The 128,386-nt window shown below is 38.3% G+C and overlaps 2 protein-coding genes and 1 non-coding gene across 5 annotated transcripts; 2 read left to right on the forward strand and 1 right to left on the reverse strand.

The window, feature by feature from the left end:
• Window positions 1-323: 323 nt before the first annotated feature.
• LOC134215546 (pro-resilin-like) lies at window positions 324-1,072 on the forward strand. The gene is made up of 2 exons (XM_062694708.1): window positions 324-619; window positions 690-1,072. The coding sequence occupies exons 1-2, from the start codon at window positions 346-348 to the stop codon at window positions 884-886; spliced, it is 471 nt and encodes a 156-aa protein (XP_062550692.1). The 5' UTR covers window positions 324-345; the 3' UTR covers window positions 887-1,072.
• Window positions 1,073-8,771: 7,699 nt separating this feature from the next.
• Window positions 8,772-62,200, forward strand: LOC134215547 (cuticle protein 8). 3 transcript variants are annotated; one of them, XM_062694709.1, is made up of 5 exons: window positions 8,772-8,904; window positions 9,000-9,524; window positions 54,023-54,124; window positions 61,423-61,615; window positions 61,675-62,200. In XM_062694709.1, exons 3-5 carry the CDS (start codon window positions 54,023-54,025, stop codon window positions 61,773-61,775), a joined length of 396 nt encoding a protein of 131 aa, XP_062550693.1. In that variant the 5' UTR covers window positions 8,772-8,904; window positions 9,000-9,524; the 3' UTR covers window positions 61,776-62,200. The 3 variants fall into 3 exon arrangements, 2 of the variants coding, with proteins under 2 accessions (XP_062550693.1, XP_062550694.1); XM_062694710.1 differs by having other exon boundaries at window positions 8,872-8,930; XR_009980217.1 differs by lacking the exon at window positions 8,772-8,904 and having other exon boundaries at window positions 8,937-9,524; window positions 61,675-61,956; window positions 62,015-62,200.
• Window positions 30,633-30,707, reverse strand: Trnaa-agc (transfer RNA alanine (anticodon AGC)). Its single transcript has one exon. It is a non-coding gene; the product is annotated as a tRNA-Ala (tRNA).
• Window positions 62,201-128,386: the final 66,186 nt, after the last annotated feature.

Raw genomic sequence — 128,386 nt, forward strand, 5'->3', positions numbered from 1 at the left:
AAGTTATTAATAGGAAAACCAGCTAATGGAAAAATAATCAGACAGTTCAACACCTAGCTCAGCATTGACTGGGTCAAGTTCAATACGTTTAACATACGCATATGTTCGATACCACCCAGTCCTAGTTCACTCACCCAGTTTTCTACGCAAGCAAAGCAACAGTTGAGCTGTACAAGTGCAGTAGAGCATGACATGAGTAAATCTTATCGATAAATCAACGATCTAACCTGAATTGGTTACTCCTACAATTGTACAGAGCCGTTACTTATAAAGCTTACTGTTATCATCCGATGGACTGCCAGTTACTGTTACGAAGTCGGACTTATACTTCCCATAGTTCCTAAAATGTTCAAAATAATTTTACTTCTCGGAGCAGTTCTGTTCATTGTTGTCGAGTCATATCCAGCTAAACCAAAAACCCTCTATAAAACCGAAGTGAGGCATTCCAAATCTGCACAATCGAAGCTTTATCATTTGGGAGAGGTGGAGAGTGATCTGGGCTCGGACTACATAGATTACTATTCCTATCCTATGTACAAGTTCGAATATGGTGTTAAAGATATGAAAACAGGTGACCACAAAAGTCAGTGGGAGATGCGAGATGGTGATGTCGTAAAAGGTTCGTTTATTTTTTCCGATGCAAATTGATAACGTTAATCATACTAATGCATACGATTCTACCCAAACAGGAGCATACACACTGGATGAGCCGGATGGTAGCCAACGCATTGTGGAATATCGAGCCGACGATAAACACGGATTCGAAGCCATTGTCAAGACGATTGCGCGGCCTCATCAACGGGGCGCCGGCCCGGAAGGCTTGGAAGGACAAGGCCGTCAGCACCACGTGGGCCAAAGCTATAGCAAATTGAAGAAGCTAAGCTGAACAGCATCGTCATCACCGACCGCACCGGCCCCATTGAGTGAGTGATCAGCAAGGTGTTGCGAATAAATTGCGACTCGATCGTGCCCAAGTGGCAATTTATTTACCCTCCACCGGAATCGTCGCCGTCGGTGGTGTCTATTGCATTCAATCGTAGTGATGACGCTCATGGGTTGTATGGTTGCTTCTATTGGGAATAATTTAATTATGAAGTGTCAGTATAAAGGAGTAGAACTATTTGCATATAGCAGCCATCGGTTTTGGTACCTCCTGTAGAACCAAGTGCATTTTGTGTTTAGAAGCCTCTAGCTGAAATGTTGTTTTCCAAAATGTGTTTCTTTGGATATAAGTCGGTGACGGAAACGAGATCTCAGCTCCAATATAAACTACCCCTTATGAATTTACTATATGGTGAATTTTGGTAGATTAATGAAGTTTAATCAAGTTAATCATTTTAACCAAAACATTTCGAGCATAACTATGCCACTGAAGAAACTGGTCGTATGAGCATCATAAGACATTCTTTTTACAATTTTGACATATGAAAACGTGTTGATATCATATTTTTTTATTCTCATGGTATGCATTTATAAGCCTTATGCTATACTTTGGGTAGGTATATTTAAACAAAAATTTAACTTGGATTTGGAATCATGGAATTCTTATGGAATGTTCTCTTAAAGATGATCTTGACGTGAAAATCGTACGAGTCATTTTTCTCAGTGTAGTAAGTGACGATGATTTCTTTTCTTCTATTATAAAACCAACTAACATTTCCAAAATTAATTTTATAACCTTCAGGTTGAGGCAGATCTGGCATAAGAATAAAAGAGCCATATAAGAAGAAAACGAAACGTTCCAAATGCACCATTGGTTAATGCTCAATGAGCCAATTGTTTTGATGTTAACGATAACTAATTAGTTCCATGAATTCGAGACTATCTTCTAATTTACTTTGATGTGATATCAATTTCAACATTTATTTAAAAATAGTAAACCACATGGGGAGTTCGTTTTGTCTTACTAAAACTATTTCTGGCCGCACTTAGAAGCATATAAAACGAATTAATTGGTTCTGGAGCTGAAACATGTGCGAAATTCTCGAAGGAGTTCCTGCCGGAATTGCCCATGAGTTCCATGCGAAAGTAGGGAGCTTCCAGGAATACTTGTGCATAATTTTGCGAAGAACTTGAATACATATTTCCAGAGAAATTATTAACAGAATTTAAAATTATTTTTCACAGCTTTTCACATATCCAGAGGAAGTCGAATTTCTGCAAAAAATCCAAAGGTGCCAATCAATAAGGTGTCAGGCCATTTGGCCGAAGGTCATTAGGCCGAATGGACATTAGGCCGATCGGTCATTAGGCCGAATGGCCATTAGGCCGAATTAGCAAAAAAGGAATAAGTGAAAAATGAGAAGTTCTTTCTTCACCTCACCCATTCCTTCTCCCTTCTTAAATCTTCCTTCTTCTTTCTTCCTTCTTCTTCCTTCCTTCTTCCTTTTTCTTTCTTCCTCATTTCTTCTTCCTTCTTCGTTTTTCCTTCTTCCTTTTTCCTTCTTCCTTCTTCCTTTTTCCTTCTTCCTTTTTCCTTCTTCCTTCTTCTTTTTTCCTTCTTCCTTCTTCCTTCTTCCTTTCTTCCTTCCGTTTTCTTCCTTCTTCTTTCTTCTTTCTTCCTTCTTCCTTCTTTCTTCTTCCCCCTTCCTTCATCCTTCTTCTTTCTTCTTTCTTCCCTCTTTCTTCTTTCTTCTTTCTTCCTTCTTCCTTCTTCCTTCTTTCTTCTTCCTTTTTCCTCCTTCCTTCTTCCTTCTTCCTTCTTCCTTCTTCCTTCTACCTTCTTCCTTCTTCCTTCTTCCTTCTTCCTTCTTCCGTATTCCTTCTTCTTTCTTCATTCTTCCCTCTACTTCTTCCTGCTTCTTACTTCTTCCTCCTTTTTCTACTACTCACTCACTTTCTACTACGCACTACTCACTTCTCACTCCCCTGTTCTCATTCGGCCTAATGGCCATTCGGCCTAATGACCATTCGGCCTAATGGCCTTCGGCCTAATGACCCAGCATCAATCAATAACCACTACGGGTTTTATGGGGTAGAAGGGGTCTGTCATTTTATATGATGAGAGGGGGTTTCTGCATGAACTCCCAGAAGACTTTTCGCAAGAGTACCAAGAGAAGTTTCTTCATAAACCCCCGGAAGAATTTATTTCAGGAATTTCAGGAAGCAAATAATTCCACTCTATTGTCATACACAGTTTGCAATGGGTAAGCATTTTCCTGGGTTATTCGACACCCCTTCCCCTATTTAAGTTTTGTTCCACACAAAATATTTTTTGTTCATGTGGAACGAAAGAAAATGACATAAGTGCTTACGTAATAAGTGTATGACCCCCTAGCAGCAAATGATTCGCCTGGTAGATTCTTTCTTCCTCAATTATGAGATCAGTGGCGTTTCCATAACCTCAACCTGTGCAATGAGTTGGATTTTAAGGATTTGAGGTCGTATGAACTTCCACAGCATTTCACAGGGTATATTGATATATGTATGCCCAAGGAGCCGAACATGTTTCCCATCCGAAAAAATCCTAGGCCAGAGAGAGAATCGAGCTCGGATTGGCAGTCCTACGCTTTTGCTTGCAAGTCTAACTAGAGAACCCTTGAATACTCATAAATTATTTGTTTCTTAATTCCATGATACGAATATGTTTAGGGGCAGCAGGGACTTTTTTCAAGGGCTTGACGATCCCTCCCCAGGCTATCTGCGAGTTGTGGCGCCTGTCTAGGATGTGGTGGGGTTTGACAGTGAGCCCTGTTATACCTCTATAAAAAGCTGCATGTATTCGCAAGTAGACTCCACCAAAGCGACCGTGTGCCGCTCAAAGCGCACAAGCCCAAGTCCTGGTGTTAGGTGGGACGCTAAACAGCCCTGACACGACGGTCCTCCGACGAGACAGGAGGTTTGTGCAGGCCCAATAAGCCGCCTTTAAAAACAACCATTACGAACGACATAGAAGATAATACGACTCGATACAATCGGCAACGATCTTGGCGACGAATAAAGGATCACGATTGGAAGCTTGGAATATGGAACTGCAAGTCGCTAGGTTTCGCAGGTTGCGACAGGATAATCTACGATGAATTACATCCCCGCAACTTCGACGTCGTAGCGCTGAAGGAAATCTGCTGGACAGGACAGAAAGTGTGGAAAAGCGGGCATCGAGCGGCTACATTCTACCAAAGCTGTGGCTGTGCTGGGAAAGATGCGCCAACGCGTAATTAGGTGGCAGCCAATCAACGCAAGGATGTGCAAGCTGAGAATAAAGGCAGTTTCTTCAACTATAGCATCATCAACGTGCACTGCCCACACGAAGGAAGATCCGACGACGAGAAAGAAGCATTCTATGCATAGCTGGAGCAGACATACGATGGATGCTCACTGCGGGACGTCAAAAACGTCATCGGCGACATGAACGCACAGGTAGGAAGAGAGGAAATGTATAGACCGGTCATCGGACCGGATAGTCTGCACACCGTATCTGATGACAACGACCAACGATGCATAAACATCACAGCCTCCCACGGAATGGTAGTCCGAAGCACCTTCTTTCCCGCAAAAATATCCACAAGGCCACATGGAGATCACCTAACCAAGAAACAGAAAACCAAATCTACCACGTTCTAATCGACGGTAAATTCTTCTCCGACATCACGAACGTCCGCACTTACCGTAGTGTGAATATTGAATCCGACCACTACCTCGTTGCAGTATGCCTGCGCTCAAAACTCTCGACGGTCTACAACACGCGTCGAAGTCGGACGCCGCGGCTTAACATTGGGCGGGTAAGGTAGACTAGCCCATGGATACGCGCAGCTGCTGGAAGTAGCAGTCCCAACGGAAGAGCAGCTAGGCGCAGCGGCTTTTGAAGATGGCTGGAGAGATATTCGATCCGCCATTGGTAGCACCGAAACCGCTGCATATGGCACGGTGTCCCAGGATCAGAGAAACGACTGGTATGACGGCGAATGTGAGCAGCTAGTGGAAGAGAAGAATGCAGCATGGGCAAGATTGCTGCATCACATCTTCTTACGAACGAGCGTGAGGTGATCCAAAGGTGGCGGCAGCACAACGAAGAACACCTGAATGGCGATATGGCAGACGAAGATGGTGGTATGGTGATGTACCTGGGAGAACGCGCGCAGGACATAATTTTACCGGATCTCCAAGAAATCCAGGAAGAGATCGGCCGGCTGAAGAACAACAAAGTCCCTGGGGTAGACCAACTACCAGGAGAGCTATTTAAACACGGTGGTGAGGCACTGGCTAGAGCGCTGCACTGGGTCATTACCAAGATATGGGAGGAGGAAGTTTTGCCGCAGGAGTGGATGGAAGGTGTCGTGTGTCCCATCTACAAAAAGGGCGATAAGCTGGATTGTAGCAACTACTGCGCAATCACATTGCTGAATGCTGCCTACAAGGTACTCTCCCAAATTTTATGCCGTCGACCACCAACTGCAAGGGAGTTCGTGGGGCAGTACCAGGCGGGTTTTATAGGCGAACGCTCTACCACGGACCAGGTGTTCGCCATTCACCAAGTACTGCAGAAATTCCGCGAATACAACATGCCTACATCATCTATTCATCGACTTCAAAGCCGCATATGATACAATCGATCGAGACCAGCTATGGCAGCTAACGGTCAACTGACACGGTTGATCAAAGCGACGATGGATCGGGTGATATGCGTAGTTCGAGTTTTCAACAGCGCTTTGGAAGGGGTAATACGAAGAGCAGGTATTAACACGAGGGGTACAGTCCCGAGCAGCACACATGTTGCACAAAAGTTACTGTAACCCATATACAACCGAATTTAGTTACATTTGAGTTGCTGCAACTAAATTGGTCTGGATTGTGCTGCTAGGGGTTTTCAATAAGTCCGTCCAGCTATTTGGCTTCGCCGACGACATAGATATTATGGCACGTAACTTTGAGAAGATGGAGGAAACCCTGATGTAGGCGGGAAGAGGGAAGCCAAGCGGATCGGACTAGTCATTAACACGTCGAAGACAATGTACATAATAGGAAGAGGTTCAAGAGAAAACAATGTGAGCCACCCACCGCGAGTTGGCATCGGTGGTGACGAAATCGAGGTGGTAGAAGAATTCGTGTACTTGGGCTCACTGGTGACTGCCGAAAATGACACCAGCAGAGAAATTCGGAGACGCATAGTGGCTGGAAATCCTACGTTCTTTGGACTTCGCAAGACGCTCCGATCGAATAGAATTCGCCGCCGTACCAAACTGACAATCTACAAAACGCTCATTAGACCGGTAGTCCTCTACGGACACGAGACCTGGACGATGCTCGCGGAGGACCAACGCGCACTGGGAGTTTTCGAAAGGAAAGTGCTGCGTACCATCTATGGTGGGGTGCAGATGGCGGACGGTACGTGGAGGAGGCGAATGAACCACGAGTTGCATCAGCTGTTGGGAGAACCATCCATCGTTCACACCGCGAAAATCGGACGACTGCGGTGGGCCGGGCACGTAGCCAGAATGTCGGACAGTAACCCGGTGAAAATGGTTCTCGACAACGATCCGACGGGCACGAGAAGGCGAGGTGCGCAGCGGGCAAGGTGGATCGATCAGGTGGAAGATGACTTGCGGACCCTCCGTAGACTGCGTGGTTGGTAACGTGTAGCCATGGACGGAGCCGAATGGAGAAGACTCTTATATACCGCACAGGCCACTTCGGCCTTAGTCTGAATAATTAATAATAATTATCATTTTTGACAAGAGCTAAGATGTGCTGAAAGCAGCACATAAAGCGAAGGGAATTAGCTGCCATGTAAATGGATCGTCTCAGTGGTCTGCATGATTTTTTAGAAATCGCATTGGAAGATAGGTGTCTGAAATTTAACGTGGACAGGCTTTATGTTATATGAGTATTCTTTAGCGTATTTTGTACATGAGAAATATTAGTTATATTATATTTCGAGCCTACAGTTCGGTCCAACCAATTTTCAATAGAAAACAATGGAACAGGATTTCGCGTAGAATGGAATTTTTTGCGAGTAATTCGGACAATACTAAGTTCCAAAAGGTATGTCTACAAAATTGTGTACACATATACACAAAAATTTAAATTGTAATTTATATTTGCCGGACATCTGATAATTGTCCTTTGTGCAGTCGTTAAACGCGAGGTGAGGGCCAGGATGGCTAATGTGGCAGCCATTTTTGGATTTATTCGTGATTGTCCTTAAAGATGCAATCTAACTGTTCAGCACAGACCAAAAGACTTAACACTTGTGAAATTATCATCGTTCACTGATTTACTGGACAATCGAGTATGACGTTTGCACTCTAACGCAATCTGGTTTGTGATTTTCTCAACTTCGTAAAAACAACAGATGTCGTTAGTGTGTGTACGAAGATGAATTTTATATGCGAATGTTCAGTGTGTTATGTATGTTTGTCTGTGGATTCAGCTTAGGCACCAAGGCCTTAATTCGGTGATAATGGAGTTTTAAGACCGAAAGAATTACTACGTTAAACTCTGAACATGCTCAAAACCCCTTTTACGGACTAAAACCATATGCAGGTGTTCTATGATAGTCATGGAACAAAATTACCTACTAGCGAGTGAACGTTGTCCATCGTTTAGTGATGGTGATGGCGTTGCTACAATTTCGGTGAGGGGTACGGTTTCGTACTTGCGCTATCCCACTCGAACGCGCTTTCAACACGTTCGCATTTTAGTTAGTATGACCAGTGCGTCGTCAAACAGAAGATGGCAAAAATCCATACGGTTTGCTCGTGGTCGACCTTCAAGAACCTCGAAACATACTTCGATACGTTCTCCCATTAGGAAAGAAGATTCGAACGATTTTTCTCCTTCGTTACGCTGAATTCTTGGCATGGTAGTGCTTTGCGCCGATCAGACCCATTAACTAACTACGTAAGACATTTTTCTGTTTTTTTTATTCTTGTATGTTTGTATGTCTGAATTCCATCCCTGTGTCATTGCATTCTCGATTTCACCACAACTCGTTGGGGGGTTACGTAGCGTAGTTGGCAACACTTTCGCCTTATAAGCGGACGGTCATGGATTCGATTCCCAGCCCCTCCATCAAGTCCTTGTCAGTCGCCCGATGCACAACCGAAACGGTGGTGGTTGGGGGAACGCGTTTTACCGACACGGCTGCCCGATGACGACTGACAAATTGTACTTCTCGGAGGCATTCCTCCAACGTTCCCGGATAAATGGCAACCGAACAACACAACGAGCAATTTGATTACCGATATGTACAAAGGGACACGACGGATTGACGATCAGATGGACCCGGCAATGATAACAATAATGAATGTCTAAAATTCTGTAGCGGTTAAGAAGCACAGAGTGCTTATCAAATTAAGAAAGGAATAGAAAAAAACACAACTCGTTTTCGAAATAAGTATATCACTAAAATGACACAACTGCAATCGAATAACAAGTAAGATTGAACTTAATCAATTCATCTGTACGGAGATGAACCAGTCTCCGACGGAAAATCTCCCAAATAAAGATAATAATAATAATAATAATTCATCTGTTCTAAAAATATTTCACCCTTCAAAAGGGCTTTTTCTACATTTTCACATAGCTACATCAAGTAGCAGCGGCTCACGACACTAGCAACCCTGCTGCTTGCAGCCAGCATTGACTGGTGAATGTGACCTTCGGCCTGCAAGTAGAAACCGCATTGCTCATCTCCTAGTTCGTGCTGAAGAATCTATAAGCGCCCGATTGGCATCTCATATTTTAACTACGCGTTCAGTGGCAGCGGCAAAAGGGAATGTGCGCAATCATCACGAGGACACCCCACCCTAAGAACGCTGGTGGTTAGTGGCAAGCAGCGTACCTCCATCATCACCGTCGGGGAAATAGCGCGATATTTCGTCCCGCGCCCAGAACCCGTTACAGCATCATTGCCTTCGATCATCGTGAATCCTCTCGGAGTGCTCCGATCGGCACTCGACGGAGGTAAATACTCTTCGATCCGATGCGGTGTTAGTTGTCTGGCAAAGGCGGTCTGACTGCACCCTAATCCTAATTTCTGTGTTTCGATCATCTCTCAGGTAAACATGTTTCAACATCTATCGCGTTAAAGTCGCGCGAGGCATCTACATCGAATGCCACCGTTGATCATTAGTCCGTTGGAGTGAATTTTGTGGCGTCCTGTTCTAGAAGAGAAGACATCCAACAGTGGTCCATGCCGGTCAAAGTAAGAACAATTGCTATCTAGAGCATTTGACCCCCGGGCCCAGAACCGAGTGACGATAAATCACGCTCATCAAGTGGCCACTGCAAAGTTACGATTTCGTAAAAGTGCTTTGTCTCCAGGAGTGCAGCAATTGTTCCATCTTGTGCACAGTGTTTCGTGGTTGGTGTGTCAACACGAGGATTGCAGACTTCCAGGCAGCTCCTCCCAGCCAGCCGTTGGCAAAAAGTATCGTTCGGATTAAACAAACTGCTGGCAGCAGCCGTAAGACACGATCTCGACCTCTTCAGAATTCTACACCCAGTGTTTCGAGCTGGAAGTGCGCTCCGGAGTAATTCAGTGAAGTTGTCGTCTCCTTTGCAGTTGCTGAACAGCGTTCAAGGTAAGTTCTGTTAAACCCACTGAAGAAAGGCCTCCCCGAGCGTTGCAGTTGGCCCCCGATAATTTATCACTCTATTTGTGTTAACAACCGAGCGGCAGATTTTTCAAACTTCATCCGCTGTCTGGTCTAAGCGCGCTGCTCCCGTCGATGGCCATGAGTTGGAAATAATGGTGCGATTTATGAGCTGTTACAAAGCCACCAATTTAAGACGATGATCGATCAACTTCAGGCGTTCGCCAGCTTTAACTCTATCAGCAAAACAGCTGCAATTGGCTAAAAGTGCACCCATCAGGAAAAACTAAATCACCATGATTATGACCGAAAACCGTTTGCCAATCTCATGGGCCGAAGGATGAGTTTAGTGCGGGAAAACTGAAAGTGTGAATAAATAGCCGACCCATCTCCGCAGTTGACCAAAAAGTTGCTGGCATGCATCGCCAATTGATGAGACCATTTTTTGTGGGATTTACAACCGTTCAGCCATAATTAAAAAAATCCAATTTAGCTTGGATCATTAACTAAAGTGATGGATACATGAATGCTTATAAGACAGACAGCTGTATCTCCGGGTCATTAAAATTAAAATTGATGAAATGAAGCATGCGAAAATTGAAAATGGAAATTTGGTCAACAATTATCTTTGAATAAATGGGCAAAGTAAAACTGCTATTTTAGTATCACAATTTTTACTGTTTTTTATTGAATTTAAATAGCATTGGAGAACTGCAATTGTGAAATGGATTAACACGATCAATTAGTTAAAAGCAGATATCAAAATGGCTTTCTGAACTTTCGGTTACTAACACCAGATAGGTTTGGGGCCGGTCTCTGATGGATCGTTTTATTTAGCGTTCATCAATTTGAGGCTTCCAGCTAGAAGTATGATAAATCTTGCTCTCACAAAAAACAATCAATTTCTATAGATGATTACATACAAGCGACTTGTTGTTTGTGCTTTCCAGCGGGTAGGTTTTTGTAACTTTTCTCGGAAAGCTATGGAAGCGGATGCTAAATTTTATTACAGTTCTGTATAAGAAACCTGCTAAATCGTTTAGGAATTTTAGTTATTTCGTTATTTTCTGAGTGAATCAGAAAGCAATTCATTTTTTTTCGAATACTTATGTAAATGGTACGATAAGCGATAGTAATTTGCTTAACAGAACTGGTTCATCGATGATAGGTCTATTGTTCCAGGATTCAGATGGAATTCAGCGACATAAGCGCTGTTGAGGAGTGGGGAGGGTGGAGGTGTTCCACGTTATCCACAAGCATTTCGAACCGGCGCACATTTGTGATTATTCCTGTACTCCTCAACGCTGTAGTCCAGCGGTTCTCAACTTTTTCTTGAGAGGTACCCCTTCGAACTTTTGTATTTATTGAGGTACCCCCTATTTTTTTTTCGTTGTAGATGAAAATAAGCGTAATCCTCAAGATAAATGAAAAACGCAAGTAAAAATTAACGGGATTTATGGCTCTCCAAAAAGTTGAATGGAATGCTCTTTATTTCGTGAAACTTTCCAATTAAAATTAAATTTATATATCAAGCTTCCTACAAGATTTTAAGAACTTTTGAAGACTTCTGATCCTCTTGAAAGAAGGCTTCCGAGGTTCTTAAAAGGAGGCTTCTGAGCATCTTGAAAGGAAGCTTCTTAGTCTTCCGATAGGAAGCTTCTCAGTCTTTTGAAAGGAGGCTTCCAAACCTCTTGAAAAAATAATTCCGAGACTCTTGAAAGTAGGGGTAGCGGGGGTAAAGTGAACAGGCGGGGTAAAGTGGGTAGGGGAACTGGGGGTAGGACGCCCACGTTAAGGAAAATGCCATTTTTATCAATGAAAACCACCATTTCAGCCAGTTTTCATCAGCGCATACTGAAGAACAGCATATCTGCGACTGACTACCGATAACAGATATCTAATTGTCCATTTTATTGCACAGAAATTTGATTTTTAAAAAGCACCCGAAAAAAAATGATTTTGAAACCATGCGGGGTGAGATGCGCCAGTGGATGGGTTAAAACGCGCATGTGCTTATCGTACTGATTTTCATTTTAATTGCCTACATTAAGGCAATTAACCGAATGTTTCAGCTGTTTCGGTCATACGAAATGAGCATGGGCGTAATGCCCCACACCGACCTCAGAAGTTTGAAGGCCCATAAAATCGTTTTAAAACCATTTTTGACGACGATTTCGTGTGGAACATAAAGAACACGAGTAAGCAGCATGGCTCATGGCTCAATTATTAATTTATCAATGTATAACAGCGACAGAAAGACTAAATTCCACCGAGCTAGAATTGCATCAAAACACGCAAAAATCGTTTTTCGAGTTTTTCATGTATAACTAGAGAAAAATCATGAAATATATGTATCCAATGGCAATATTTTTCATTGCTTTATCGTATAGACTATTGAAAATAATCAAAATGGGGATATTTAACCTTATTCAGGGGTGGCGCGTTTTAACCCCTATGGGCGTGCTACCCCCACTTCCCCTAACGGCTTGTTTATCCCCTGTTTATGAATTTATCGTATTATTTTCCATGCTACACCATAAATTAAACATTTCATGCTCTCCGAGCTATTTCAAACCATGAAATATCTATTTAGCAGCTAGATTTTAGCAAAATTCTGCGCGCTTTCGCAAAATGCTAGTTTGATGTAATTTCGGAACTGTTGCATTTAAGCCCTGAAAACTCTGAGTTAGTAGTTTTAAACCAAAATATCGTTCACATCGTTCGTTTTGCTTGTTATGAAGCGGAACTGGTTGATGGAAGTTAGTTTTTTAATTGTTTTTCTTAGTTTAGGTGTTATTTGAAAAACATGTAGCAATGGGGTAAATTGGTCATGTCGCCTGGGGGTAAAGTGAGCAATGTTCTGACAGAGAAATGGAGACAAACTAGCTCAATTTTCAACCTTAATCGGTTCGGTTGACAGTGGGATCATCAATCAGGGGGTGAAGAAAAGGGGGATCTGGTCATTTACGCTACACATACACATTGTCGTACAACTTCTACACTCCTGAGCGAATATTTCCATACAACGCACCTCGTTCATGGAAACATCCATATCTCAGATGTATGTCATCCGATCTGTGATATCCATATATCAATCAACTCAGTAAAAGCTCTTGTTTATGTAAAAGAGTATAACAAGGGCCAACATTCTATCCATTTGAATAATATAGGCGCACAAAATCTAGTATTTTTGAGTTGCCCTAAAATAATCCAGAATTTCTCCTGCGGCCAAAACAAGATTTTTCACCCGTTTTTTTCAAAACTAGATGAATTTCCTGCCGAACCATGCCAAAACCAAAGGAACCTGGTAATATTTCACTGAGCAATGGTCAATGGAATATTTAAAAAAAATCCCGCCCTATAATTTTGATCAAGCCCGGTACGTCTGTTTGTCTGTGATAAAACGAAGGGTTTATACTTTTCAGGGAACATTTAGACTATTATTAAGAATATGTATTTAGTTTAAAATATTTTGATCGACTTATTTGCTTTATTTACAATATTGTTCACTTTACCCCACCGCCTGACCATTTTACCCCGCCCAAAATAAAATTGAAATTTTTTGGACTAATTTTAAATGATCAAAATAACATATTCAAATATTTTTCCAATTTTTTTTAACAACAGGCTTTGTTAGCCAATAAGATAAGCTTCGACACACCTGCATTGAACAATACAAATTCTTGATAGCCACTTGATAATCAGCAGCAGTTCTTAGGGTGTCCAATTTACCCCCACCACCCCTAGGCTTCCAAGCCTATTGACAGGAAGCTTCGCAGTCTTTCAAAACGAGGCTTACGAGCAGCTTAGATTATATTGAAGATTTTTAAACCTTGATGAATAGACAGTTTTTAACCTTTAATCCCTTTTTAATCTTTTTAATTTTTTATCCCACAGCCCTTCATACACTGTGCTGATTGGGGAGGGCAGGATTTAAATGTCTTCGATTTACTGATGCATATTATGTACAATACCAGTTTTGGAATAAAAAAAATCATTTTTTTAAACAAGTTTTTATTGAAATCGTTTTACATCCACCATTGCGCTTTTTTGTGGGAGGTACCTTCTGGGGCCAGCGAAAGTATCCCCAGTGATACATGTACACCCAACCAGAGATTGCAATCTCGCATTAGTTTCACGTACAGCTTGCCATAATTTGAGACATATGCACATATTGCATTGTAAACGGCAGGCCCTTGCATTAGGTCCCCGGTCACGAAAAAATGAAAACTGGTTATGTGTTTGTGTCTACATTGAATCTAATTTTAAGTAATCGAGGAATGAAATTCTGAATACTTCGACAACCTCAGCAACCTAACAAAACCAAAGGATCAAAGACGGGTGTTTAACCTGGACCCTCCACACTTAGCGCATCTTGACTGGCGCGCTAACCATCTGGACTATATACCAGATGAGGAAAGACGCGACCAAAGGCTATCATAAACCACGTTTCTATGTGGGTGTCAGTGTTGGTAAAAACTCAAAATCTCAAAACTCATGGACAGGGAATCAATTTTTCTGGAATACGTATACGAAACAAGCAACAAAAGAGAACCAACGGCAAAACTTTGTCGGAGAAAATAATGACAAAGATCCGAAACATTTTGTCAGCAACAAAAAAGAAGACAATCTTGATGCTAACTTTTCATCCCGTTATTTTGCATTATTTCTAGAGCAAATTTCGGTTTTATGCTATCATAGTTTCTGCTTTTATGGAAATATTCGAGAATCGAACAATGATTACAAAATTAGCATTCGCATTCTCGGAAATATCAGAGCATGCAAGGCAAATGATTCTTGTCATATTGTGTTCGGGTTCTGATAAAGGTTTGTCGCTAGGTGCGTTTGTCAGTAACAAACTCTGTTGATGACAAAGAGTATATTGTTAGGCGTTGCTCGAATATTGATTACCTGCTCATGGATGATTCAAATCAAGCGTGAGTTGAAACGCACCCAACTCAGCACCTAAAAACTCATGGATAAGCTGAATCATCCATTTGAATCATCGTAGGTTTTCTTTTGTTCTCCTTCGTTAAAAACAGTGAATTGACGTTTGTCGCATACAATATTAGACACCACTTAAAGTATAAGCAATAAATTGCTTCCAAAGTGATTTCAAATGCGTTTTTAAACCAAAATAATGTTTTTTAGCATGAAAAATTCAAGCGTGATGCATTCCTTTAAAATCGCAGACGATTTCGTTCGCACGGGAGCGCTCGAGTTCAGGCGCACTCCTTAGCCGTGCGGTAAGACGCGCGGCTACAAAGCAAAACCATGCTGAGGGTGGCTGGGTTCGATTCCCGGTTTCGGTCTGGTAACCTGGCTTAGAAATCTCGCAGTTAATAACTGTGGAAGTGCTTAATGAACACTAAGATGCGAGGCGGCTCTGTCCCAGTGCACTATGGTCAAGGATACAGATTTTCGCGGAAAGATGCAAAACTGTTGTTCTACAAAATTGTTCGAAATAGTAAGGCCATCATTATGGTGCAAACCAAAAAATAGGGTGGCCCATCCTATAGAAAAAAAATAGAAAATATTTTTTATTTTTCGGAATATTGACATGTTATGTTCTACAAAGTTGTAGCGCAGCTTATTCCAATCAATTTTGCTAAACAAAAATTTTTCTGTAGCTCTTAAGTTGGCTGATTTAGAGCAATTTTACCTGATTGAATTAGGGTGCACCTCAAAAAAACAGTATTTTTAATCTACTTTTTTTGTTTTGGATTTCTCGAAAAATTCGTCTTCAGGTGACTTTTAGTGCTCAAAAAAATGCAACTTTTGATGGGTAAATATGCTCAAAATATTTTTTCGATCAAAAGTCATAATCGTTTTTCTGTCAAAATTACATTTTTTTCATAAGTTGATATCTCCGGTTAGGGCAGACCAAAAAAATATGTTCACACGGCATTTGAAAGAGAAATTTATATTCTTTATTATGTCAAAAAATTGGAGATATTTTATTTTTTTATCCCAAGTTTTACTAATTTTACTAAAATCATGTTTTTTTCAAATAAATTGATATAACTCGACAACGGAAGAAGATACAGACGATATTCTTATAGCAAAACACGCGTTTTGAAAAGCCCCAAAACTTTTTAGAAGGTGACATCCGTGAAAAATACATGTTAGTAGAGTATATTTGATACTCCAACTCAATTTCTTACATCTCACTCAAAATATGCTCTATTTTCAATGGCATCTTCAATTTTTGCTTCTGCTTATATTTCTCGGGTACTTATTCAAAAGGACGTATGTGATTTTGTAAACAAAGATTCAAACGTCGAGATTCAAACCTGAAACAGCTAGTCGAAGGCATCACCTACCTGTCGGTGGTGATGGTTTGCGTGAGAGTGCTATAAGATTGGACAAATCGACGTTTGAATCTTGTTTACAAAATCACATACGTCCTTTTGAATAAGTACCCGAGATTTCTGTGATGCCTCATTAAGGAAAAAAACAATGGAATTGAAGTATTGTTTAACAAAACAGGTGCACAGATTATCAATTTGATCACATGAAAATACTCAGTGTCCGAACCCGGGGGACAACTACCTGATACAGAAATTGATTTGCAGAATACATACCGTCGTGCGGGGCTTTTTTGAGCAATCGGTTGCTTCTAAAATAGTGCGAAACATGAAAATTTTTGACATTTTTGTTCAGTTTCATATTTTGTACAAAGTTTGCAACATTAGGATCTGATATTCTATGCAGGGTGAGGACTTTCCAATTGCTTTCTTTTGCACTACTTAAGACGATCAGAGGGATCTCAGCAAGTGTTGTTTTTAGAAGTGTCTGGCGCTGGGGTATCGTCCCCTACGTTTTCTTCACTACACTGTTGAATTTTCTCCTACTATGAGGTTCGGCCAACTCAAATTTTTGTTATTTTCACTCATTCGAGACTACGGTGGAAACAACTCAACTTTGACTTCTTCCACGGAACAGTACACGACGTTGGGTCCAAGGCCCTTTCGTATGTATGCATCCTGGTTGGCTCGAAGCAGCTCTTTCTTTTAATAATATTTTTTATTTAGTTAACATCTAAACAGATAACACTGAATCAACAATTTGACGCCACAATGCACGGTTCGAGGCCGCATCTCTCCATCCTCGGATACGCCCCACGCTCGCCAAGTTTTAATAATATTATTCATGAGAAAGAGTGTGAGAAAACTGGTTGTAGGATAAAAGGTCGAAGGTCTGAAGGTCGAAGGTCAAAAGGCCGAAAGGACAAAAGGTTGAAGGGTCAAAAGGTCGAAGGGGCAAAATGTCGAAATAAAAAACTGCGTCAAAAGGTCGAACGGAAGAAAGTTCTTTCTTTTTCCTTCCTTCTTTCTTATTTTTTCTTCCTTTTACTTTCTATTTTCTTTCCTCTTTCTTTTTTTTCTTCCTTCTTCCTCTTTTCTTCAAATGTTTGCTTCCTTCCATTCATCTTTCTTCTTTTTACTGTTTTACATCTTGCTTCCGTCTTCCTTCCATATTTCATCTACCTTATTCCAGACTTCTTTCTTCTTTTATCCTTTTTCTTCCTTTCTCCTTCTTTTTCTTTTCTTCCACCTTCTTCATACCTTATTTCTTTCTTCTTAATCCCGTCTTTCTTTATTCTTTCTTCTTTCTTTTTTTTCTACTTTCTTACTTCAATCTTTATACTTCTTTTTTCTTTCTTGTTTCCTCTTTCTTCCTTCTTTCTTCTCTATTTATTCCTTCTGATTTTCTGTTCCTTCTTTCTTTCTACTTTTTTCCTTCTTGTTAACTGTTTTTCTTCATTCGTTCTGTTTTATTTCTTCCGTCTTTTTTCCTTCTTTCTTATCTTTTTCTTATTTCTTTCTTTCTTCCTTTTAGTCTTGTTTCCTGTTTTCTCTCCTTCTTTTTTCTGATGTTTTCTTCCTTATGTTTCCTCTCCTTCTTTCTTCCTTCTTCTATTTTCCTTCTAACTTATTTATTCCTTCTTTTTTCTCTTCCTTCCTTCCGACTTTCTTTCTTCTTTCTTCCTTCTTTCCATTTTCTTTCTTCTTTCTTTTTTCCCTTCTTTCTTTCTTCCTACTTCTTTCTTGCTTCCTGTTTTTCTTCCTTCGTTCTTCTTTCTTTTTCCTTCTTTATTTATTCTCTATTGCTCCTCACTTCCGTTTTTCTTCTTTTTTCCTTCATTCTTCTTTCTTTTCTTCTTCTTTCTTCTTTTTTTCTTCCTTCCTCCTTCCTTCTTTTTTTTCTTTCTTCTTTCTTTCTTACTTATTTCTTCCTTCTTTTTGCCTTTCTCGTATACAAAGTATACGTAAAGGCTATATGTTCGCTTCAAAAACGAACTTTTTATAGGAGTCCCGGAGACCCATAGTGTTATATACCGATCGACTCAGCTCGACGAATTGAAGTGATGTCTGTGTGTATGTGTGTGTATGTGTGTGTGTATGTGTGTGTATGTGTGTGCGCAAAATAATCTCACTCATTTTTCAGGCACTTATCATTAACCGATTTGCTCGCAACAAGTTGCATTCGACGCGAAATCTTGTCCCATTGTCTCGTATTGAAAATTGGCGGAATCGGACTATGGGATTCAGAGTTATGGCCAAAATATTTTTTTTTACAACAAAAATTCTCACTCACTTTTTAGACACTTACTCTTAGCTGATTTACTCGCAACAAGTTTCATTCAACGCAAAATCATGTCCCATTGTTTCCTATTTGAAATTGGCCAGATCGGACTATGGGTTTTGAAGTTATGGCCAAAATCCACTTTTTCACATGATGAACACGTACAAAATTCTCACTCATTTTTCAGGCACTTATCCTTAACCGATTTGCTTGCAACAAGTTTCGTTCGACGCGAAATGCTGTCCCATTGTTTCGTATTGAAAATTGGTCTAATCGAACTATGGGATTCGAAGTAATGGCCAAAATACATTTGTTGACAAGAAAAATTCTCACTCATTTTTTAGGCACTTACTTTTAGCCGATTTGCCTGCAACAAGTTGCATTCGACGCAGAATCTTGTTCCATTGTTTCGTATTGAAAATTGGTCGATTCGAACTATGGGATTTGAAGTAATGGCCAAAATAATTTTTTTTTTCGTTTTTTAGGCACTTACTCTTAGCCGATTTGCCCGATGCAGAATCTTGTCTCATTGTTTCTTATCGAATATTGGTTTAATCAGACTATGGGCTTCAGAGTTATGGCCAAAACATATTTTTTACTTACTCTTAACCGATTTGCTTGCAACAAGTTTCATTCGACGCGGAATCCTGTTCCATTGTTTCCTTCTCGGTTTCTATTTGAGTGTCTCGAGAAAATATCAAGACAAAATTTTCAAAACGACTTATCTGCTTTTGTAAACAAAGATTCAAACGACGATTTAACGAATCTGATAGTTCTCCCACGCAAACTAACACCATCAACAGGTATCGGAAACCTTCACCTTCCTATTGGTGGTGTTGGTTTGCGGGAGAGCTATCAGAGTTGTCAATTCGTCGTTTGAATCTTTGTTTACAAAAGCAGATAAGTCGTTTTGAAAATTTTGTCTTGATACAGAATATTGCGGTTTCCTGCTGGCCCCTCCGGTAATCGCATCAATCACTAATCAAAACAGAGTCAATGAAAATCTGACCCACCGTATCCACTTGCCATGAGAAATACTCTCGATGTACTCAGTGACACCGGCTGCCATTTACCGAAAAGCCCACCCCTCGTAATGTGTTTTGTATGGAAGGGTTCTAAAATTTGTATGGGCCGTAACGCTCGCAGAATCATCAAAGACCAGTTATTTATTCCAGTTATTTAGACCCGACGAACTTCGTTTCATCTAAAATTGATTTATTCTCTGATTAGTTCTCGAGTTATGCAGAAATTTATGTTTCATTTGTATGGAAGCCCCCTTTCTTAAGGGGGATGGGTCTCGAACCATCTTAAGAATCTTCCCGTCCCAAAAACCTCTGCATATAAATTTTCACGCTGATCGGCTTAGTAGTTTCGGAGTCTATAATGGTCAGACAGACAGAAATTCATTTTTATGTATAGACCTGTACAGCTGTTTTCGAATTCACTCACCCGATGGATTTTTACCGAGCCTGTAACAAGCGCGGTTTCATCATCATCAATAGACATAGACCGCTGTCATCATTGAAAAGTAGTATGAAAAAAATTATAGCCCGGGACATCCTGGCTACGATTTGGCGATAGGCTAAACAATAGCATGACAGTAGCCTGATTTTTACATTTGAGCGGCTCGTCTTCTCGAACAAAAGTTCATTATGCGACCCGCTCAAACGTCATACACGGTAAAAATGAACTACTCAAAATTGAGTCGAATCCGACTCATTTTCATTAAAAACAGGACAACTCAAAATTTGAGTAAAGATACTACTTCAATAAAATGATGATTTCGCGAAAGTTAAGCTTGGCCTTCCATCAATTTTAATACGACAGATGCGAATCAAGTTTATCTATCTATCTAAGTGCGTTTTACGACAAACAGACTCTAGTTTAAGTGCAATCATCATTTTATTGAAGTAGTATCTTTTACTCAAATTTTGAGTTGTCCCGTTTTTAATGAAAATGAGTCGGATTCGACTCAATTTTGAGTAGTTCATTTTTAGCGTGTAATTTCTTGGGGGAGTTCATTTTGCGTTAGTCTATATAGAAGATTATCAACGTTTACGAGGCGAACCGGTCCAGGGCCGAAAACCTCATTAATAAAGATATTAATAATAATAATTATCAACGTAGCCAGAGGCGGCTATGTCCCAGAGTGGGGATGTAATGCCAATCAGAAGAAGAAGAATCTAGCCAGAAGTACAATAATGCAACAAAGTTACTCCATTGTACCTTTACTGACCCATCACTCCAAGCTTCCGAAACAGACTAATAACATGTTGATATCGTTTCAATTTAAGGACAACTATGCGTCCATCGTCAGTATTACCGAGTCAATAAATCCATTCAAGTACCCCCAAATTCCCAGTCCTTTTCTGCAGAGTAATCACTCTTTGTAAGCGCTGTCGCTCGTAGAAATGGCACAACGTCAAACCAGGCAATCCGAGATCTCTCGCTGCTTCAAATGGCCGATGGTCATGGTTCGGTGAAACACCTTTTTGATGAATTTGCGATACTTAGTCCGTAAAAGCCCTCCTTAGCCGTGCGGTAAGATGCGCTGCTACAAAGCCAGACCATGCTGAGGGTGGCTGGGTTCGATTTCCGGTGCCGATCTAGGCAATTTTCGGATTGAATATTGTCTCGACTTCCCCTGGACATAAAAGTATCATGGTGCTAGCCTCATGATATACGAATGCAAAAATGGTAACCTGGCTTGGAAACCTCGCAGTTAATAACTGTGGAAGTGCTTAATGAACACTAAGCCGCGAGGCGGCTCTGTCCTAGTGTGGGGATGTAATGCCAATAAGATAGAGAGAGTCCGTAAAAGCAAACGGAAATAAACAATAACTTTTCAATGGCGCTTGGTGCGATTTAGCATAACCCAGACCATATATAGCTATCTCATACACTGGGCTGGAGTAACCTGTAGCCGAGAATAGAACCGTGCTGTCAATACAGTGGCCAAGTCCTTACCCGCTAGTGTAACCATGAGGTATAGTTGATTGGTCACGCTACCCGTTCATAGCGCACATACGTACTAAGTTTCATAAAGAGGTCCTATAGTATCCGCGGTAATATCATGGGGGTTCCCCGAGAAAATGGTAACTGGATGTAGATGCGAAAAATGTAGAAGACATTTGGATATTTGTAGGATTGATTGATATGGCTACGCTCATAAGTTTTTTTTGCCTTTCTCGTATACAAAGTATACGTAAAGGCTATATGTTCGCTCCAAAAACGAACTTTTGATAGGAGTTCCGGAGACCCATAGGCTCAGAAGTTAGGGACGTTCCGATACTTCCGATATATCGGAATATCGATATTTTGGTTTCGATATTCGATATATTTTTTTCGATATTTAGCTTTCAATATATCGGTCATATCGATATTTTTGCTTTCGATATCGATATATTGTATCAGAACATAGTAACACAAAAATAACAATTGTATTGTATTTTGTGAAGAAAAAATGCCTCTTTCAAAATGGATCCAGAATTCGGTTTTTTTACTGATTTAGAGGATTTTTCTCGGTAGAGCGGATGGAGTAAGGTGTGCGCTGTCATCACAAATAGTTTTGACAACTCGACACTTTGCATTGATGCACCATTGTGCAACAACTGTCAGGCCGCTGGTCCTTAAATCCTTTTGCGAATGCAATTATCTATTTGGCGTTTTTGGTTTTTCCATGATAAATTAGATAAATCAACTTAGAAATTAGGAAGAGATTTGTGGAAATAGGAGTTAAAAGTATTGGAAAACATATGAAAATTTTCTTCAAAATAATGCCCTGAAGGAATTAAACAGAATTTCCTGAAAACATTTCTAGGGTTTCCTGATGATAATTTTTATTTTTTTTTGTGATGGAACTTTTTGCGATAATTTTGAAGAATGCCTGTGAAAATCAAGGAGAATTTCCTGAAGAAATCCAAGAGAATTCCATGTTAACAAAGAGGATAATTTCTCGTGAAGTTTAAGAAAAGTTCCTTTTTAGTTAAGAATATTTTAATGGATTTTCTTGTAAAAATTCTGAATTTTATTTAAGAATTAAATTCAAACTTCAAAAACTTCCTTGGAAATTCTGAAGAGAGAATTTAATATTGTCAAAAAACAGAATAATCCGAGGAAAATACAGAAAAAAAATCAGCAAATTTCTCGAAACTTCAGTTGATTTTTTCTAACGAACGGAAAATAGTGAGGTCAGTGAGGTGCTGTAAACGCTGTCTCTACCGGGTAAAACTACGACGTACGGCGCCGCCGATGATTGTTGGACTGGCACACTCTAGAAGCGGATTGGAATAAAAATAGTCATTTCTAATAATTATTGTAAATTGGTAATACGGTAATACGATAGTAAATGAATAAATACATAAAATATATTTTAAATATTTTCATTTTTAAAATATCATTTGATTTTCCGATATATCGATATTTTCATTCCAATGTATCGGTGATATCGATACTTTGATTCGATTATCGTATCGAATCAAATATCGATATTTTGAAGTATCGGAAAGTCCATATCAGAAGTTATGGTCAAAATACTTTTTTTTTCACCAAAAGTGCGTAGAAATTACTCACTCGAAAGAAACGAGAAAGGCACTATCACCGCTAGGTGGATTAATCTGGGTTTTTCCTTATTTCTTCCATCTTTTTCCTACCTCTTTTTCCTTCTGTCTTTTTACTTTTCAGCACATTTCTCACTTGTCACTTTTTAATTCTCTATTTTTCCTTTCTTTTATTCTTTTGTCCTTCGACCTTTTGACCTTCGACGTTATGACACATATTCGACCGTTTGACCCTTCGACTTTTTGTCCATTCGACCTTTTGTCCTTTCGACCTTTTATCCTTTCGACCTTTTGTCCTTCGACCTTTTGACCTTCGACCTTTTGACACAGATCTGACACCTACTATTGAGATAAAATTTTGAACTTCGTACTCAAGATTGAGTTCTTTCAACTTTTTTTAGGTTCTTTATTTTTTCTGTGTGGCTACCGTGAGAGACTTTTTTCGGAATATGCCTTAGCTAAGCAAAAACTGCTTCAATGTCGCAGCTGTAATGATTTTCATATAACTTTTTAGGACCTCTTCCCCTATTAAGCGATTTCTACAAACTTTAACCAAAATAGCGGCAAAATGGAATACCCGAGGAAATGTCCGCCTGGCTCATCTCCCTGAATACCAATGATCAACTTGTGTACACTACCCCACGCCTAACAACGTTTTCAACATTCAATTACATCCTTAACACCAACTAATGAGGCATGATTACCATCGTTAAGATCCAAACTTTCGAAACGTTATGTGACACACAAGTAAAAATATATTCAATTGAAAGAAAAATCTCCTAAAATTAAATGTGAATGTCGTCACAAACAGTGAATAAGAAAAGTTTCATGAACGATGGACTTAATTATTTTATAATTGTGGAAAAATATTGTCTTGATCACAATTATGGAAGCAATGAAAATGGGTCTCCAGCTATCCATGCGAGCAAACGCGTGGGATTGCCAATTCGAATAAGCCATATTCTATTCTGGATTAGATCTAGGATTTTTCGGGTGGAAAACATTATCGGCACATTGAGAATAGTGTTTTCATTATAATTGCTAAACAGGATATAGTTACTGCTCTTGGACTTCCTCTGATAGCTCCTATGTCCATTCCATGAAAAACGAAGCATTGAAAAGGAATTCGGTTTGTGTCTTATTTTTGGGATTTTTGACGTAGGACTACGTCGATATAGGGCTATACTTTGCAATTGTGAAAATCAGAGACCGTCACGAAAATATAATAGACCTTGAACGTTAATATCTCACCAATTCCTCGACCGATTTTAATTTTTTTTACCCTTCGTCTACGCTTTTTTGTATTGTTCTGATGATACTGATTTTTAACTATTTGTTATCGATATTTGGGAAAAGTTTAGAAATAGGTAAACCAACCAATCCCGTACATGCATAGCAAGCACATACATCGAAATCAAGCAATTTGCGGTTTTGGATACAACCTTCAGTTCGAGCATGATTTCACGCAAAGCGCAAATAACAGTACGAAGGCGCTGATAGCCGTCTCAACCAGGGTTGCCAAAAATACAAAATAATCTGTATTACTCAGTATAACTTCTTCTTCTTCTTTTACTTATTTTTCTTCTATGGATCTACATTCCAACTGGAACTTGGCCTGCTTTTCAACTTGAAAGCTTTTCTATGTCCGCCATTGCATGAGTATACAAGGGATACATTATGCCCAGGGAATCCAGAATGTTTTCCACCCGAAAACATCCTAGACCGGGACCGATAATCGAACGCGCCATCTCCGGATGCGCAATCATTTCCCTTGGCACGCAAGGCTACTGGAGACCTCATCAGTTGTTTGAAGGCGCTACATCATGTGTTCTGTAACAGGGCTACTATTGTTGGCATTGGCGAAGGCATACAAAACGAGCGAATCCACTTTTAGTGGTACTAGAAGTGAGTGCAAAGTGATAATCCTTCAAACGACCGTTTTTCTTACCCCCGAATCGATTTCTCGGTGTAAATCTGCGTGAGTGAGCGTCGAAGGAGATTTTTGAACGCTGTTTTCAGCATCTGAATGATCAATAATTGGGATGTATTTGGTCTAAAGTCTTTGAACATAGAGCAAAAAAAAATATCACATCTTATCCATAGAATTTGGCAAAAATGTCACCTTAATAATGTGTATTGCTTCATTAAAAATAAAAACATGTGCATTTCAAAATTGTTCCATGAAATTTAAAGCACGACGATGCACATTTGGAAGACCCTTCGAAAGACATTTTCGAAAACTCATCAAATAAACCATAAAAAATGATCTATAAAACAATAAATCTGATCCACAATATAATAAAAAGGGTTCATAAAACAATAAAAATGGTGCATAAACACAATAGTATCGGTGACAAATGACTATATTGTTCTATGATTGTAAAAAAATGTAAACCTCAACGAAAGCATGATCTGTAACCACAGCAAATTTATTAGCTATTGCAAAATTTCCACATCTTGAATTGATTTAATAAATCATTCACATAATTTAAAACTGGATCCATTTTTAGTACCATAAAACCAAGAACTACATTGGCCATCGGTCGGTAAACTGCTTCCATAGTAAGCACCGGAGAACGATGCAACATAATTTGCATCAAACTCACAAATAAATTATTTTAACATCCAATTAGAAAATAGTTTATGATATGATCCGAGCCGTTTACAAGCTACTGCCGGCTGTCGAGAGAATACCTGATTTACCGATCGTCTGATATAAATCGGCAGCCGAGTCCGCGATCATCAACACCATAAATTGAATCTAGCGATCTTGCGGATCACCAATAGCATATATGTTCTTCGGTTTTCGAGATACAATCGCCACACGTGCTACCTTTGCAAATCGTGCCAACAGTGTATATTGATCCGAGAGGGTGAAAATATAATCATTTTCTAAACGTTTCATCATACTTTCAAAACACATTTTTTACATTCTACAATGAATCCTTTCATTCTTCGTTTTATCATTCGTTTTCTTGGCTGTACTGAAGCATTTATTAATAGTAAGTTCTTAGTATTGGTAAATGCTTATATATTATTTTCATCAGTTGTAACTATTTTGAAAAATCCCTTCTGTATGTATGTGCAACAAAACATTGAGCCACACGATATTTTTGCTCTCTTCGAGAAAGTAATCCATTAGTGGTATTAATAAAGTACATCTTGATGTCATTTATTGAAGATTTATTTAAAAAAAAAACCAATCGTACTCCTCTTGGATCACTGTGTGGTCAATCTGCATACGTGCTGCAAGTTACAGCCGGTAACCAAACGAGAGCGAGAGCGTCAATGCAACAGTCCTACCTACATATATGATTTGTGGATCCCTAGTCGAGCCTTCAAGGTGCAGTCGCGTTTGATGGAAAGATTGCTGCTCCTCCGTCAACGCAGGTGAGCATACGCAGTTTGCAGATTTGCGCTTCCAGATAGCTGTCGACTCGGTGACGGGGGAGAATGTACATTTTGACACAATTTACGAACATCGCGATCGAGCGGTTCCGACGTTTGGCGGCAGGCACGGCGGTGGTATTGTAAGGTTGTTATTTATGAAGTTTTTGAAGCTACTTTACGAGGGCAAGATTTGGAGCATCGATAGGGCGTTTATGTGGTGCTCTATTAGCCATTATATGTACTTTGGTGTGCTTAGCCTAAGGGAGCAGCCACATGATTGGATCGTAGTAAAGATAGGTGTCGCGTTGAGATATGATACGTTGAGAAAGGCAATGGCTCTTGGCCTTGTGATCGTGCTGATGGAAAAGTAAGTGTTATGATTTATTACTATACATACTATAATGATAGGTCTTTATGAAGAACTGCTACCACGAACCTTTAAATTTTGAATAAAAACTGCGCGAAACGAGAACTCTTTTGACGACCTGATACCAACAATGTATGAGTATTTCGGAAATTCACTTGTTCACGGTTCTTCCTTTTTTGTGAAGTTTTGGCAAAAATGCCATTTTGATAAACGTACTTACATATGCATGCATGCATATTTACCATACTGATTTTTAAATATAGGATCGCATTGGCTTGAACATCATTACTAGTCTACCCGATTGCGGCTAATAGAACTGATCCAACGAACAGTTTTATATTGGTATAATCCTTCCACGCCATGAACGAATTTTCCTCACATATCGTGTTGAAAACCAACCAGTTATATTGGATTCACATATAACAGATTTAACGACGATCTGGGGTGGCCAAGAGATGGACTACAATTTCTCTGCAGCAGCTGCAATAAAGTCCGACACGATCCGAGCTGTGGGAGCCATCTAGAATATTATGTAAGATATTAAAGGCATTTCAAATTTGCCGGCAGTAATCAGTGTAAATTAGTCTACTAGCAGTGGGCAGCTTGATGGCTGCTGAGAACCAAACTGCCATTGCAGCGCGAGATTTGATTTCAGTGGAACTATTACGGCGTAAAATTATTGTCATCAAATGCGGCTGCCTGTTGGAAGTCATGATGTTTGATATTTAGTGTACATTTGTTGTGAGAACTTGAACTGTTAGTTTCATAATAAGTTTATTCAAACGATCATCTGATGCTGTTTTGCTTGTTCATTTTCGTTTTACCTTTCTCGTGCAACACAATTGTACCAAAATATTATCATTTCTCTTCAAAAACTGCCTTTTTACCTTTCTTTCTGACGCATGTTTTGAGATTGATTGAGATTGAGCATTTTTCACGCTGATTTCGGGATCTATGAGATTTTTTGACGAAGGACTGCTGAAGAGCGCTATGATAGTCCTTGAATATTAATTTCCCAGCTGTTTCTCGTTTTGATTGGATCATTCGATCAAGGAACAGTCATCGCTTCCATATAGTGATAAAAAAAACTTATTTTCCACATAGTCACGGGTTTGGCGGCCACCACCGATTCTGAAGCTGGGAGAGGATGTTATCGATCATTTAATAATCTGCGTTTGATCATTTAGTAGTTTATCAATAACTCATTCCAGAAGCTGAATTTCAAAATGTGTTATATGGTGGACTTGTAGTGCGAAGGTTTTTCCAGACCTCTGCATAACAGTTCGTTGGTAGAAATTCACTAGAGTTATAGCTATAGTTTTAGTAACTTGATAATGATAACAAAATTCCAATCATTTAGTTTAAGTTTCTGCCACTAGCGCTATAACCCCGTTACTAGTGGATTTCTAACAATGAATCATTAAGCAGAGTTCTAGAAAAACCTTCGCAGTAGAAGTCCACCATTTAACACATTTAGAAATTCAGCTTCTGGAATGAGTTATTGATAAAGTATCAAATGATCGAACGCAAATTACTAAACAATTGATAACATCCTTGGGTGGGACCGCTGTTTGCCGCTTTTTGTATCCCTGAGCAACACACTTGTCATAGATGAGTTTCTGCAACTTAGGTAGGTTAATATGCCACCCCCTGGCCAAAACGCCCCTGTGAGATTTCTAGCTAACTATAACTAACTACCCTAGTAACACAGTTCAGATCGATTTGGTTGCAGCAACTCCAATGTGACTGGATTTGGTCGCATATCAGTCACAGTGACTGATATGTGACAAGTGTGCTACTAGGGTAAGGTTAAACATCAGATGGTACCATTAACATTTTATCTGTGCTCTGGGATCAATATGACCACAGGTCACTTTGGAAGGCTGCCACGAGGGATCTCAAGTTTACTAGTGCCGCCTATTTGTAAATTTCCCAATTATTTTTTCCGTTACAAAACAGTCCATTCCCACAAGACGACCTTTGCTTAAGACATAATTTTAACAAATTTCAAATTTGTTCGATAAAAACATTTACAATGTGGAAAATTCCATATTGTAATCGACTGATTTGTGTTCAACGGAATGGGTTTTTTCGGCATGCAGTCTTTGGAGGGAAGCTAAATGATTTATATTTAATCATCGCCGACATTTCAGTGTTGGATTTACACCTTCTTCAGAGCCTATTTATTGCAAAAGACGTGTGGATGGGTAGTTTTAAACATGGACAGAAATAAACATCAACGAAATATTACGGGACTGTCTATGGCTGAAATATGCACTACAATGACACGTACTATAGAATAAATGGTAAAAGATTAGCAACAACAAATTTTGTAATCAAGTGAGTCCTGTAGTATTTAGTTGATGTTTATTTCTGTCCATGTATAAAACTACCCACACGTCTTTTGCAATAAATAGGCACTGAAGAAAGTGTAAATCCAACACCGAAATGTCGGCGATGATTAAACAGACATAATTCAGCTTCCCTCCAAAAACTGCATTTCGAAAATTCTATATATTGGAATATTTTGAGTAGTCTGCAATAATGAATTCAAATAAACCACAAAGGGACCGTACACTAAATACGTAAGCAAGCACTTATGGGAGGAGGGGGACCTGCCATTTTCTTACTTATTTGATACTTGATGGGCTACAGCTCTTCGATGAACCTACGCCGAATGGAGTATCCTTCTCCACTGGACTCGATCCTGGGCCAATCGCTTCCAGTTGCCCTGAACATTGAGCGCCCTCAGGTCCTCTTCAACTGCAAAAAGCCATCGTGTACGCGGTCTTCCACGAAGCTTGTGGCCTCTTCCGGGTTTTCTTCTAAACATTATCTTCACGTTCTTCCGGCATACGAACAACGTGACCAGCCTACCGTAGTCTGCCGTGTTGTATAAGCTTAATAATATCCAGCCCTCAAACACTCCGAAAGCTCTCCGATCAGCCTCCTTTAACGTTCCTGTCTCATGGCCGTATAAAGCCACTGAAAGAATCAGAGTAGTATACAGCGCGAGTTTTGTTTTCGTTTGCAGACTACGGGACTTAAGCTGGTTACGAGGTCCGTAATAAGCCCTATTTGCAGCTGCAATACGCCTTTTTACCTCGCGGGTAATATCATTATCGCACGTCACTAATGTTTCAAGATACACAAATTCTTTTACCACTTCAAATTTTTCACAATCCAGCACTATTTCGCTACCACCACCACTAATGAACCCACGTTGATTGCCAGCGATCATGTACTTCGTTTTGCTAGTATTGATCGTGAGTCCAATCCTCGCTGTCTCCCTCTTAAAATGCACAAAAGCCTCTTCCATGGCACGGTGATCAATTCCGATAATATTGATATCGTCCGCAAATCCCAGGAGCATATGTGATTTTGTGATAATGGTACCGCTTCTTTGCACACCAGCTCTCCTAATCGCTCCCTCGAGCGCTATATTGAACAGTAGATTCGAGAGTGCATCACCCTGCTTTAATCCATCTAAGGTAACGAATGACGTCGATATTTCATCCGCAACCCTTACACTTAATTTCGATCCGTCCAACGTTATACGAATCAGCCGTATCAGTTTCGCCGGAAAACCATGTTCAAGCATAATTTGCCATAATTCATTCCGTTTCACTGAATCGTACGCCGCCTTGAAATCAATAAACAGATGATGTGTCTGCAAGTTGTACTCCCGGAATTTATCAAGGATTTGTCTCAGAGTAAACATTTGATCCGTCGTTGATCGGCCCTCACGAAAACCTGCTTGGTATTCGCCGAAGAAGGACCCTTCAAGCGGTCTCAATCTGTTGAACAGAATACGGGACATAATTTTGTACGCCGAATTAAGGAGACTCCAGTCTGTGCCCTTTCTTAAAGAGAGGGCAAATAAGGCCGTCCAACCAGCTAGCAGGCATTTCCTCGTCTTCCCATATTTTCGACATAATATGGTGCAGAACTTCATAAAGCTGCTCACTGCCATGTTTGAGAAGTTCAGCCGGGAGCTGATCCTTCCCCGCAGCCTTATTGTTTTTCAGCTCTTTAACAGCTTTTTTAAGTTCAATCAAAGGTAATTGCCTATTTCCGGGCATTAAACCACCCGACTTGGACGATAATTTACAATGTTATGAAAATTCATATGTGAATATGTACGTTATGTGGAAGATATTGATTTGGAAAATGTATTGGAGATAACCACTTTTCCTTCGATGGGACTCGAACCCATGACCCTACAGTACGCTAGACTGGTGCTTTAACCAACTAAGCTACGAAGGACCTCTGTCGGCCTTCGCAACCTAGCGGCTACTGAACGAGCTCGAGATTCCCAAAATTGGACGCATAGTCAAACCACTCGCAATCCATTTCTCAAGCCAATACTTCCACATGTGTAAGGTACACGTCCACAGTAGAGGAGCGTGAGTATTTAGAATGTCTGGCGGCTATACACATTCTTCATCAGCAACTGTACTGATCAAGTGAGGTTGTGTAAGCTATTTGCCAGTCGGTCGTCAAGCTCAGACCCGACCGCATTGCGTAGGCAAGAGCACGCAACTCAAGTTCAGTTCAATCAAAGGTAATTGCCTATTTCCGGGGATTAAACCACCCGACTTGGACGTTAATTTTTGGTTCGAGTCCAATCGAAGGGAAAGTGGTTACCTCCAATACATTTTCCAAATCAATATCTTCCACATAACGTACATATTCACATATGAGCTTTTTTAATCTCATCTAGTGTAGGTGACTCCACAGCTTGTCCATCGTCGCTAATATTTATTCTGTTCACCGATGCACCGTCACTTCCTCCATTCAACAAGGTCTCGAAGTGTTGCTTCCACATAACAGCCACTTCAGTTTTATCTGTCAGCAAATTCCCTTGTTGGTCGTTGCACATGACGGGAGATGGCGCTGTCTTTCTCCGCACGCCATTGACAGACTCATAAAACCTCCGCATATCGTTCTGCTCCATTTTTTTCCTGCGCCTCACTAATAACTTGTTCTTCGTTCTTACGTTCCATATAAATAAAAAATTGTTTGTATGGGAAAAATCTTACATGAAGGGGAGAGGGGGTCTAAAAACCCAGAAAAAATGCTTACGTCATTAGTATACGGATCCACACTAGCGGCTAAGTTCTAAACTAATCAAATCTTCATGTCAAAGCACACGCCTTCCTGCATAACCTTTTTAAAAAGGTGCAGTTTAAAATGGGTAGGATTTTCAGATATATATATAAAATAAGCATAAAAAATCACTGTTTTGTACCCTTTTTCACGAAAACGGCTTTTCGAACTACTAAATAACACAAAGTTTGCATGAATTGAGTTAGAAAGTGATAAGTTATTTCAGCTTTGGGGGCATATTATACCGCCTTTCCCTAAAACCAAATTCAGGCGTTTTTGGGTTGCGACTGAATTGTGCTGCTCGAGTATAATAAAGTATACCAATGAGCCCCACCCCTTTGTAGTAGTACACCCTTCCAGCGGATGGCAGATTTTAATACAGTTCTGCAAAAGAACCTTTCAGAAACTGTATTAAGTTTTAGCATATACATTTTCGCAAGGTTTTAATACAACCATTGTATTAAAATCTAACAATTTTTATTGTTTTATTTAGACTTATGCGCCGATTGAAATGTTACAGACGGCGGCGTGATAGATCATTTTTAACTAGCGGCGGTGGCGTGACAGCGTCACGCCGTTGATGATCAGCGGCGTAGATCAGCGTGAATTAATTTAAATGTCAAGAATTCTCCGCAAATTCTTTAGAAGTACCTCAACGAGTTCTTCAGAAAAAAATTTTCCCACAAGTTCGATGAGAAGTCATCAATAAATTCCTTTGGACATTCCTCCAGATATTTCTTTGGAATTATTTCCAGGATTTCAACAGGGAGTTCCTCCAGGATGTCGTCCGGAAGTTCCTCCAGGATTTCGTCCGTAAGTTCCTTCAGGATTTCATCCGAAAGTTCCTGCAGAAGTTCCTCCTGGATGTTGTCCTTAAGTTCCTTCAAGATGTTGGCCAGAAGTTCCTCCAGGATGTTCCAACATTTCATTCGGAAGTTCCACCAGGATGTTGTCCAGGATTTCATCCAAAAGTCCCGTCGAAAGTTCATCCTGGAATTCCTTCGGAAGCCCCTCCAGGATTTGGTCTGGAAGTTCCTTCAGGATATCGTCCGTATGTTCCTTAAGGATTTCAACCAGAAATTCTTCCAGGATTTCGTCCGGAAGTTCTTTCAGGGTATCGTCTGAAAGTTCCTCCGGAATATCATCCAGAAGTTCCTCCACGATGTCGTCCAGAATTCCCTCCAGGCTTCCGTCTGAAAGTTTCTCCGGAAGTTCATCCAGGAATTCCTCCGAAAGTTCCTCCAGTATTTCGTCCGGAAGTTCCTCCAGAATTTCATCCGAAAGTTCCTCCACGATTTCGTCTTGAAGTTTCTCCAGGTTTTCGTTCGAAGCTCCTCCAGCATTTCGTGCGGAATTTCCTTCAGGATTTCGTCCGAAAGTTCCTCAGAATCTCGTATGGATGTTCATCTAGGAATTTCTCAGGAATTTACAGGATTTCGTCCGAAGGTTCCTAAGGATTTCATATGGACGTTTCTGCAGGATTTCGTCCGGAAGATCCTCTAGGAGATTACTTGAAGTTCCTCCAGGGTTTCGTTCGGAAGTTTCTCCAGCATTTTGTCCGGATATTCCTCCGGAAGTTCTTCTAAAAATTCTACGGAATTTCTACAAAATTTCCATCAAAATTTCTCCACTAAGCTGCGTTACGAATTTTCTCGGAAGTTTCTCCAGGAATTTTTTCTTAAGTTCTGCAGAAAGTTTGTCTCGAAGCCCCTCAGATAATTTCTCCGTAGGTTCCTGTAGGAATTCTATCGGATGTTCCCGAAGTAATTTCTCTAAAATACCTTTTAAAATTTCTCTGAAGTGGAAACTTACCAGTGGATTATTTAAATTTTTAACGGATATCCTTCTAAAATGTCCTCCAGTTTCTCCCTGGAGGTCTTCCAGAAATTCCTCCGAGAACTCTTCATAAATAACTTCAAGATCTTTTCAGAAATTTCCACTGAACTCCTTCCGAATCTCACAGAGAATTTCTAACGCAACTTCCACTTTCTTTATTTAAAAAATCCGCAAATCAAGTAAGTTCTGAAGTCTTGAAGAAGTTTCGGAAGAATTTCTGGTTCAAATCCCAATAAATTAGTTAAACTTTATGATTATCAATTAAATTTCTTTAGGATTTTCGTTTCAGGTGGTTCGAAACAAAATTCCGCGGAATTTCGCGGGATTTGAGCATGGCGATATCTGATTTTTTGATTTCGTTTCGTTTCGTAAAATTACAAAAATTTCGCTAGAAGAAATAGCTTTTAACGAAATTTTACGGAATTCCGCGGAATTTTGAGGCAAATTTCAAGTTAAACCTTTTAGTACAACTTTTTGTATGAGAAAAGAAATAATATCTCTTCATACCTGGCAAACTGCTGCCGTACATTTTAAAAAGGTGCAGAGGATTATTCTATTGAGAAACTGTATGCTATTAACAATTCTCTGTTTGCGTATACGGCTGGCAGATGTGTATATATAAATGAGTATCCCACTATAAAAAAAATAAAATCTTTGCATCAGGGTACATAATGTAAAACCAATTCAATAAAAATTTTACGAAAAAAAATTCATTTCGTTTCGTAAAATTTTGAATTATGCTCGAAAATGCTCCTCATTGGAGTTAACCGCAAAAAAATTTATAAAGTTGAAGAAAATCCTGGAGAAATTTGAAAAGAAAACCCTGGTTGAATTACTTTAGCCATTTTTTGGATGAATTTTTAAAGACTGGAGGAATTTTTAAAGGAATTACTAAAAAATTTAAAGAACGTCATGGTGAAATTCAAGAAGTTGAAATATTTTCAAAGGAAGATTATAAGAAACTAGTTTAGCCAGCAGACGTCGTCCTACATAGTAGGCGAAAACGTGCGTAGTGAACTGCCCATGCAAAATTTCCATACGAATCCTAATTCTAGTTTTTCACGATTTTCTCAACTTGACTCGTGATTTACGCATGAGCAAAGATCATATAACCACGTCCGAACCAATAATGAACATATCTGCTGAAGGAATGGCAAAAAAAATCTATCCAGCCGTTTTCGAGTTATGCGGATACGAACACAGAACATATCAGTTTTATATATACCTGCTGAAAAATTATTTTGTTTAGTTTTACAAATTAAATTAATTGAGGTTTCAAATGAAATTCTGAAATAATTTCAGATCAAAACACCAAATAAATCTACGAGCAATTCCTTGAATTCCCAAAAAAAACAATGAGCCTCTTAGGCTGCAGCTCATTTCCTGATTTGAAATCAATTTGAACTGAAAAGTGACAGTTTGAAAAACAACAATCAATTTCCAGCAAGACCGATAAGTCATCTGTCAAGACAATTCGATATATCGATATCAAAAGTAATCTTGTAGTGTGAGTAGCGTTATTAGAAATTTATACAACTGTCACTGTCAGTTGAATTCGGGAAATGAAATGCAGCATCAGAAAAAAACATATTTTTCTGTTTGCCCGAGCATACTTGAGCAAAATCAACTTAATTACAATTGTGGGTAGCTCGCCGTCCAATAATTACTGCATACTTGGAAGAAGATAAATGCAATATGAACTTAACTGAAAATATGTCCGATAGCATGAACTTACCAGTAAAAATGCAATTTTTACAAAATGTACGAAACTTCTAAACCTACTGGTTTAATAATCCTTCAATAGCCATCGCATCGCTGCGGTAAAAAATATTCGGTGGCGTGGACAATTTACATGTGGTGGCGTGCCGATTCATTTTTGACGGCGGCGGCGGCGCTAGTGTGTATTTTTATTTAATAACCTAACTACTTATTTACTCTAGTACATATTTAAATTTCTAAAATTTAACTAACCAATTAGGGTGCAAATGCCTGTTCGGAGTGTAAGCAACGAACCCTGAACTATTCCTCTCAACCAAAGCGTTCATGTAATGTTTTCATTGCGGTCAGACGATGAACCTCAAATATTCTTGTCCAGAGTGAGGTATTCATTTTGAACTCGTTGAAGTTTCAGATGATGAGTTATTGCGCAGCTCTCTCATACCGTCATGTCCCCCTGTAACGCTGGGTAGACACCACCATTGTCAGCTACAGGCAAATCATCCTGACCCAACGAATACATTCCCCAATATCCGTTTTGAGGGTGTCGCTGAGTCGGGGGCCTCTCGTTAAGTAAGTACTACACCAAAACTTCCTTCCCCTCCCAAGTTACAGTGAAGATGGGCGTGGCCAGGAGTAGTAATCCTCATGCTTTTGTGATTTTTATCCTAGATTGAAATCAAGGACCACACCCACCTTGATTTCTGATAGCAATCTGAATAAGGATTTCAATAGAAAAACATGAGTATCACTAGTGTCCAATCTACGAAGTACACCGTAACTATGCTATGCTATGCTATGCTAGCTCTTTCATACCGTCATGTCATATTCGACCTCAGGGAGGATGATTTGCTTGTAGACAGCAAGTCTATTTTTCAGGGACAATGGCGCTAACGCGTTGATCAAAGGTTACAGTAGTTTAAAAAAACGTTACACTTTGTCACCGTGTTGTAAGCCTGTTAATAATCAATTCAACTGTCGTGCCATTGAGGGTGATTTTACAATCCTCAGCTAGAACACATTTGAGGGATTTTGAGTGGCAAAAGAGGATGACCTGGATCTTTGTCGCGTTGATCTTCCAGCCGATAATCAAGGCCTCGTCGGAATTTTGCCACTAGAGCTCGAATCACTCTAGCTTTGTATAAGTGAAAAGTGTCATTTTCAAACAGAGACAAAATGCCATTTTCTTGAGATTCAGGCAAATCGGTGGTAAACATGTTAAACAGAAAGGGTCTGATTATACTGGCCTGGGGAACGCCTGCTATGATGTCGTGAGCATTGGAACTCGCTCCGCATGGTTGAGACCCGGAATATGCTCGCCGATAGTTGATAGTTGCTGATTTGTTTTCACCTAGTCGCTGGGAAGATTGTAACGTTGTAGTTTCTCGACATTGAGTAAGGCCATAGCAGAGGTGTTTGAGACAAACTTATTCCGTCTAAACACGGTAACTCGGGTCAATGATTGACAGCGTCGGAAAGCAAACTGTTCATCGAGCAAGAGGATGCGATGTTCGGCAGACTAAAGTAACTGGCGGTGAATCCCTTTCTCAAACAGCTTGGATAACCCTGGGAGAAGGCTGATGAGACGATAACTTTTGAGAGAGGCAGGATTCTTCCCAGGCTTCCGTATGGGGATGACTTTTGCTGACTCAGTTCAAAGGAAATAGTCTACTTTCCGCTTATTGACCAGTGGGATACTTTCTAAAGAAAGTTGTTATCCTGCAATGGGGCCGTCGGCAACTGAGATCTCCAATTCCTTCGAGAAGTCGCTGGATGGATGTTGTTAGCATGTTCGTTTTGTTGGCGGCTGACTCGTGTGGACTGACGATTTTCTGTCCAAGATTGCTTGAGCTGACAAATTGACGACCTGTTCAGGCGACCTTCTCTGCAGGAGTTATCGAGCGATTTTGCTTTCGAATGGAATGAAAGGTCCAGTAAAGCCTGAGAGAGAGCGGATCTTATTGGAGAAATCACTATTTCTGGAGTCGTCGCGTCAGTCTCGTATATAATAAATCAAACCCATGGATCCCGTCCTTTGTTAATCGCAACGGGGGAGAGTTTTATGTGCCCAATTTGTTGTATACAAGAAAGCTGCTCTCGAAGGAGGTCCATACACGCTCTGGCATGTTGTACAACTTTGATTCCGCATCCAGGAAATTTAGTAAGGTCGAAGTAAAGCCAGACCGTCTTTGGGCAAGTTGTACGACTGTTGGACTGTAAAATTTGACCACTCCGACTTTACTCCGACAGAACCAAATTTCCTGTAGGCGGAGTCAACGTTGTACATGTCAGAGCGTGTGGGGCCCCTAACGCGCACGAGATATTATGTTCAAGATTCCGCGGTCCTAGACTCGGCATCGATGGTGGTCGTCAGCGTGGTTGCTGCAGAACATATAATCCCACCGATTATGGCGGGTTGGTGGGCAATTATCTAGCGGGATGATTGCTGCAACAGAATTCAACTTCAACGTGGGCGCCTGCAAATCATTGTGTGGCCGTCATCAGCATCAGAAGCACTCAAGTGAAAATTTCTGAAAATTCTGCTAAATCATCTTGTGGCCATTGTCCGCAGCAATCGTTTGGTCGCTGTTTGTTGCTGTAAAGCCGCATCAAGAATAAATCGTTTCTTTTTAGACCACCATTTTGAACGGAAGAAAGTTGTTTAGAGACCGAAGTATTTCAGAGTGATAGAAAATTCATCGACAGTTATGGTGTCGACTGCGATCTCAGTGACATCAGTCATGGCCGTTGGCGGTAGTTTTTGCAGTTTTAGCAATGTTTCCGCGAGCGGTAATGGCCGCCAGCTTGTCTGTGTCTTGTCAGCTGGGCTAGTCTCTGATTAAACGTTTGTGGAGGTCTACTGCACCCACCGTTCCCAACATTTTGATCAATGTGGTTAATGTTTGGCCATTTCTCATGTGCACAGACACACATACACACACGGACGGATAGACATGTGCTTAGCTCGTCGAGCGGAGTCGATTGATATATATATCACTACGGGTCTCCGGACTTCCTATAAAATGTTTGTTCTTGGAATTAAATGATAGCCTTTCGGTACAACTTTGTTGTACGAGAAAGGCAAAACCTGGCAATTCATTTGAATTTTTTGTAAAAATCTGATTAGCCATGAAAATCTGTCATCCGCGAGAAATTCATCCTATTTCTCGAAGAAATTGTTACTAATTTCTCGTGAAAATTAGCATGAATTAGCCATAGGAATTGTTAGTGTAGGATTTTTTTTTCGAATTTTCGCCTAAATTTTTACTTTTCATGTCAATTTGTCGTGTTTTTTCAAATATTATGTTTATTATTGATTTGTCACTATCCAACAATTCTTTTACCAGAATAATGTTTTCTTCATAAATCTCTTTTAGTAGGAGTAGTAGCGTTTTTTGCAACTAAGTGTTTATCGATTTACACGCAACAAGTTGCATTCGACGGGGAATTCAGTCTTATTGGTTGCCATTTAAAATTGGACTTTTTAGACATTTACTTCCGAAGTTGTTGACAAATTAGCATTTATTTTCATAGGGACCCCTCATTGAGAAAAAAACCCAAAATTTAAAAAAATATTTTTTTTTGCCTGCGGTGTATATAAACGAATTCAATATATGTAAATTGATGGAAAAAGTTAAATCCAACTTCCTAAAGTGCTATTCTTGACCTTTCTTAAGTGATTGTTTTCGTTACCCTCTTCAATGCATGAGAAAGGCATCATCACTGCTAGGTGGATTAATCTAGGTTTTTTATTGTTTCATGACAATTTAAACTAATAAAATACTCTTTTTCTTTTAAACTGGGTGAATTTCATTTGTTATTCTTCATTATTAGCCGAATTTTCAAGGGTGCCCACAACCGAACCACAAAACTTAAATGTCCAAAAATTCCCAATTTGCGAAATTGACAACAAAATGTTTCAAATCGATAAAATCAAACCAATTTCTTCTCTAGCAGTAAGGTTGTATGTCTCGCTTTCCATTGGTATAAAAATATAGACATAATACCAACTAGAACCAAAGTTATGGACAAAATTCAAAAGGGTGCACACAACCGAACTTCCACCCCTACTCTACAACTCGTTATATGATAGATTTCTCTTGTCATAATTTTCAAGTGGAAAATAGTCGACGACCAGTAAGTAATCAGTTATTTGGTGTGGAGTCCATCTGTACGGTTGCCCTAATTTGAATTCGAGACATTTGTATACCGAAAATGTAAATCGAAACCTCATGTTATTCGTATTTCGGCTGTTCAAATGTTAATTCTTTACTCTTGAAATTCTACATTAAATACATTATTGATTATATCAAAAACATAATCTGCCATCATTTTTATAACATTTTAATAGCGGATATGAATAGCGTACATAATCGAAACATTGACGGAAATATTAAATCCCAAAGATCGAACAATCTGATCCAGAATAATTATACTTCACCAGCTGCATATCAGATCAATGGTTAAACCATATAACCAATTCTACATCGCCAAAAGTATCGCTGCACCGAAACGATTTCAATGCTTTTAAAACCTGCTTCCTGCTTGCAAATGATCCTCCAGAAAAGATTGCCTCTTCCATCAGCCATGAACTGCACCTTCAACTCACATTTAGAATGTTCTTGTTGAGCTACTCCTCCGTTGGTTGTTTTGTTTACATTGTGCAGAAGCGAGCCAAACCGGTTCCGAGTAGATACACAAGTAAACCAGAATCAGTTACAAACCCCCCCGTCTGGGTTAATCGTAATGAAAAGTGGCCCATCATTCAGCGCCGGTAATCCTTGAGGATGAAACTTGCGGTGAGTCCATTCAAAGAACAGTGCCTGGGATTATGGTGGGGAGCTATTACTATAATGAGACCAGGTAGCCGCAGTCGATGTGGGCATGGAATTTACAAAACGAAGGTGCCGGGTTCGATTCCCGGTTTGATAATGTGAGTTTTTCAGAAAGCAAATTTTGTGAATGAGCGTAACGTATTATTGTGCCTAGCAGATGCGTCAGCGCTGAAACTGAAAGCAATCAATAATAGCTGTGGCAGTGTAACCCAAACATTATGCTTAAAATTGATTATAATCTGATGGCTATAACCAAAAGCTTGCAAAGACCAATGAGAACAGAAAAGTTGCAGCCGATGCTACTTGTTACGTGTAATACTTTTGTTTTGATCACAATCATCAACCATGCTGCTTGCTGTGAATATCAAGCAAGACTCGGTACTTATCACCTTCTCTTTAACCTTAATCTGCTCTTAATAGGCTTGTTGTTCAAGAAATATGCTCAACCAGTGACTAATGGAATGTTATTGTATTCAGCTAGCTATCCAAATTTGATCATTCGGTCTGCTGTCTTGTCAATACTGCCCGAGTGATTACAAAACGACTTTACTCCGCAATGTTCATCCGTTTTTGACGTTATTGACCTACGATCTAAACGAAGACCACTTTATCAAGAAGACTGCCAGCTCTGGCATTTTTCCATACAAGCGGCCAACTTCATTGCTGGCAGAGCCTCTTCTGAGTTGAAGTGGTAGCTTGTTATCTGTGTAGTAGTGATCTTAGCTAGCTGAAGTAAATGAGTTCTAATAAAGGCGCGGGGGAAGTCGATGTCTGCTAGTGTTAGTTAACTGTCAACAAATAACTTTTAGGGTGAATTTTTTCCACAGTAGGGACGAGTAGAGTTCTACTCTAAATCGCTTCGACATTGACAGATACAATACTTGCGATCTCTCTCGCAATATGTCAAAAATTTTGTCATGAAGCGTGTATACAAACTATTTTCGCAAATAGCCAGTACCAATCAATTTACATTGGCCATCCACGATTATGCCCTTCAGATAATTGCCTAGCTTCTGGCTATTAGTCAACAAGCACCACGAACCCTCGCCGCTTGGTTCAGCGGGTTACAAAATTTCTCTTTAATGTTTATTTTGCTGATGGTCTACCAACACAAGCAAACGTCGATAAACCCCGCACCCAGAGTGTATGTAATTAAGAGTGGCGACACTGTCAGAATTGGAACAAAATTCATCTCCTGTCATAAGACGAGTTTAAACAATCCCATTGAATTCCACCACTTAATTGTATCCTGACAGATACGTATTTCGACCTCAACAGTAAGGCCGTCTTCAGTGTCTCGTACTTGACTCGACTTGAGTCGAGTCAAGTACGAGACACTGAAGACGGCCTTACTGTTGAGGTCGAAATACGTATCTGTCAGGATACAATTAAGTGGTGGAATTCAATGGGATTGTTTAAACTCGTCTTATGACAGGTGAAAACATTCCACTAAAAAGCTCAAAATAATTTTCTTATCAAAATTCATCTGTCATTCCCATACAATATCGTGTTTCAAATGAGCACGAGACCTGTCAAATGCGGCACATGTCGCCACTCTTAATTATATACACTCTGCCCGCACCTTTATTTTTTGCAATGGAATATAGCTGTCAACCCACAAAACAAACCACACGGAATCACAAATCAGCTCAGTTTTGTACAGGCAGAAAAATTTCTCGTAAAACTGAGTTTAAAACAAAAACAGTTTTTCGTGGCAATTCAGAAAAACACAAGGAAGAAATTCGGAATTATTATTTGTATGAACTTGTATGTCTTGCATGGGCAGTTCCTTAGTACTTAACACCAATCAAGAGAGAAAGAGAGTCAGAAAACTATCTGGATGTAAGTTAAAAATTGAGGTTGTTTACTTAGTTTTATATGTTTTAAACATATTTGCGTTCTTATCTGTTTGTCTACAAAATAAAGTGTTGTGATTAAAAAACGAATTTGAATCTATTGGTACCTTTGAAACATCAGAAACTGAAAAGCGATAAAAAGATTTTTTTGCCTAAATTATTAATCTGTCTAAATTCTGGCTTGCTCTGAGGTAACATAATCACGGCTAGTGAACCAACATTCTGAATATTTTCCGTTCTTTCTATATATTAACATCTATTTTTGTTATCTATTATCTGAATTTTCTCAATAAATTATTGGTTGGTTGGTAATGGCTGGTTTCCTACTCGCCGCTGCCAGCATCCAGGCGCTAACGTATATGTGCAAACAGCCAGCATGAGTTAACCTCCGGATATTTGTATGGGGAAAACATCTAACGCGGGTTATCTCAAAGTTAGGAACTTTTCAAGTAAAACTATTTGGTACTAGTTATGTACACGCCCGTTTCAAATCACTCAGAGACAGAGTGAAATTGTATCTCATTGACATCTCTCTTTTTTTGACGGAAATCTTACTAATTTTTCGTAAAAAAAAGTTCCACTTGTCAAATTTTAACTAAAAGTTAAACGAATCGGTAGAATGGTTCACAGCCTATACCTACCACATATTTTTTTGTTGAAGGTGCTTTATTTTGACCCTTAGTTAACTCCTAGTGTGCCGCTGGAAGCACGCACAAGATAGGTGATTCATTTTCTACTATGTCTAGGATAGCATAACCTTTTCGAACTTTTGGCTTTTTAGGCAAGGTAATAATAAAAATAAGAAAAATCTAGATAGTAAATTGATTCAAATCATATCATGAACACAGTCTGCAGTCGAGATGTGAAGGAAATCAACAGGTCCGTACAGAAATTAACATAGAGTGTGGCACTTTCATCAATTCAAGACAAAATTCCAAATATTATTCGGCTTAAAATTATGCTGATTTCATAAAATTGAAATACGTTTAATCTCAGTGTACTTCTCGATAGTTTTTTCGAAGCATAATTTAAATGTGGTTTTCATATATTTTGATTGAACGTGTAACTGACTATACAGTGTCAACTCACTCACACAAACAAACATAGTACCACCTCGGCTCACCGACAGCGCTGCTAACAGTGTCGCCTGATTTCAGACTGTGTTGCCAGTCTTCTTGATAATGTGGTCTTCGATCTAAATGTCATCAGAAAACTGATGCTGATGTGGAAAATAATATACAACGCGTCATTTTTCATGGAAAACAAATTCATACCGTAATTTCGTAATCCAGAACTAATAAATATACAAACATTTGGACATGTTTACTACAGATTATATAAATTATGAAGATTTATGAATAAGCCAACATCTTCTTCTTCTTTTCTTATTGGCATTACATCCCCACACTGGGACAGAGCCGCCTCAAAGCTTAGTGTTAATTAAGCACTTCCACGGTTATTAACTGCGAGGTTTCTAAGCCAGGTTACCATTTTTGCATTCGTATATCATGAGGCATACGTATATCACGATGATACTTTTATGCTTATACTTATATTTCCAATCCGAAAATTGCCTAGACCGGCACCGACAATCGAACCCAGCCACCCTCAGCATGATCTTGCTTTGTTTGCCAAAACCTTAAAACGCCCTGAAAATAGTTTTTAAGCTTGTATTGTGTAAACGATCTAATTTCTTGCTAAATTTCCTTTTTTTCCAACGTGATTGAATATTAAAGTTGATGGTCGGTGCTGTGAATCGTTTTATTGACAGAAGTTACTATTGTCGTAGTAATTTAAATGCAAACTTCAAACGACGTGTTTGAATAACAAACGAGTAACTTTTTGTGTCCATGGTAGTCTTGGCAAAAGAATGCTTTATCTTTCTACTCATTTATTGAAATCTGTTTTTTCTATAACTATGATCAGAATAATGATATCCACAAAAATGAGACAGTTAAATTTTTCCAGTTCAAATCTCAATGTCAATATTCTCTATTGCTGCCCAAAATAGTATGTAAGTGTTTAGCACAATCAAATAAATTAGAATTTTAATCTTAATTACTCTTTACATAGCATAGCATAGCATAGCATAGCATATGTGATTGTATAAATCTTGGGTGGCTATCAGTGGTGCGAATTCTCAATCTCAGTGACTGAAATTTGTTGAAATTGATACCATTGCCTCTTCACACTCACTTCCTAACAGTGAAAACTGAAAATTATTAGCAGCAACAATCAAAAATAGAGTAAACAAAAGACCTCTCTTCTCATTGCACACGCAGCCCGCAGTGACAGTCCATTCAGTTCACTCGCTGCTGCGTGAATGCGACGGCCCTATATAAATGCATGGGTGAATACTATCACTTGAAAGACATTAGGTTCTGCAGCGTCTGTATCTAACCTCAAACTGATGACTGATTAGTAGTACTTCGCGTTGGACTCGGGAGCGGCCAACCAATCACGAACTCGATCCTTGTCGGAGTCAGTAGAAAGTACTACTGAACTGTCAAAAAAGTTCATTCGACGAGGACCGAATTCATTCGTGACGTCATGCTGCAGAACCTAATTGACAGGAAATTTGTGCCGAATGATCATCAGCTTCAGCCCGCTGTTGGCAAACCGAGTAAGCTAATCTACTCCTGCTTTGTCGTACTGACTGAGAGACACCGTCATAGGCGAAGAGAAGCAGAGAAAAATACAAAACAAAAGAATCACACTCAGCAGGCATTAGGTTCTGTAGCATGACGTCACGAATGAATTCGGTCCTCGTCGAATGAACTTTTTTGACAGTTCAGTAGTACTTTCCACTGACTCCGACAAGGGTCGAGTTCGTGATTGGTTGGCTGGCCCTGACTCCAACAAGAAGTACTACTAATCTGTCACCAGATTGAGGTTACGTACAGACGCTGCAGAACCTAATTGTTGATGAATTGCACCACTGGTGGCTATACAATGCTCAATTGAGCAATCTACTGTATATTGTCGCAAATTGGTACTTGGGATTAGTACCTTTTCCTATACAGTAGCAGTTGTATACCTGGCCACGTCCTTACAATCACGGAAGGAAGGAAAGGAATGTTAGTTCAACATCTACTAGTGAAGGTGCAGGGAACCCATACTACCTTCATAGATGTCTCAGGAAGGAAAAATTTGTGTTAGGGGGTAAGGTGAATAATAGGGAGCTCTATTCGACAATATAGAGCGTTTGTCAATAACAGTATATGTCAGAACCAAAAACTCGGATTTTACGAATGCTCTAAATCCTACCTGACACACGTCCGATCACGCACCAATTGTTTACTCACTCGGCCGCGCGAACTATCTGCTTACTGAGCAGAAACACGACAAACAAGCACTGACGGCCGCGCAATGCAAAACACAAAATTTCGGCAAATCGCGCGATTTTTCTGCCGTCCGAAACAAGAGCCAACACGCACTGAACTAATTAACTTTATTATCGGCCGCGCAATGCAAAACACAAAATTTCGGCAAATCGCGCGATCGTTCGGCCGTCCGAAACAAGAGCCAACACGCACTCTTAATCTTAATTACTCTTTACATGTGCAGAAATTTTGATAACAAAGTATTCAATAACGCCATTTTCATCAAAGTTTAATGATCTTTTGAAATGATTTCAGTGTGATTACGCGTTTCTGATTTATTTATATATTTTTAGACGATTTTTTCTATATACACTTCATGCCCACTCTTAATTGACGGATTTGGCTGAATTTTTTACAGTAGAAGTTAATAACTTGCATGTTTCAGCAGATCATAAATATAGATCAATAACGGCGCCGGCCAAGTCCTCACAGTCAGTTGGAAAAGGAAGAGGTAATTATTTATTTTTTTTATTTATTTATTTATTTTATTTATTTATTTATTTAATTTATTTATTTATTTCGTCAACCGACGTAGAGTATTATTTATTTATTTATTCAGACTAAGGCCGAAGTGGCCTGTGCGGTATATAAGAGTCTTCTCCATTCGGATCGGTCCATGGCTACACGTCGCCAACCACGCAGTCTACGGAGGGTCCGTAAGTCATCTTCCACCTGATCGATCCACCTTGCCCGCTGCGCACCTCGCCTTCTTGTACCCGTCGGATCGTTGTCGAGAACCATTTTCACCGGATTATTGTCCGACATTCTGGCTACATGCCCGGCCCACCGCAGTCGTCCGATTTTCGCAGTGTGAACGATGGATGGTTCTCCCAACAGCTGATGCAACTCGTTGTTCATTCGCCTCCTCCACGTACCGCCCGCCATCTGCACCCCACCATAGATGGTACGCAGCACTTTCCTTTCGAAAGCTCCGAGTGCGCGTTGGTCCTCCACGAGCATCGTCCAGGTCTCGTGTCCGTAGAGGACTACCGGTCTAATGAGCGTTTTGTAGATTGTCAGTTTGGTACGACGGCGAACTCTATTCGATCGGAGCGTCTTGCGGAGTCCAAAGTATGTACGATTTACAGCCACTATACGTCTCCGAATTTCTCTGCTGGTATCATTTGCGGCAGTCATCAGTGAGCCCAAGTACACAAATTCTTCTACCACCTCGATTTCGTCACCACCGATGCCAACTCGCGGTGGGTGGCTCACATTGTCTTCTCTTGAACCTCTTCGTATTACCCCTTCCAAAGCGATGTTGAATAGCAGACACGAAAGACCATCACCTTGCCGTAACCCTCTGCGGGTTTCGAAGGGACTCGAGAATGCCCCTGAAACTCGAACTACGCACATCACCCGATCCATCGTCGCTTTGATTAACCGTGTCAGTTTATCCGGAAATCCGTTTTCGTGCATTAGCTGCCATAGCTGGTCCCGATCGATTGTATCATATGCGGCTTTGAAGTCGATGAATAGATGATGTGTGGGCACGTTGTATTCGCGACACTTCTGCAGTACTTGGCGAATGGCGAACACCTGGTCCGTGGTGGAGCGTTCGCACATAAAACCCGCCTGGTACTGCCCCTCGAACTCCCTTACAATTGGTGCTAGTCGACGGCATAAAATTTGGGAGTGTACCTTGTAGGTGGCGTTCAGCAATGTGATTGCGCGGTAGTTGCTACAATCCAGCTTATCGCCCTTTTTGTAGATGGGACACACGACACATTCCATCCACTCCTGCGGCAAAACTTCCTCCTCCCAAATCTTGGTAATGACCCAGTGCAGCGCTCTAGCCAGTGCCTCACCACCGTGTTTAAATAGCTCTCCTGGTAGTTGGTCAACCCCAGGGGCTTTGTTGTTCTTCTGCCGGCCAATCTCCTCCTGGATTTCTTGGAGATCCGGAGCCGGTAGAATTATGTCCTGCACGCGTCCCCCCAGGTCCATCACCATACCGCCATCTTCGTCTGCCACATCGCCATTCAGGTGCTCTTCGTAGTGCTGCCGCCACCTTTGGATCACCTCACGCTCGTTCGTAAGAAGGTTCCCGTTTATGTCCTTACGCATATCAGGCTGTGGCACGTGGCCCTTACGTGAACGGTTCAACTTCTCATAGAACTTTCGTGTGTTATTAGCGCGGTACAGTTGCTCCGTCTCTTCACGGTCTCGATCTTCCTGCTGACGCTTTTTCCTCCGGAAAATAGAGTTTTGTCTGTTCCGCGCCTGTTTATATCGTGCCTCGTTCGCCCTCGTGCGGTGTTGCAGCAATCTCGCCCATGCTGCATTCTTCTCTTCTACTAACTGCTCACATTCGCCGTCATACCAGTCGTTTCTCTGATCCGGGGGCACCGTGCTAAGTGCAGCGGTTGCGGTGCTACCAATGGCGGATCGAATATCTCTCCAGCCATCTTCAAGAGACGCTGCGCCTAGCTGCGATAATATAATGAATAAAAATAAAAATAGATTGGTGAAGTAGTATGTAATTTCGTAATGGAATGTAATTTTTAGATTTCTAGGTTTTTGATTGTTAATTTTTTTTTAGATGTGACTTAGATATTGAGAAGTTAATAGCTTCGCAGTGTTGATTAAAGATGGTCATCATCTGATTAAGAGGTCCAAACTTGGCATAATGTGTGGAATAGTTATTGATTAAAAATATATGTCGATGACACAGTTGTCGAGATGATATGTAGGAATTAAATTTCGATAAAATGCTTGTGGAATCAATACGCGCGAAACTATGTAGTTAATAAACGAAACCAGTGCTATTTCTCGACGCTCTTTCAAAGTTTGAATGTTTCTGAGCTTGCAGCGTGCTTCATATGATGGAAGTGGGAATGTTGTCCAACCTAATTTACGGCCGAATGGCACTAGGGCGAACAAACGGTTTGGCCGAAAAGGACATTTGGCCATATAAGATATTTGGCCGAAAGGGACATTTGCCGAACGGGTCATTTGGCCAAAAGCGCCATTAGGCCGAAAGGGTCATTTGGCCGAAAAGGTCATTTGGACGAAAGGGTCATTTGGCCGAATAGGTCATTTGAAAAGCGAGAAATTAGGAGTGAAAAGAAAGACGTCTCAATTCTCATTTTTTATTTATCACTTGTCGCTGTAAAAATTGCGAAGCGCAAAGTGAGTAATAAGACACCTCGAACTAATCACTTTTTACAATAAGTAATTTGTTTCACTTCTCACTCCTCATTTCTCACTTTTCACTGTAAAAATGAGAAGCGCGAAGAAGGTGGTGACTTACTTCGTGCTTCTCACTTGTTACAGTAAGCAGTGAGAAATGGGAAGTGAGTAGGGAGTCGTCTTACTTCTCACTCTTCATTTTTCTCTGCTCACTGTTGAAAATGAGAAGCGCGAATGGAGTAGAGAGACGTCTCATCACTCACTGAGAAGTGAGTAGTGAGACGTCTCACTTCTCATTGTAAAAAGTGAGAAGCGCGAAGTGAGAAGTGAAACGTCTCACTACTCCATTCGCGCTTCTCACTTTCTACAGTGAGAAGAGAAAAATGAAGAGTGAGAAGTAAGACGACTCCCTACTCACTTCTCATTTCTCACTTTTCAACTGACCTATTCGGCCAAATGTTCTATTCGGCCAAATGACCCTTTCGGCCAAACAATCCTTTGGGCCAAATAACCCTTCCAGCCAAATGTATTATTCGGCCAAATGACCTTTTCGGCCAAACGACCCATTCGGTCAAATGACCTTTTCGGCCAAATGACCATTTCGGCCAAACGACCCTTTCGGGCAAAGGATCCATTCTGCCAAATGGCCCTTTTGGCGCAATGACCCTTTTGGCCAAATGACCCTTTCGGCCAAATGACTTTCGGCCAAATGGTCTGTTCGGCCAAACAACTTTCGGCCTAGTGGCATTCGGCCAAATGGCATTCGGCCGAACGATATTCGGCCAAACGGTCCTTCCCCGTTTGATTTCTGGTCTTCGAATAATTCCCTGGCTTCAATTTATTCAAAGGACTGTTATTTATTATCAAACATGGTCCATGCATCAGTAGAACCAAATTAGTTATTCAATAAATGTTCCTTTCCAGGTCATCGAAGAATTCCCTGGAGCACATGGCTTGATGTTTACACAAGTAAACAATGGTCTAGAATGGTCTAGATAAGCGTTCAACAATTGTTTCTATGCAGTTTATCCAAGAAGCAAAGCAAAAAAAAAGTGTCAAAGATAGGAAGGTTGGGATAACCGAAATTTTCGACATTTTGTTGAAACATCTAACATTTCGGCGAGGTAAAACCCCCTAGGAGGACTAACCTACAATGTACTACGCGTCTCCACGCACTGTCCATACCAGAATGCTGATTCGCCGACGCGTGGTGCTTTGTTCTCAAAGAGCTTTTAGCTAGAAGGCGTTTTGTCTCATGAGTTTTCCGGCAACGAAATATCACCACTTTTTTTGAAATGTGAATATTATCAATAAGATTGAGATTGTCTACAAATTTTTAAATGGCATTAGCTAGCTATATTGTTTGACTGTTGTACAAGGTAAAAATACCCATAAAAATCGTTACAGCTAAGACATTAAAGCAGTCTTTGCTTAGGTAGGGCATATTGGCCATCCTTCCCCTATATGACAAAAAAAGCACATTGTTGATGAAGAATCAACGTACCCGAATAAAATGTATTGAGATTATATTCATAATGAGCCAATTTTTCGCTTTCTTAGCGACAGTTAAGAATTGAATGATCATTTTGGCGCAAAATGACTTTTGTGAGAATCTTCGACCCAAACAGCTGAGCATTATAACCCAAGTAATATTTTAGGTTTTATAACGGCCAAATTACAATAAAAAGTTTTACCAATATACAAAATAAACAATAAACACATTCAACAAATTAAAATGATCGACGATCTCTCTGTGCCCCGAGAGAAACGTCCAATTTGTTACCCATTGCGAGATATGACGAGGTTTCGTTACAAGATTTTGGTCCATCAGTCAAATCCCGCAAATGTGTTTTCATTGCGTTTTGCATTTTGTCTACAACAGCCCGTTGTATACATAGCTTCCCCTTTCAAGCTGAACATTGAAACATTCGAACGCATTCTTCGACCCAAAATGTCCTGCGTCAAATTAGGCTCGCAATGCATCGTGATGTTCCTAATTAAAATTATCAGACGAATAGACAAGGCAGTGTTTAGAATTATCAAAAAAAATTAAGAAAAGCAGTATGTATTAATTTTTTACTTAAAATATTTGTCAACATTGGATTATTCCATTAAGTGCCCAGCCCACAGTAGTATGCTTTACGCTACTGTCTTTGATTTTAATGCGTTTTTTTCACGCGATTCTTAAACGGGATTTAGTAATTATGCTGTTTTTTCTATGCTGGGTTTGAGATTATTGCGTGAATAATATTATGTAGTAAATTAGTATTATATCATTAAATTTACTTTCATTGTACGAAATTAAAAAAAAAATGCCTGGCTTCCTTAAATAAGCTTCAGTTCGTGTTAATAGTTTTCTTAGCTTAGCTTAGCTTTAACTTATACCACACATATCTATGGTTGCTACTCCGTGATTGACCAGAATCAGTGAAATTGCACAAAGAATCAACTGAATGATTGACTGATTTCAGATCACAGACATGCAGACATCTGCCATATTACTCTGACAAACGCTGGATCAGTGAACGTATCATAAATTACTACATCGCTCTCAGATTGGAAAAGCACTCCAAACAACGACTAAAGCATAAGTTGATCTGTGATTATCCTTGAGACCCATGTCTCAACCACAAACAACATCTTTACCGGCAGTGTCAAGTTCAAGGCACCTAGGAAACAAACTTTACGACTCATCACGTCCATGGAAGTTGCGAACATGACTTCCAGTGCACATAAAAACAAGCTATTGCTCAAATCAATCTCGTCGGTCACAAGTTGCTGCTACAGCATGATCATCGTTTCAAGTGAGCTAATTGAAATCCTATAAGGGCTCTACCAGGATATATTCATCTTCTATTTTGAACTGAGAAAGGAAAAACATGACCGTAGAATGCTTGTACTACCAGAGAGTCTAGTAGCTCCGTACTACTCATAGCCACAAATTTGTTCGTGAGATGCCCTGCTTAGGCCGCAGGGGAAGCCATCAATCAACGAACCTCAACGGTGATTCTCTCAGTTCAACCGCAGAGCGATCATAAAATCGTGACGATCGAATTACTCCTTTCGCACCGTATTTAGCGTCTATCTGCAACGGATAGGTACCTTCAATACGCTTCTCTTGAAATCACAACACTTTGGCATCTAAGATCAAATCGGTGAAGCAGTTCGCCTCACGAAATAATTTAATTGCATACCGGTTGCGTTGCATTGCGATGCAATGCATCGCTGTAGGTATTCAAGACTGCACAAAGTATTCCAAAAGACTCTATTTAAAATCAATTGAATTCTATTTGTCAAAACATTAAATGTCACCCTCCGTCTCGGTGGAAGAAGATGTGAATCATGCTATTCCCGGTGGTCCAATGGTTCCGACAGTTTGGCAGCCGTCTGAGAATTCGATTCCAAGGGGAGCAGCAATAAAGTTGTTAAAGCTGGCACTCGCTCTCGAGCACCCCCTATACTTAAAATAGGAGTTCATCGAACCATCATTGAAGCAATGCAAAGTTGTAAAAAAACTGCTGAGGATAAACAACCAAACGTAGATATCGACCGTAAAGCGTGTGTGCGATAAACACATATAATTGATGGCTGTCGAAAAGCGACATTATTTTTAAATATCAAGGTCAATGTGATGGCGTTGGAGGATTTGAACCTGAAATGCGCGGGTATGACGATGATCTGGTGGAAGGCTGCTCGCAATATTTAACCTTTAAATGTGAAAATGGCGTCTGCGTTGAACGAAATTGTATTTCCGTTCGGCATATTATCCAGCTGTTTTGTTTTGGTTTGTCGAATAAATAGTAATTTACGGCATCAATATAGTTCTAGGGATTTTGTATAATATTATGGCTAGATATAATGGATTTGCGTTGAAAAAAAGGTAAACTTGGTAAACTTCAACCATGACGGTCATGCCACAACATGACGCAACAAAACTTCCATGCCCATGAAGTCTTCAAGCACGTGTTGTTTTAGTGTAGAATATCGTAATGCGAGGGTGGAAATAAAATAGATAGTTTATTTAAACAAATCAATCGATTAGTCTATTATTTGGTATTTTTCTTCTCATTGGAATTACACTTCCCACTGGAACACGCCTCGCAGCATTCTGCATTTCCACAGTTATTATTTACGAGATTTCTAAGCCAAGATACCTTTTTTGCATTCGTATATCATGAGGCTATCACGATGGTACTTTTATACCCAGGGATGTCGAGAAAAATTCCAACCCGCAAACTTCCTAGACCGGGCCGGGAATCGAACCCAGCCACCTTCAGCATGGTCTTGCTTTATAGCCGCGCAATGCGACGCAATTATTTGGAAATATTCGTTCAGAAATCCCGTGTAAACGATTTCGTTTGGCTATATTTCCTCATAGGTGCATTTCAGATCATTCTTCCTTACATAAAAAATGTGTGCATTGATCTTTAAATAACATGATGTTTCAAACACACATTGATATAAATGATAAAAGTACAATTATGGTCATGTTGCTTAGAACCGGCTTAACGGATTCCACAGAGGCTGCCATACCTCGGGTGTTAATTGACCGATCTGTAGCTTTTGTGATATGTTTTTAACATATTCGGACTATCTCCGGCATCCGTCGTTCTAAACATGCGTTTGGATCTGTTTTCAGAAACTAGATGAATTTTACCATCTAAAGGGCAAGCCAGAGTAAACGCGACGAGTGATGCGTCGCGACTCACGTAAAATAATCAGTCAACAGGCATTGTCAACAGGCTGTCAAATTGCACTGTCTTGTCGCGTCACATCGCACGTCACGTTCACTCTGACTTGCCCCTAACGCTGGCGCTGCTAGAACCAAAGAGATTGATTGATATTTCCCAAATTTTTCATTTGAATAATGATAAAATTACACTTTCCCAGGCCATTTTGTTCAACACCTGTAGTTCATTTACATAGGGACGAGAGAAAAATATCTGGCGTGGCAGCTAACCACTTCGTAATCAATCTCAAGAGAAGAGGTCCGTGTACTATTTTTCTCATCGAGTAATCGTATTCTGAAAACGAAAAATTCATTTTATTTGTGAGATCCAAGATTCAAGATTATTTGCCGATCCAAGTATTTAAAAACAATTATGTCTTTTCCCCCCCTCGTTTTTTTTCGCTCAATCATAATATTTTGAGGGGACAACAAATAAATATTCAGACAATTTCGAGGATTTTCAAACCATTCTTTAACAAATCCGAGGAGTTTTATAGATTTTTTCCATTTCAATATTTATTTTTTATTATCCCCCTTGGCCTTTCGAAGATTAGTAGGACATAATTTATATTAAATATTTGTAACGGCCTAATTGAACCAGCTGAAATAATTGTCCATGCTCACTTAACTGTTCGCGATCACAATTTTGAATTAAAGCTATCATTTATAAAGCATACATTTAGAGATCGATAACATTGCATCTAAAATCAGAAATTAGAGAATTGAAAATATTGAGCTAAATATAGTTTGTGTAATATATGACCAGAACAAAAAAGGTAACGTACTGCAAATAAAGCACAACAGTTTTGAATGTGACTGGCCTCATAAGCCACATTTATGTAATTTATAATCATTTACTTGACACTTCGACAATTTTCACAAACTTGTTCAAATTTTGTAACTGTCTCGGCTTTTCTCAATTAGAGTTGCATTGTCATATGATTGACCTGTAATAATCGATTTTTCATTTGATACCTTATTTCAGATGAACATGCTACGGCTATTTCTTGCAGGAGCGCTAATGACCATGGAAATACTTTGTGAACATCTGGTTGAGTTCATGTCAAACTACCGTACTAACTCGCAGGTAAGAATATCGCCACATGTAGGAGTTTTGCGATTAAACACAAATAAAATGAGTGAAAGCTGCAATTCTATCTAATCCATAGAACTATTGAAAGCTATTACTGTACATTGTGCAATGCTGATCACAAGCTTATTTACTACACAAGCATTGTATCTTGACGAAGTTTGACCTACGGATATTTTGTTTGGACAATTGTGTTTTTCAATTATTGAGGCACTAATAAACTATTTTGTTCGCCTCGATGATGATGATGGATTTTATATTTATTGACGTAATTGTAATTTGACCTTTTTCTTGTGTAGTCTACAAAAGTTTGAGTTTCGCGCGCGTAAAGCAGATATGAATGATTTTTAAATTTATGTGCAGACTTGCGCTTTCAGCTGTTTCAATGATTCTGCGGATTAGTAATAGGCTACCTAGTAGAGTTTGGTTTCCGCGGTTGATACCGAAATTTTTGTTATCGACGTAGCATTAACACAAGTTTTGATTTTCTCGACGACATAGTTTATTAGATTATTATTGATGTTTTCGAGTGGCTAACGTTACTTGTGGAACTTTTGAAATCTGTGCGAGAGGTATCACAAGTTTTGCATTTATGAACTCGAAGCATCACTACTGATACTTATGAGAATCTATAGATAAAAAAAAACAGTTTTTTACATTTAATATTTTTGCTGGATAGTAATGGAAAGTTATGAAAATTATATCTGTGATGGTAATCAGATCGTTTTTGTTTTGTTTTGCAAATCCAATTAAATTGTTGAAAAATAAATTCAATTAATTATCTTAAAGATAAATCGTCTAGCTCAAACCTTTGTAGGGGTATGTGGCGGGACCATCATCATAATCATCATCATCATCATTTTCTTGATACCATAGGACAAACATATTTATCTGCATATGCAAATGAGAACATATCACACGCACTACTACGTATCGGTATTTTCGGATTAGCTGCAAATTCAGATTGTATTTTAATCCTAATGGGTAGTTCAAAAGTACTGTGCCATAAAATGTGCCGGATTCCGCTACTAATATTCCACGTGCGTACAGCAGTAAAATAATTTTCGTGACACTAGTAACGCCTCCTGTGTAAAGAAAATGGAGTTGTCTTTTTTATTTGCGGGAAAATATTCCTTCCCATTATTCCGCATGGAAAACAACATATATTTTATACTGTAGCTGCCAAATTTACTTCAGTGAAGCCAGGACTGGGCCACGCTTTCTAAGGAAAATCAAGGGCTCCACAGGTCCTTGGAATGATACCCGAGCAAAGGCAGATAACTGAAATGATATCAAACTGATAACATGCTAAGTTATCCTTATTATCATTTTGATATTCAGTTATCAATCATGTGATTAACTGATAACTGAATAATAACAAATTTTATTATCAATACAAATTTGCCATTTTCTTTAAATTTTCGCGTCGTTCAAATATCGTACTAAATATTCTATTCTTTCAAATAAACTAACTTGTGAGAGCTTCCTATGGACATATTTTATGGTGAATGGTCATCCCAACTTGTTTAACATGAGGTAAAAGTCTACCATATAAAACTGCGAATCTTTCTTTAATCAGATTTACCATACAGATTAGGATTAAGGTTCATCCAGCTTTCCATTCTCACCATAATGGCGGACGCTAAAAAAGTGTGACAAGAACTGTTTCTTAACACTGAGCTGAAATGTTTGTCTAAGCAGACGATGATTTTCCCTGTTACCAACGATATCTATAGATTCGTTTTTTTTTTTTCTGGAATTTGCACAAGAGTTCAAGTTTTCTTATTTATTTTATACTATGCTTATTGACTTTACTTTCATTTCAGGTGTCGTTGAATAATGAAGTATATATGTATCTGAGAACCATACGATGTAGGAGTTGAATTAAAACTTAACGTGTACTTGCAACTCCCGAAACATATGATCCAAGGGCATATGTGCTCATTCAGGAATGGTGAATACTCTTGACTAACCGCCTACTTTGCAGGACAACGTCTATATATAAAATGAGTATGCGTTTGTTTGAGGCAATATAATTCACTTACGGCAATATAACTCATCTTGAAATCCGCAGTGTTCAAATATATGGGGAAGCGAAGAATTTAACTGTCGAATAATCAAGAAATTGCAACGATCTGTCGATCTAAGTGCAGCGCTGCAATATGCTCAACTATTGACAGTTTTGAGCTTAAGTTTGAACGTAAAATACAAATCCAGGCAAAATCGTTATATGCAGTCAAACCTCCACGATAGTTAAGGGTCGGTCGACTCATGGAAATATCGAGATCTAGAATGGAAGATTATTAAGAAGGTGTACTATCATCATAGTAACCCATAAAACAATTTTCAGTGTTGAAAAATTTGCTTTTTGAGTCGATATTGAGTCATAGAGATAGAACATCGACTCCTGATCCTTCACTGCATATAAATAAGAATGTGTTGAGATTTCTGTTGTCTACAAATAACAGAGTTTAAACATGCATATGAAAACATAAACTTTCGACAGTATGCATAAATACTTAAAAATATTGGCGAAAAACTACGTCGTTCTAGAATCTGTAAAAAGTACAAATCAGATGTTCCCAAAACGGGGGAGCACTGTGTTTCAAAAACTAACAGACAAATGCCATAACAACCAAACTAGCAACCGTATCTTTGTTTGAGGAATATCATGGATACTAGAAATACCACGAATACTATTGCTGGACAATGATTAATACTATCGCAAAGTTTAGAGTTACTTGCCCCTTGAGAAAACATGTAACTCACTGCGACATACAAGATTTTGATTTTGTTTGAATGAATCCTAGCACTGAAATCGATTTACAGTGTTGAACAGCTAGCAACCTAATGATTGACAATAAGTGAGAAAAACTAACCTGAGGAAGATCGGGAATGATTGCCTAGTATTTATATATTTATTTAATTGGTCACAACTGAAAAAAAGTGTTCAATAAAAGGACGATAAACTGTATTTATCCTAATTAATTGTCGACTTGCTATTTTGAATTAAATTCGGTTTTCATTTTTGTTATGTTAAGTGGTAATTCAACCAAAATGATAACAATTCTAGTTATCAATATAATTTGATAATAAAGTTTGTTATTAATAAGTTATTCTGCTTTGCACTATGTCCAGCCAACTGTTGGTCATATGGCATCATGATTTGATTATAAATAGTCTTCAGTAAATACAAGATTGTAGGAAGCGTAGTGCTCTTCTCTTTTGCTCCACAAGAAAGCGTAATTGGGTGAGTGCCCAGAGACGTCGCCGTACAATCACGTGATTCGAGTTCGAACCCCAGTGAATGCCAACATTTTTTTCAATGCGTAACGAAGTCGGTAAAGAAGATTTAACTATTTTGGTCGATAAAACAGTGATGAGTGATAACTAATTGATAACTAAGTTAGTTATTTGAGTCAATAATATGTATAACAAAATGTGTTATCAACTTGGTATCAGAGATAACTTAATTTGTTTTCATTTAGTTATTTCAGGAGCAAAATTCTGGTATCATTTTTGTTATGTTGGCTGTTAATTCAGCCAAAATGATAACAAATTCAGTTATCAAAATGTCCGATAACCGGATAATAGAATTTGTTATCAATAAGTTATTCATTTTTGCTCGGGTATGGTCTCCCAAAAAAGCAAATCGTGATTTCCAGGCTCCGGACCTGGCACACCAGAGTATCCCACAAATTCGGGGGAGGCCCATTTCGATCCAACTGCTAAATCTGTAGTAGTCAATAGTGTTGAACACTTCGTTTGTCGTTGTCCCAAACCAGGGATTAATACGGCATCCCGGCCAGTACTAGGGACGCACTCGCGGACGACGAAGCTGTGACTGCCGCCCTCATCTGCTTTCTGTAGGACGCAGGATTATTTTTTGAAATCAAATTAATCTTTATTAACTTCGCACAGTGGCGTTATTGGCTTAACGAAATTTGATCTACTTATCAGCTCCGCACTAGGTACTCAAGGAATTTCACCAACATTAGGTAGCAAAAAAGTGACGTACTTGATATTTCTTCCTCAAAATCCTTCGAAGTAATAAATTTACAATTTATTTCGTATTGCTAAGCATTTAATTTTAACATAAAATTTTTAAAATTTTAAAATTTCAAATTTAATTTTTTTTTTTAATTTTTAGATTTTTAGATTTTTAAATTTTTAAATTTTTAAGTTTTTAAATTTTTTATTTTTTTTATTTTTAATTTATTTTAATTTTTAAATTTTTAAATTTTTAAATTTTTAAATTTTTAAATTTTTGAATTTTTAAATTTTTAAATTTTTAAATTTTTAAATTTTTAAATTTTTAAATTTTTAAATTTTAAAATTTTAAAATTTTAAAATTTTTAAATTTTTAAATTTTTAAATTTTTAAATTTTTAGTTCCTAAATTTTAGAATTTTCAAATTTCTTAATTTTTTAATCTTTAAATTTGTAAATTTTTAATTTTTTTTAATTTTTAAATTTGTAAATTTTAAAATTTTTAAATTTTTAAATTTTTAAATTTTCAAATCTTTAAATTTTTAAATTTTTAGATTTTCAAATTTTTAAATCTTTTAATTTCTAAATTTTTAAATTTTTAAATTTTTAAATTTTTAAATTTTTAAATTTTAAAATTTCTAAATTTTTAAATTTTTAAATTTTTAAATTTGACTTGAAATTTTTGAATTTTTAAATTTTATATTTTGAGTTCCTAAATTTTAGAATTTTTGAATTTCTAAATTTTTTAATCTTTAAATTCGTAAATTTTTAATTTCTTTAAATTTTTTAATTTTTAAATTTTAGAATTTTTAAATTTTTAAATTTTTAAACTTTTAAATCTTTAAATTTTTAAACTTTTAAATTTTTAAATTCTTAAATTTTTAAATTTTTGAATTTTTGAATTTTTGAATTTTTAGGTTTCTAAATTTGTAAATTTTCAAATTTTAAGTTTTAAATTTTTTAAATTTTTAAATTTTTAAATTTTTAAGTCTTTAAATTTTTAAATTTTTAAATTTTTAAATTTTTAAATTTTTAAATTTTTAAATTTTTAAATTTTTAAATTTTTAAATTTTTAAATTTTAAAATTTTAAAATTTTTAAATTTAAATTTTAAATTTTAAATTTTAAATTTTTAAATTTTAAATTTTAAATTTTTAAATTTTAAATTTTTAAATTTTAAATTTAAATTTCTAAATTTTAAATTTTAAAAGTTAAATATTTTAACATTTTTAAATTTTAAATTTTAAATTTTTAAATTTTTAAATTTTAAATTTTAAATTTTTAAATTTTTAAATTTTAAATTTTAAATTTTAAATTTTAAATTTTAAATTTGAAGTTGATTTAAAAATTTAAAAATTTTAAATTTTAAAATTTTAAAATTTTAAATTTTTAAATTTTTAAATTTTTAATTTTTTAAATTTTTAAATTTTTAAATTTTTAAATTTTTATTTTTTCAGTTTTTAAGTTCTTAAATTTTTAAATTTTTCAATTTTTAAAATTTTTAATTTTTTTCAGTTTTAAGCTCCTAAATTTTAGAATTTTTGAATTTCTAAATTTTTTAATCTTTAAATTCGTAAATTTTTAATTTCTTTAAATTTTTAAATTTTTAAATTTTAGAATTTTTAAATTTTTAAATTTTTAAACTTTTAAATCTTTAAATTTTTAAACTTTTAAATTTTTAAATTTTTAAATTTTTAAATTTTTGAATTTTTGAATTTTTGAATTTTTAGGTTTCTAAATTTGTAAATTTTCAAATTTTAAGTTTTAAATTTTTTAAATTTTTAAATTTTTAAATTTTTAAATTTTTAAATTTTTAAATTTTTAAATTTTAAAATTTTAAAATTTTTAAATTTTTAAATTTTTAAATTTTTAAATTTTTGAATTTTTAAATTTTAAAATTTTAAAATTTTAAAATTTTAAAATTTTTAAATCTCAAAATTTTAAAATTTTTAAATTTTTAAATTTTTTAATTTTTAAATTCTTAATTTTTTTTATTTTTAAATTTTTTAATTTTTAAATTTTTAAATTTTTAAATTTTTAAATTTTTAAATTTTTAAGTTTTTTAATTTTTAAATTTTAAAATTTTTAAACCTTTCAATTTCTAGTTTCAATTAATTTTAAAACCCTTAAATTTTTATTTTTTCTATTTTTTGATTTTTGATTTTTAATTTTTTTTTTAATTTACACTCCTGCCAGGCTCTGATTACAAAAATAGTTTCGTATTCCCGTAAATATCAAGCAAGCAAGGCAAATAATTATTGTCATATTGTGTTCGGGTTCTGATAAAGGCTTGTTGCGAGATGCTCTTGTCAGTACAAACTCGGTTGGTGACAAAGGGTATATTGATACCCCTGGCGATAAAACATTGTTTTGTAGGGAAATATTTATCAGCACTGCTTTAAAAAAGTGTATCGTGCACATTTTAGTTACACTAGGCTAGATTCCTTCAATCGTTAATAATAATAATTAGCTTTAACCATACAAATTAGTACTTGGTCGGAAGCTTCTAAATATATCTATCTGCTGAGTGTAATAAGACGGACTTTGGTGTTAAATTCACTCCGTACGAAACGATCAAAGCAAAACAAAGGTGTTGCCCGCGGGCCGCACTGTAATTTTATTTCGATCAAGTCGTATGGAACGATTTTAACACCAATATTCGATTTAATATCCTCAACTGATAGATATATTTAAAAGCTTTCGTTCAAGTACTAACTTGTAAAGTGGAAGCTAATTTTTATATATTTATTTTTATCACTGTCGGCAAAACAAAATCATATCGATTCATCTAATGATTTTAATTACAAATTCTCATAGGTATGTAACATCATGTCAGTATTTAACTATTAAGGTACGTACTCGTGTAAGCTGGAAGTACAAATGCATGATTAATGTGATGTCATCATGCACCCAACATAGATAGAACATCTACCAAGTTTATGGTATTTAGATTGCACTGCATTAACTCGATAATGCGTCGTATTACGCCTCAGAGCCAGCCCATTTCATGTAGTTGGTTGTATGTTGCGACTAAATAGCATCCCTCTGGCCACAGAATGTCGTCAATTAACTTCGCAATTCCGTGTGTTTGTGAAATAGACACCTGAGGAGTAATCAATTTACAGCGTGCCATACCAACCAACAACCATTCATTACAGAGGGTTGGTTTCTTGGGATCGGTGATTAACATTCAATTAAAACGCGCTATGGACGTAAAATATTGTACTCATTGATGGTTGTGCTATGGTCGGAGTTCGCTAGAAATCATGATAACGAAACAGATCTAATCGAGCCTATCCCCTTCTAGATTGACTACGCCTTCCGGTACTACATCGATCATCCACAGACGGGGGTCTCACTGGACCACTGGGAGAATCGCCGGGGAGACTATGTTCATGGCGGGTACGGTGTCCTCGAACCGGGAGGATATGTCCGCACTGTGCATTATGAAGTCGAAGGTAATAGTGGCTTTCGGACAATAATCAAAACCACCGCCCCAGGTAGGACCAACATAAAACTTTCAGTTGTCACATAAATATAACCTACTTTAAAATTTTAGGGAGTTCCTCACAGTACAACATTCATAGCGGCAGAAAGTCTCAGCCACCGCACCCGCTGTGGAATGCTCAACCAGTAGCATTCGTGCAGAACGGTCATTAATTGTAATGTCCTCATCTTCCAAAGGGTCTTTCACAACCTCACTGCCAGTATCGCCATCATCGCCTACGGCCGAACGATCTGCTCCAATTCCAGCTACCGGTTGAACTCCATTAAGCTATTGCGCAACCCAACCCCAGGCGGTCACTTTCTTTGCGTTAAACCTTCAAGAGACCCCAAATGGGTGGGTGAATACGCGTGTTCCACTAATTTTCTACACCTCATTCTTCCTCCACTTGCAGAAAGTATCCTCATGCCGCCATTGCTTCGAAATGCCACCGGGTGACGATAAAACAAATCGAATACCTACTCCGGCGAGGCGTTAATTGACCCTTGCCGTGCTATAACCGTTTATTAGTGTAGATTTATTGTAAATAAATAAAGTAATATAAGTCCGGCTGAGCAAGATCAATCAATTTTAAGGTGAATCTGGAGGCTGTATATTTTTCCCTATTATCTGTAATTGTTCACTCAGGAGATATAAGTTGCTTTCCAAGTGTACTGAGAATAATCCTTCGTGATATAATTTCTGATTCATTCTTATAAAAAAAACTGATTTCCATAGCCAAAGATAACATGACATTCAAAATGAAAACCAACCAGTATCCCGTTAAGTCACATACATTCGAAAACGCACTCGCGAATGACAGAATCGCCCCAGGACTTGAAATTATCGTTCGGGTTTTAGGTCAGTTATGGGCTCGAAAGAAACAATAACTGTTCACTGTTATTGTGGTAACTTGCGTCATTGTTATTTCTATAAGGACTTTCCGTTTGTTTGTTTAGTAGGTCAGCTATAGTGATCATCGAACCTAATTCCATACATCATTTCGGTTAAAATATTTGATTATTATTAAATACAATACGCATGATAAGGTAGTTAAAGTAGAATTTAATGCTATTCTTTTAGCGTTTCTTGTAACAAAAAGGCACTTGTGTTCACTCCAAAAACGAACTTTGGGGGATGGGGGGTGGAATCTTGAAGATATGCACTAATCGACTCTGCTCAACGAATTGCGCTGATATGTGCTGCACATATAGGGTACTGAAATGGCTAAAATAAAAACTCCCCCTAAACAAAAACTACAAAATTTTCCACAAAATATTTTTTTTTCCACAAAAAATTAAAAATTTATCTAAATTTTATCAATTTAATTGCTTTTTTCCTTTTTTTATGGAAAATTTTTTGGAAAGTTTTTCAAAGCTTTTTAAGGCTCCCCCAGACCTAAGCGATTTCATCGCCGCGACGGCGATAACTAGTCGCCGCGATTCTATCGTTGGTTCGCTGCAGGCAATGTTTTATTTACGCTTCCATACCATTTACGCTTCCATACAGAATCGCTGTCGCCAAGCGATAGAATCGCGTCGCGACTGTCGCGTCGCGTGTGTTTGGGGGAACCTTTATTGATTATTTTGTGGGAAATTTTTAATCTCTAATGGAAAAAAAAAAATTGTGGAACGTTTTGTAATTGTTTATTGCTAATATTTATTTAATTATGCAAATTTTGTATTTTTTTTTTGCGTGGAACATTTTGATTTCTTTATGGAAAATTATTCTTTTATAAATGCTATTCTTGTTTTTAAAAGTTCTAATTTATTTTTGTTTTGTGAAAAAATCACAAATGCTTATGGAAATTTTGCATTATTTGTGGAAATTTAATATTTATTTATTGCTCATATCCTGATTTCTAATTTTGAATGAAAAATTTCTAATTCTTCATGGATATTTTATTCTGCTGCCTACTGAAATTCATTTCATAGCTCCTATTTTATTGTTTGTGTAACTACAATTTTTCACCAAAATTCTCAAATCCAAAATAATTCAAATAAAATTCCGATACTATGGAATGAGATTCGGTCGTGGACACCTTTTGTCTTTGTCCCACAACTTTGACCCTATTTTATTTTATGGCGACATTTGTACATAAATGGAAAACTAGAGGAACAATTGTGCATTTTGGACATTTCAAACTTAAGATTTGGTCGGGCTTGGTGGTCATATGACCACCATTTCTGCCTCATACGCAGGAGGTCGTGGGCTCAATCCCAGGCCTGTTCTATTCTTCCTTCTTTGTATCTTTCCATATATTTCTAATGTTCTAGCAATCGCTAGAACTGGAAATAGCATTTCATACCGTTTCCTTCTTCTATCATACAGTTCTAACAGATAGCTGTATGAACAAAAAAGCTTGTTCCGGCATCCAATTAGAATATACCCACCCTTTCACATTGGCAACCAAGACGAACCTCTGCTATATAACTCCCAGATTCCTATAAAGTTCCTCATAAACTTGTGGCGAGTGCAGAGGTATTCTTGGCTTGCAGTGAGCGAGTGATTACGTCATCACTTCCTTCCCATCCCCGATAAACCGTGAGGACGTGGCCAGCGCCGTTATCAACCATTTGAAATATTAGAGCTCTTGGACTGTGCACATTGAGGTTGGAGAGCAAATCCCGTGCTTCCATCCATTGGTTCCCTGTGCAATTGCGATTGTTCTGGTCAATCACGGAGTAGCAACTACGAAATTCACGGTCATCATGCTCATGCTCATTTCGATTTATGGTTTAGCCGTGGGTACCCTCGAAAACAAGGCCTATAATAGAAAACAAAATGAATGCTCAAATTTTTAGAAAGGCAGTAATTTATTTATTTTAAAAGCGACAGGGCATTTATAACTGGGGTCTCCAGTAGGCTTGCAAGACGTAAGATTGCCAATCCGGAGATGGCAAGTTCGATTCTTGGTTTGGTCTAGGATGTTTTCGGTTGGGAAACATTTTAGACTCCTTGGGCATAATGTTTCCATTGTACTTGTCACTTATGATACATACTCATGCAATGGCGGGCATAGAAAAGCTTTCAATTAATAACTGAGTAAATTCTAATAGAAAACTAATTTGAAAAACACGCGAAGTTCCAGTTGGAATGTAGAGCCGTGTAAGAAGACGACGGCATTTAAAACTAAAAAAATCCACCTAGCAGTGACAACTCTCGTTCATTATGGTAAATTATTGACAAAATCACCTACGATAGATCTAAAATAGCATTTTAGGGAAAAAAGTCTCATAATTTCTTTGATTCATATTTTTTGCATTTATACAGAGTGCGTAATGAATTTTTGCAGTAATTGATATATTTAGCAACCCAAGTAACAAAACTAATTTTATGATGCACTTGAAGCACACTTCTAGACTTGTGCCTTAAAACCACATTTAAAGCCAATTGTCCTACAAGCTTGCTCCAAGACAGCCATAAAACCACTATAAGACGAAAGAGGCCTACTCTTGAGAAGGTGTTCAAGACCATTTTCCAAGGTTCGCTTAAAACTTATTAGTTTTATCAAAGTGAGCTTATGATGGCATGAAAGATCAGCATAAAACCATGTTAGGATTACTAAGGAATTCGACAGCATGTGTTTTCGTTATCTAGATCCGCTGATGTTTATACTTGTTTATATTGAATTTTGTCTGAACCAAATCGAACAGTATCTCATAATGATGAAAATTATTATGTATACGTTGAAAAATTGAAACTTAATTGCATTGGAAGCTTCCACACTGATATTCTTCCCTCCCCCTTCATACGGGAGCTTGGCAGAAGGAAGGTCGTGCGATATGTGCCATCACAAATATTGCCCTCCGCTCGCTTTCAAATCGACTTCTATAAAAACATTTTTCATGCCTGCCGTATCCTAACGGAACTATCAATTCTATACTTTCGCCTCTAATGCTATCATGAACATGTACGTCCAAGTTTGGAGGATGATATTAGCATTTCCATATCATTGTAAATCGTTTAACTTCACGTAGAAGTAACACACACGAAATCATTAATTTAGTAATAAATTAGTGATAAATCATTCCCGTGAAGTCATTTGAAGGGTCGAACAAAAATGCAAGTTGCCAACATAATGTAAGCAGTGTAAGCAGGTCATCATTGCGCAACTCAAGTATAGACTCTGGTCAGAATCTGTTTCCTGCCAGAAGATACGTTGAGGTGCCCACGATCGTGGATTCAGCCAATAACTCATTCCAGAGCTTGAATTCCGAAATGTGTTCTATGGTAGACTTCTAGCATTATGTTTACTCTACAACTTTGTCTTACAGTACATTGCTCTATGTTCAACAGTTACGGCGTAAAATGGCGTAAAAATATACTAAATGATAATGAGTGTTACTATCCTTTAGCACATGGTTTCCCAAACTGTGGGTCCCGACCCCCAGGGGGGTCGTGAGCGGATTGTTGGTGGGTCGCGCAGAACAAATATTAATTGCAGCTCGAATGCCGAACTTTTTGATCATTTTTTCAGGAACATTATTTCAAGTTCAAACCGCATTTTATTTTAAATATCCATCACCATGTTATTTTATTTAAACATTTCGGGACCAATTTGCGATTTGGGCGTAACTTATTGGAAGGGGAATTCCTGCTAAAAACAAGCATTTTATGAGGAAACCACGGTATGGGTCCGACAGATTAAGCTTTCCTCTACCGGATAAGGGAATTAGTTTGGGATGAAAACGCTTGCATTCTCCGGCATCCATGAAGCAATGTTTGTTTACAAAATAAGTTACGCCCAAATCGCAAAGCAGTCCCGATTTATGCCTAAAAGCTGTCCCTTAATGAAGTAAAATAAAAACGCTAACATTTTGACAAACAATACCATGTTCGTCGTACATGTAAGGTAACGTGAATATTTTTTTAGTGAAAGAAGCCGAAACAGATGGCATTCTGATTCAATTAATGCTTAATACTACTTGGTAAAATGCATTTTTTCATAGGTGGGTCGCGAGACGTATAGAATTTTGCTAGGTGGGTCGCATACCCAAATGTTTGGGAAGCTCTGCTTTAGCATATTAAAGGGTATTAGCGTTTTACGCTGTAAATATAAGACATAGAGAAATAATCACATAAGAAATCAATGGGATTTGCCATAATAGCAATTAAAAATAAGAATAGTGCCATAAGTGCGTCTGTTCTGTGCCAGCGAGGGACTCTAAGTGAAACTGTGCACCATGGTTTACCGGAAATAAGGAGGAATGGTCCTCCGGAAATTTAGGGGGTTTGGTGTCAGGCCCTGCAAGCCAGCAAAAAAAAACCCAGGCAACGAACAATCAACAAGAGAGTACGGACCGGAACCATCGGTGAAGTCCACTGCGACGGAAAAAGACTAGCGATTGAAAACTCGGTTCGTGGAACTGCAAATCTCTCAACTTCATCGGGAACACACGCATACTCGCCGATGTGCTCAAGTACTGTGAATTCGACATCGTAGCGCTGCAGGAGGTTTGTTGGAAAGAATCAATGGTTGCGAACGTTTAGAGGTAATCATACTGCTGCCCAAGCTACGACGTCAAAATCATCATCGGAGATTTGAACGCTCAGGTTGGTCATGAGGAGGAGTTTAGACTGACTATTGGAAAGTTCAGCGCTCATCGGCTGACGAACTAAAACGGCCTACGACTAATTGATTTCACTACCTCCAAGAATATGGCCATTCGCAGCACCTACTTCCAACACAGCCTTCCGTATCGGTACACCTGGAGATCACCACTGCAGACAGAATCACAAATCGACCACGTTCTGATTGATGGACGGCACTTCTCCGACATTATCGACATCAGGACAAACCGTGGCGCTAACATCGACTCTGACCACTATCTGGTGATGGTGAAACTCCGCCCAAAACTATCCGTCATCAACAATGTTCGGTACCGACGACCGCCGCGGTACGACCTAGAGCGACTGAAGCAACCTGATGTCGCCACTGCATACGCGCAGTATCTCGAGGCAGCGTTGCTGGAAGAGGGTGAGCTCGATGGGGTTCCTCTTTGGGACTGCTGGAATACAGTCAAAGCAACCATTAACGATGCAGCGGAGAACAACGTCGGGTATATGGGACAAAGTCGATTGAACGATTGGTTTGACGAAGAGTGCAGACAGATTCTGGAGGAGAAGGACGCAGCGTGGGCGGTCGCGCTGCAGCAAGGTACCCGACAGAACGTGGACGGAGCAGACCCGCCTTTTTCAGGAGAAGAAACACCGCCTGGAAGAAGTGAAGTGTGATGAGATGGAACCGCTGTGCCGTTTTCAAGAAACACGCAAGTTCTATCAGAAGCTTAATGCGCTCCGCAAAGGCTTCGTGCCGCGAGCCGAAATGTGCCGGGATAAGAATGGGAGCATCTTGACGGACGAACGCGTGATGATCGAAAGATGGAAGCAACACTACGAGGAACATTTGAATGGCGCTGAGAGTACAGGCAGTGAAAGTCAAGGCAGCTGAGGAGACGACCACGTCAGTTCAGTGGACGATGGAAGCCAACCAGCCCCCACCTTGAGGGAAGTTGGATGCCATCCAACAGCTAAAGACCGATAAAGCAGCTGGTAAGGATGGTATCGGAGCTGAGCTCATCAAGGTGGGCCCGGAAAAGCTAGCCACTTGCCTGCACAAATTGATAGTCAGAATCTGAGAAACTGAACAGCTACCGGAGGAATGGAAGGAATGGGTTAATTGCCCCATTTACAAGAAAGGCGACAATCTGGAGTGTGAGAACTTTCGAGCGATCACCATCCTTAATGCCGCCTACAAAGTGATTTCCTAGATCATCTTCCGTCGTCTGTTACCATTAATAAATGAGTTCGTGGGAAGTTATCAAGCCGGCTTCGTAGACAGCCGCTCGACAACGGACCAGATCTTTACTGTACGACAAATCCTTCAAAAATGCCGTGAATTCCAGGTCCCAACGCATCATCTGTTCGTTGATTTCAAGGCGGCATACGACAGTATAGACCGTTTAGAGCTATGGAAAATTATGGATGAGAACAGCTTCCCTGGGAAAGCAACGGTGGATGGTGTGTAAAACTGTGTGAAGATTTCGGGTGAACACTCCAGCTCGTTCGAATCGCGCCGGGGACTAAGACAAGGTGATGAACTTTCGTGTCTGTTGTTCAACATTGCGCTAGAAGGTGTCATGCGGAGATCCGGGTGTTTCAGCCGAGGCACGATTTTCAACAGATCCAGTCAATTTATTTGTTTCGCGGATGACATGGACATTGTATGCCGAACATTTGCAAAGGTGGCAGAACTGTACACCCGCCTGAAACGTGAAGCAACAAAAGTTGGACTGGTGGTGAATGCGGCAAAGACAAAGTACATGCTTGTGGGCGGAACCGAGCGCGACAGGGCGTGCCTGGGAAGCAGTGTTTCGATAGACGGGGATACTTTTGAGGTGGTCGAGGAAGTCATCTATCTCGGATCCTTGCTAACGGCTGATAACAATGTTAGTCGTGAAATACGGAGGCGCATCATCTGTGGATGTCGGGCCTACTACGAGCTCCAGAAGCAAAAAAAAATTCGCCACCGCTCCAAATGTGTCATGTACAAGACGCTCATAAGACCGGTTGTCCTCTACGGACATGAAACATGGACAATGCTCGAGGAGGACTTGCAAGCACTCGGAGTATTCGAGAGACAGGTGCTTAGGACCATCTTTGGCGGTGTGCAAAAAGACGGTGTGTAGCGGCAAAGAATGAACCATGAGCTCGCCCAGCTCTACGGCGAACCCAGTATCCAGAAGGTAGCTAAAGCCAGAAGGGTACGATGGGCAGGGCATGTTGCAAGAATGCCGGACAGCAACCCTGCAAAGATGGTGTTCGCTTCCAATCCGGCAGGTACGAGACGACGTGGAGCGCAGCGAGCGAGATGGGCAGATCAGGTGCAAAACGACTTGGCGAGCCTGGGGCGTATTCGAGGATGGAGAGATGCCGCCTCGAACCATGTATTGTGGCGTCAAATTGTTGATTCAGTGTTATCTGCCTGTTTAGATGTAGGCTAAATAAATGAATGAATGAATAATGCCATAATTGGTGCATGTGCTCCTATTATGGATCAAGCGATTTTGGGTTATGGAATCTAGAAATACTAAAATAAGAGATCGGCGAAGATGCCATCTTGTTTCCAACCGAACCATCAAAAGCGGTTCCAATTCGACTTGTTTACTTTTTGCATCCATACACGGAAGAAAAAAAGTACCTAAAATTGAGTACTTTTAAACTTACTTTTGAGTTATTTTTTCTCTTCGCTTTCATCCACTCTTTCTTTTGTTGTCAAAAACAAAAGAGCCAAACAATCCAACGACGCCAGTTCAATACGGGAAGCCAAATTTGAGTTTCATTACCTGAGGTCGAAATTGAGTGAATTAAACTTAAATTTGGGTCAATAAATTTTCCGTTGGGTACTTTTTTAACATGGGAGTAAAGGCAAACTACTTCGACCCTACTTACTCAATTTTGGCTTCCCGTACGGATGTTCGAGGTTGGGTGAATTAAACTCACTATTGGGTAGTTTATTTCTTCCGTGTAAGAAGCAAGCAAAAAGTTCAAGTGCTGCCAGTATTATTCTCGCGATTTCATGCATTTATATACGTTGCCAATACGAAAGTTTTTTTACTCCGTCGGCCTCTGGTTATAGGGTTGCTAATGAAATATATTGTGATTTTCATATTTTTTTCAAAAAGCGGGAAGAAAAGTCTTTCCTTTGACATATTAATATCACCCATATTTTTCTAGTTATTTTTCTGAAAACAGTTTTTCTTTAGTATGGTGAGGATTGGTATAATGACCCTATGTTTCTATAATCCGTGCTACCAATTTCATAATTCGAATTATCACTCACCTGAAGATAATAGAAAATTAAATCAATCTCACCGAATTCGAAGTAAGTAAAATGTTGACCACCCCACTTGCTTTTACAAGTTCGCATTATAAGCTTGGAACCTAATGCAATACAATTTTGTTCGATACTGAATCTCAGCTCCCCGACGAGATTTTATTGGCTAGCAGTAGTCTTGATCACTAGACAGTGGTGAAAGATTTAAAACACTTATATAAAAAATATTCCTTACACTTAAGCATATGCGGTATTTTGAAAAAATTCGTTTCTGGTGGTTTGAAACGAAATTCCGCGGAATTTCGCGGAATTTGAGCATGGCGAAATCTGATTTCTTGATTTCGTTTCGTTTCGTAAAATTGCAAAAATTTCGCTAGTAAAAACTAGCTTTTAACGAAATTTAACGGAATTCCGCGGAATTTCGAAACAAATTTAAACTTAAACCGGACTTTATATTATCAAAAATTTTGGCTGCGCCGCTGAACAAAATCTTAAAGTTGTTTTCAAAACTTTAGGTTATGCCATTTTTTCTATTAACGCTTACTACATAACCCCGTTCTCAGTCGACAAATACGTATGTAGTTTTCATCTATAAAACGTCTTCAGTGTTTCCAAGATTCAAATTTAAGTTTGGTGATATGTTTTTTTACTATTTACACAATATGAATGCGGAATCGATCGTGGGACGGCAGCTAGTCCGGGAGAACGCGAAGTGAAAAAAATCTACCTTGCGTAGCAGAAACTTGTTTAACTAGTGTGCTGTCGATCGTGTTGATGCTGATCACGCCAGCTAGTGTTGGAGAACGCGAAGTGATAAAACTAATGTCTGCATCGAAGAGCACAACATTATTTAATGCGGAATAGATAGTGTTTTTTTTTCAAGTTCGTTTATTTGGTAGGCTCAGGCGTGTATAACACTTTACGCAGCCATGGTTCTTTGTGATATATACAATCAATATCATTTAATTTTTCGGTTAGTAAGAGAGGGGTAGAACACAGCGTACTCGTGGTGACTCGAGGTTAGTTTACAATGTTTAAGGATGGACGGGGCTAAGGATTTGGGATCAGGGAGAATCGATAGTGTTGTAAAAGCTTATTAAACGAAGCACATTGATCTTGCGTTAGATTGATTTGAAACACAGTTTTCGTCTTCTTGTTTTCAAAATAACCTCGTTTACAATAAATATTTATTTATTTATTTATCTTCATCTTTAGTATTAACTTAGCAATACAGACTTTTCAGGGGTAAACGTCATCAAAATCTGCAGCGTTCCGTCGCATGAAGCCTAGTACGGCGAAAGTCTTGGCAGTACTCGTTGCAATATGCTCATTAAAATTCAGCTTGCGGTCAAACGTAACTCCCAGGTCTTTTATGGAGCTCACACTTTTCAGTTCGTTTCCGCATGCCGAGAAATGAAAGTTTATCTGCGTTCTGCATCTGGTACAACTTATTGAGTTGCATTACGACGCATTTATTTCCATACCATTTAAACAACACCAGTTGGCTATGACATCTAGATCTTGTTGCAGCGCAAGACAATCGGTCAATGATCGAATAATTCGAAATATTTTCAAATCGTCGGCGTACATGAGGCGATGGGATCGAAGTTTATAGCATAAGTCGTTCACGAAGATGATGAAAATCAGCGGCCCTAGGTGACTGCCTTGTGGCACTCCGGATGGCGTAGGAAATGTAATTTCTTTAAAGTTAATCCGTGAGGAACTTTATCGAAAGTCTTCGAACAGTCGATGTAAACGCTATCAACTTGACATCTCTTCTCCAGGTTACAATTCAGCATGCTAGTGTAGCTCATCAGGTTTGTTACAGTTGAGCGATTTCGTACAAAGCCATGTTGGTACTCAGAGATAACAGGTAAAGTGTAACGTAAAGTGTTATACATACGTTCATGAATCAGCAGTTCGAGTGTTTTGGCCAGACAACTAAGAATCGAGATTGGACGATAGTTTTTAACATTATGGGAAGACTCCTAGCGCAAGCGACATATTGAACAAAATGCAAACTGACAATCCTAATACGTCAGCACACGTTGAATGCAGGAGGAGGCTTCTAATGTTTTCGAAATTTCAGCTACGGAGAATGTGGGACGCGGAAAGTTCATGTTGTATGATGGAAGAGAGTTAAGAAGATCTGTCGAAGCTGGAGGAGGGTTCGTATTGTAAACCGACTTGAAAAAACTTGCGAATAGTTCAGCAGATTATTATTTGCAGCGATATTATTTGATGTAACATCAGCAAAACTCACAGTGGATAACATCGCATGCGATTTTTTCCTGGTTTTAATGAAGCGCCAGAAAGCTGACGGGTTCGATTTAACTTTTTTTTTGTCTTTATTATCGAGACTTTCAGCCCAAGGCTGGCTTTGTACACGGTGAACATACTCACGAAAGGTAGATGACACGAGATTTTCGTACTCCGATTCAACGGTTTGCAGAAGAGCTCTATTTGTCGCAGCCCGGTTACGGAAAAACCTGCGACGCGTTCAGCGTTCAGCTTTCCACCACAGTTGCTTGTACGTCCTCCGAGGTAAAGATCTACGAAAAGGAACATACCTGCTTATCGTGTCGAAGGTTCCGTTGTAGAATGATATAAACGAGGTGTTAATATCGTCTCCACTGAGTATCTGGAACCAATCTAGTGAATTAAGCTCGTTCTTCTCAGCCTCGTAGTCACAGCGAGAGAAGTCAAAATCATAGTTCATTTCTTCTAATGCAGATTGGAGATGATGAACCGGGTTACGAACGTCCAGAGGTAGAACGAATGGTTTGTGGTGGCGGTCAGGGCTTAAGATTGAATATGGTGCTTCAATAAGCACAGGTTCGTTACTGTCGCTTACAAATGCTAAGTCAAGAAGTCTTCCGTTCGAATTTGATACATTGCAGATTTGCTTCAAGCCACTAGCAATCAAAGTTTCAGTTAGATTTACGTAACTCCTGCTCGGAAGAAGCGTTGGTTGGCAAGTATCCTTCCACTTCGTCATCATATAACCATTCGAGCCTAGAAAGGTTGTAATCCCCAACTACGATTACGGTGTCACATGGGGTAGCTATGTTGACGATTTGATTTACACAGTCGGAATGCGCAACAAATTTAACGGGATCACTGTTCGTTCGGCCTCAAGTCAATGCCACAGATGTAAACGGATTTATGGGTGAGTATAACCTTCACAACAACCTGCTCAAGTGTTTCACTCTCCGATAGATGGACCGACAAATTTGTCAGAGAGCATTTAACTGCGTTGAGAGTTCCTCTACCTCGTTGAGACGCTTACCAAGGGGCATCACATGAATTACCTTCTCAACTAACCAACGATTCCTTTCCCGTAGCGCTTACGGAGATGCAGAGCATTCCTCTCCTATAACAATTAGTGTTAAACTAATTTTCCGCTCCTAATCCTAAATTGACAGTAAGGAGCATCGTTAGGTACTGGTTATGAATTGGAAACTCTGAAGCAAGTATTCAATAAGAATATTTTTTTTAATTGATGATTATTAAATTATGATTTTTAATTTCATTTCCCAAGAATATTATTCAATTGGTGAGCTGTGCGTATTTGCTGTTTCTCGGCCAATCATGATTAGCAACTACGATCTGTACAGTTAATCAAGCTAAACTCTTTTTTGACTATTTGCACAATATGTAAGGAACATTGCAGATTTGTGGGCATTGATTTTGAAATTGCGCAAAGAATTTGCAAAAAAAATCCAGAACGGGTTGAAAGATCATTAAAATTGCTCATACTGACCATAACAGCTGTTCTCATATGCCAAGGACACACAGACAATAGCTTCATCGAGCTGATTGTATATAAGACTATGCTGCCGCCAACCGCAAGTCGAGCACATCTGTATATGGTCCTCCATATACAGATGTGCACGACTTGCGGTTAGCGGCAGTATGGGTCTGTGAAATTCAATCTGAAATACATATCTTTATGCATTTTAGAAAGGTGTACAGGATTCTTCTAATGAGCAAAAGTATGTTATATATGTGGACGAATAAGAAGGAATAAGTTTTGGCTTTTACGCCCTTTTCAAATGTTGGTCTATTAATATCAATTATCTATCGGCGTATACGCCTGGCAGATGTGGATACATAATTGAGTATCCCACTAAATAAAAAAAATAAATCTAAGCATTCATTTTCTAATTCTGACTTAACTCAATACTATAAAACCATGCTAACAAGACAATATCTCGCGTAACTGTATTGATCGATTTCTCTTCGTCGATGTTTTCTTTTAATTATTGTACACAGGATTTTGTTTTTACACGATTTTTCTTCGCTCGTATTTTTGATCGTGTGACTTCAATTTGCCACCAATTTCTTCGCAACATGTTTCAAAAAATCCAGAATAAATCAAAGAAAAATCAAATCATAATTAATATACGTTAAACAATTAGGATGAGTGAAAAATTGAGAAAATGTAAATCGTGTAAAAACAGAATCCAGTGTACTAGATTGCGCTAGTTTGTCGATGATTTAATGGTTTAGTGTGATAAAGGATGATTGCATCTTGCACCAGAATCAATAGTCACGGTTGTAGCTTTTGCAATAAATGAGGTATAACAAAATACAAAATCGATTAAGAGAAATCGATCAATACAGTTACGCTCTTTGAAACTAAACGCGAGATATGTAGTATTCTTCAGCATAATTAAATAATTCTTAAGTGAACTAAGGTTATAAACGAAATTTGAATCCGTATATGAAAAATTCAACAGTTTCTATATTTTTATATGCTTACTGATATAAAACTGGTATAAAATTGATCAGCGGCACAAATGCAGGGATATTGCATTATCGCCGATTTATCACATGCGGCGAGAATGCGGTGATTTATCACAGACTGCCTCTTCTGTTATTATAACACTATTGGTCGCAAAACAGTTATTTGACTTCGAAAAAATGAAATCAGAATTGCATACATAATGTAAAACCAATTTAATAAAAATTTCGCGGAAAAAAATATAAAATTTCGTTTCGTTTCGAAAAATTTCGAAATAAATCAACTTTGATTTCGTATCGTTTCGAAGTCTCGAAAGTAAATCTATATTTCGTTTCGTTTCGATCCGAATCAACGTAGACATTTTAAATTTCGGTTTTGTTTCGTTTCGTTAGGAAAAAGTGTGCTATCGCATACCCTTACTTACACTAATATATTCCTTACAAAATTTGTTACGAGGGAGATAATGAGGTCCAAAAGTACTGAATTCCGTAACGCTGAACCCTCAGATTTGTTCACAAACGGTGATTTCAGTGATACAAACAAAGGCTTCCTTAATTCAAAGTTACTGAAAGCTACCAAAATGGCACAGCTAAGGTATAATGATCAATAGCGAACCCCTAATAAATAGTAATGGGATTTGGCTTAACAGTATCAGATGTATTATTATGTGGATAATTTTCCCACAAGAAAGCTGCCAAACACAACCAAAACGTCGGGCAGTTAAAACATTATTGTTTGAACATCTGTGACTGTGTCTTGTTGGATAGAACGTGCCATAAATTGTTAATTCATCGATCAAATTACTTAGTGGCGAAATCTAATTTTTAAGAAATAAAGTATGAAGAAATAAACCATTTAAAAAATCAAGTTACTGTGCTCTAAGGCACATATTATGCGATTTATGGTAGGTATTGTCAGTTTTGCTGGTAACAAAACGCGCCGATCACTTTTTAATCACCTTAAAAATTGTCGCCAATATCTTTAATTTGAATCTGTGTTAGTTCAAAGCCAAACCATGAAAATATGCATGAATAAAAGTACTCAATTTCGGGAAAGGAAATAATGTGATTATTGAAATCAAACAATTTTGTTCCCAGTTGATTTGACAGATCTTAAGGCCATTTTTGCTGGCGAAGATTTCGGCGACGATTTCAAATCGTCGCGGCCGGTAAGGTGGGAAATTGATAATATGTGTGTAATAAAAAACGGCTGCTCGAACAAAAAACAGATATTATAATAACACATGATCCAGTATTCCTGTTCTGATGGCTGATCATATAACCTCCCAATGGACATCATTGAACGGGAAAGGCAAAACGAGAATAAAATAATTCTTTTGGCTACAATCAGAACCATAATTGGCAAAGTGGTTTTCCGTGATCTAAAAAAAAGCATGACGAAAACTTTTCTTCTGTTGCGTGATTCTTATTGCATTGAAAAACAAAACAGTTCCACCCACACGGAAAGCTTTTGCGGGTTTTTATTTTTGTTTTTATGTTTTCATGGATAAACAAATTAACGAGAGTTCAATGAGTTCAAGGCCAATCTCTGCAAACCCCATACAAAAGAAAGGGAAAAACTGTAATCGAAACGACTGCTTGAAAGTTAATGAATTTTCGTTCAGACCACAATTTCACGTGGATTGTTGTTTGGAAACAAGTCTTCACAAACTAACCAGCAAAAGGTTACGCTGTTGGTAGTGAGTTGTATAGAAACCGCATGGCGAATGAGAGAGCGGAGGTACAATCCTCTCTGTTATTAAATTTTGGCTCATCGGCAAAACAGGTTCGTCGCTTACAAGTGTTCCCTAAGCGTTGAAATCTTTCAAAGAGTGAGGTGAGTACGAGTTGTGCCTAAGCGCAACTGTAGGATGCTTTTCGAATTTTGGAAGAGGTGAAATGGTGAAATATGTATTGAAACAAGGAAACAGTACCAGCATTGGAACAAACTGAGATAATATGCACCTCAGTGAAACATTATTTTCAAGGATGGTTCCTGCGGGATTGATGATGAACTTGCTGGTGTATAAAAATCAAGTCATTTGGTACATTGAAATGCAAGTAGTAATGACTGGGAATGGGAAAATGGTGTGCCAAGATCTTTTTTCTTATATCCAACTTTGGCTCAGTTTACATTTTGCTGTCGTACAAGTTCCACCGTTTCAGTATAACAAATTGCATAGGAAAGACCAACCCAAACGAAGCGTAGTGGTATCGCCTGTAAGACAACTACCATGTCCAATGTAAAGTTGCACACAACATTCTTCTTGCATGTGTAAATATTTCAAGTAGATTATAACACTTGCATAAAGAGGTGAGTAAAATTATTGTTCTAATTTCTATTTTCAGTGGCCAAATATCGTATTCTGTTTGATTAAATTCAATTTTTGATGTTGATTTTTGGTGATGAATTTTAAAGAAGGTAAATCGCAGAAGCAGCCTTTTGTGTTGGCTTTCCATGTATAAAAAATGATTTTTAATTGAGTTGATCAACGATTAATTAAGATTAGTGTCATGAATAAAACAATGTGAAGGCTGCCTATTTTGACAGCAATTTTTTTACGCGAATTGCTGATTCATACTGATTCTATGGACACGCGTCTTGATAATAATGGCTAGAATCTTCGCATGATCAACAAATCATTGTATGGTAATCATCAGTCGAAAACCAATATTATTTCGCTTCAACAAACGACATTCCTGCAAAGTATCAACCTTGAATGATGCTGACCCAGTAAACCATTCAAGATCCTGCGTTGAATGTTCTTTTTTGGAAGAGTTAGATGCAATGTTGCAAAAGATACTGACTGTACTGTAATGATACAGATTTTTGAGTCATTTTCGTGCCAAGAATCTCTAAATACAGGGTACAGCCCAAGTAACCAATTCGCCAAATCGCCATATAAGGCCAATATACGGTTATTCAAAAACTGCATTGAAGTAGCACTATATGACCGGTTTGGCGAATTGTAGTGCTTATCGGTTACTTGGGAGTTTTTTCAATAAGTTACAGATTTTGAACAGTATTCATTCCTTACAAGAATAAAATGAAATACAATTTGACAAGTAGATTTTGTGTAGCGTGAAATGAAATTGAAGATCATGTAGAACTACAGTATTCTTCATAAATCGATGTGATATCCTCTAATGGAAACAAATTGGTGGTGATGAACTTAATAACTTAATATTAAAAAATAATCTTATTAAAGCATAAAAAAGGAAGCAAATTGACCTTGCTCTTCAAACATTTTCATTCGATCAACCGTTTTTTTTTTATTTATTGAGGTTTAAATCACCCAAAGAATTCATATTTTAGACGCTTTTAACTATTTTTTATGTTCAAAAATTATGCGATGGGCTTTCTCGTACAGCTTTCAATATTTCAAAATTTTTATCTCGGTATTTCCATGACTCCGTAGTCCTCTCAATATCGATAATTATATAGAAAGGAATTGAACACTCAGGTTGACCGAGAGGAATTTAGACCGACTATTGGAAACTTCTGTTTGATGGACGTCACATCACCGACAGTATCTGGTGATAGTTAAACTGCGTTAAAACTATCCGTCATCAACAATGTTCGGTACCGACGGTATGATCTAGAGGGACTGAAGCAACCTGATTTCGTCACTGCATACGCGCAGCATCTCGAAACAGCGTTGCCGGAAGAGGGTGAGCTTGATGGGGCATCTCTTTAAGACTGCTGGAATACAGTTAAAGCACCCATTAACGACGCAGCATAGTGCAACGTCGGATATGCGGGACGAAGTCGACGGAACGATTGGTTCGACGAAAAGTGCAGACAGATCCGGGACCCGGCAGAACGTAGAACGCTATAGCCGGAAGCGAAGGCAGCAGACCCGCCTTTTTAGAACAAAAAAAAAAGCCGCGTGGATGAAGTAGAGCGCGATGAGATGGAAAAAGTGTGCCGTTCTCTAGAAACACGCAAGTTCTATCAGAAACTCAACGCATCCCGCAACGGTGGCTAGCGTGCACAACTGTGTGAAGATTGCGGACGAACACTCCAGTTCATTCGAATCGCACAGGGGACTAAGACAAGATGATGACATTCGTGTCCGTTGTTTAACATTGCGCTAGAGCTCGTTGTTCAACATTGCGGAGAGCCGGGTGTAACAGCCGGGGTACGATATTTAATACATCCAGTCAATTTATTTGTTTCGCGGATGACATGGACATTGTCGGCCGAACATTTGCAAAGGTGGCAGAACTGTACACCCGCCTGAAACGTGAAGCAACAAAAGTTGGACTGGTGGTGAATGCATCGAAGAAAAAGTACATGCTTGTGGGCGGAACCGGGCGTGACAGGGCCCGCCTGGGAAGCAGTGTTACGATAGACGGGGATACCTTCGACGTGGTCGATGAATTCGTCTACCTTGGATCCTTGCTAACGACTGATAATAATGTCAGTCGTGAAATACGAAGGCGCATCATCTGTGGAAGTCAAGCCTACTACGGGTTCCAGAAGAAACTGCGGTCAAAAAAGATTCGCCACCGCACCAAATGTGTCATGTACAAGACGCTAATAAGACCGGTTGTCCTCTACGGACATGAAACATGGGCGATGCTCGAGGAGTGCAATGCTCATGCAATGCAAGCACTCGGAGTATTCAAGAGACGGGTGCTTAGGACCATCTTTGATGGTGTGCAGAAAGACGGTGTATGGCGTCGAAGGATGAACCACGAGCTCTCCCAGCTCGAACCCAGTATCCAGAAGGTAGCTAAAGCCGGAAGGGTACGATGGGCAGGACATGTTGCAAGAATGCCGGACAGCAACCCTGCAAAAATGCTGTTCGCTTCCGATCCGGCAGGTACAAGACGGCGTCGAGTGCAGCGAGCGAGGTGGGCTGACTAGGTACAGAACGACTTGGCGAGCGTGGGGCGCATTCGAGGATGGAGAGATGCGGCATCGAACCGTGTATTGTGGCGGCAAATTATTGATTTGGTGTTATCAGTTTAGATGTAATCTAAATGAAAGAAATGAATGCATTAGAAAAAAGTTACACATTGTGCATTGGGGTCCATTTGGAGCCAAGATTTCGTGACGATCACAAAAACTCAAATTTCAACCGATATTCGATCTTTAGGCACAAAACAAAAGCTGTGGGTTTCTTGAATACGACCAGAAAGTGATAAATCCAAATTAACCTCTTTAGTCCCCGGGGTACCTAAACTAAAGAGGTACTATTTGAGCTTCTCAATTAGGCACCTTTTTTTCGAGTTTCGGCTCAAGAAACATAAAATTGCTTGCAAATATGTGCTCTGATGATGTTAACTGTATTTGCTATCTTGTATACGCCATTTCTGGGCAATTCTATCCCTCGAGCGGTCATCGGAAAGCCCTCTGGAAGATCCGGAACATTCGTAAAAGTAGCCAATTCTAAAAGTGAATTCCAGTGCTTCGCGATTTTTCGTAACGAATTATGAGTGTAATCAATACCGCCATCTGGGGTGACAATGGGTCTGGGGGTGAGAATGGGTCACCGACAGCCTGGAGAGCAAAATCGTTCAAAAAGGTCTTTTATATTTTAGTCTTCTTGCCTTCAGATACAATTAATCTATTCTACAAGCATTCTAAGTAGTTGGAACAATGACCCATTCTCACCCCCATTTGACCCATTGTCATCCCCGACGACGGTAGTGAAAGTCTTCTGTAACCCCCAAATGCTCCCGAAATGGCCCTCCGGAAGATCCAGAACATTCGTAAAAGTTTATTCAAGAGCTTTTTTCGGCACCATCCATTCTGGCGAATATGAGTACAATTAATAATGAAAGATTTCTGTTACCTCCAAATACCCCAGACATGGTCCCCGGAAGATCCGGAACATTCGTAATAGAGGCCAATTCTAAAAGTTTATCCCAGAGCTTCGCGATTTTTTTTGGTAACCATCCATTCTTGCAAATTGTGGGTGCAATCAATACTGCGGTCTTCAGCGGCCTCTAAATGCCCCAGAAACGGTCGACTAGCGACGATTCATCGACTTCAAAGCCGCATATGATACAATCGATCAGGACCAGCTATGGCTGATAATGCTCGAAAACGGATTTCCAAATAAACAGATACGGTTGATCAAAGTGACGATGGATCGGGGGATGTGCGTTGTTCGAGTTTCAGGGGCATTCACGAGTCCCTTTTGAGGCTTACGGCAAAGTGATGGTTTTTCGTGTCTGCTATTCAACATCGCTTTGGAAGGGGTAATATGAAGAGCAGGGATTAACACGAGTAGTGGTTAGACCTGTGCGCCGGTCATATAATCGGCGGCGGCGGCGTAGTGGTCACTTTTGCCCCGGCGGCGGCGGCGTCTCGGCGGCGCGCCGTTGACTTTTATCGGCGGCGGCGTGAACCGGCGTGGATAAAAAAACCAATGGCCAAAAAAACCAAAAAAATCAATTTTAACGCGGATTTTTGAATTCACGTGGTTTTGATTCACACCGTACGAATCGCTCGTATAAAAATCCACTTCAGTGTATTAAAATTGAAATATTCTATGTTTGTCGATCATCAAACAGCACATTCCATAGTAAATTACCAGCAACACTACAGGGTGTTCAATAAGTTCGAATACACTTTCAAAAAATGTTTAAAAATTAAGATTAAATTATTTCTTTTCCCGGTTGCATTTCATTGGAAGTATTGTTTATAAGGAACGTTTGTAACATTTCTTTTGGTATGACCTCTATTTTATACTTCTTAACGAGCTTCAAACGTTTCTAAAACCCATCGCAAGCGGCACGCACGGTCTGCATGGGCATTTCGTTCCAGATTTTGAGAATTACTTCTTGAACTGGTCCAAGTTACTGACATTGTATTCGTACAGTTTTAATATAATAAAGGACCAAACTAGTAAGTTAAGAGGGTTCAAATCCGGGAAGCTGGGAGGTCACAAAGTTTTGTCCAAAAAGTCGATGAAATTGTCCCCATATAAGGCTTAAATCGCATTTTCCGTGTATAAAGGGTTATCGTCCTATTGTAACACGTAGGGCTGACCTCCGTCTTATCACCGGGCCACTGGGGGCATCAATCGTCCCCAAAACCTTAGCTTTGAAGTGCGCCGCAATGATTTTGACCTTCAAAAACGGCTATTTATGATGCCCCAATCCATTTTTAACGCGCGTTATAAACAAACAACAAGTGACAGAATGTCAACATTACACACATCCGATAGCGTATATATACCGCTAACGCTGACACCAATACTAATACAGAATATGTACATTGGGCTTACAAACACAATGATCAAACATTTGTATTCGAACTTATTGAACACCCTGTAATAAGTACCTGATCTCAAAATTTTATTTAAATTAAAACTATTTTATTATTCTCAGATTTTGATGAATCAAAATTTAACAACGAATCCTGCTTTACTTTTCGTAACCCTTGACCAGTATTGAGGAATAGACTTCGGTGTCATAGGAGTAATTTGTTAATATTTTTTCCCAAAGGTTTTCTCAATTCAGGATTTTGATAAACACCAGTCGATTTACTTCTCAATACATCTAAATTTCAAAAAAATTCTAACTACTATTCTTTGAGTTACATATACAATTGGGCAATGTTTGAGCGGCTACGTATCTAGTATATTTAGGGAATTTGCAGTGCTACTTCGTTCACCTGCTGTGACCCTTAGATCCTGGAAGGGCATTCACGATGGAGTCCACTAATGACAACTACAACGGACAGTTTACTCCCCACCTCGCGTTTCTGTATGCACAAATCTCAATAGATGGTCAACATAACTAAAATGAGCTCTGGCTGAATAAGACTTGGGCACGATGACCAACCAAATTGAATGTTTTCCTCAAAAGTTGGTAAAATATGCCAAAAAAGTTCTTCGTGGAGTTCCTGAAGGGATTTCCGGAGGAAACTACGATTTTTCTAAGTTTCATTAGAAATTCCTTTGTAAAACCCTATAAGAAATTCTGCGGAAACTCAATGTAGGCATTTTTTAAGAAACCATTAAGGTTCTCGTTGGAAAATTCCTTTAGTAAAACCACAGGTAAAACCGTAGAATATTCTTTCAGGATTTTATTCGGAAATTAGTTTCCGAAAGAATATAAATAGTTTCCGAAAGAATTCCTAAAACAATTTCCGAAGAAATTGAAAAAATCTTCGAAGGGGTTCAGAAAGCACTCTCCGAGAGAATAAGGAAAAAAGTTTATTAAGACATTTCTTGCAAAATTTTTGAAGGAATTTTCAAAAGAACTTAGTGTAAGATTCACTATTGATCCCACGACTCACTTCCCACAAATCACACCAAGAAAATACCTTGCTTAATGCAGACTCGTTTATTCGTCATAAGGAACAAAGGTTTGGGCACGCATGCCTTGCTTATTATATGTATAGGTACTTTATAATTTTGTCCGGAAGCACCGACTTCAAAAATAGTTTACATTAGGGAACCGAAGGAATTCCCGCAGAAAAATCAGAAAGAATCTTTTCAGTAAATTTCTAAAAAATGTTCTAGGGAATTTTTAGAAGAATTTCCGAATGGTTCCCAAAAGCAATTTCCGAAGAAATTTCTTTGAATTAATTTCTGAAGTGATTCCCGAAAAAAAAGCAAAAGAAATGGAGAATGTTGTGACGGAATTATTGAAGGAAATGTCCAAGAACTTCTTTCTAAAGTTACCAAAGAATTTTCAATGGATTACTCGTAAAAAATCCCAAGGAATTGTTTAAGGTAGTTTTGGAAGTATTCCTATGGGAATTTAAGGAAAAGTTGTCAAAGAACTTGCTAAGGAACCTCTAGAGGAATTTCCATAAAATTTCATACTTTTTTCTCCGAAGGAATTTCTAAAATAATCCTCCGTATTAATTTCCGAACAAATTCCTAAGCAAACTTTCAATGAATAAACATATTTCCGAAGGAATCTGTAAATGAATTTCTGGAGGAATTTTTGGAGGAATTCTAAAATATTTTCCGTCGATATTTCAAAAGAAATTTTCGAATGATTTTCGAAAGGTATATCCGAGAGAATTTCTAAGGAAATTAGTAATTCTTAAAGCAATTTCCTAAGAAATTTTCAAAGGAATTTCCAAAAGAACGAACCTTAACGAATTTCTTAAGGTTTTCTTAAACAAAGGAATACGTGGAGGAAATTCTGACGTAATCCCGTAAATTTTAAGAAATATCCGAAAGAATTTTCGAAGAACATTCTGGAATTCGTTTACGGCGGAGTTTTTGTAGAACTTTTTGAGGCAATAAATACGGAGGATTATTTCCTAAGAAATCCCTGGACGAATCTTCAAAAGAATCTCTGGAGGAAATTGCGAATAAATTACTGAGAAAAATTCCAAAGGAATTTTTGAAGAAACCTAGGAATTACATCAGAAAAACCAGTAGGCATTTTCTCTGAAATTCTATTAGGATTTTCTCAGTAATTTCCTTTGAGAATTCCTTCGGAAATTCCATTATAAAATCCTTAAAAAATGCCTTTATCGATTCCTCTGGAAATTCCTTTAGGAATTCTTTAGTATTTTACCTTCAAAAAATCTTTTAGAAGTTGCTTTAGGAATTTTTTTCGAAAATCCATTCAGGTTCTCTTTTGGGAACCCTTTCAAAAGTTTATTTAGAAATCCCTGCACTAATCCCAACACTAATTTCTTTAAAAACGCTTCCAAAAGCTTATTTGTGAATTTCTTCAGAATTTTATTCCTTAAATAACAAAAAAAAATACCGCCCGGAATTCATTCGGACATTCCTCCAAGGACTTTAAAGATTATTCGTAAAACCTCCAAGATTTCCTTCGGAGATTTCTCCAGATTTTTTTTTCGGAAAATCTTCCAGAACATTCTTTGTAATTTATTGATTCGAAAATAAACAACAAACAAACAAAGACTTTAGGAAAGATGAAGGCATTTTTGAAGAAATTCCTGCAGGAAGTACCAAAAGAATTCCCGAAGAATGTTTTAAAGGAGTTGCTGGAAGAAGTTCTGAAGAAATTCCTTAGGTAAAATTTGAATGAATTCCTTATGGATATCTAGAAGAACTTTTTCCAGCGATTCAAGAAATAAATGCCAAAACAAATTCAAAAGGAAAAATTTTGTAAGAAAGTATAAAAAAATTTAGGTAGAATTCCTAAAATAATCTTCTAAGGCTTTTTAAAAGAAACTTTTAGGAGGAATATCTGAAGGAATTAGTATTTTTCGAAGGAATTCATAAATGAATGTTTGAACGATACTTCTCGAATATTCTCCGAAATTCCAGGAATTTCACAATAAGGCTTTTCTAATAGAGTATTAAATAATTTCAAGACTATAAAATTAAATTAAACTTTCATTATATTTGAAAATACCTGACGTTTCAACTAAATAATTTGACTAAATACTATTCAGCGAGGCGACAACACCCTAGTTCTGGGTTACAATAGCTGTGAATAAGAAAATAAGAAGCGTTTTTAACTGATGCTCGTAATATTTGCTCAGCAATATTTGCTTTGCTGATGCTCAGCAAGTGGTTTTGTCAGTTACGTTCAGACATTGTTTTCAAAATATGAATTACTTACTCGGGAGTCGGAACGAAAAAATCGGTAAAGCATTCACAGTTGGGATTTAATTATTTTGCTAAACCAGTTTACCTTATAAGCCAACTATCCTAATAGCACAAATCTTAAAACAAAGAAAACTGATTAAATAAGTTGAATAATAAAAAATGTCAAAATAACTAATGTGCAACTTGACTTGAAATTCCTTAACTGCAATAATTTTCCTGCACCAATGCCAGATCCTTCAAGAATGGGGACGCATCTGAATGAATACTCTGAGAGTAAGAGGGAAAATTTCCAAAGCAACTCTAATTAAATTCCCAAGGTATTCTTAAGAAGTAGTATTATGATGACTGGCTGGGACTTAATGCGATCTCGATGTTTTCTGGTTTTTTAGTATGAGTCTTAATTCAAGATTCAAATCAGAGTTTTGTTGTAAATTTACTCGGTCCGGCAATTGAAGTGCCACATAAGACTAAACTAATAAATTGATCAAAACAAAAGTATTTCAATTTAATTGAAGTTGGGTTTTCTTCACTTTTGCAGACGTCGTCTAATGCTGTCATAAAACCCATCCCCTGGTACTAACATAACAACATTCCCACGTTTCGACGAAGTTTTGTTAAACAAGTGTTCAATATTTTTTTTTGTATTACATAATTTTCACTCACTAATGTAGCAGTTCAATTATCAGACTCTGTATCTAAAAATCCCAATAAGTATTTGTTTGAGAATTCCATTAGAAATTATTTTGTGGATTCTATTAATTATTCTTGGGAAAATTCCTTCAGAAATTCATTTTTTTTGAAGATGGATTCCAGAAATTCGATCGGAAACTTCTCCAGCAATTATTCATAAAAATTTCCCCAGCAGTTCATTTAAACATTCCTCCAGGGATTCTTTTGGAAAACCTCCCGAAAGACCTTTGTGAATTTCTTCAGAAATGCCTTAAAATAAAACAAAATGAAATTCTATCCAAAATTCCTGCACAAATTATTCCAGAAATTTTGTTGAAATTATTCTTTCGGGAAATTATTGAAGGATGAAATAAGAAATCCTAATGGAATTTTCGGAGTTCTTTCTAACGGAAATTCCAAAGGATATCCTGGAGGATTTTTGAAAGAAATTTCTAAAAGAATTCTTGAAGGAATTTCCAAAAAAGATTCCTAAAAGAGATTCTAAATCATTTTCTGAATATATTCTCGAAAAAATGCCCGCAGGAAACTTCGAAAGAATCTCAAAAGAGTCTCCGAAGGACTACAAAATGTGTTCGAGTACAGTAGACGTTCGATAGCTCCACAGCCATTAAACTGCAATTCGTGGTTGCAACAGTTTTGCAGTTATCGGACCGCTAAACTTCAAAACAGTGTCAAAGTCGACTGTACAATTCGATGCACTTTTATTGCATCTGACGTCGACTGACAACCGTTTGACATCTAGAATGCATTGTAGTTATCGAACGGCATTCGATAACTGCAACGTTAACATGTCACAAGACTTAAAATCGTAGTGGAAGATCTGTAAAAAAAACTCGATTCAAATGAATTAGTGGCTGTGAAACCCCAAATACCAGTGGAAAGGAATCACTCCGGGCAAACACTATTGATGCAAATCCTGTTTACTTGACATATGAGAAACTGAATGAGGCAAGGTATCACCTCGACTATTTAGATGCGTATTTGGTCTCACGATGAATGTACATTAGCGTGGTTCAAAAAATTGATTTTGCTCCACAGCGCTCATCTGATTCTTTACTCTTTACCATGTTCTGAGTGTCCTCTGAAAATTTGAGCTCATTTGGATTAAAACTGATTTAGCACAAGCCCTTTCAAATTTGCATGCAAATTAGTATGGGGAAATTTAGTTTTTCATTATACTGTTAATGACGCTTCCCCATCAAACGCATGTTAAAAGAAAAGCTACATAGCTAAAAGGAATACTTAACAGCTTTCACTCAGTGAAAACCGCATCTCAATTAATCGTACCAATAATTAGTAATCGAATTTAATCTATTCCGTGGTTTTCTGGAGCAAATTGCATAACTCATCAACGGGCAACATTGCTGCTCGTGGCGCGAAAGATAGCACACACAAATTCAAGCTACTATGTTGCACTGCACATTTCAGTGATGCCCTCAAATAAGTTTAAAGATCATGACTAAAGATTCGCAACCTGTCTTAAAATCGTTTACTATTTATCAGGGATTGAACTTATCATTTCGTTATCATTTAGTATTCAGCCAATAACTCAGTCCAGAGGCGCAATTCCGAAAAGTGTTATATGGCGGACTTCTAACGCTATTTCCCCTCTACAAGTTTGTTTCGGGTTACACTGTACTATGTCTAATATTTACAGTGTGAAACGCTAGTACCACTTAATATACTAAATGATAATAAGTGTTATTATCATTTAGTATATTCAATGATACTGGCGATTCACGCTGTAAATATTAGACATAGAGCAATGTACCCTTAGACAAAGTTGTAGAGGGGAAATAGCGCTAGAAGTCCGCCATACAATACTTTTCGGAATTCCGCTTCTGGAATGAGTTATTGGCTGAATACTAAATGATAATGAAATAAGTTCAATCCCTGCTAATTATTGGGGCGACTAATCTACATACGGTTTTCGTTGGGTGAAAGCTGTTGAGTATTCCTTTCAGCTATGTAGGTTTTCTTTTAACCTGCGCTTAATGGGGAAACGTCTTTAAGAGTACAATGAAAAAATTAATTTCCCCATACTAATTTGCATGCAAACTTGAAACGGCTTGTGCTAAATCAGTTTTAATCCAAATGAGCTCAAATTTTCAGAGGACACTCAGAACATGGTAAAGAATCAAATGAGCACTGTGGAGCAAAATCGATTTTTTGCACCACCCTAATGTACATACTCAAGTTATTCATTCCATTCAGTGAACATCGTAATGTTTGCTGGCACATAAGCTAGTAGCACACATCCACTTCCCTCTCCGAAAAAATAGTGGCATACGTCAGTGTTTAGAGAGAAATTTATATTTTCTTCTTTTTTCATACGCAAAGTTCAAAACTATTTGTTCAAATAAGAATATTACAGCACATTCTTTTTACTATTGATCTTTGTTGCATTGCTGCTTAATTGGATTTACTGTGAATGCTGGTCCAGCAAACCGAAAAGCATCTCTGAGACTTCGTAAACAGATTTTCATGATTTGTGCCCAATTTTGTTTCCAGTATCAGTTAATTACACCCAATATTTTTTTTACACGGTTGGAATTCTTTAATTTCCCGGTCAACTTGATTTTTCAAAGCTTTTCAAATACCACCTGAATTTTTTTTTTTGATTTTTTGTGAATTTTTTCAAGGGGTTAACTCATAGTTTCATCATCGCTGAAGATCGTAATCAACTAAAACCCACCCGTGTAAGAAAAGAACCGGGTGTATCACTATGTACACCGATTCATTCGGTTCATTTATAACATACGTACGGAATTATTTGGTGGGATAAATATGTAGATTAGCAATCTTAATCGTCTACAAACAACGACTAACTTCGCGATAGAACAACGCAACACACAACCTTATTGTGTACCTTTAGTTTTACTTTTCAGAGCTGCAACCAGTTTGAACATGAAAATTTCATTTAATGTTGATTTGTTTTACCAATGGGTTTTGTGGTCACACACTCGTTCAAGTATGAAAAATCTAGGCAATTTCAAATGATCCATATTGGACAGAAAATTCCCAAGTAATGTGTTTGACGTGTGAATCTGTGTAGGTCGTTTTCCAGATGAAAACTTCACGCATGTTTAATTAACTACAATGCTATGATTTTGTCTTATGTCGAAGGGTGGTTTTCCCCGTGTGACAAGCTTCATTTCTTCTCTTCTCAAACTTCTCTACTCCCTAGCTAAATCTTAACTTTACAGTAGCTTCTTCCTTGTTCTGTGTCCACTCTATATACTTTTCAGCGTTCTTTCATTTCTGCTACGAATCGGTTGAGGATTCGACCACGTCTGGTTATGCTCTTACTTTTTGGACTCCAAACAAGTAGGGACACGGCATGTATTTCCGTCCATCGTCGTAGGGGCTAAAATTAAAGAAAGCAACGTTCATTTGCTAGAACTCCACTATAGCATAAGGTTTCTCCTGAGTTTACGATTTGGTACGGATGAGTTTGGCAAAAAAGAGTCTCTTTTATTGGTTTTCCAGACTATGACGAAAAGACGAAAATGCCTGCCATAACCCTAAGTGGAGAAAGAGCTGATGCAGCAGCGCATCTTAGACTACCAATGTTTGGTAAATCGATCTTAAGCCGACATCGGTACCGAAAATAAACAGACGAGGCCCTAGTAGCACACATATATACTGCAACTCATATGTTACCAGATTTGGTCTCAATCAAGTTGCTGCAACCATGTCTGACTTGTGTTGCTCGGGCGGGTTTCTAGGATGGCACAAGACTCACAAATACGATCACACTAAAATTCAAAAGATGTCTGGAGATATGAAATGGGTAGTTGCCCGATATCCTTAGATGCAAAAAAAACACACAATATAGGATTCATTATAATTGCTACCTTCATCTACTCAGAGCGTAGAAGACGTTTTATCTTGTCGGTAGGCTTCGGAATTCTCACTCATTTGAACAAATACCCAGGACTGATCATTAGCAGAGTGCGATTTTTCCATTTTTTTGTGTGAGCAAGAATTCACAAACGACATTTTTTGGATAAAACAACGGGTGATAAACTCGAGATCACTGGCTGGCCGGATTATTGCATTTTGTGTCACTTGCTTCTCGCCACTTCTCCGGATAATTTTTACAAACATTTTCACAAAAATTTGAACCTAAAACAATTTTAAAATGTTTGAAGCGCCCACTATATTTACACCACCACACGACTAATTGAAAGCAGAAAGAAAAACTGCTGTATTGATCCTACTACTTATCGAGGAACATTGTCAGATGCAATTAGTTTGAATGTAAGCGAAACATTCTTCACAGGTCTACTGGATACTGTCCGTTTGTTTAAGCAGCTTTTCCTCTTTTTTCTGAGATCTTCGTAGATTTATAGATGCTTTAGATGTTATACATTTTCTGTGCTTCCTTAACCGATTTGCTCGCAGCGTTCGATATATGGTCGGGGTTCAGCCAAATCACACCAAGCGCCAACAAAAAATTACGCATTTTCTGTCCAAACTTTCGTTTAGCAGATTTAATTGATCGCAAATCGTATCGGATATCCCTCAACGCCATTACAGAGTATATCATACTGCAAATGCATGCTTGAATTGATATGAAACGATTTCCGTTGGCCTTGTATGAACAAAATATCACAAGTCAGTCAAAAAACCGCTTGGTGCGGTTTGAACCCCGGGCTGAACCCCGACCATATAATTCTGTCCCTTTTTCCTATTGAAATTGACCAGGTCGTATTATGGGCTCAAAAGTAATGGGCAAAATACATATTTTTTTAAAAATACAGTAGAAAGGTATCATCACCGTCAGGTGGATTAATCAGGGTATTTTAGCTTCCTACGGATTCCACAGATTTTATAGCTTTATCATAGAATCCATGCAATGCGGGTCAGGTAGACTGAATCCGGGCTGTCCTGCATAATCCGGGACGTCTGGTCACTTTAGTCTACGTGGTTTATGAACAGCAACATAACAAAAACGAGAGCCGTCTAAGACGAGTTAAGTACTCTCCATTTAATTGCACAAATTATTTTCGATATCTTTTCTTGACTCGACTACGAGGCACTGAAGACACACAGTTGTGGTCGAAATACGTATCTGCAAAGATATCGAAAATAATTGGTGGAATTAAATAGAGAGTACTTAACTCATCTTAGACGGTTGAATACATTCCACTAAAAGAGCTTAAAATATTTTTCTGAAAATTGAGAGGCAAGAACGCTTGGTAGAGGATAATGACATCAGCTTTTTATGTTTCTAAACTGTCATATGGGGTAAAAATAACCAAGAGAATCGTTACAGTTGTATGTTTACACTCAAACTTGCACTCAGTGACTGAGTAGAATGGTATTGCCGTCATGTTACTTAATTTCTGTCAAAAGCGGGACTACTGATAGTTTTGATTAAAATTTCCCTGAGAAAAAAGAGATGGTATAACTATTTTACTCAGTCACTGAGTAATTGAAGGTTAGCTAAAGTGTTTATAGCATGATTCAAGCGAATATTACCTCCCGTTCCTCTTCTTGTTTTACTCTTTTTTAACTAAACTACTAAACTTATAAGGAGCAAATAAGTAACAATTGCTTATCTTTATTTTTGCGTTGAAATTTAAGAAAAATCACAGCTTTCCAAGAGCCACCCCAACTCCAACAGTTGAGTTTATTTCTAATCCGTTTTGCGGAAATAATTGTAACACCTCACGTGCCGCCATCTCTGTCTAGCTCACTCGTATTCGCCGGGGTCTACACGGTTGCTGCAGCACTGCCATCGCTTTCCTGGTACTGATGGTGGTGGAGAGGCCGCCAAGTACCCATGCTTCTGCAGAGACTGACCCACATTTGTGCCACCACCTTCCCTCTGTCACGGCTTCTCAAACCAAGTCATGCGCTTGCTTATTCTATGCTTCAACATCGCCGGTCGGTGACTTGAGCATGGGCAGCACAGCGCCATCGACGCGACTGCGGTAGGCTCGTCATGCTCACGGAAAGGGGAGCACTAGGCAACTGGGGCCGCTTGCGCTTGTGGCTGGTTGAGGCAAAGGAGGGAGCCGATTACATCAAAACTGCTTTTGCTGCGAGCCTGTCGTTGCAACCGCTGATAAACAAGAGCGCCATTTGTAAGGGGGCTCACGTTAAGAATGGGACAAAATAGACCTGCGTGACATGAAACTAATAACATATTTTCTCAATTGCTCACGTCATTATGTTTATACTCATCTCAATTTAGCAGGGGTTTCTAAAAATTAATAACAATTTGCAATATTGTGAATTTGCTTGCAGCTGCATCTTAAATTTGCTTTCTTTTTTTATAATTAATTAAGAGCCAATGCATCTATTTGTATTGGCACTTAGTGGCAAGTAGTGGCTACATGCACAAACTCTTTGAATTAACACGACTGGATTTATTTTAGTTGATTGTGTCTCACTGCGACCGTTTCTCACCTTAGCCAACAGAGTTTGGAACGAGAGTGAGATTGAAACAAATTGCGATGAACTTGAAAATATGCTTTCGCCTTAGCTCGTAGTTGCCATTCCGTTCGTGCGACTCAAGCCAGCAACATACATGTGTTCGAAATATGTAGTCGATTTTGTATTGCTTCAGGTATTTGGCTTCTGTTGTTTGTGCCGGTTGTAAACTATTTTACTTTATTGGGCTATGATCGAACTGCTCTCGACGAGTGGGATGTGTGCTGACCACTGACTGTTCGGTGAGAGTAAACCACACTCCTCGGCACGGTTGTGGACGCAGCAACTGGTGCAAATTTAGAAGTGACGAGGCGCATATTAAGTGGGTTTTAAAAATGCGATTATGTGGTTTCTATGGGAAGAGTTGTTTTAAAGCCCCGGTGGACAAATAAACAGGCAGCCATTAAGAGAGACGCAGTGCAAGTGAAGATGCAGTTAGATAAAGATCAATCAATGTTATGTAAATGCGATCGGTTGCATTACCGGTTGCGATGCATGGCTGTTTAAAGTGACATCGGTAGGAGTATGCATAGTTTAATTGGGATTATACAATGTTTGATAGTCGCACTTACGTATGTCACCTTGGTGTAATGCAAGCAATTTGTTTGTGCTAGCGAAGGCGTGTTAGCGAAGGCATGATTTCGTTAACCGACAAATTTAACGATCCCAAAATTTTATATTCATGATTATGGGAATGGCTTCCGTGTTTACTTGAATAAATTAACTGAATATAATTCCATTCTGTGCTGTGTAATTGATATTCAATAGCTTTGATGTTAGTTTCACAATACTTAGATAGAGCGCATTATACTAACCTTTAACACATTATTGTTATTCGTCAAATTCATAAAGTGACAGTGCAGCCGCAACGTTATTTAATAGTCCCATATGACATTGAAATGCAAATTAGAGTAATTACTATGTAAGAAAACATGGGACGAAATAGTTAAGTTTCTGCATTTCTAACATGAAACTATCCGAAATCCAATTAAATTTTTTTCTGTAACACCTTCTAAAGTTCTCAGGAATTCCTCCTGGAATTCATCTTGCAACTCCTCTTAGTATACCTCCCAAAATTGCTCCTAAAACTGCAAATAAACCTTCTGAAATTCATACCGGAATTCCATCTGAAATTCCTCCTGTATTATCTCTAGGTTTTTTTTGGTGTGGACTCCCTGGTATTGCTCTTGAACCTGAAGTGAAAAGTGAAAGTATGTTCTTGCGTCTTCCGTCTTCCTTCTTCCATCTTCCATCTTTTTTTTCTTATTTTTTCCTCCTTCCTTCCTCTTTGTACCTTCATTCCCATTTTTTTTCTTCCTTTTTTTCCTTCTGCCTTCTTCCTTTTTATCATTCTACATTCTTTTTTTCGTTTTTCATTTTCATTCTAAATTCCTCCTTTTTCCACTCTTATTTCTTCCTTCCGTTTTCTTCTTTCATTCTTCTTCTTCCCTTTTCACCTTCCTTTTTTATTCTTCCTACTTCTACTTTCTTCATCTTTCTTTAATATTACATTTTCCTTCTTCCTTCATCATTTTTTTTCTTTATCATTCTTCCTTCTCCTCCTTCCTCTTGTTCTTTTTCTCTTTGTCCTTCCCCTTTATTTGTTCTTCCATTTCTTTCTTCCATTTTCATACTCCCATCTTCATTCTCCCATATTCCTTCTTAATCCTTGTTTCTTCCATCTCCTATCCTCCTTCTTCCCCTAACCTTTTCCTTTCCCCTTCTTCTTCCTTCTTCTTAATTATTTTGTTTTCCTTCGCCTTTCTTTTATATTCCTTAGCAGCACAAATGTTCCATAAAGCTTACTGCAAGTCATGTGTGACCAGATTCAGTCACAACCAAGTTGCTGTAACCATTTTCGCCTGACTTGTGCTGCTCGGGTTCATTCCTCCTTATTACTTCTACTTCTTCCGTTTTCTTTATTCTTTCTTTTTCTTTTTCTTCTTTTTCTTTACTCTTCTTTTCTCTTCCCTTCCCTTTCTTTTTTAATTCCTCTTTTTTGCGCCCTTTTTTCCCTTCCTCCTTCTTTCGTTTTCTTTATGTCATTCTATATTATTCTTCCAACTTCATTTTTCCTTGTACCATCTTCCTTCTGACATTTTCCTGCTACTTCTTTCTCCTTCATATCTTATACCTCCCTTCTTCTAATTTACTTCATCCTACCTCCTTTCTCCTGTTTTCATCTTTCTTTCTTTTTCCTTCCTTCTTCTTCCTTCTTCCTTTCTCCTTCTTCCTATTTGCTTCTCCTTCTTTTTCTTCCTTGTTCCTTCTTCCATCTGCCTTTCTCCTTCTTTCTTCTTTCTTCTTCCTGCTTTCTTTTTCCTTTTTTCTTCTTCCTTCTTTTTCCCATCATCTTTCTTCCCTCTTATTTTTTCCTTCTCCCTTTTTCCTTATTCTTTCTACCTTTTTACTTTTTCCTTCTTTCTTCTTCCTCATTCCTCCTTTCTTCTTCACTCATCCTTCTTCCTTCATCCCTCATCATTCTTCCTTCTTCCTGCCTCCCTCTTCCTTCTTTCTTTCTCCTTCTTCCTTCCCTCTTCTATTTTATTTATTTATTTATTCATGCGTTTTTCTTCGTCCCTTCTGTCTTTTCCCTTCTTCCTTATTCTTTCCTTTTTTCTCTTTCTTCCGTATTCCTTCTTACTTTTTTCTTCTTCCTTCTTTCTTCCTTCTATCGCCATGCTTGATTCTCCCTTTATTCTTTTTCATTCTTTCTTCTCCTTTTTCCCTAATTCTTCTTTCTTTCTTTTTGCATTTTTTTTCTGCCTTCTTCCTTCATCATTCTTATTCTTCCTTCTTTCTTGTTATTTTTTCCTCCTTCCTTCTTCTTTCTTTCTAGTTTATACTTCATTTTTCCTTCTTTCTTTATCTTCTATTTATTATCCCTAACCCTTTTCCTTTTACTCCTTTCCTCTTCTTTCTTCCTGATTCCAACATCTCTTTTCCTTATTGCTTTTTCCTTTGTCCTTCTTTATTCTTCATTGTTCCTTCTTCCGTCTACTACTAAGTGTACGTAAAGGCTATAGGATCACTCCAAAACCGAAGTTTTGATAGAAGGCTCGGAGACCTATAGTGTTAAATATGTACCAATCGATAAGGTATGTGCATGTTTGTATATATGTATAAATGTATGTATGTATGTATGTATGTAAAATGTAAAACACACTTTGTAGTACTTAGCCTTATCCGATTTGCTTGCGGAATTCGACGCGGCATCCTTGCTGGTTTTTTATTATTGAAAATTGACTAAGGGTCCCCATTTGGAAAAAAATCAAAAACAATTTTATTTTCAAAAGCTGCTCTGTCGTTGTACGCATAACTGTCCCTTGTACATAGGAAATCCCAGCAATGGGACAAATATGCATAGGACGACAGTGCTGCAATGCATTAAAATGAATGCAAATAAATGTGAATTGATGGAAATAACTGAAACTGTCTCCCTAAAGTGCAACTTTGACCTCTTTTATGTGCTTTTTTCGTAACATTTTATAATACACGAGAAAGGCACCATCACCGCTAGCTGGATAAGGTCGTTTTTCTATTTTCTACTTCTTACTGCAATCTTCCTTCATCTTTCTTTCACCTTTTGTTTCATACTAACTCCTTAGGTTTTCCTTCCTCCTTCTTTCTTCCTTCTTCCTTCTTTTTTTTTGTTCTTCCTTCCTCCCTCCTCCCTCCCTCGTTCCTTCTTCCTTATTTTTTCATTCTTCTTCGTTCTTCTTTCTTCATTCTTCCTTTTTTCTTCTTTCTTCTTTCTTCATTATTCCTTCTTTCTTCCTTCTTTCTTCATTCTTCCTTCTTTTTTCATCCTACTTCCTTCTTCTTTCTTCTTTCTTCTTTCTTCCTTCTTCCTTCTTCTTTATTCTTTCTTCTTTCTTCTTTCTTCTTTCTTTCTGCTTCCTTTTTCTTTCTTCCTTCTTTTTTCTTCCTTCTTCCTTCTTCCTTCTTCATTTTTCCTTCTTCTTTCTTAATTTATTGTTTTTTGTTCTTGCTTCTACTTTTTAGGGTAAAAGTTCCGTTAGTCGTGAGTGTTCCTTTAGTTGTGGTAGGGTAAAAGACCCAATAGTGGAGGAACTAAGCACGTTCAATCATTACTTGTTTGCTCACTCCAAGTCTGTACTTTATTTCACTTACCTCAAGTGTACATTCGAAAGCTCCTCAATCATTTTTCAAACGAAGTTGGATCCAATCCCAGAAGAATCTACCATTGTTGCCTAAAATGACACCTCCAATTATTGGTGCAGTGTTCCAATAGTTGCGGTATTTTTTAATTTGTGTTCCAATAGTTGCGAATCCCATTGTTTTCCTACGGGACTCGCAACTATAGGAACACTACCGCAACTATTGGTGCAAAGCAGAGAAGAAAATAAGGTATTTTAATGATACTTAACCGATTTTGATGCAATTTTCAATGTTTTCTTTTATTTTGCGTAATGACAGGCCAATTAATTGATAGTCTATATGGGTTGCTGCGATTATTCTGCGGATTGTGTAAAACCACCACTACCGCAACTATCGGAACACCCACGACTATCGGAACTATTTGAACACGAATAACAAAATATCGCGATTAATGGAACACTGCACTAATAATTATTCCTGTCAGTTGTCTTCTCATCAATTGAACTACTTTTCATGGATTAAGCCTTGATTGATTTGATATCCAATTTTCAATTTCACTTCCTTGAGTTAGTGTTTGTAAAAAAAATCAATTCATGAGTCCTGACCGTGCGGTGCTTGAAGCATCGGATTCTTTTGATTCTCTTATTATTCATCATCCTTTGGAAATATGACCGTCATATTGGATATGATAATAGTTCCGAGTTCGGATGTCGACGGCTTGAATTTCTGCAAGACTGATTTCAAACTACCCGGACGCAGTTTGTCCCGATTCGACTTGAAGGCTTTATATCCGTACCGAAAGCCCAACCTTCAAGAAAACCATCAAGGACTTACACTGCATTCCGCAACAGTCGAGTCGAGATAAGTTTATGGAGGAATTAAGAGATAATACCTCGAGGATTTAGATAACTAAAACGGTCCCTCGGTCCCTCACACTTAAAATCATCTCTTTTGTATAGGAAGAAGGTAGGGTATTCTCTTGGGTATTTCTGTATTTAGTATTGAATCAAAAACAATTTTGCATTGTAAGCATTGTTGATTACGGTGTAGTTCTGCAGAAATAATATCACTATCATTGGTAGATTTTTTTTGTCCATAATGTAGCTCACACATGTTCATCAATGACAATACAAACAATTTCCTCATTCAAACCTTCAAATCACCTTCGTATTCAAATACCCAAACTTATGAGCACATGACCTTCGCCGTCTTTATGCGCAGTCAATCATTCAAATCAGCCAACCATCAGCATCGGTGGCATTGGTCCATTAATCCGTTTAATTTTCGCATTAACCATTCGTTGTTCTCTAACGGTCTTCGATCAGTCTGTCAAGCTCAAACAAGTAGGTAATGGAAATGGCTATTGCAACAGTTTGGCCTGCAAGTCACTTACCATACAACATACATACTAACAACCCAATGTCATGGATCAAAACAATGCCAACGTTTTTAATTCGTTCAGACTGCAGATGAATGTCAAAGACGCGCACAATATTTTGTCAACATTTTTCGATAGTTATCTGATTTTTGACAGACCATAACACAGTTGTATCGCGAATAGTGTGGTTTCTTGATAATGCAAAAAATATCAGGAGGTATGTTCCTACACAAAACTTAGTTTTTTATATTATCCAAACTCAATAGCTATGACAAAGTATAGCAACATTGGCAACTAGCGAACAATGTCCTAAAATGCGCGCATGAAGAAATTCTAGTTGATATTAAAGTTCATTTTAATTACAAACATGAATTTTGTATCTTAGACCCCCTTCTTCTACTTCAATTGATAGTTGTGAAGCACCGGCGTTGGTCTCGCATGTTATTTTCGTTGAATCGTGAGACGAAGGCGGTAAGTGAATTTACGCAAAACCGTGAGCACTTCTGAACTCAAAACGCAGTTGACGTACCGAGCCGACAATTTTACGTTTCGACATCCAGCGAGTCGTTCAGACGATGGATAGGTCTTTTTATTGTTCTTGAAAGAAACATGTGTATGGTACAATCACATTTCCAAACAAAACTACTGGCCAGCATTTCGCAAGCATGTATATTGAACATAGTTATGATTGGACATATTTTATCATCGGCATCGTAAAGTGTACTAATTGATACAATGACAACTACCAGCTTCTACATAAATCAGTCAACGGCATATTTCTTGACCTGACACAATAGCGGTCTTATGTGTAGTCAAGTATGATTTGAACTTTCACCACATCGCAAACCGGTTTCTCTCACTCAATAGGGTAACTAACCGGAAAACTAAGGATTTTTCATGAATCGTTTTTAATGAAATTCAAAATACATTTTCTAGTTCAACAATTTTTAGCTAAAGTGATATATGAAACACATTGACGACAATAGAAATACCGAGTGCCAAGGCTGGTAGTAACCCTATTTCCATGAAGTTAATAATGAAGTGAACAAGTAGTCAGCTGTTGAGATAAGTACCCTCATATGATTCGTGTTTTTATTATGTTCTGTTTTGATTTCGGCATTCTGCACTCTTGCTGTAGCCAATTCGGCCGGGTAAGACCTATGTAGTCAATTATATTTTGGATAATAACAAGATTTCACTATCCATTTCGCTTGGCACTCGACTTGGCCGACAGGGCTTTTGAATGGAGATCCATTGCAATGTGGTTGAGTTAAGTAGTTATTCACAGACAAGACACAGATGATGATTATATCAGCCACTCATAGCCAGCATGTCAAGTATTTCTAATAAAGACACTCAAGATGCAAAAAAATCGACTAATAGGCCTACAATAATTAGGACACTGGAAACCTGATCAACAAATTGTTACTTCATTACAACCTGGAAGCTTTGGAATCGATCACTTTTAAATTTCTATATGACCTGCAGGTCTTCTTGGAAGATTTGCAAAATTACCACAATAAACCACATGAGAAAGGAGGGGGGAGGTTTGAATGCCGACCCACGTATTTTTTGCTTTTCTTATATAAAAAATATACAAACTTTTTAAATTTTTACAGGAGGTCCGAACTAGAGCTATACGAAATTAGGTGATGTCTTTTTTTTTTTTTTTTTTTTACAAGGGAGAATGCATTTACACACTAACCCAGTACACGTGCATTGTAGTTGCCAAACTACCACACGGAAGTGTACTGGAGTGTCGGACTCGACCAAACCGGTAATACCGACTAAACTCCTTGGCTCCACCATCGTTTCCCCAGGAACTACCTCGCAGTACTACTTCTGGGGACGGCAGTACTAAGCGTACTCACTCATTATCGCTCACACAGGCACTCGTCCCACGCGAGACTGACTTGGGTGCTCGCACCCCATTCACTCCATTTGAGTCTTACTTGGATGCTCTCCCGGACGCTCCGCTGCCATGCCTCGAGGTGTCAATAGCGGTAACTGCCTGGGCCTACAGATATTGCGCTACGACACTCTGCCTCAGCACGAGCAGATCAATCACACCACTGCCGAAGCAGACCATACGCTACCCTACCGAAGCAGGGACACTCCCCATGCACCACATGTGCACAACTGTAGGTGTGTGGGTACAACCCACTGCTACCCTGCCGCCGAAGCAGCTTCTCCAAAGACCATTCGCTCCATGTGACCCTTTTCGGGTGCTCACTCTAACACTCCACTGCAATGCCTCGAGGTGTCGATGGGATACCTCGACTCCTGCCTCAGCATGTGCAGTCCATACTCAGACTTCTGCTGCGCTTTGAGGTGACAATAGCGGCGGAGACACGCTATGACACTCCTGCCTCAGCACAACCAGATCACTCACTCCCTGCCGAAGCAGCTCACGCGCTACCCTACCGAAGTAGGTACACTCCACAACTTATTCTAACACTCCACTGCCATGCCTCGAGGTGTCGATAGCGGTATGTGGGGACTAATCAACGATACTACGCTACGACACTCTTACCTTAGCATGTGCAGTCCATACTCAGACTTCTGCTGCGCTTCGAGGTGGCCATAGCGGCGGCGACTCGCTATGACACTCCTGCCTCAGCACAACAGATCACTCACTCCCTGCCGAAGCAGCTCACGCACTACCCTACCGAAGTAGGGACACTCCACATGCCAGTTGGCACTCCCTCCCTGGGCTTGTGCTTTTGAAGCGGCACACAGTCGCTTTGATAGAGTCCGCTTACGGGCACTTGTGGTTTTTTGGGAGGGATTTTAGCAGAGCCCACTGCTAAATCCCACCACGCCCTAGGCAGTTCTCCCTGACTCGCAGACAGCTGGGGAGGGGTCGTCAAGCCCTTGGACATCATGCTGTTCCTGCTGTCCCTGCTGCCCCAATGAGGTGATGTCTGTGAATGTTCGTGTGTATGTGTGTGTGCACACCCAATTAGTGACTGTTAGATTTTCTAACAATTCAGTATAAGAACCTTCCAAAACCTGTATAAGAATTGAGCATACAGATATGTTCCGTTTTTATCAACACGGTCCGTGAGTTTCAGTTGATTTTTTTTAATCTTTATTAAGGTGTTTTTTGCTTTCAGTTGACAAAATCGGAACAGTGACAAAATCGGAATAATTTGTTTGAAGTTTTTTTTATCTGAAATTTTAGTAAAAATTATGTATTGCTGGGAAAATGCAACCAACATTTTTAAATGCTAAGGGGCTGTCCATAAACTACGTGAACATGCTAGTGGGAGGCAAAGGTGGGTGAAAAGAAACCAAAATTATTATACACCGGAAATGTATATTGATCATCAATGGTGATTGGTTGAGATTCCTTTCAATAAGTGCATCAAATGAAAGTCCAGAAATTATCCCACGCAAAAATCATGAAATGTCCGCTTTTTGTATGAAATCTCCAAAAGTTTATGAGTAGTCCCTCCCTCTTAAAGCGTGACGTTATTTATTGACGTTCCCTAGGATACGGTGGCATCCGTTGATAACATAACAATAAATTTGACAACATTTGACCTCCTTAAGCCTTCCAGGACGGATATGTCATATATGCCACCAGCGTTTTAAATTGGCTATGAAAAATCACAAAAAAGTAGTAAGTTTCCATTTTTTCAGCAAAGATGTTCATCATGATGTCGGAAAAATATTGGAGGTCAGATTTTACTATACCCTGATCATCCAGATATCCAAAACCTTTGGATGATTTTGCTTCTGACAGCATGCAGATTTATCTGAAATGTTTGGATCCTATTACACATTGTTTAATAAATCTAAACACTCAATCAAGTTCAGACTTCTTGATAGTTGTTGAGACAGAGACAGAGTTGAGACAGAATTTTCAGGTTCTCCAAAACGTACTCGATTTCAACCCACGGTATCTACCAGATCATCCAAGGATTATGCAATGTCTTCATCGGCATACCCAATCCAGTTCAATAGCCACATGCGCATCATGCAATTTTTGCAATGTCCCCAACATCGATATATGTCCAATAAGCATATGCGCATTACGCAAACCCAATTTTCTTGAATTCAAGGTACTCAAAAACATTCTTTAAGGTATCTACCAGAGAAATCCCCGGGCAGAAGCTATGAACAGAATAACTTGATTAGCTTGAGCTTCAGCTTGATTGACCGCCCGTAGTTGCTACTCCATTATGACCAGATCAGCTGTTCTTGCACAGAGAACCAACAGATGTTTGCTCGAATTCGATGTACAAGTACTGGTGATCTCATTTGTTAGGTCACACTGGCGCCTGCCACGTCAGAATGCAAGTCAATGTAGAGAAGGGGGAGGAAATGATGATGCAATCACTCGTCCAATGCAAGCCGAATATACCTCCGCACTTGCCACGAGTTCATGCGGAATTTGTTGGAATTTTTGGGTTAGGTTCGAGGAGCAGTGGCTCGTCTTGGTTAACGAGCTGCTAATGTGATTGATAGGAGAAAGCAGAGGATAGAATTTCTTATTGGATGTAGGAGACGAGCTTTTTCGTTCATTTCCGATTCTATCAGTTTCTACTAGAATAGTCAAGGTATAGTATAGAAATGGAAACGGTATGGAAGTCCATTTCCAGTTCTAGCGATTGCTAGAACATAAGAAATATAGAGAAAGGTGCTAAGTAGGAGAATGAAACGGACCTGGGATTGAACCCACGACACGACCTCCTGCGTATGCGGCAGAAGCAGTAGCCACATGACTACCAAGCCCGTACATGATAAGGACTTGATTGATTAAGAGATAAAAGAAGAGGCAACAATATCAAAAATTTGTACCGAAATATCATTTAACATCAAGATATGCTATGGATAAGAACAAACTAATGGCACATGATATTGATCACTTCTTACAAATAGCATAAATTGATCTTTTTATGATATTTTAGTGCAAAATATTGATATTATCGTCTGATCTTTTTATATCAATCATGTCCATATCTCATTTTGCTATCTTATCAACATTCGATATTATTGAGCTATTTTCGTCTACTCGGGTCAATCAAGGATTTTGCAATGTTCTTATCTGCGGCATATACTCAATATATCCAATAGGAATAATGTAAACCCAATTTTCTGGAATACAAGGTGTTCATTGTACTCCAAAACGTTTTCGAGTTCAGTTCAAAGTATCTAATAGGTCAATCAAAACTTTTGCAATGTCCTCATCGTCAGTGTGTACCAAATCCAGTTCAAAAAGCATAGGATCTTAACTTCCTTGAGCATAAGACGGATCCGGGCATAGGCGTAGAATTTCCAATCCGAAAATGATGAGTTGGATCTGGTCCGGTCTAGAATGTTTTCGGGAGGGAAACATTCCAGATTCCCTGGGCATAGCGTATTCTTTGTACTTTCCCCACAAGGTACATACTAATGCAATGGCGGGCATAGAAAAGCTTTTAATTAATAGCTGAGGAAATGCTAAAAGAATACTGAGTTGAAAAGCCGGCCAAGTTCCAGACCATAGCCACAGAAAAATCCAAAATTATCCTGAGTTAAGATCAAGATATCTACTAGATGCACAATAACTAAGAAAGTGTTTGTGTCGAGCAATTTGGCTGCGGATTTTTTTTGTTGATGCATATAACGGACTTGGATAATTACATCAAATAATACGACTTACAGGATATTGTACCCATCTGTAAAGGCCTGCAATGGCTAGTACAAGTGATGATTGAAGTCACATAAGCTAACATCATTCATAAGTTGGGTCATTAGGTTAAAGTCGTTTTGAATTTGGTATTGAAATAATCTGAGATCCAGGGCGATTTGAAGAGATGTAATACAGTCGGTATCGAGATATGGAACAGAAGTTCTTGGAAATTTTTTCGAAAGGACTATCAGAGTAACCGTGAAAATATTTTGGTATGGCGTCATTTATTTCAACGATTCGATATCAAGCCTTAGAATATCAACTTATAGAGGGTCCACTGTAACTTGTAAAGGAATTAGGTGATATCCCACCAACTCGATGGAACTTTTGGGATGTTTAGTGATGCACGGATATTAGACTGGCCCAGATTACTATGGGGAGAAAAAATGTTGTCGAATTCCACGGGGCACCCCCCAGAATTGTGTCTTTGGGTGAGAAAATCAATCTCTGAAAATTTCAGCTCAATCGCTTGTTGCATAAGCTGGCGCATTTGATTTGAAGTTTGTATGGGGATTTCAGCCAAAATGTATCGAAAATACACCTCCGTCACTCATTCGATCTGGAAATTGGTTCTGATTGCTCGATTGTCCTCAGAATTGCAAAAACGGCAGTTGGTATGCTACAGAACAATTTCACAGAACATTGCATGATGATTAAATGAACTTTATATAATTTTCGGCTGAATTATTAGGAGCTGATTTGTATTTTTGGGTTTTTGGTCGAATCGCATCAGCCGAAACCCATATAAAAGTTTATTTAATCATCATACAATGTTCTGTGAAATTGTTCTGTAGCATACCAACTGCCGTTTTTGCAATTCTGAGGTCAATCGAGCAATCAGAACCAATTTCCAGATCGAATGAGTGACGGAGCTGTATTTTCCTATACATTTTGGCTGAAATCCCCATACAAACTTCAAATCAAATGCGCCAGCTTATGCAACAAGCGATTGAGCTGAAATTTTCAGAGATTGATTTTCTCACCCAAAGACACAATCCTGGGGGGTGCCCCGTGGAATTAGACAACTTTTTGTTTCCTGGGCCAGTCTAACGGATATATGTATCATTTAGGACTTGGTTGATCGGGTAGAACGTTTTGGAGGATCGAAAAGGCCTGCAGTAGCATGTAGAAATAATGAGTGAAATCCCATCGGCCGAATGGGCCTGGTACAATGTTTAACGATGCACGGATACATCGTTCAGGACTTGGTTGATCCAGTAGATCACATGTTCTGAACTCCAGAACGTTTTGGAGAACTGAAAAGTGTGATGAAATCCTATCCCAATGGACACTATAAGATGTTCCTCGATGCACGAATATTTCGTTCAGGGCTTGGTCGATAGGGTATATAACATGTTCTGAGGTCCAGGGCATTTTGGAGACCCTAAACTAGTTGACGTTCATAAAAAAAAACGATCAGTTTATGGCTTATGATCACATAGATATGTTTGGATATATATCTCAGCATAGGAGGATATGTACCCGAGAACAATTCGGACGGCCTATAACATCCGAAAAAAATGTCAACGCTTTTCAGATATATCAGAACCCCAGATAACAATGTAATCCTTCGTCCTGAAGTGATAAAGTGCAAACAAACCCGCATATTGTCACTTTTATTTCGATGAGGGGATGTTGGTAAAGAGAGTCCTTTCTTGTTAGTTAATTAAAATAAGTTAGTTAATAGTAGTTTGTGCAACAAGTTGCAAAAAGATGATTTTTTTTAGCACGAGTTGTACGTTTATCCAACGAGGCTTGCCGAGTTGGATAAATACTACGAGTGCTGAAAAAATCGAGTTTTGCAACGAGTTGCACACGCTATTTTTTGCAATGACGAAAAATGGGCTTCAATATGATAAATTTGTAGCAAAACGGTACAAACGGATTTACTCCATATGATCATTTTCACCAAACAAATCATGTTGCTGCAGAGAACAATCATATCCCATGTTATCGTACCACATTGCATAGGTCGACAAGCCTTGAAGAGATAGATAAACTTGCATTTGGAAATTATGATGTCATAGCCATCAAACTATTTCATTTATTACGCGACGCAGAGAATACACTATTTGATCAGTTACCTAAGCTTGATCAGCAAAATGTAGTTATGGGCAAAACATACTTTTGCATATAAACGATAAAGACGGATCCATAAAAAATTGGAAAACGATCCATAAATAACATCTGAATGTTCCTTAAAATGCTACCATAAATCCATAAAATAGTTAATGAGATTCCATAAAGAATAACTTTTCGATCCATAACTAAGCTAAAATTTAGCAATTAATTGGGAAATATGTTCCATTAACATGGTCAAGGAAAACAATACAATTCTTGCTATTTTCCCATGAAAATATGACAAATGATCCATAAATCTTTGGAAAATGATCCATAAAAAAACTATATTTTGATCTATAAAACTTCAAATTTGCGCATTTTTTTATCGTGATGATGATCCACAATTTCAGTAATATGATTCTTAATTTTAGTCATATGATCCATAATTCTGGCCATTTGATCCATAACTTTATTCAAATGATCCATAGTTTTGGTGATATGATCCATAAATTTTGATAAATGATCCATAGATGTTGTAAAATGTGTGGATCAATCAATATAGTTTCATTGGCCTTCTTTCCAAGCATTATGGATCACATTATCAAAAATATGGATCATATGACCAAAATTATGGATCATATGGATGAAATTATGGATCATCATCAGAATATAAATTGCGCAAATTTGAAATTTTATGGGTCAATTTATAGTTTTTATGGATCGTTTTTCAAAGTTTTATGGATCATAAAAATATTCTTTATGGAATCTCTCGAACTATTTTATGGATTTATGGTAGAGATTTATGGAACATTCAGATGTTATTTATGGACCGTTTTTTATTCTTTTATGGATCGGTTTTCCACATTGAACGGTGCAAAGTAGTAACTACTGTTCTGATGGTGGTTTTTCATTATAGCACCCAAATGAGTGCTATACTGGATTTTATGCAACCCATTTGGGTTGTATAATGGTTATTAAAGCACCCATTTGATTGGTATGGAAAAGTAGGCCGTTTTATCACTCAATGACGTACTGTAAACCAGGTATTATGATCAGGAATTGCAAAAAATATTTTTTCTGAGCCTTCAATGGGGTATGGGGCATAGTATCCATTTTTGTCATATTCTACAAAACAACGGAAGTTGGTCACTTTTTGGCTAGTAAGACGCTTGTTTGATGCTGGATAAAATACTAATGGTCATATAAACTGTATATTCGTGTCACAGACAAATGGACGCAACACAGATTTCCTAAAATGATCAAAAAAGCACTATCAGCTTCTGATGTTGAAAATTCACTGATTAGAACTTATCAACCAACAAAGGAGGGTAGAACAGATTCAATTAGCGTCATATTGTGACATCAACGAAACGGAATTTCATTTATTTAATATTTCATTTAGATTTATTTCATAATTATAAAAAGGCATTGTGGCAAGGAGTTATTCAACACACTACTCATCAACACGTTGTGACACGTTATGGTTAAATCTATAATTCGCTCCTATAATGTAGTAATGTCAAAATTGTAAATTTTGAACAGCTTCCCTTCTCACTGCGTAATGCTTTTTATATGATAGATATTTTTTTTTCGTGAATTATGCACAACGTTCAGGCATAACCCTCTCCCTTAAAATGTTATGTGAATTGTGTTCCTCACCAAATTCAATTAAAGTGGCATCATTGAGTAACCTAGATTAAAATTGAAAAATAAGAAGTTTACCAAAACACCTGATCAATCTCCCTAGCGGTGATATTGTCTTTCTCGTACATTATAAGAAAATGTATTTTGGCCATAACTTTTGAGCCCATAGTCCGATCCAGCCTATCTTTAATAAGGAACTATGGACCCACGTTCTCTGACGAATGAAACTAGTTGCGAGTAAATCGGCTTAGAGTAATTGCTTAAAAATGAGTTAAGACTATTTTTGCTCACACACATACAGACATTCACACACACGTACACACAGACATCCCCTCAGTTCGTCGAACTAAGTCGATCGGTATACTACACTATGAGTGTTTGGGCTTTTTTTTATATGCTTTTAGAGCGATCATGTAGGTTCACGTATACTTAGTACACGAGAAAGGCAAAAATGGGCATTTTTAAAAATTCATGTATCTTACAAAATGGTGAATTTGGGCAGAATTTTATTCATGGTGCTCAAAACTTATGAGTTCAATAGTGTAGTGCATGATGTTTTACTGCGGGGTATTGCGGGGTACCAAACTGTTTTGTTCGTTAAATATTGCGTAAAATATGCTATTATAAAACTACTTAAAACTAAATTCTGGACGATGCTATTATCACATTATCTAGTCTATTGCATAGATCTGTTTAAGAGCTTTGTAACGATATATAAATATGTTACTTTTGAGACGAAAACATGGCAAAGCTTTCCGTTTTCCCAAGAAACGGAAAAATATCATTTCTAAAAAATATAAACCGTCCTGATTATAGAAATATAGGTTATAAGCTGTGTATTCATCATATTTTACTCACCCAAATCGAAAATTGGCTTTTTGGTAGTTTTGGCCACACCTTTATATGGGGCTGTCCTATTGTGGAGCGGTACAATACATATAGTGGAAACTTTCTCGACTTCCTGGGCATAATGTGTCCTTTTTACTTGCCGCAAAAGATACATAATCATACAATGGCGGGCATAGAAAAACTTTCAATTAGCATCTCAGGAAATGCTAATAAAATACTTAGTTGAAAAGCAGGCAAAGTTCCAGTTGGAATGTAGAGCCTAATTTATACTTCTAATTTATACCCCTTTTCTTCTTCTATTTACGAGGAAAAATGTTAAGATGAAATTGAATACTTTGAAGATCAATGCCAAATCTTTTCGTTGAAATGGTTTTTCGTACAATTTTTTTTACAATTTCGTACAATTCTGATTTTTTGAACCATCCTAATATATATAGATGATCAAAATTGAAAAAAAAAACAAAATTGTAAAGCTGCTGAGTATTCCTTTTAGCTATGTAGGTTTTCTTTTAACATGCGCTTGATGGGGAAGCGTCACCAGCAGTATAATGAAAAAATTAATTTCCCCATACTAATTTGCATGCATAGGAAACTCAGAACATGGTAAAGAACCAGATGAGCACCGTGGAGCAAAATCGATTTTTTGAACCACCCTAATATATGTATATATAACACAAAGTATAAATATAAAAAACAATAGACAGCTCCCTTTCCTTCTTTTATTTACGATGTCAACTTCATTGTTAAAAAATTGACTTTAAAAATACAATCTCTCCGATGAAATGGTTTGTCGTGCATTTTGTATGATAATTTCATATCATGTCATCTAAGTTGACATTATCATCAGATAACGGAAAGATCGATTTTTGTTAATTTTAGCACACATGTTCCACACAGGAGACCCGTAACGCTGGGTAGACACCTTTACGTGGTGTGTTACGGGGTAAGATCTACCACGGTTACATTACCAGCTACAGGCAAATCTTGACCCAACGAATACCTCATTATCCAATTCCGTGGTACTTATGAGGGTGTCGTTAAGTCGGTTGCCTGTCGTTAAGTAAGTACCACATCAACAATTCCTTCCTCTCCCTAGTTACAGTGAAGAAGGACGTGGCCAGGAGTAGTAATCCTCATGCTTTTGTTAAGTTTGTTTAAGACTGGAATCAAGGACTACTCCCAGTTTTGATTTATGATAGCATTCTAGATAAGGATTTCAAAAGTAAAACATTAGTATCACTAGTGTCCAATCTACGAATCACACCGTAACAATGCTAAGGCTAATGCTAATGCATAGCAGCACACATGTCTCACATACTAGATTACTGATAGCTTATATGTGACCGAATTCAGTCACAATCAAGTTTCTGTAACCATTTTTGTCTAACTTGTACTGCTCGGGTCTATAATTGTAGAATGAAATTTGTTCAGAAAAAAAAACCTGTGAAAAACATTAATTTTATAGAAATTACAAACCTGTACTTTTATAACAAATCCCAATTGAGACTAAAAATGCTGGTAGTGCAGCATAGGCTCGGTAGCGTCAACGACTGGTTCTGTTTATTTGCTTGTAAGTCAAATAATAAAAATTTTGTTCTGCTTTGCGCGGGTGAGTAAATTAATCAGAAAGTAAAAATTTGTATCGAGTCCGGTCGTGCAGTGTTGTCCTACACTCAAGGCAAAACATTCTGCTCTTTGATATTACTCTATCTAAGAGATTTTATAGTTTTAACTAAATAAGTTCAACTAAAAGTAGGATATTTGAAATTTCTAAATGTCATGTCAAACTGTCAATAAAATGCACGCCAGAGCCACAGGAGCGCGCGCACTGAAAATACACTGGAGTGTTTTCTCTGGAGTGTATTTTCAGCACGCGAGCTCCTGTGGCTCTGGTGTGCATTTTTTTTGACAGTTTGACATGACATTTAGAAAATTCAAATATCCTTCTTTTAGTTGAACTTATTTAGTTAAGACTATAAAATCGTTTAGATGGAGTAAAATCAAAGAGCAGAATTTTTCGCACTGAGTGTAGGACAACACTGCGGTCGTGTATTTTTCAGTAAGCAGAACGATCGGTCGGTCATGGAAATATTGTTCTGCTTTTTGCGGACTTTAATTAAAATTGTTTTGTTTTCATCTATCAAACAACACGGCTTACCGTTTACCAAAACGAACTCTGCCACACTTCCTACCGCACATATCCAACATCCCAGTGATTTCTCGTGGAAGTGCAGATGACTCGTCGGCTTCTATCAAAGTGAGTATCATGTCAACATTTTTCTACCTATTCCTTAATTGACCTGCATTCGGACACTGCCAGCGCTGGTATTGCTTATTTTTAGATCACCAGTTCTTACACATTGAAGATGATCTTAGTCACAAACTTCATCTGTTGGTTCTCTGTGTAATTACAGCTGACCTGACAAAATCGGGAGTAGCAACCGTTGGCGGTCAATCATGTTCATGCTCAGAAATGTTAGAAAATCTAACAATCGCCAGTTGGGTGCAAAAATTGTCATTTAATTTTCAGGCACTTATTCTCAACAAGTTGCATTTGACGCAGAATCATTGTTTCCTTTAAAAATTGGCCGGTTCTGACTATAGGCAAAATTTTTTTTTTCAGAACTTACGAGAAAGACACCATCACCGCTAGGTTGATTAATCAGAGTTTTTGCTGTCATGTTTGATAACACAAGAAGGGATCGACAAATAATATTTGGTGGATATATATAAAAAAAAAACATTATTTATTTACTAAAGTCAAAAGTAATCTCAAGATTGTTATGAAAACATTTGTATCAGGTGTAGAGGTGTTGGCTGATCCGGAAATCATCAGCAGCGGCATTTTTCATAATTTTGCTCTGCAGGGGCAACGTTTTTGGGAGTCACATTGAAAGCAAATTTAAGCAGGCAATGGAGCGAATCGGCGGATGATTTCTCGCTTAACTTTTCAAAAGGACCCAAGTAACATTTTTTTCATGAATTAATTTGAATAGCGCAATCAACATAACAACATTAAAGCTATTGATTGCGCTATTCAAATTAATTCATGAAAAAAAATGTTACTTAGGTTCTTTTGAAAAGTTAAGCGAGATTTTTCCTTCGCGCGTTTCTGGAAAAAAATCTAAATATCGCCAAAATTATCCTATAAATCTTCCTTAAATATTCTTCTGCCTTCCCCTAAAAAAATGTTCTGCAAGGAAAATATTATGATAATCCCAAAAGACTTTTTAAATTTGCTTAGAGAAATTCTTCCATGTTGTCGAATACAAATTTCACTGAAATATTCTTCTAAGCTTTCACAGGAAAGTTTTCCCTTTGAAATTCTTTTCAATAGTTAGGGAAAATATAATTATTAAGGAAAAGTTTCAAGAGAAATACTTTTCAATTTTTAGTGGAAATTCTACTAAATTTCCAAGAGATTTTTACTAAATTTTCAAGGATGATTCTTCTGAGTTTCCAAACAGTCGGATCACTTTTTTTTCAAATCTATATGTATAAGTCGTTAGTGAACCGATTTAAACAATTTTGGGATTCCATAAGGATCCCAAACATGACATTTAATCTTTTAAAAATATGAGAATTGCTCTACAGGAACTTGAGAAATTGCTCCTTGAAAGCTTTAGAACGCCTTAGAAAGCTTTTGGATAAATTTAAGGAAGGAAGATTTTTCGGAGAAATTCACTGCGGGTGGAAAGATATCCGCAAGAAATGTCCGTATGAATATCCGGATAAATTCCTGGAGTAATTATTGAGAAGTTTACTTAAATATTACACCACCAAATTTCGTTTGCTTAATTAATTCTTCAAATATTCCAAAAATAACTTTTTCAAACAACCCGTAGTATTTAATGCCATAAACAATTTTTAAAACTTAAAACATAAAATTGAAAAATTGCTGCTTTTTATGATTGGCCCAACATTCTTCCGATTTTGAACCACATTTCAGTTTTTCTTTTCGATTTTAAAATAGTTGCACGCTTCAAGAAACATGGATTCTTTGGAAAATCTGACCTTAATAAGTCAAAGAATTTACTCATATAATAGAACGAGATACAATAATTCCAAAATAATATAATCTGCGGCAATAAGGTTTTGACCTTTTGAACAAATGTATGGAAACCACAACTTGCTCCGACGTTTTGATGCCCAGAAAGGTTATTTTTGGTCCTATCGGTGGTCTCAACATATTAAACAAATCTTGAAGGACGGGGAAATTTGTTAGTACCAAAATTGTTCAAACTCCCCTAAGATTTTTTTGGCCAAAAATAATAATTTGTGCGGGAAACAGCAAAATTTTCGAAAAATTTGTCATTATTTGAAACGCCTTTTTATTTTTTTATGTCCCCATTGAGAACGGGAATATAAAAATATTAGAATCAGGAATATCTGTTGCATGTTTACATTCAGATAACATGGTGTAATAAATGGTGTCAATTTTGTAGATAGAGAATCGTTTTATCCTATCGTTTATCATTTATTACCATTTGTCTAATGAGGCATACATTTTTCAAAGGTATCAAATTATTTTGAACTTGACCAATTAGCTACCGGGTGTACGATACGTCATGAAAAAGTAGTTCAATTGGCGGTCAAGTTCGTTTAACATTTGTCACGCCATGTTACCACCAATCGAAAAACACCCAACCAATTAACATTCCAACGAACAAACCACAACTCCGAGGAAAACGATCTACAGCACAACCGAGGAGGGGGCGAATGGCGTCCTTCATCAATCTCATGCAATAAATGTGTCCGGCTTGTATCCTAAAGATTTTCCATGAACACTTCCATCATTTATTTTTCGATTTTTCAAAATTAACAACCTTCCTTCCGACGACTGCAACAACATGAACAACCAAAATATGAGCACAGTTCAGAATTACGTTGCTTTAGCAGGGTATGTTGTTACCACTTCCTTCCGTCCTTCCACCCAATCAAAGTTTCTCACGTGTATCGTATCCAACACATGCCAACAGAAGTTTCCACCTGATTGCCCCTGAGGCTGTTTATTTGCATCCATATACCCGTCGCTCGCGGTTGAAACAAGAACCCAGCCTGCCCAGCCCCACCAGCAAGTCGATCACCCGCTGTGGACCTAGTGAACCATAACCAGGTTTCACCATTCTTGCACACTAATGAAAACTAATAGCACACTAATTAGAAATTGCCACAGTTCTGGCTCAATTAAAGAAAACTTGGTGCGAAACGAAAAATAATACGGTTGTCTCTGTGGCGAGTGGGACCGACCGCCTTCTGGGCTGTAGAAGCGTTGAAGTCTTTCGTTGCTCGACTGCATCCTTTCAACGAGGTGGCTTCAGCTCTTCGTTCCGCCGCTTGTTCGTACAGCTATAGATATGACTGCATCAATCAACATGTGTGTTGGGATTATGGGTGCGCTTGAGTGTGCGGTTTCTAGCTGCTTCGGTTTGGGCTGAGAACGTCCGTATCCGGTGCTGGACTTCGGTTGTTTTATTTTTCCCGACGGTACACTAAGTCAAGATCGGATAGGGTAAGAAAATAGTTTTGGAGATACCCTCGGTGCCAAAATTTAGAAAAGAGCTGTCATATTTGTTGTTTTTTTGGCACATAAATGGAAACTGCTAGATTCATTCGCCCATTTCAGGGAAAGACGACCACTCATTTAAACAGACAATTTTAGATATCATTCACAATAGAGAAATAAACGTAGGTCACCAAAATTGTCAAACATCTCTAAAGCAAACAATTAAAAGCATTGCAAAACTCATAATGCATAAGTTAGCGTATAGCTCGTAATTCAGACAGGAAATCTTCCGAAAAATTTGCTTGAAAATTCTTCTTGGAATACTCCCGACAATTACTCAAAGAATTCAAAGAGGATTCACTCCGCGTATTTCCTCACTGATTTCACCATTTCTGAAAATGCTCATATTCTTTCAAGAACTTCTTCCGGAAGTTCCTGCTGGAATTTCTTCGAAAATTTCCCCACAATTTTTCCGAAAAGACGTCTAGAAATTGTTCCGTAAATTGCTCAAGAAATATACACACGTATTCCTCCGCAAATTTTATTCTCACAGTAATTTCTTCTGAAACTCCTCCAGAAAATTCCTAAGGAAGTTTATACGGGAATTCTTCCAAAACATCTTCCAGGATTTTTTTTTGCAAATTAATCTATAAAATCCTCGGGAAACTCATTCGGGAATTCCTTAATGAATTCCACCGATAATTGGCTCAGAAATTTATTCACTCCTAGTAATTCCCACAGGAGTTCTAAAAATCTCCCAAGAATCCAGGAATTTGCATGGAAGCAGCTAAGAAATTTCTCTAAAAAATCCTCCGGAACTGCTCCTCCTAGGAATTGCTTAGGAAATTTCTTCATGACGTCCTCAAAGGTTCTCCCAGAAATTCGTAAAGGGCTGTCCATAAACCACATAGACTCTTGAGGGGAGGTAGGGGTTTCGAAAAAGTCTACGATAGTACGAAGGAGGGGTATACCAAAAGTCTACGTAGACTTTTTAATTTAATGTTTTTTAAAAGCGATTTATACAGCAGCTTCGTGCGAATTTCTCTTGTTTGATTTTTTTAGGATGTTCCGTTTCTTTTGCAAGCCTTTACCGAAATAATCTCTTGCATTTCTCCTTAAAAATTTAATAAATTTCACTAAAGTAAAAGTCTGAGCTTAAAACTATCATGGATTTCACCAGAAAATTCTTCTGTGTTGAGCAGGAAAATTCTCCAAAGTATTCTATAAAAACTTTCGTTTTTTTTTCAAAATCTTCACTTGGATTTTACTGCAGATTCTACTAGAATTTCGTTTGATTTTCAGCAGGAACTTCTTTGCAAACTATGGAAATTATGTCGTACTTCAACAGATTTTTTTGGAAGCATTTTGGAATATCCAAGAGAAAGTCTTTGGAATACCCAAAAGATATTCTTTGGAACTTGTAAAGGGAATTCTCCGAAATTTCCACGAGAAACCGTTCATAATATTTACTGGAGATTTTCTGGGAAGTCCCTGAAATTTTTTGCTAAAGTTCGGAAATTCTTCGGAATTTTTGCGAGGAATTCTTTGCAAATATAAGCAAAATTATTCGAAATGCCCGTGGAAAATTCTCTTTCGTAAATTTCTTCGGCAGTTCTAATGAAAATTCTTTGGAATTATCGATGGAAAATTTTTGGAATTTCTAAATAAATTGTTGAAAACTTCCACGAGAAATTATTTTTGAATTTCCCACCAAAAACAGTTTGAGTTCCCACAAAAAAAAAATTTGCAATTTTTGTAAAAAAGCCCTTCTAATTTTTGTGAAAAATTATTCCAATTTTTTACGAGAAGTCCACAAAAAGTTTAACTAAAAATTCTCCATAATTTCCACCGAAAATTATTCAGAAAATATTTTTTGGAATGCCCATAAAATTTATTAATCAAGAAATTGCTCCAAATTTGCAAGAGAAATTAAAAATCATCATAAGAAAATATTCTAAATTTCCACGGGAAATATTGTACGTTGATTTTCCTATTGGATCCGACCGTTCGAAATAGTCGCTCCTTGAAAAGTCGTTGAAATCGCCGTTTTCACCTTCGTACCCGTTGTCATAGTAAAATCTGTCAAAACTGGCAAGTCTGCCACATGCTTTTTGCTGTTTCCTAGAGATGGTCGGGTTTCACTTTTTGTAAACCCGAATCCGACCCGAACCCGATTTAGAAATTCCTTTCAAACCCGGACACGACCCGAACCCGGGATGAAAAATCTTATCAAACCTGAACCCGAACCGTACCCGACCATTTTTGCAGTCTTAAACCCGAGCTGGACCCGAACTAACTTTTTGGCGGAAAACTCAAACTAGATATTTTAAATTTCTCTTTACACCCAAAAGGGTATAGGTCTAAACAATGAACAAGCCTCAAATTAACCAGAAACGAATAAAAAAATTTCAATAATTTATTTCTCAAACCCGTACCCACCCCAGACCCGACATTTTATTATCTCGCAAACCCGTACCCGACCCGAACCCGATATTGTTCTAATTTTCCAAGCCCGAAAGCCCGAACCCGACCCGAACCCGTCGGGTTCGGGTTCGGATCGGGTTTCGGGTTTGAAAACCCGAAACCCGACCATCTCTACTGTTTCCCTCGGACTTCTCTTTCTTTTTCCTATGTTTTGGCATCTGTTTTGATAGACAAGGAGCAAAAAGCAAGGTAATCTATAAAACATTTATTGACTTTGGCAAACCTTGCTGCAAAAATAGGCAAGTGAATCGACCTTCGAATCCATTGGCCAAGTAAATCCACAATATTTCCACGCAAAACAAAAAGAGTTCAGTGCGTGATTTCTCTTGTTCCGGACTGCAGAACGATCGCGCGATCGGCCGAAATATTTGTTCTGCATTACGCAGAAAGCGGAACATTGAGAGGCCATCTCCAAAAGCAACAATCTTCGGACTATCGTTTAGTTACTGTTAGTGGCGCATTTTGGAAAGAAAATCGGTTCTTCTCAGGACCAAAATTTTATGAGAAGAAAGAGTTGATTGCAAAAATGGCATCGATTACGTCCCCGGATACCAGTGGCGCCACTGAAAATGTTTTCTTAATAGTGGGTATTTAGCAGAAAAGTGAAATTTTTACGCAAGATACGGACTATCGTTTGTTTGCTATTAATGATTAGACAGGCGCACTGTGGATCAAAATCGATTCTTGTCAAATCTACCATTGTACACAAGAGATGGTAGAGCCGAAATATTTTCTTCAAAGTGCACATCATAACCGCTTGGCGACGGTAGAAAGTTGGAATAGATAGCAGCTAAAGTGCGGGAAGTAAACAATGATGACGTCTCACATCATTGAGTTGCGTTAGCAGCCAAATGAGATTTTCCCAAGATTCTGATTTCGGTATACTTGCTGTTTATTATTGGAAAGGCGCGTCATTGGAAACAAAATCATCTTTTTACACGATAGAAATTTGAGCCGAGACAAAAATCTGCAAAAAATGCAAATCATAATCACTTGGTGATGGACAAAATTCTTTGTTGGTAGCAGCCCATGCGCTCCTTGCATAGAGATGTTGCAAAACAATGTATTAGAATGGATGACGTCTATCGTGTTCCAGCGGCAAATCATAAATGGGCTGACAGTGGCATCAGTAGTGGAAATTCATTTCAAAATTTTGATTTCCGGCCTGCGCGAAAATTCCTCTCCTCTTTGAGTGGGACTGTGGCCCTGAAAAGGGCCGTTTTACGCAAAGCTACTTCCTCGTTCATTCACTAGGAGCTGACTTATATGGTGACGACTTTGAAACCCCTCCGAAACGGCGGGCTTGGCCAGCTCGACACGCACGAAGATGTCGTTTACGATGCTGTTTATAATGCTCCACGCCTTCGATGAGATGTCCTTGGTGATGTTTCTCTGAGCCTTGCTGCCGCCGCTCGTAGCAATTATCGTTGCTGCCACCGCCCGTAGCAACCATCATTGCTGTTGCCTTCTCCGCAGCCATTCCACCGCCGGTGAAGTCTGGTTGGCGCTGCGATGCAATTGTCCTGCCGGTTTCTTCTTCTTCTTCTTTTACTTCTTCAAAGTGCAAATTAAGGCTCTCCCAGACCTAAGCGATTTCATCGCCGCGACGACGACAACTAGTTGCCGCGATTCTATCGTTGGGTCGCTGCAGGCAATGTTCTATTTACGCTTCCATACCAACGGCGACAGAATCGCTGTCGCCAAGCGATAGAATCGCGTCGCGACTGTCGCGTCGCGTGTGTTTGGGGGAGCCTTTATAATCGCTTGGCGTCGGCAGCAGCGCAAGCGCTCTTCGGAGGGGGATGCTGCGAAATTGATTCGCGTGGATGGTGTTTATCGTGTTTTAGCGGTAACTTATCGAGTGGCTGACATTGGGGTCAGTAGCAATGAAATGAAATTTTCTTTAGATTCTGCTTCGGTTTTGTCGCTGCTTGTGATTGGGAAGGTGCATTACTGGAAACAAATGGGTTCTTCTTAGAATCATAATTTCACACGAGAAAAGATTGAGCCGAGACGAATATTTTTCAAAGTACAAATCATAAGCTGTGTGGCTGCTTGTGATTGGATAGGCGTATTGTGGAAAACAAATTGGTCCTTATCATAACAATCATATTACATGGGAGAAGTTTGAGCTGAGACTGAGGGGGAAAGACGGCTTTGGCAGGTTTTGTTCTACTATTGGCAGGGTTTTTTTATGACTGACTACGCTCAAATTAGGCTTAAACATTATTTGCATATCAAAGAATATTGTGGCCAAATTTTATAAAAGTTGGTCGACAAAAACCCCCCTGACAATAATAGAACAAAACCTGCCAAAGCCGTCTTTCCCTCTAGTGTGTTTTGCAGTCTTCAAGGTGCAGCCCCGCGCAGATGTTTATCCATGCTGCCGCACTCGAATGAACATTCGCTTCGGGCTCGAACGTGCACTCGTAAAAATGAACATGAACACGAGCGCAGGCTGGATGCTCATGTTTTGCACCGCGCTCACAGCGGCGCTCGAACATTGATGTTTTCAGCGCGGCTGTGAGCGCCGCTTTGAGCACGGTACAAAACATTGGTTCCAATCCACAGACATTGGTTTAAGCTTGGCTTATCATTTTGGTATGTGATTTTGATGTTCATATCAAACTTTAGTTTTATAGAATTGAATTTCATTGGTTCTATGATAAGTAGAAGTAAAAAGAAAATTATGTTAACTTCTGCGATAAACTGAACATTTGTTTATTGATGCACGGTTTGGTTTGTCAAAACTTCAACGTCTTGTGTAACATAAAAGAAAGCTATTTAAAGTACTTACCCTTTTCAGGTGATAGTATATTTCAGTCATATTTTAAATAACCATCATTGTTTGAGGATTTCTTATATATTTTCAGTGAGAAACTAATTTTGATATCTGGGCAGTTGACGCCTAGAGCAGTACAGCAGTTTAAAATCGATCTATTCAATTGTTTCATACTGCTGAGGTATTGGCTTTTTGATGTTACATGAAAGAGAAGCAGAAAGATGCTATTCAAAAAAAATGGACCGGAAAGCATACGAAAAAATTTTAAAAACTCTTCCCGAAAATTCAAAAATCAATTTATTTTAAAACGGTTAGCAGTTCGGAGTTGGACTTTTCTTATTCTGTGTATCAAGTGTGATAAAACAAAATAAAATAAAAAATCAAAATTGTATGTTCATTATACAGTATAAAAAAGTCCAACCCCGCACTGCTAAGACTTTTTAATTAAATAACTTCTAGAGTTCCAAATTTAATGTGGTTGCTTTCTTGTGTCATATTTTTAAATATTATCTTTCTCCTTCTTCTTCGACATCGAAAAAGGTGAAAATTTCGATATATATAAGTTTGATATAATTTGTACTGACACTTCTTAACACAAGACTTGTAAAAATAGTATTATTATGAATGTCGCTTTTCACGTGGATTTACATTGTATAAGTGGAAATCCCAAAAAAAAAAACTGTTTTCAATTAAGTCGTTTTTCATGCGGTTTTCGGGATATACGTATTGTCCGTGTGAAAACTGACTTCAGTGTATTTGATTCAAACACGGTCATATTTTAAAATGCCGCACAAGTTCCCGATATTGGCCAATACTTTTGCAAACAACAACGATCAGAAGTATTTACATAACGATTGATTAAGTATCCGCGTGAAACCGGAATTACTGAAAACTACTGCAAGAATTTTAAATCACGGACTTTTTGTATTAGGCTATCGGACCATTAGGGCAGCACCAACCATTCCCGTCCGCAAAGCTTATTACTTGGGCGCATAAGAACTGAATTACTTGGATTCTAGTACCGTGATGTGCCCTAATTTCGCGCGCGCCCTAACTTCGCGCATTACAAAATCATTTATTTTTTTCAATTTTTAGGTACCAGTCAAAATTGAAAAATCTGGAGGATTACAAAATATCATTGTTGTTAAATGTTTTTCACGAAAGAATTTGAAAAACAAACTTGGTTTAGTACACCAAATAAAATTATTTCAATTTGGTCCTGCTATCGACCGCCATATTTGCTTGTGCTTAGCACAGAGACAAAGAACATGACTCAAGTAAACAAATGATTGTGGCTACTTTTTGGAAATATTTGTATCTATTATGCTCTCTTGGATATGTTTATTCGTCATTACTATTGAAAAGTGTGAAATTTTATGTATTTTGTGTTTATTTAGACTTTTGCTTTGTGCGCGAAATTAGGCATATGAGAGTAATTAGGGCGCCTAATTTCGTTTATTGTTGTTGCGTAGTTTCATTTGCAACATTCTAATGAAACAAAAGCAATATAATGCACAGGACAGTTTTACAGTTTTAATAGAACCCGAAGAGTTTAATCCCATACGCTTTTTATCTAATTTTCAGGCGGATATCCACCGACATCGACTAATGTTGACTTGAAAAATCTAATAGATTAGTGTCTGGGTCTGCAATAGCTATCAAATCCGATGTGTAAAATGATGCTAAACTTGAGTCGAGGATAAAACTACAGCAGCTTTTTCGATAATGTATATAATATTGAAGATGTCTTATATGAAACACATATTTGAAGATGTCCTATGTACGAGATAGCGGAATTTAAGACTTTCATACATGAAACTTTTTTTAATACACCAGCTACACATTGCTCATACAATGCCTTTTTTTTCCTAAAATACGGTTTATATTTCAGAAGAAAACGATATATTAGGAATTATGACTTGTGTCAACTAAAATTCATGAAGTAAAATCTAAGCAAAGCTCCAGAGGGTCGAAATATAGGGGCATACCATTTCGACTTAAGAATGGGTCACTGACGGCTTTCTGATATCGTTATCTGTATATTTTGAACAATGGATGCATGCTTCTATTGGCCAACTGATTATATTTCATCAAATCAATAACGATATTCAATTCCAAACATGAGCGAAGTTAGGAACATTTTTGCGCGAAATTAGGAACTATCCTATTTTCATGCGCGAAATAAGGAGCATACAACGGTTTCAGATTCATACCGCATTTTTTTAAATAGCAGCAAAGTTTGCAAGTAACATTTTTTTGAGAACCTAGAATCCTTCCTCTACGTGATGCAGTAGCAAATGTTCCCAAATGGCCACTACATGTTTTTCAATGAACGTTTTAACTTTGTCAGATCTTAAGTGCGCGAAATTAGGGTGCTTCACGGTACGCAATTAGCATCTGCAGATTTCTAGTGATGTACAAAAAATCAAGTCATATGGTTGGAAGACGGTCGAGTTATAAACGTTGCGGACGGAAATTGGGGGTACAGTCCAACTGGTCCTCCGCTCTACTATTCAATATGTTCAATATAATCTGTTGAAAGTTTGTGGAAAATAAAATAGGTTGACCCATAGTCAACATTATCGAAATATCTTCTTCTCTTCCTCAATGGATTTTTATTCCAACTGCTATTTTCCTTATCAGTTCCCATTCCCAACTTAGTGTTCCCTATTAGCATTTACATTACACAGTTATTAATTGAAAGCTTGCCTGCCATTTAATGAAGGTGTATTTTTTATCTATGAATAAACTATGCCCAGAGTGTCGAGAATGTTTTCCACCCGAAAACATCTTAGACTGGACCGAAACATGTTGGTGGCTTTTTTTTTTTTTTTTTTTGCCGTTTATTGAACATTTTTGCGTTTTTCGTTTTTCTGGAAAGATTGTATGCGTTTCATTCATCTCCCCAATTGAGTTTAATAGTTTTAATAACACACTTATTTTTTATGTGAAAGTGAGTTAGTTCCAAGCTTCGGTTTATTTTCTACAATCTTTAATAAATAAAACATAACACGCTCTCCACATACTAAGGGATTTACAACCGAGAGAAGAATCATAAAGAAAAAAACCACCAATGCTTCCATATAGACCAGTTTTTAGAAATGCTTCTGATAAATCTTCATGAAAAACAAAAATTAAAATTCATGATATGAATAATAAATCTTAAATATTCTGTACAGTGAGATTTAGGTTTGCGCATACTTCTACTCATTTCTATCAAGGTCAGATGCACACATCCGAAAAATATTCAAGCAATATCGTAAAATAATCAATGCTGCCATGTTTATCTACAAATGCTGAAACTATATCTTGTCATCTACAAACTCTGAATCAAGGCCCCAATAAAGGCATCCTGCTCCGAATCGTTTTTTGCCTTCAACCTCAACTATATATGCCGCATATGAGACGTGCCGAACTGCCGCATAATCGTGATGATTCACGCTCGGCCCACAACCTACGCTCACAGCCTCAGTTTACAGCAGCCTAAGCACACAGTCTGAGCACACAGCATGCTCCATGAGCACACAGCCTGAACACACAGCCCAAGTTTTGAGCTTGAGCTCGAGCCTGAGCTGAACCGCACCGCGTTCATTTTTCGCACCCATGTTCAATGTTGACGGTGAACACGAGCTTGAAAGAGAGCGCGCGCTCGGGTTGAACAAACACTGGCAAAAACTGCACACAAGCTCAGCGCCGCTCATGTTTTCGTGAAGACTGGTGTTTTGTATAAATATATCCTAAACACATGCTACTTGAATTTTATATTATTATGCTATTGTTGTTTATAGTACGCTTGGCCATAATTTTTCATTTAATCTTTTATGTTTCAAAATGTCTTATTGTACTTGGTACAGTCATTTTAAATGTATATCTGTCTGTCAATAAGGATTAATGTTCCCGTGTTACAATTTCTTCGAGTAGAATTCAACTTAATCCGTGCTGATACAGTTGTTAACTGTGATCATGAAGATTCCGACGCCGGTGAAAATGTTGTGATGCAGTCCGCAAGATCAGATGTCGATGATGAGCGTGGTGATGTTGAAGAAAACGTGTCTGCTGTCGCTGATGATGGCGAACATATTTTCTTCACTTTTAACACAAGACAAACCCAATTTCGATCGGGCTGATTGGGAGTTCCAGAAACGATTCGTGGAAAACGATTTTGGTTGCACATGTGATGTGTGTGCTAGAATCTGGTTCAAGAATGATTTGAAACCAATCTCCAACTCTAATGCTACCGTGTTACTTACGACAAATTATGTCGTGTGCTACGTGTCGAATTCCCCCATTGTCGCAATCAAATGGCTTTACATATCCCAAATTTCCGTTCAATTTGCCTCCGCTGGACTCTTTCACCACAAGACTAGTGTCTCCCAGGATCGATTTCATGCAATTTCGTCGTTTGCGGCATATTGCAGGTTTGTGGGAAAGTTATTTTACTTAAAAATTTATTACATCAAATAAATATATGATTTTGCTTATCTATTTTTATTTACATGCAACAGGTAACTTGGCAATAATCGGCCAAATTATCAACATTCCAGTCGACGTGGCCCAGATGGTAGGCGAACTTCCCCGCCAACTGGATGACGACTATGCTATCAACGTGTGCATCAAGAAACACTTCATACACAAATCAAGTTACTTGTCCGGCTACTTGAAGAAAGGTACCGTTAAAGCATGGCTGGACTATCTGGTTACTACACCGCTCTTCAGGCGGAATGGAATTGTTTTCAATGAAGAAAACTTGGCTGCGAAACAAACAGAACAGACGGATATTTCGGAGGACCGTAGGGCAGTATTCCTTAAAGTCGTCGACGAGATGAACGAGATAGAAATGATGATTGGACAACAACATACACTCATGTGGATGAAAGGCAAGTGTCTGGAACTTGCACCGGAAAAAAATCAGAAACCTGTCCTGTCTTTCCCCGATATTGTCGGTGTAGCACCAACTTAGAATTCGGAAGTCAGGACTTCCGAACCGAACTTTCTTCCGAATATTAATATGTCAAACTATTTGATGCGTTGTTTAACGCATCTTTAGGCGAATCCAGCGCACTACTTCAGAAGTTGGGAATGTTGCCTGTATCTGGAGAAAAATCCAACTTCGGTATAAGCGTTCTAACTTTGTTCCGGATAGACAATATTTATCTTGGACATCCGAGATGCTTCAACCGTGAAGTCATGCGGCTGCGGGTATCGGAAGGATTAAACAATACCTTTAAATGTATGAGCACTGCCAACATAACAAGGGCACGGTCCGCAATACCGCAATATCAACGCCAGGGAACATATTCAGAATTTCAAAATAAAATCTTTTACACTTCTCCAACGTCCAATTGGCGGTCGTGTTTTGGATACAACCTTCTACTTTTTTTAAGATAGGTCCTTTATTTTTTTTTTCGATCATATTGCATATCATACTATATCATATTCGATATTTAAGCAACATTTTCTGTAAGAGTTGGCTTCAACGGGAAAAGCCGATTTTCCCGGAAACTGTTTAAATTTTTACGGGAAATTGTTTAGAATTTCCATAAAAAATTCTTCAGAATTTCCATAAAAAAATCTTTAGAATTTCCACAAAATATATCGGAATTTCCCCAGAAAACCCTTCGGGGTAGCCGCAAAAAAATTCCAAAAGTTTTCACTGAAAACTCTATAGAATTCACATGAGATTTTTTTAAATTATTTCTAAAGGAGTTTGTTTTATTTTCACCCGATTTCTTCGCTCTGCAAATGAAGACAAAACTTTAAGCCGATGCTTGTTTGTTTGTTTGTTTGTTTATTTTTGACATTTTACACTCTAAAGTGCATTCATGTCCGAAATTTACATCTATAATATAATAAATACAAAATCATTTTTTTTCTTGATCTGGTATTGTAGACTTTCCAATCAGAATCAAAGTAATTTTCGCAACAATTTTCTTCTCCGTTTTGCACTTCCTTATGTGATTGGCATCCCTCATTACACGAACGTTTTGCGTCATGCCCTACGCTGCTGCTTGTTTCACTCGTACTCGTTGACAGCCGCCTCTTCTCTGCAATTTCGTTTTCGATTTCTCTTATCAAGTTATCTATACTTTGTTGGCCATTGTTACCGTCATCGTTGTCGTTATTATAGGCCTCGCTGGCTCCAGTTGAGACTGCCACTGGAGTAATGTTTTTAGCGCTGTTGGTCTGTGTGTCGACATCGTTCAATTTTGCTGGCGTATGAGAAGTCACGGTGGTTGGAGCATTTCTCGCTTAACTTTTCAAAAGGACCTAAGTAACATTTTTTTCATGAATTAATTTGAATAGCGCAATCAACAGAAAAACATGAAAGCTTTCGATTGCAGTACTCAAAATAATTCATGAAAAAAATGTTACTTAGGTCCTTTTGAAAAGTTAAGCGAGATTTGCTTCTTTGCGGTAGGTCACAAGTGTCGTATGATTGTCCACTACGATGTGTGATGGTATTGCTTTCTCCAGCCTAATACGTACTACTCTCACACCATTCGACACTCCTGGGAAGAAATTTTTCCATACTTCGTTGTGGATAGAGATGACTTTGCCATATTGCTCAATATGATCGGATATGATTTTATTGGTCATTCGCGGCGGGAGATCGTGGATCCTGATGGTGGTAGCGGGACCATCAACGTAAACTGGTATATAGTAGTGTACACCGAGATGTTCAAACGAGTGTTTGAGATGGTGTTGTTTTTGTAGTCGTGGGGCTACGCCGGAGTCGTGCATCTCAATATACACGCAGTTTTTGAGGTTGTGTAACTGGATAGTTTTAACATCTGCCATGTCAATCTTTATATCTTCCTCGAGAAACTCCTTGACCTGGTCCAACGGCGGTCGCTTTGGCAGGACACTGAAATCCACGACGAGAGTGTTCCTTCTGTGTGACATCTCGTGCCGAATGCAATTTTTCGGAACAAGAACGACACGAATAAATCAATGCAATAGACTAGATATATGAATTGTGCGGAAAGACGTCTGTCGCGCGCGAGAAGTGGCTGTCAACTGATTATGTAACGAAGCCGATGCATACTATGCTCTAAAGTAAACATTTTGATTTTTAAAAATAAAACAAAAAATTGAAAATTGATAGTTTAAAATACCTGTAAGATCTACTCATATTATTTGTATCGAGCTAACAATACCCGAAATCGGATGTAAGACGGCGAAAATACTACCAAAAACTTTTGCCTATATTTTTCGAGGGTGATCCAGAACTTTTGGCCGGGAGTGTAGTTAAACAAAAATAATACTTTAATCCGTCACACCTTTAACATTTTGAATTTGGTGGAAATCTAGAGGAACATTCCCCAACCCTTTGGAGATGTTCCACTAATCACAATTTGGATCGCAATGATGTACGGGACGACGCAGGCAAGAAATTTCTCAATTGATAATCATGTTAAATGTGGGTAAGTCCCGGGACACTAGGATTTCTGATTGAAAAAATAATCACTCCGGATAATCGGCCACCTAAATTATTCATAAATTCCACGATAATCTTTTCCAAATTTTTAATATAAATTTACTCAGGATTTGAACTTTTTTTTTGTTGCTGAAAAGATAACTTTTGTTCAAATAAGTCCACCGCTAGAGATGTGCGCCGATCCGCAAATCATCGGCGGCAGTGTTTGTCATAATTTTGGTCGGCGGCGTTTTCGGCGTCAAGCCGAAGTCCAGTTAGCCACCAGCAGGGTGAAGCACCGTTGCGATTTTTTCTATTGCTTTCCGGATTTTTGACGCGATATACTCTGAAGCTCCCACGGAAATTTCTTCGAAATTTTCACGGGAAATTCTTTATAGTGTTCTTTTCAAAAGCGGATTTTATAAAATTTCCACATAAAAATTGGTATTTGTAATGGATTTTTTTTTAATTTTCACGGGAAATTGTTTCAATTTTTTAAGGGAAATGGTTCAGATATTCTTCGGAATTTCCACAGAAAATGTTACTTGCTGAACAAGTAATACGGCCAAAAATGTCGATCAAGAGGGTTTATGGCCTTTCGATCCTTCTCGTCGATTGACGAAAGTCATTCGGTGGAAATCTTTTTTTCAAATGCCACTTGACCGAATAACATGTTAAGGCAAGAGTTATCTAGCCAACTTCCATTAGGGAAAAAAGGTTATAAGGTCGAAAACGGTTTGGCCGAAAAAGTCATTTGGCAGAAAGCGACATACGGGCAAAGGTGTCATACCAACTACGAACTGATAATTTGGCTGAAAAAGTTGTTTTCCCCAACAGATCATTTGTCCGAAAATGGCGTTTGGTCTAAAATGCCGTTAGGCCGAACGGACCAAAAGGCTGAAAATGCTATTTGCCATATCGTCATATGGACAGAAATATAACCTCATTCGGCTAAATGGCCCTTTCTGCTGAATGAGCATTTTGACCAAGCGATATTTTTGAACCAGATGAACTATTCGGCCAAACGAATGTTTCGGCAATATGAGCAGTTCGGACAAACAACACCAAACAACAACATGAGTGATGTCCACCTTACCAGGAAATTATACGGACATTTCACTGGTTCTTCGGTCCACGGTAAATTCTGCGGATTTCTGCAAATTTTAATCGACGTGGAAAACTGTAGATCAGTGGCGTGATACTTTTCAAACGGCGACCCATCGCAAAAATGTCGGCGGCGGCATGATGCCATAAACTGTTGGCGGTTGCGCACACCTCCAACCACCGTGATCTCCACCAACCTCCGGAAGATCTGGAGATCCCACAAAAAGGCATATCTGCGAATTTCATCGAAAAAGCACCAGAATTTTATAAATGCATTTTGTTTTCTGAGTATGGATTTGATGTTGTGGCCTAAACCCTATGACCCTCCGGAAAATCCGGATCATCCGTAAAATGCCAAATTATTAAATATAATGGCAAAGCACCATTTACGATGACATTATTAGAATAGAAATTATTTTATTTCATTTATTCAAACTAAGGCCAGTGTGGTCTCTATAGTAATATTTTGGAAAATCCGGATCATCCATTTCATCGTGAGGACAAGCACAATTTCCCTTTACTATGAGTAT

The sequence above is a fragment of the Armigeres subalbatus genome, chromosome 2 (genome assembly GCF_024139115.2).
Source record: "Armigeres subalbatus isolate Guangzhou_Male chromosome 2, GZ_Asu_2, whole genome shotgun sequence".
Classification (NCBI taxonomy): Eukaryota; Metazoa; Arthropoda; class Insecta; order Diptera; family Culicidae; genus Armigeres; species Armigeres subalbatus.

Coding starts and splice junctions, on each gene's coding strand:
- LOC134215547 (XM_062694709.1), top strand. CDS start 54,023: ATGAACATGCTACGGCTATTTCTTGCAGGAGCGCTAATGACCATGGAA. Junction 54,125..61,422: donor ACTACCGTACTAACTCGCAG/GTAAGAATATCG, acceptor ATCCCCTTCTAG/ATTGACTACGCCTTCCGGTA. Junction 61,616..61,674: donor AATCAAAACCACCGCCCCAG/GTAGGACCAACA, acceptor TTAAAATTTTAG/GGAGTTCCTCACAGTACAAC.
- LOC134215546 (XM_062694708.1), top strand. CDS start 346: ATGTTCAAAATAATTTTACTTCTCGGAGCAGTTCTGTTCATTGTTGTC. Junction 620..689: donor AGATGGTGATGTCGTAAAAG/GTTCGTTTATTT, acceptor CTACCCAAACAG/GAGCATACACACTGGATGAG.